General features: G+C 39.7%; 1 protein-coding gene across 1 annotated transcript; it reads right to left on the bottom strand.

Moving 5' to 3' along the window:
- Positions 1-35,835: 35,835 nt before the first annotated feature.
- Positions 35,836-103,634, bottom strand: kirrel3b (kirre like nephrin family adhesion molecule 3b). The gene is made up of 15 exons (XM_042413271.1): positions 103,496-103,634; positions 98,144-98,293; positions 86,656-86,813; positions 79,307-79,457; positions 69,383-69,488; positions 61,353-61,501; positions 61,055-61,182; positions 60,400-60,526; positions 51,357-51,457; positions 47,896-48,094; positions 46,270-46,377; positions 45,659-45,742; positions 45,257-45,366; positions 44,429-44,515; positions 35,836-40,762 (listed from the first exon to the last, which is right to left on the bottom strand). The coding sequence occupies exons 1-15, from the start codon at positions 103,632-103,634 to the stop codon at positions 40,301-40,303; spliced, it is 2,259 nt and encodes a 752-aa protein (XP_042269205.1). The 3' UTR covers positions 35,836-40,300.
- Positions 103,635-144,179: the final 40,545 nt, after the last annotated feature.

Genomic DNA, 144,179 nt, shown 5'->3' with positions numbered 1-144,179 from the left:
ACATAGCCCAGTACTTCGGGAGCCCACTAACCACACAACAGTTGTTTTTGCTCTAATGTAGTCCATTTATCTGTTGTGCTGCCAATTCACATTGTCTTGCCCACAATTGTTACACCAACTAAGCTCAATAGATTATATTGCAAACTGGGTGGTATTAAGTGTGACGACATTTACCATTTCCAGTTCCCTATGTTGGCAAATAGTTATTTATATATTGTTTTAAAATTGATACATTTAAGCTTTAGATGTAATTTATTACTCTCAAGAAACAATTGCCAATCACTATAATTATATAGTAATATATTCCTCAACAATATTTTTTGCTGCATTAATTTGACTACTATGCGTCCTGCAAGCACAATTATAGACAATATATTCAGCATCCCATTTGCTCCCCATCTTAGTGCATCTCACCGATGGGTCTTAACTGTTGATTCAAACATTCAGCACCCAGGGTGGGAACTGTTCCAACCACAGAAAGCAAGAGTTCCAAACCAGCCTTGTGGAAACAACCTTTGACCCTAAAGCATTAACCCCTGACCTGCAACAGGTGGAGACAGTGTCTTTCCATCTAGTTGGACCAAGTGTCTAGCATCTACTCCCAGCTCTTTGGACAAATATTATCATTTTGCTGAGGACCACTCAGACAAACATGGTGTAGACTACATGTGAGGTCTAATAGCACATGTTATTGCGGGTGTAAATGCTGTGTCTGGGACTAGTAGGGGTCTAGGCTAGGTGACTGAATGTGGAAAACAAACCAAACACCTGTTTTGCACTTAGAACTCTCCAGGACACTGGGAATCCAATGAGAAGTGGGGGTGCAGAGATAATGGAGAATTTATTATAACCTCTCAGGGACAGTTGTCTAAGAATAGTGTGTCATCTAAAACATTTAAATATGGGGCAATGTGAATCATTTTAAACTATGGAAACACATATAACACATGTGGACATGGCCATACGGTAATAATATTGTATGGATGACTAAAATTCATATCTAAATCATTGAAGGACACTTGTTGGTCTTTCTACATATGCAGAACATTGTTTAGCCATTTTACACTAATGCAATCTTTAAAAACTCCAATCTGTTTAGAAATGTGTGGAAATGTTTCAATCTTTAATGCAAAATCCAATAATTCTTGATCCATTTTTAACAATTAAAAATCTTTTTGGCTCTGCATCTATCAGACACTGTTCTCTTTTAGAGCTTATAGTTATTAGTAATGGGGCAAGGGACACAGAGTGGTCTGTTGGCTGAGGACCAAATGGACAATCTTTGATCTGCAACTGTGTAGTTCTTTGGGCTAGGCGGCTTCATGAGACTACTGAGAGGACGAGACCGGAGAATCTTCCCCAAGAGGTGTCGGCAATCTCCCTCTGGTCTGTCCTCATCATGGGGAGAATGCACGCAAGTGGTCCTTGGAGACTCTCCCTGACGTGGCTCTCAATGGCAAACGAGTTTTAATGGAGAGGTCAGAGAGAGTTCCTGACCAACGGAGCCAAGGGCCAGGTGGCACATCACAGCGTCCCTATGTGCAGCTATCCCTAGAATGCGACACAGTGGCGTCGGCAAGTTTTCCTCTGATCAACGAGGGGAGGGCTGGGCGTGATAGCATCGCCAAATGCTGAGGGGACTGTGGTACAGGCTCGCTGTGCCAACTCTCGGTCAGGCCATTCTGTTTTCTAGTCTGGTATGTGCGAAACTGGAGCACAACTTTCTTCAAGATGCCATAAAGAAAAGGATTGAATGAAGCAGACAAGGGGTGTGATCCTATGGCTGTTCTTCCATGTAGCTTTAGGTAAAAGAAAAAAAGCATTAGCCAAAAAAACAAAACAAAAAACAAAAACCAATGGAACTGTACTTGTTGGAAGTATGGAAAGTTACTTACATTTTTGAATACTATAGGCCACTTCTTAGTATGTTATTGTGACGTGTAAGGTTTGTTTTAAAGTGGATACCCTTATCAACTGAAAACCACAACAAGTTCAACCTAGTTACATATCCTGAGGTCACTTACAGTACTTCTTCTTTTAAAGGCAAGCCCTGTTGTGCAGCAAGATAGTGCTTCAAGGGTGTAGAGATTACTTTAATGAAGTGGTTGTTGTATGAAATTTTAGTGTATAGCAACTTCAAAAAATGTTTTATCCACTTCCTAAGTATTAAAAGTAAAGGATGCGGATGTATTGTTTTCAGATGCCAGTCTTGGTCTGACTGCATTGAAATAGTCAGTGATCAGTGAGAACAAAGTATCCTCTTAGTGAAGCACAATGACCAGTAGTACATAGCGTTGTATCAGCACCTTTTATGATAATAATAAAATGTAGTAAGGTATGTTAATGGCTAGTTTTATTTTGTACAGCCTCATTTCACTCACCAGCTCAGGCAGACTTATTTTTAATTTGTGTCTAAGTTGTATTTTGCATTTACTGTAAGTTTACATTTGTGTTTGAAGAATTTGTGATTTACATTCTATTTCTCTTAAACACAATTTTAGTTTGATTTTTCACAGCCAGCCCAAGTTACAAAAGCAAGCCTGAGGCATCCTCAACAGAGATGTCAGTGTGACATGAAACAAACATTTGTTCAAGATTCTGTGGCTTATGACAGTTAGGAGTGATTCAGTAATGCCATCTACTGGCTGTTTCACTCCTTTTGAATAACTAACCATACAGACCAATGATGAACTTATGAACTGAAATCTGACTTTGTATTTTGTCTGTGCCTAATTAAGATTCACCTGTCCACAGAGCAGGAATCATCACATTATAGACATTAAGTATCCCTCCTCCAATCATTTATCTTCACTTTGATGGAGCCCAGTCCCTTCTGGAGAGGAGGACAAGGACTAATTAAGCTGCGTATGGCCCACAAAGTGGCTCTGTCATCTAGTGGCCATTGAAAAGAACAAACAGTCCCTTGCCACTCTCAGCTGTTCAAAGATTTTAGAAAAAAAAACATTTTGAAACACCAGCTGTCTTGTGGTTTTCAGTGCACAATCCTCTAAAACCACAAGCCTTGCAGTATAGCAGCACGTCTGTCTGTCTCAAGTCAGAAGATAATGTAACCAGAGCCTGTTGTTGTGTACTGGCTAATAAAATGCTCTAAGGAGGGCAGTGCCTACTTTTATATGCAACCAAATAGCCTGTTAATGACCTGTTGATAAAACCAATTTATTCTAATTCGAAGTACAAAGACCTCTTATCAACACATTTTAACCCAACAAAGCAGCGCATACTCACTGAAACCTTAAAGTGGTGTTATGTCTGCAGCCACAACTAAACCATGGTTAACACTTGCTGGGAAGCTTAATTTACAGCCAACATGTAAATGTATTCACTGGCTCAATTTACACATAAAATAAAGAAATGGTGGCTGACTGTGTTGCACAAATTCATATTTTGAATTGCTCTCTAAAATGACCTTTAATTTGTGATCAAACAGCCTTGTCAAGAAGGGGATTCGTGCCACACATTTTCTATTTTGTAGAAAATTGGCCAGAGTGACTGCGCTTATAAAGAATCTATAGAAGCCTTTCAACATAATATGCCTCAGAATTAAAAAACAAGTTGAGTGCACTTCATTTGTACCTACTCTTTGTTAATACCTCCAATTAAAACATATGCCAAACACTCATTTCTCTTTAATACTCTGCCATCAAATCTTCAAAAACTGGCTGTATGTTTCCCTTCCTGAAAGACAAAATGAGAGCCTTTTTAAAGACATACACTGAAGAAAATGTAAATCTGTGTTTACTCATCTGTGTATACATTATCTCTGTGAATTACTGGATGTAGTGTTGATGGCAATAAATTCAGCTGTTCACCCAGTGCTGGGTACACAACATTATCTGGTTTCTATTGAGTGAACATTTGTAATTAATGTAAACAGATGTGCAGCCTTGTTTTTACACCTGCACCATTTAATTAGAGATGCACACTTCCTCCCTACAGGGTAATTCTGTTATTTATCTATTTTGAGGTGGGATGTTCATTTGCACATACTGTGCATGTAAAATAAATTAAAGTGAGTTTGTAATTCCCTGAAATTGGGCTGCAATCCTCTGGACTACAGTAGTGAAGTAATACAACTCTAAAAGGTAATACATTTCTGACTAACCACAGTGTCTGTTGAATTAATATGAAATGATAAGCAGTGCATGTTTCAATTTCCTACATGTGTTTTGTGTGAGAATTGTACTTTTTGTAAGAGCTAACTTTCCAAAAGCAGCCCTCCTCCAAGGAATTATACAATCACTCTGGCAACAGATGTAGTAGATCTGCTGTGAGTTGTTTTCTGCTTAACAGAGGCAGTACCACGGGGTGAAGCTAAGCCATGTAGAGTAACATCAAGAAACGCATCACTGAATTGAGTTAAGTTGTCTAAAAATAGTCATTTCAGTTTTTTAAGGCAGTGACTGTGGTGGAATCTATTGGGAATCCTGTTACTCACCTCGACAGACAGGTGTAATTAAAACCATCACAGCTACACAATGTTTTGCAAATATTAAACACTGTAAATAAATGTTACTGTAAATTTGTAAATTATTTATAAAGCTTTGAACAATCAAATTACATTTTCTGGTTAATTAACCTCAATATTTCTCCCTCATTTACCTATTCAGTGTAATTGCTCACAAAAATACACCATGCAAAGACACTGGTGATTATCTGTTTTAATGAATAAGAGGGAAATTATAGTAAATATGCAGTAGCCTGCATATTACAAAATTTCCACCCCCACTAGCCCAAAAAGAACAATTATAATAGCTTTACATTTGCAATGAGAGGTTTGAATGACAGAAATCAGTGTGAGGACAATAAACGGCCTACACACTGTAAATAGTTTGACTTCTGATCCCCAAAGAAGGACACATTAGTCAGCTCGTTACGATAATTTGCCTTTCACACTGAGAGGAGCTCCAGCACATACTGGAGGGTTAAAGGAACCTCAAGATGAAATCATCAGCCATGGAAAACACACGGGAACACTTGCCCTACCTATTACACCTGCGCAGTCAATAGGGTTCCTCTGCAACTGTAACGTAATAATAAAAAGCCTGACCTTGATCATCTCCTCAGAAGTACTTTAAGCTCAGATAAAGAGATCAAATGCAAGCAGCAAGGATTTACTCTCCTTACCTCCTTCCACCGAAGCTGACAGGCACTGAATTATGATATAGTAAAACACTTAGGAAATATGCGGTGAGATCCATTTAAAGCCTTTCATGCACCACCATAGGACCAATGCTGGTTATAAATTAAGGTTACTGCCATATTCAAGTGAGAACTTATATGTTTTGTTGTACATGATAAAAATATATGAATACATAGACAGTGATATCAATATGTACATTACCAACTAAAATAAGTAAGTGAATTTGTTACAGGGGGATACTTGAACCATGTGCCTGCATTTTTAGTTACTGGCTGCCTATAAGTTTAAGTGAGCAACTAAATCTTACAGGAACTAAATGGCTGGATCTAGGAGCAGTGGGGACTGTGCACATCACTGAACATTAGAGGAATAATGGCAAGACATCAAGGTACCAGCAGCTATAGATCCTGTGCCCCTGCAGTGTTCTCTGGCAGCTCCTTACTCGAGACCATATTAGACCACACTTCCTTTCCTCTACTATTCATCACCATAAACTCTGGTCTGAGGTGATGTGGTTTTCCTCTGCTGCTCCAACAGATGGAGCTAGTGCTGCGCTGTAGTGCGCTGCTGTGTTTCTGTTTTTTTGCTATCAGGCAGCTTCTACCCAGATGGTCGAAGTGAGCATTTGAAGAGCTGCTGTCTCTAACACTGGAAGTGAGGTTTGTACAACGTGAGAGAGTGAGAATGTGCTTTGGTCGCTTTGTTTATACCTGTATAAATGAGTATAAGGAGTCATACACAATCCTGCCCCACACCACCAAAGAGATTCAGAGAACATCTGCTTTGTTTTACATAATGTTTTTTTTTTTGTAACAGCGCCTTATATGTCATCCTCACACATAAGCTTGTGTGTCTTTTTACCATGTAATACCTCACATTCCCTTTAATCTACATTACCATCCTGCTAACTGTGTGCATCAAAGCAAAGCACTGCCATACCGCCAGTTTTTAAGCTCATTAGTGTGAAAAGAGATATATTGCACAAATGTGTAAATATTTTGTTTGCAACTGAAGCACAAATTACTTGTATGTTTTAAGTGGTGCGAAATACAACATTTATGGCCGAACATGATGACAGCAAACTGTAGTATTTTTTGTGCTAATGCGAATGTTATGATAGCAAATTAGCTGTGTTTAGCTGCACATTATGTGGCAATATGTCTGTGGTTTTGAATTTTTTTTTTTCACGGTGTCATTTTGACATGTTGCATTGACTCATATCCTCTGTCAAGTACACACAGACAGCACATGCACACACATGCTCACATAAACAAAATCATCCACCACACATAAACACGCACTTCTTGAAAGAAAGTGCACACCTCACCTTCTGGTAAAAAGACCCTTAATAACCCTTAATAACTTAATAACTTAATAACTCTGTCGCTGTTCTTTCTAAACCTGTATTTCAATTTTGGGTGCTGTTTTGTCACCCTGCTGACTTGCTATATATACAGTCAAAGTCAAATTCCTGTACATGATGTGCTAATATGCACTTGGGTAAATCTGATTTTAATTCTGATTGCATTTCATATTCTGACAGTACTTAGAGTTGGGTATTGATCTGCCCAGAATGACACACAACATAATTTAGATGTTGAAAGGATACCCATTCCCCAGGATATTACTGATGCTCTGGGTACACACAAAATAATACTATTCACCACAGACATCTTACATTAAGAAACTACTTGTCATTTTATTTCTTTTGTTCAATTTTTTTTTAAAGACTCTTTTCAAAATTGTCACCAACTGAATGTTTCACACATAGATGACATTAAGAATATCAATGAAACGCTGGGGAAATCACAGCTACACATAAAATGTAAGTGTGTATGTCTCTGTTTGTGTACTGCAACTGTTATGGTGACACTGAGAATTTGACACATCTGAGAAGCCATCATTATGGCTGTGAAAATAATGAGTGCAGTTTAGTCTTTATTTTGTGATAATAAATGACACCCTCCACAAAAAGAATTGAGTGTAGTTGAAAAGAGAATCTATGAAGGCTAGATTTGATTTGCTCATGCGATGCATATTTTTTTCTATAAGGAAACAGACAAGGGGAAGAATCCTTGTGACAATCCCACAAAGACTGGCTTTGGTGATTTTCCCTACACATTAGTGCTATTATCTGATGCAAAATGTGACGTGCTTTGTTTTGCAATTGGCACATTTGCCTGCACAGCGAGAGGACAAAGCCTTCAGAATCTGATTGAAAAGATGTGTTTTCTGCACTTTTCAATTACCTCTTGCTTGATGCAGAAGCCCATCTCCCACACAGTATGCCAATCCAAGGATGGAGAGAAAAAGAGCGGCAGTGGAGATGGGAAAAAAAAAAAAAAAAAAAAAAAATCCTGTTGACACAAAATAAGAGATGGCATGCTTTGTACTTCATAACATTCCTGAGACAATCAAATTGAATGCTGAGGGCTTTGAATGGAATGCAGTTCAAATATGTTTTCAATGGACAAAACATGGTGACTGACTCTCTAAAGTGGCTGCTGTCCTTATGTTTGCATAAGCAAGCAATGGGACCAATGATAAAAAGTTTAACCCAGTTTCTTAAATGAGTTCAAAAGCAAAACTCCCTGTTGTACTTCCCCCACTTGCAAGTGCCATGCACACAGTAATTAATGCAAAAGTATTGGAGGCAAAAACACTCTGGGTTGGTTGGTCTATTTTGCATGTATGGCCTCAATGATACTAAGATACTAAATGTGTCCTTTGAGTGAAGGAAGAAGCTACTGATGTTAGCCATTGATATGCACAGCAGTGTTTTTTTTTCTTTTTTTTTTGTCTTCCCACACCAGAGACCTCGACTTCTGCTTTTAAAATGAACCGCCCACTTCAATCAATGAGTTAATTAACATATTCTAGACTTGCTCCGAGGAGTGTTGACGAAACTTAACACCAGTCTTCGGCTGCAGTCAGTTACCCTGTGGAATGAAGATGGTTCCCAAGGTCGAACTAATCAGACAGCTGATTCAAATTATGTTCTGCCTAAAGGGCTTCAAAGAAGCAACGGTGGAGACAGTCTACCATCAATGAGCGTTTAAAGACGGAAAAGATGCTGCTTTTACACAGTGATGCTCCTGTCATGTTTGTCAGACTAAGCTGTGCTCTGGTGCTTGATTCTCTTAAAATGTCATTGTGGAAATCATGCACAGTTTTGTTTAGTTTGCAACAAAATGTGTGTCCTCTCAGAGTAGCTCCTGTGAGTATTCAGTGCAAGCTAATTCTCTTTTTCAGTGGGGCTTGCAGAAATTGTTACATTATACTTTATTTGTAGGAGAAAAGTCAAGGGAATCAGTTACCCTTCATGCTTTGAAGTGCTTCTCAGCCTGTGCTTCTTTCTCGCCAGCACCCGCTCCATGCTGCCCTCTGTCAGACTGAATTGCTCTTTTCTCTTAATAACCTCATTGACGAGTTCTTTCTCTTCCCCTCGCTCTCTTTTCTCTCTGTTGTTCTCTATTCCTCTGTCACTAATGCTTACCCTTTAGGAGGGTTTTCTTTGCATCATCTGACAACCCTCTCAGCGTTCAAGAGTAAGAGAAGAGACGTAGGGAAGAATCATAGCTTACATTTGCCCTGACAAGCATTCAGATGAAATATTTAACTGATGTAATGTCCTAATTTCTGAGGGTTTTTCTCAGCATAAGGGGGAAATAGATGTTAGGGTCAGGGTTTGGGTTAGATGTTGAATACTTTACTTGCTTCTTTAATTTTTAAATTTTGTTATATATATATATATATATTTTAAAAACCCCTTTTTGTGTTCAGTGAATCCAGCTAGCTGAGAAACATGTCTTCTTATTATGTGGGATGGATGTGCAAGTCACTATAAAAGTGTTGGTGAATATTCATCAAGTTTAATGACGAAAGCCTATTTGCCTATTGTTCATGCAAATAAAGTCTGTCTTTTTGGCTGCTGTGACAACTGACAACTGATTCCTGTGTAAGAAACGGCTCATGAGGATTGTTTGGTGTCATCTAGTTTGCTCTGATTCTCCAGAACCACTCAACAGAACTGTTCCTTAATACGCCCTCCTCGTTGTCTGTTGACATTTCAGCATGAATGGTAGCACTGATGTTTGTAGACAAGACACACAAAGGGCTGCACTGAGCACAACTGGGCACATACAGCAGTTGTGCAATTAAAAAGATGGCTGTGTTGACAAAAAGCAGAGACTGTACCAAAGATCAATACTACTGTGTGCAAAGTATATATTAGCCTGGTAACTTTAGATGGCTACTCAGCCAGCTAACACTCAAATTACCTTTATAATAGCACATCTTATCTCCTAAAGCCTAAATTTCAAAATCACACTGATCGATTAGTTTAATTGTCTCTCTATGTCATGATGTGCAATATATTGTTATGAGTGACTAGATTAGAAAGTGACAGTACTACAGTAATCATGTATTTTGAATATTTATCAGAATATGTTGGCATAAAATGTAATGAGCTCTAAACTTGTGTATTGTGCAGGCAGCGAACAATCATAAAAACATGCAAAAAGGCAGCAGTACTTTGAACATGATTTTATTCTGACGTTTCAGAGCTTGATGCATCGGTCATGTATTATGTTACATTGTCTGTGTCATCTACAGTATCAAGTAATAATCATTAGTTGGGATTAAAGCATAATTTCATTGTACACTCAATGCAGTGATATAACACTGACATACATACTCACTAACAAAATACATGACAAACATGCATAGGAATGTTTATGTGTCTTTAAAAAAATGAATATAATGTGTATTACTATGTTATCCTAAATAAATTGAGGGGTGGCATGAAGTGCCTCCATCTGTGCCTCGCCTGCAAAATGAAAGAATCCTCAAAAAGTCATGGGAGGATATCTTTTTAAAACCAATTTTGCTGTCACTAATTCAACATTGTTATTAAATATTAATGATGGATGGATTATGAAAGCTTTATTACAAGAACTTTGAAATTAGTGTGGCAGAATTTTGGGGGAGTTTTATGAGCAGTTACAGATTGGAAAAAAGTGTGCTGGGTGATGTTTAATTTTCATGTTATCAAGGAGGTGTGTGTGGAGAGAAGTAAAAGCTCTGGGCCATGTCATAAAAATGCCAAGGCTGGAACACTCTTGGTGAGAAGAAAAATAAAAGCCTGTGTAAAATGTAATGCGACCCAAAGCTACAGACCTGCAACATTTTTCACTTTCATGAAACTTTCTTTAATTCTCTCTGTTTTTGTTGAGATCTCGTCAGAGAGGTGTTCAGGCTTATTTTGAGACTATAGTTGAAAATTATGCTGAAATGGGTAGTGTTTTGTCATGTCAATATAATTCAGTCTACTGAAACACCACAAACAAAAATTAATCGAATAAACTCATGTCTATGATTCATTGCTTTGAATTTCATTACAGTTGACATGGCTTTAATGACACTCATTACATTAAGACCAAAATATTTTAAATAATAAACTGCAAATGGGCAAAATGACTTATTACTCTGTCAGTACCTAAAAAATAATCAACACTGGCTCGCTTTGTACCATTACTTCACATCTCCAGTCCTCTTCCATGGACTCACATACGGACTCAGCTCAGCTTCAGTGTCAAACTGATTCAACTTGTGACCTCTGTGATCCTCCGCCTCATAATTGTAAGGGATTGTGGTGAATATAGGTCTCCCAACTCCAATGACCCTTCTGTGGGAGAAATGCCCTATCCATACTGTTTCTCTCCTCTTTCTCTCCTCCCCCACAAACAACTTTTCTCATCATCACAGGTTACATTTCCACTCCCCACAACACCCTCTCTCCTGGTTCAATTTTTTTAAACATGCTGGCAGGGAGTAATTTAGTATTCAAGTGTAAGAGGAATAAATGTTCAGGAGAGGAGGAGGTACAAGAGCAGCTTGCATTTACTTGTGGGTGGACGTGTGTCATTGGTCATGTGTAAGGTCAATTTCACACGAAGTGATGGAGTAAACAGTGGTAACTGAATGAATAGTTCAAGATGTTTCAAATAACATCTTATAGTGGTCACAGAACACATCTGCTTCTTATGATGGTTACTGAGTCATACTATTAACGTCTAAAAGATATTTAAATGCTTTTTGATTATCTATTCTACGTGGACATAGGGAAGGACTAAAAGGTTGTACAATAAAATAGTCCAGTAGAGGTGCAGAGACAGCTATGGACTTAATTATCTTTAAATAAATTGCAGTCTACAGTAAATTATGTAAGCCGAATAGAATTACCAACTGGTTGATATCAGTCATTTACATTCAGAGGGCCCTTGACCTACATTAGGAATTTCATATATTGCCAAAGGAAATGCTGCTGGTATGATGACCCCTGATGGTAGTTATAATTGTGCTAGAGTCATTTTACACTTTGTTAGCAGGATTCAACTAAGCAAAAAAATAAGGAAATAAGGAGGATAAGACAGGACTACATGATGTACTCATGTACTTGGCTTGCAAGGGAGCAGTACTAGGCTTGCAGTGGAGTTGCCTGACCTTTGAGCCAGTGAAAAGCTTTGGGGAATGACTGAAAAAAGTTAACCAATGGCTTTTGTCAGTCACAACCTTAATGTTTGCTTCAGCTTAAATTGGCTAAAGCGGGGTATCAATCCTGTTTGTGGTGTGTTTTGACTCTACATGTACAACATAGCAGTTTCACAATGGCAGATGTGTGATGGCTCTAATTCAGTCAATCATTGTAAACTATATCTATCACAGGACAGCGTCCATGATGTCTATCACAGAAAGTATTTATGGGTTAGTATAAAGACTTTCTAAAGGATAAGGCTGGCAATTTTCAATATTTGCCTTACTGTCAACAAATCTCATGTGCAGAGCCAAACCAGCAAGTATTGTGTGAGTAACCATTCTGTTTATAGAGCTTTGCTAGCTTGTTGTGCTACATGTCACAACCTACCGTCTTTGCACTGAAGTTCTTTGAGAAATGTACAATGAAGCACAAAGTCAAGAGGTTGTGATAAGTAGCACAACAAGCTAGCAAAGCTCTGTAAACAGAACTGTGTCTGCTGTGCAAAGACCTTCTCTCCAGAGAGTGACAATGTTAGTGCTGTTATTAGTCTTTGGAGCCATTTCTAAAGTGGTGTTTTTAATAGTTTCTGGACAGCAATGAAGGTCTACAGCACAGAGGAATAAGATATATATCAGGCTTTGGATACACACACAATACTTGTAAGTAGGATGATTTCATTCATAGGTTTATAGATTTGTTGACAATAACAAAAATATTGAAAATGGCCAGCCATATGCTTTACCATCTGAACTAGTCTCCTGTATAGTCTTCTGTTTTTCCCATGGATCATGGCAGAAAGGTATGTTACATCATATTGTGTGAACTCAGGTCAACAGCTGCATCATCCAGCTACTCAGCCACTGCTCAAGGAATATGTGTGTTATCTAGGCAGGAGGTGATAATATGGCATTTGTGTATGACACCATATAAGTTTAATGCTGTGCCTTGGCAGTAAATATCCATGAGATTTAGTATAGTCTACAGCTTAATGGCCAGCATGGGTCACCAAGGTAAGCTTTTAGCACTGGAACTGACAGGCAGGATGAGCTTAATGGACTGGAGTTCCTTCTTAAGCAAAGTGCGCAGATGGAGGAACTAGGCTGGGCCCTAACTGATTGGCCATGACCCGAGGAATAACACAGTGTCAAGGAGGCTGCTACGTCTCGCTCATGACTCAACTGAGACCAAGAGCTAAAATGGTTTCCACTCGTGATTCCCATGCTTACATCCCACCTCCAACACTGGCACCCTCTCAATACATTGAGTAGCTTGCACTTAATGAGGCATGAAAATTAATTAGCAAGAACAGAAGTCTCTTCCAACATGTACTGTCTTCATCTTCTTACTCATATTGCCTTCTCATCCCCTACCTATCTCCCCTATTATCTTTTTATATGCTTTCATCCCTTCTCTCTTTTCTTACATTCTCTCCTTCATTCCAAACAGATATAGCCTATTTTGTGAAGAGGGCAACACATACTTTCTGAGCAGGCACTGGTGCAGTAAACAAAACTGATACAGCAGACAGACAGACAGAGAGTCAGTCCATAAAACAGGCACATGAATGATGGACAGGACCTGCACTAACTACAGATGATTAACTGCAGAAGACAGCCATTTTTTCCAAGTCCCATAAGAGACTCAGTCAAGGTGAATGCCAAGACATGATGAAACTTGAAGCAATCTGACCCCCAGCAGGTGAAAATGCGATAGCTGTCTTCTGTCTGATCGATGTTAACACACACATTTTATCATTTAGAGCAAAACAAACCCGTTGTTCACTGGTATGAGATGGTGGAAGAAAGACTTGCTCAGACTTTAAAACTACAGATTTAACAAAAGAACGCAACAACTTTTCACCTTGAGGCAGGAAGCATGTTAGTCCTGCATGACTCCTCAGCAGTTGTTCGCATCCCAACACTTGCCACCCATCCTGATGAGCTGTCTAAGTTGAAATGGCATGTTGCCTGAGGCTGAGGTAACTGGTAAACATAAAGCCACTGCAGGTGAAGAAGTAAGAGATTACAGGTACAAAAGATCTGCAATAAAAAAAAAGAAGCAATGCCGTGTTTAACTGTTCATCGATTTTGTCTGTAACACATTTAGATACATAGTTCTTTCATTTCTTGCTGCTCTCCACTAAAGCTGAACCTTCAGAAATATTTGTTTTTTTAAAAAAGTAAAAAAAGGCAGCCCTTCAGAATGAAGACAGCCTCCCACAATATTACATTTATGGGTTTTTTTTTCTGACAGCAACAATTTATTTTGTGTTCCATAGTTCACCACACCACCATGTACCTCCTGTTTTCATTTTGAAAGGTGGGTTTATATTAAAGATGTCTCAAGGCAGCGGGAATTGACAGAGGCGAATGTGGATAAAAACGTCCTCTGCACATGGATGCCTTCCTCTCCTGTGCTCAGATACTGTAACAAGAGACGTGGTCTAAACCATAGAGCTGTTTAGTCACGCGGATGGATGGGCAGAGGTTGGAGAAAGCAGGGGCTGCACTGTAAGGTGTGAGGGTGGTGAAAGGTGCCGGAAGTCAAAACTGGCTTAAAGCAGTGATCCAAAGTAAGCCGGTGGACTGGCCTTGTCCAGTGCTCATTCTTGCTTACATCTAACAATCCAGCTATTGATTCTGTGTATCTTAATGAGTTCTTTTGGGCCATGTGGGATTTCTGTCTGGCGATCTTCCATTCGCTGTCTTTTCTTGATGAGAGATGTGGTGCTGTTTTCCTCTTTTTATTCATGAGTTTTCTTTTAAATCTTCCACATATAAACTTCCCAAGTGAAGTTATTTGCTCATTAGCTATTATATAATAATTTAACTGTCAGGCAGGATTTAGTTTTGGAGAAAATAGTCTTACATTCTACCCCGTTCAAATAAACATGCCTATTATTTGCTACACTCCCACTCCTAGATGGTGTTTAACAGCTAAATTGCTTCTAAATAGTTTCTGTAATTATACATTCTTTTCTCAAAACAAGACACAACAGAAAGAAAACAGACCAGATACAATAGTGATTCTAGTAAAAAAAAAAAAAAAATCAACTCACAAATTACAAAGTTAATCTGGAATTCTAAACCATATTGTATTCAGATAATTGAATTTTGCATTGTTATAACATGCTATCAGGATCTATTTCATGAGTATATCTATAGACATTCTTGTTGCTTGCATTCATGTACTTGTGAGTGAACCTTCATTTGCATCTAGGCTACAAGCCATTATGCAAAACATGATATCTGGAAGGCTGAATTAATATCTAAAGTTGTTAATGGGTCAGCAAGAGAAACTTGATCTTCCTAAGAATCCTGTCATTTATTACTGTCATTTATTAAGGCTGGTTCTAGTCTATATTTTTCTTATTGTCAACAACTTCCATACAAAAACTAACAACAACAATGAACTGATCCTGCTGTACTAACAAGTATTACCTGTGTAGCCAAAGCCTGACATTTGTCTGTGACATAGACATCCATTGTTGTCCAAAAAGTAATACAAAACTCATTGATGAGCCTCACTGTTACACTGGGTGAGATGTTTCTTTATTACTGTGAACTAACACTGACACTTCAGTTTATTTTTAGATGACGTGAAAAATGTTGACTGTATGCTGGGCTGCTGCTGTAAATACTCACTTAAACACTAAATGTGTGTTAATCAGCAGCTGAAAATAGTCCTCAAATGCACTTTTTATTACTCTTTAAGTAACATTCGCTAAAAACTACAGCGCCCAGCCTTTTCTTCACAATAAAAATATATCTTTATGACCCATTTATGTCTTCAGTATGAATAGATGGGCTTGGGGCTGAGCACCACATACAAGAGTAGGGAAGTTTGAAAGCACTGAGAGAGGGACTAATGCATTGTTGGTTTTAATCTTTTGATTGGAATTAGTTGACAATAATAAAAAGAAAAACACAGAATAACATTAGCCTTGTCCATTAATTTCTGTACGTACAATATTTGATGCCGCAATAGAGGGGTGATGGTAGCATGTGTACCATACACAATACAGTACATGTTGTAGTATTTTTGGCACATTGTCAATCAATAAACAACCTGTCCTCCAGCTCTGATATAACATTCCCATGATGCTGGCCTCATTTAGTGCTGACTGTTCATTTGAGGGTACGTCAGTCCTCAAAGGATTTGGTAAATGTTATAGACAGAAACCCACCACGAGGTCAGTACATTTCCTGGGAGAGAGATATAAAACTGGATTCTGCACCTTTCATCTATCCAGTGGTGCTTCTGGTTTGATTGCTTGGCTTGTCTGGCTACTCCTGGCAACAAGGTGAATCTCTTGGATCACCTACATCTTTTTTTTTTCTCTGACTGTCTCGCTTCAGGGTAGTTGCCAAGGGTTACGGCAGTGGCCAGGGATCCATTTTTCATGTTTTGCACTGAGAGTAGGTTAGGTAATCCCCTTTGTGCAGCCACATTTTTGCAGAGTGGTGGGTTATCAATTCAGCCTTCTAACCATACATACATGCATACACGTGTACATGCGTACCTATGTGTTTATTTTTATCCATCTGTCCTCCTCCCTTCACCTCCTAAACTGCTATTTTTTATGTAGCATTTCAATGCAGTACAGATGAATTTGGCTCCCTTAACTCAGCATCTCTGAAACACAGCGCCATGCAACATCTTGTGACATCTTCTGTGCCTCTAGTTCATGTCAGCATGGCAGAAGACACGAGTCAATGAACAAGCCCTGACCACTGAACTGTAAAGTCTAAGGGAACTCCTGTGGGGACAGTGCTGGAGGGGCATGAGCAAGAGCACAAGGATGAGCCATCAACCAGATCAGCTGGCTATACCTGATATTTTGACAGTTTAAGGTGATTAGCATCACCTTTATGTAACTGAGACACAGATGGAAGAGGTGGTTGACATAAGGAAAGACTATTAATATTATTTATTGTATTATTTTGGTATGTAGTTTTGCTGCTTTGCTCTGGGTTTTTTTTTTTCCATTTTATTATTATTAATTTATTTTCTGTCTTTATACTGCAATTTCATTTCAGTCTGTAAATAATATATCAGTTCAAGTCATTAAAAGCTCTTTCATCTTTGAAAAAAACAGTAAGAAGAACAACACATTTTTTTTCTCCTGCAGCTGTTGTTTGTGAAAGAGAAAGGTAAAAACCCTGAGTTCTCGTCAAGGCAAAAACAATTTAGTCCTGTTTGAAACCAGCTGTCTTTTTCTCAAGGGGAGGTATCTTAGTGATCTGAGAACTGGACCCTGCAGACAGTGTCTGGATGTTTTCCTTGCTTTCTGCTGATAGAGCTAAGTGAAGACAACAAGCTACACTCCCCTGTCAGCTACCACCCACCAGTATCTGGCTTGGTGCTAATGATGCATGTGTGTGACTACTGTATAGGAACCATGGCCTTGCTACAGTCATTCATGTGTGTCTATGCTTTATTGTGTAGGTGAGAGGTAGGGATGGGAATCAGTATGTGGTGCTTTACATTAGGCTTAATCATGTTAAGTGTCTGAAAATGTGTATTTTCTTACAGGGTGTACAATGCTCACATTTTAATAGATGGAGCAAGAGCTGCCCGATGCTTAAAATAGGCGGCAGTCATTAAAATCAAGTATTTCAACACATTTAATGTATATAAATGTGAAAATACATGGATTTCATTTCATTACTGTAATGCTGTTATCTTTAGATGTGCATGTATTTCTCTTAGCATATCCATTCTAAATCCTGAAATTAATATTGCTATTCATTTTGTAACTCTGAACATTCGAGGAAACTGCTTATTGTGTTCTGGTGTGGTCTATTTGCACTGTAATGATGAATGGGTGTCAACTTGACTCTATTACCCTTGCAGTTTGTAATGAACCTTGTTTCTGCTCCTTTGATCTTTGCAACTGTGGAAAATGAAAACCCGCTCTGTGGCTATTTATGAAAAGATGCATGACATACTCCCACACAAACAAGGACACACACACACACACACTAACACACACACACACACACACACATGCTCAAATGTCAGAGGGGCAATGAGCTACTTATTAGAGAATATGCTCCAAAGAGAGGCTCTGCTTTAATTAATTTTGTGCCTGCCAGTGACAAGAAGAAGAGAGGGAAGATGGTCAAATTGGTCTCCATGGAGACGTCTTCAATCCAGTTGTAGGTGGTCATCCTGAGTTTACTTCTGTAAAACCAGTGTATTTTTTAATGATTTTAAGCGTAAGAAATAAAAAAAAACAGAAAAAAAAAAATCAGTGAGTACTATTTGTTGAATGCTTACAGCCAAATGATACAGTAATAATGCTACAATTTCAGGAATCCCAGTATGACATTAACTCTGACAATGAATTCATTCTGGAAACATGAGTCAGATTATACTGTACTGTACCTCTAACTGGGAAGCTTTGGCATGCACTGTGAACATTAGACCCTCAACTGAACCATCACTAGGGCCTCATGTCTGACTAACAAGTCTCTGTAGCCCTTATTAGGCTTGTATTAGCTGGACACATTGTCCTACCCGCTGCCCTCTGTCTGTCCACCATCCTCAGTGTCTGTTGTGTATGATAACAAGACACTAGTAGCATGATGCACAAACACACACTGACCGTTCCCCAAGCATTCCTTATGCTTCTCTAAACAGATGGATGTTTACTGTCTGTGGAGTGGGAGTAAATATGGGAGATGAGACGGATGACCAAAGAGACTTTTTTGTATAGTTCCTCAATGTATTGTGGACTGCCCAGTGTCCGAGGCTTTGTGTGAGTTGCCACAAACATGCACTATGTAACAACCAGGTGGGAAAAAGACCAGCAGGGTTAAGTAGAATATAAACTGCAGCAAAGGTGCATATTCGTGAAGAGTTGGGGGAGGTTAAATACTTTATATGATGAAATCTACATGAAAACATATCAAGTTAGAAATAAATCTGGCAGGATATAAATCATTTTTGAGTCCAAGAATGAAAATAAGTTTACAGGTAGAACTTCTAAATGTATTCTAATAAAGTCTACAAAGACAGAACAGGCTTATTCATCGTCAATTCATTATACTGTATATCCTCAAGGCAGCAATAAATAGTCTGGCTCATTAATCAAAGTCAATACATCCTTGGAAGTAAACTTGAGGTCAGTGTAAAGGAGCAAGGCAAGACAAATTAGGCTTGAAATCTGTAATGAGACGTAAACTTATCAATGACAACCAAATTTTATGGAATATTGTGTAAAAGTGTAAGTTCAATATAAACTTTAGATCTTTTCCTGTCAGGCGATATTATTTTGGCACACATATAATCTGCCCAAGGCAATACATTATGGATCATAAATTGGGGGAAAATATTAAAAAGATCTAATATTTTTAATCTTAACTGCATACACTGTTATACATGTATGTGTCTGTGTTTTATAAATGTGCCATACTGTAAAAAGTGGGGATTGCATGCAGCTACATCCCCACCCCAAAGCCAAACTGTCCTGCCATTAGTTCTGCTTAGATATGTGCAATGACTTAAAATAATTTCTCCTCTCAGTAAGGTTTAGTTCAAGGGGCCATTGATTCAATTTATTCTGGATTAATCGCTCCATCACAAACTTGTCAGAATGTCAAGGAACAAAGTGAACCACTTTTAAGGGATGGAAACATTTTATTGGTCATGACTGATGTCAGCCCCTCCCATATATACTGATAATGTTTTCATACTAATCCAACCTCCAGTGGCAGAAAGTTATGGCTGGGACCTGCGCAACATTTTTTATGGACTCTCCCCACGGGGAGTCGACCAGGAAAGAAAACTGAATAATTCAGGGCCCTGGGATATGCAAAGGTTATCGATATTTACTGCTACAGTGGTCCTGAGTGAGATGCTGTCAGAAGGCCCAGGATTTCTGGCCGGGCTTCTGACCCTTTGTGAACCTGGGATGCACGTACACAAGAATGCATACACACACACACACACACACACACACACACACACACACACACACACACACACACACACACACACACACACGCACACACACACACACAAAGTAGACTATTACAGACAATGTCTTTGGTTTTACAAGCCAGCCTCAGATCAACACAGTCACAGTCAGAAAATTAAAGTGACAAATCATGTAAGTATAGTTACAGCAGCATGTTTACATAATTCAAGGCCTACATGTTACTGATGCATCAGTGGAACACCACAATAACGCATCAGACAAAAAGCTGCTGCACGAATGATGCATGGTTTGAAAACAGTACTGTGTAGGCTTAGACTAGCACTACCAGTTGATGCAGCTGCTGTACCCACATCTTATCAAAATCATGTTTGGCAGTGACACAACTCACAGGTAGGAATGGCAGCACCTGAACAGAAACCCCAAATCTCCTTGAAAAGCTATTGTGTTTACATGACATCTGATGAGCCTTGAGTTGTGCAAAATCCTCAATAATGCATTTGTTCAGGGCTGTGATAATTTAATAGTTTGGAACTAAAATTATTTCTTAATTACACATACTATTGCTTTACTCTAAAGTACAAAAGTCATAATATGACACTTAAATTGTGTGAACTTTACCTACTCAAATAAATTGGCAATATCACCCAAGACTGGAATTTTACTCTTGTGAAGCATTTGCATCTTTATCACCTTGATTTTCCCATTTCTTATCTTATTTTTTTTTTTTACAAAAATCTATGTTCTATGTCCCTGCAAACAACAGAGTAAACAATGGATTCTTTCAAATATGGTTAAAAACTGTATGAATACTCTCATTGCATTCTCCCTAACTGGCTGACTGTCACCGTCTACATACCCAGGCCAGTCACTCTTCTGTACTGAAAGGTTCACTCTAGTACTGCAGCCATGACAGGTCCTAATATAAGAACACTGCACACATCAGTGAAAGTAGATATGATGTACAGTAAGTGATGATCCACAATAGGCATCTTTACAAATAGATTTTTGATTCTGTAGTGCCACATAAAATGGGACTTGAGACTTACTCATACAAGTGCTCCAAGTCAGATTCACCAAATTCTCTTAGCTGCATAAACATGTTGTAAATCACTTGTTTCAGCCTGATGAATGCCACCTGTTCATACGGAGGTGTGTGTTAGTGAGATTTCATCATCAGCATAAATAATACCCCTGCATTTCTATAGAAGGCTACCTGTTCTGCTTCATTGTGGGAAAGTGTAATTCATAGAAAATACCAAAGAGTAAAAAGAAGTGCTTCACTCCATGGAGCTTCAAGTCAGAAATCAGCAGACAAAAACATAAAATATTTAGCAATGTGTGTAGTATTATTAGTTGTATTAGGGAATCAAAACAAATAGAAAATATGAATACAGCTGATGTATCATCAGTGAGTGCTCTACTGTGACAGAAATAAAGAGTAAATGGTTAGATGACAAAAAATGTCTTTCTAAAGCAAAGTGGTCCGGGACTTAAAATGGGAGGCGGTCAAAGGGAGGTGAGTTGTCATGGATGAGAAGTGAGAGCTGTGGAGTGAGGGAGGTTGATTCATATACAGTATCAGTCAAAAGTTTGGACACACCTTGTCCAAACTTTTGACTGGTACTGTACATATATATATATATATATATATATATATGTGTGTGTGTGTGTGTGTGTGTGTGTGTGCAAATACAATTCTATGTATAAGTACAGCACTAGTCAATAGTTTCCCAAATAATAGTCTCAAAGGGTATTAAAGGCAACAGCAACAGTTTTTTACCCAGCTCAAGGTCTTTACAAGACAAAAAAAGTTTTCTCTTATTGTATAGAGAAAGAAAAGTGGGAACCTTCTGGAGAGGCAATTCAAAAACAGATATTTTTCAGCCAGGTTTGCAATAGAAGTTATGTGTAGGAAACAAAACAAAAATATGTGTATCATTTGGTAGAAATCTGAGATACACTAATCCAGAAATAGGATTCAGTCCAAAACTAAGGTAATAAAGCCAATGTGAAACTCCTAAAGTTGTTTCAAAATGAAATGCAAGTGATCTCAAACTGTACAGAAGTGCACTGCACAGTCTAAGCAATGGAAACACAGGCCTTCTCAGAAGTGTAGCTGCACTGTCTGCATTGTCAACATTTCTCTTTGGAACGTTGTCGTAGTAGCACTGTTTGCCTTTGGCCACGGAATTACCAAGAATCTGTACAATGTGTCTATATTACTATGCTTTATACAACACATCCTCACACCAAATGACAAAAAAGACTTTTCATCAGTGCCTTCCAAAATAACCCACATAACTATTCAAAGAAACAACTCATATGAGTGCCTCAAGATCTGTCACCTTGTGGTCAAGATATGTTTACATTCACACAACCGAACCTGTGAAAGCTACAGAAAGATACCCATGGTTATGGTCTGAGAATAGTTAGATACAACTCTGAGTAAGACATCCCCAGCTAAATTGGTATCCATGTTTTGCTGAGTGGGAACTGGCAGAATAGTAGAGCAGGAGGTAATGGGAGCTGAAAAAGGCAGTGTTGACTTAATAAATAATTTTTGCAGTGCTTGTGATGATCTACTGAGCAACGTTGACCCCCTGATGTGATGGCATATGTTAATAAAAAGCACTGCAGGACGTCCTCAGCAGCCTAATGTGCTGGTGTCAAAATGAATGTTGTGTGTGTGTATGTGTGTGTGTATCTGATATTCCACATCTCTGTGCTGCAGCATGTTCCTTGACAAGTGTATCAGTGCTTAGTAGTGTGTGTGTGTGTGTGTGTGTGTGTGTGTACATGCATGCCATTCCTGTTTATGCATGTGGCAAATGTGTGCATGCATAGAGCAGTTTGACATGCACAACACCTAATCTACATATCAATTTTCCTCATTTGAATACACCACTTATTGGGTGATGGTGGTGATAATTACCTGTTGTGCAGTGAGTAGGGCACGGGCTCCCACTGGGCCTCTCTTTGTCAGCCTGGGTCACTGAACCTGTACACAGTACAGTGGAGATGCACACTGGGGACTGGCGAGACATGACAGCACAGCACGAATACCAGCTTTCCTTTACTGGCACCAGACAATCCCTGGTATCCGCCTTTGTGAGGGCCATCATATGGGCAATGACATAAGGAAAATGTGTCTTAACATCTGGGATATTTTCTGAAGCAAACTGACAATTTGTGTGCAGTTGTCTTCCACGGCTCAATCTGTTGTGTTGAGACAGGTTAAAGGATTGCAGAAAAGGTCACCAAATAGTGTCACCAAAAGACAGCTTTTAAAGGTTGTGTAAGTGCGCTGTTTATATTTGACAAAACACACTGAATGAGGGCTGTTAGACGACACCGTGGGGATTATAGCAGCACGACAGTTTCTGATGTCAGGTGTCAGTATGATCATCAAAAGCAAGAGGAGAAAGAATGGAAGAGAATCACAAAGCAAAGGAAGCTTGATTCATAATATTAACATGAGAGACTGCACTCACAATATCCTGATGCTCTTAAGACAATAGAAAATGAACATCCTTGTTGACAATATTTGAGTTTACATAAAATTAATTTGTGAAATTGTATGTTCGTGATAAAGTCAAGTTCATGTGACAATTTTCTGGTTCCCATAATTCACAGAGAAGGAATTCAAACTGTGTCTTTGTGAGCACAGGTGAGTCATGCGGTCCAACCAGCAAATGTACATTCGACTGCCTGCAGCACCTCTGCCATCATTTCACATGGCTGAATCCTGAAGATGCCACTGAACATTAAAAACGATCCCACTCATACTCCACAGCTGTATGTTCTCTGGCACTGCCGAACCTCTGTACTGTGGTCCACACACTGTGAAGGGCCAGCAAACGGGAATGAACAGGTGTCACTTTAATTATGTGCCTTGTCATTGGAGCCTGGCTTGGAGACAGTGACTCTTTTAATTAACCTTGGAGCTCTGCTGTTGAAACACAGTGACAGTGTCACGCTGGGCACCTGCGAGTATAGGTGGACAATACCTGCCAGTCTACATGACTCCCTGGATTTTAATTACAAGCGTCAAGGGAGTGTGGTCGCCTCTCTTCACGCTCACATACGTTTTATTTTCCTCCCCTCTAAGTCTGTCTGCTTGTGATTACATCGGTTTCACATGTTTCAGTCCACTCGGCTAACACCACCATCAGGCCACGACTCAGAGTGGCAGATTGCTCCTCTTATGTCATTTTTACTTGAAATGAGGTCAGTTCACCCTCAGAAAGTATTTTCTGTTATCTTTACATAGATGTCTGACAGCCTAGAATGAGCTTTCAATTTCAGCAGCCCTCTTCTGGTTCAGAGAAGGAGGCAAATAGATCAGTTTGCTCCATACTGGAATGATGCCAAGACCAAAGCAATAACGCATACAGTACCAGTCAAAAGTTTGGACACACCTTCCCTTTCACTGGGATGAGATAGTGTGTCCAAACTTTTGACTGGTGCTGTATTTCAGTATGTTCATTGGGAATATATGAATAATGTTTTAGATCTTTTCCTCACTTTGAGTTTTGTACAGCATGGTCGACTCTTCACACTACAGATTTGATTGACATTTTTTATCCAATTATACTAATAATTATCTCTCAAACTACAGATGCTGCATCTCACATGCTTGCGGCTTCTTTTGACCAGATAGAAAAGACTGCGGAAATCAAAGCTTACACCAGTCTGTGATCTAACCTAATTTCATGTCATTTCCACACTGATGTGATGCTGTTATTTAGATATACTGAAGCAAACCTCTCATACTTTATTAGTTATCCTGTGAATTGTTTCAGATGACAACGCACCATGCACAAAAAAGCCTTTTTAATAATAAGTCAGTAAGTAAGTAAGGAATTATATGGGATCTTCATATCGTAGGTTCTTCTATTCTTACAATTACTCAGATTTTTTCATTCAGTTTTAACCTGATTTAACTAACTTTTGTGTTGCATAATTACTTACATGTAAGCAAAAGCTACACAAGCACAAGATCAGAGCACTATGACAGTTACTAAAGACAAGATTTTCAATCTCATCTGCAGGTTTTGTGTTTGAGTTACTTACCTTTTGGGAGTGCAAATGTAGCTTTAAATGTCATTGAAATGTTCAGCTATAGAGAAGAATTTCCTTTGTTCATCTTTACCCTTGAAATCACAATACAAACACTCCATAGAAATATTTGGTTCACCCCTGAAGACGAATTCAATTCAAAATCTAAATGGTCCAGTTCTGTGTTTTGAGTGACTAAAGTTTGAGTTTAATGAGTTTTTAGCATAGACTGTAGTTTTGAGTTGTATTTACAGCTTTTTTCTCGCTCTATTTCTGGCTGTCTAGACAGACAAGATAGCTTTTCATCAGTGACAGCAGCTAGCTAATTGAACAAGCTTGCACACTGCAAACAGTCTTATGACCAATATAGCCTCATACACGAACAATACCACTGCCAGCGATGTCAAAGGGATTTTATTTTTTCCAAGACATAATGAATTATACTAACAATCCAAGAGAGTTGCAGTAGAGCAACTTCCACAGTTTTTCTCAGCTTAATTGTGAGCTGAGATCAAATCTCAAATCTCATGAATTGTGATGGTGAGTACACTGGTCAGTTATAAGGACGTCTTTTGAACTGGAACTTTAAATGATTGATTAATCTGATTGTTAATCACAGATTTACTTCTCATTGAATGTTTTTTGGTTTATAATGGAGGATATGTTTTAATCCAATTCAGTCAGTCTTCACTCGAAATGTGCAGTGTCACTTCTGCTTTTTCCCACACTGTACTTTCTTGCACAAATGTCATATGCTACTATTTGTAACCATTCAGTGCTTAATAACCATATAATTTCTCATTTGATTTGTAAGTTGTGGCCATTTAAATTACAAGAATACACACATTGAAGGGTCTTACATATAGAAAATAGGTAACTATAGCCCTGTTTTACTGCTTTAAATACATAGTTTATTTAAACATCTTTCTTATTTTACAATATCAGAAAAGAGAGGCTCAAAGGTACAAGTTCAACATTTTTATTGTATCATATATGTAACAGCTGTACCGAAGAGAATGGCAACATAATATCCGTAAAAGTGCATTAAAAATCAAACAACAATATGAACAAGATCGATAAGTTTTCAATCTACCATTTTGTTAAGTCTTAATCACATATTGTGCGTTTGTAAAGCCTTCTGTCCTAAAAACCAAGTATTGTATAACAGACCACCTCCCACATCTCCTCCACGAGCTTCCCAGGAGACTCATCTGATAAGCTTCCATCATCGACCTGCAGGCTCTAACTCCTATTCCCATGGGCTTTCATTTCATGAGAATGTTACAAATTCCCTAAAAAAAATGTAATTAATTACTGTGGAAACTGCTTATAGTGATCACGTCTGACCGGGTCCAATTGATCATTTTAAGCAGATGATTATTATAACTGAAATTTTCCTTTCTTTTTCTTTCTTTCTCATGCAGATTACCATCTAATTGACATTTGTATATTTATTACCTTAATATAAAGTAATTTTATTGACTGTTTCAAAACACAGTAGCCTACAGCTGTTTCAAACACTTGTTTCGCTGCTGCACCTCGCTTTTGGCAGTTTGTCATAAGCTTCAAATATACACACACCTAAATGCCAAGGTTATATTATTTGTCCAGTATGTTGCATCAATCTTTCTTCGTGAGAATATTTACTTTTCACATACTTGGGGATATTTTAATCAGAGAGGTTGTCAGATTGAGAAACATATTTATTTAATCCCTCTTAGTCCCTCTTTGTCTCCACTGAGTTCTTTCTTCAGTGAAATTCTATTTACACTGAAATACTGTACAGCAGGCTTTTTGGTCAGATACAGCCAGGTTCCATTTTCTCCCTTCTTTTCTATCTTAATTCTTATTTTATAGGCTCGTGAGGACTCCTTTGGCAGTATTGAGTTTCAGGCCTCGGGCTTGACAGGTATCACTCTCAGACGGCTTGGCTTTGACTTGTGCACCCACTGCTCTCTGGTTTGAATTAGTCGATGCTCTTCAGGTCTGACACTGTACCCCTCTTACCATAGATATATGATTCCCTCCCTCGTATTCCACATCGTTCATCTGAAATATAACAGTGAATTGCCTTGGGGCAGCATTGGTGTGTACGCGTGTTTGTTTGCGTAATGGAATGCTCGCCATGATATTGTTCACCATGTCAATGTGCAAATAAAGTCAGGATCTTGGCCCACACAGAAATCCAATCAATAATGCTGTATTTTATCATGATCCAATTTGCCTGCTGCAGTTACTGTGCCGAACAGTACAATACAACAGCTTTTGAGTTTACTGGCTCTTGCTTCACTTTTTGTTGTTTTTTTTTTTTGTGTGGGTTAAATAAGGAATGCAGTCCTTGATTCTTGTGACATAACTCCATTCTCCTCGCAGGCCTATAGAGCTGTTTGTCAGCATGGCTACAAAACAAACTAATCTCTGAAAGGTCAGAAAGGTAAGAAATGTTCAGAAAGGTTGCAAGGCAAAGGCATCCATGACTTAATACTCCATCAAAGCACCTCAGAAAACTTTACTTACTTCAAAGTTTTATGAAAAAAAGTGTTCATATTTTCTTACTGACCTGTATGAGCTGAATGAGGAAAAATAAACATCTATGTGGCATCATATATTTGGTATTGTGGAGGTTTTTCTCTTCTTAATGGATGTTTGCAAACTGCAATTGTTTTTCTTCATATTTTTCTTTTTCTTCACATATTGCATATGGCAGGATATTTTGACCTGTTGTGTTCCCACACAGTGTCTTAATGCTGTCATCCACAGCCTGCTTTCTCACACTTTTTATTTCTACTTGCTAGTTCTGGTATTGATGTTGTGTGTTTTCATAACGCAGATCTTTCTTTTGCCATCCAGATCTGCTGCATCTGGACGGTTCACCTGACCTTTGTCATCTACTTCATTCCATCTGTTCGTACTGATGCAACAATGTACAACACATCTGCAAGCCACACAGTGAGTTTGTGCAGCTCTTTGCTATGTACTGTAAACTTTATTGGGATCTGATCATTTAAAGTTCTTCAAAGAGTAAAAAAAAAAAAAAAAAAGATCACCGTACAGTATGTTTTTCACTGTCTGCCAGTATATCTGTGAATACTCTCTCCAGCCTTACTGAGCCAGCAGCTGCAGACTAGAGCAGAGCAACTCTGATAAATTATATATCTGTTAAGTCTACACGTAGTAACTTTAATGTTGAACTGAATTTTTTTATTTTGTGTAAGGAAAAAAAAAACATACTGCAACTATTGAGTGCATTTTCCATTATTCAAAAAGGGATAAAACCATTTTTGTACTTACTAGTGGAAACAGTGTCAAAGCTTAAAATTGCTGGGTGGGCTTTTCCAATGGCCGCTGTTGACTGATGTTTGAGAGCTAGTGTTGCTCTGTCAACATTTGTGTTGTGCTACTCACCGGAGCATGTTGTAGCCCTGTATAGCCTACAAGCATTGATGCAAGACATATTTTCCCCCTTTTTCAGCAAGCTTAGATAGTATTTTTAAGACCACTGTCCATTATTATAATACTCAACATCCATTGTGGTAATAATGTATTAGAACACCCAAATCATAGATGTTAGTTAACTACTAACGTTAGCTACCAAGGGCTAACAATGCCAGCCCTTCAACTTGGTAACTGCTTGTGAGGCTGTTGAAATTCTGTGTAATATCACAAACTATTTTAGTGCCCACACACACATATATTGCACCAATCAAATTACCATTACCGACGGTGTCAGTCAGATCCAAAAATGTATACTTCCTGTGGATCACTAATGTAGGGGGCGCTATCATGGCAGAAAAATAAACAAAACACACATTGCTTCTTTTTTTCTTGACGAAATAAGTGCAAAAGCTAAAACAAACAGGATATATATATATACTGATCTCTCAGCAAAAATGAATTTTAATTTCAGCTTGACTTTAATCATTAGTACAGTATGTCATTTGTGTAGCAATATGTTTCAGTTTGAAGCCTGACATTTGTCTTTCCTTTTACTGAACACAGAAGATTTAAAACCAAATTTAAATAGCTAAACCCCTGCTCTGTGTTGTTTACCTCAGATATCCTTATCATCCATCGATGACATTTAAATTAATTCTCATTTGAATATGCGCATTTCCCATCTCTTTTCAGTCCAGATTTCTCTCTCCCGCCTCCTTTTGCCCTCTTCCACCTCACTATCAAAAGAGTTTATCACTTCATTGCACCCCAACTGTTCTCCTCGTGGGATATTGAGATAATTAGGATTTTTAACATTTAGGGTAAATCAATATTAATCTTAGAAAGCCCTTTATGAAGCATCACACAAATAAGAAACTTTTGGGGCACAATGACACACCATCCTGGCACAGACATTTCTTTGACTGGATGAATTGGATTGATGTGTTGGATAAATGATACACTTACAGCATCAAAGGTTAATTAAATGAGAGATAATTAAACAAGTGGTTGCTCCGGTGAAAATTACTCCTTGTGGATTAAGTAGTTTAAGGCACCTGAAAGGTATTTGATTGACTTCCACATCAGTTTTCTTCCAATCCGTAGACTTCTAATTATTATCACAGATGGAGGTGTTCTTCAATCATCTAATTCTGCGCCCTGATTACGCTTGACATTTTAATCCTGAGTGTCAAAATTTTTCTCCATATGTGTAAATCAGTTCCAAATTTCCTCATTATGCAAATAAGGTTGCTAATGTTTCAGAGCCTCTAGGACAAACATTTGCAGCCTATGACTCATTCTTTGCAACGGCACATTTATAATCATTTCCGATTAAAAAGGAGTGTTATAACAGGACAGTTTTGTGTAGAAACATGTATTGTGTATGTGACAAATAACATTTATGTACATTATAAGTGAGCTTTATAGAGCTACAGTTACATGCTGCTCAAACCACTGTCAAGAAAATAAACCTGACTGTCGACAGAAAAAAAAATGTTGTCATATCTTGTGAACACAGGGGGGCAGTATGGAATCATAATCCCTGAGTGACAACCACACATAAATGAGCAGAGTTTGGGCTTCTAAAACAGAATATCTGCAAGTGCTGTATGTTTGATATCTGATCTTAAACGTTTTATCTTTATTGCAATAGTTTCTAGTCTGCCATTTTCACTTGATACCTGATGTCTTTTTGAGCTGTTTGAACAGTCTGCATTTTGCTACAAGCATTAAGGTCATCTCCAAAGAAAGGCAGACAGATGGGAAGACAGACCAGCAAGAAAGAAAAAAAATAATAATTAAATGAAAAACTCTGTATTAATACTCATCAGTATCTTTCATTACAAATCCTCATAGGATTGGCTTTTGCTTTTGTGTGCCTAATTAGTAACTTTCTGCTCACATAATGTTGTCAAAGAGCTTGTTTTGTAATGTGAATGGTTTACATCTCACCGACCAAGAGACACTTAGAGGGAATGTTTAGCTCATTAGAGAAATGACTCATTGTTTTTTGTCCTTTCTCCATTCCTTCCTTGACTACAGGCTTGGTCACAACCCCTGGGCCTAACCCCCTCCTTCCACGCTTGTGTGAATAACTCAATAACTCCCATCCATGGCTCAATTAAGGCATTATTACACCCTCCGCTGGACCTTGCGCTCCGGGGTGAATTGTGGGGGCAGAAGGGGCCTGGCACGACCCCGATTTCCATGCCGACCCACTGTGAAGCCTTGGCTACTCTTATCCCTGACCCATTTTACACTCCCCCTGTGCCCCGCTTCTACATAAACACACACACACACAAAAAACGGTCTCTCTGACACTCTTACAGCATGCACACACACACACACTAACGCCCCCTCCGTCGTCTCCATCCAGCAGGCAGAAACATGGCATCGTGAGTCACGTCGGTGCCAGCAGCTGTGCAACGGGCGCTATGTGGGGCACTCATTTGGCCAAGCAGTGGGTGGGGGCGGGGTGAGCATCGTTAGGAGTTGAAGGGTGATGTGTGGGCACCTCTCCTCTGTCTCTTTCTTTTACCCTTCTCCTCTTGTGGCTTTGCATGAAGGAAGCCATCTGCCTACTGCCAGTCATCTCAGGCTACGAGAGAGTCTGTGACACTTTGCACTTTGAGCTTGTCTGTCACCCACCCACCTCTTTCCCTATACACAGAATAAAACCATGCTGAGCTCTGCGGCGGTCCGTCTTTGACTTTTTCTCTTTTCCGTCATTGTGAAGTTACAATTTTCTGCATTGTTATATAGTTTTGCAATTACTTTCCTTATTCTCTTCATTGGACTTCATCTTCCAGGGCTTCTTGAATGTGTTGTGTTCGTTATGAAGTGTTTATCAATTTGTTAGCTCAAAAAACTCCAAAATGGTTTATCTATGTAATAAACCGTGAGAGTAGAGTCAATATTTGCGCAAACAGTTCTCTCACAAGCTGATCAACGGGTGGACAAAAATTCATCCCTTTATTCTTTATCATTGAAGCAACTCCAGCCCTTCTCTCTTGATAACATCAGAGACCAAGGTCTTGTTTTTTTCTCTATTCCAGCTTTGGGAAAGAAAGATCTTTTATTTCAGTGGATTAACTGAAATAAAGGTCATCACTGTCTTTTATCAACCTGCAATAAACAATGTTTCATCATGATTTACAGGAATTAACTAGATAAGCTTGGATTTCAAACACCCAAGTCTCAAGCTGCCAGAACAACTGCTCATGTTATTCTCTCACAAACTCTCTCTGTGTCCACTGTCCATGTCCGTACGCGCTAACATTTTCCTGAATGCTTCCAACTCAAAGAGACGAGTCTAACAAATGGATTTGCAATAGAAGAGAGGCTTGCACTCCAAATGTCACGTCTGCGGGCCGTTCCATTTGTTTTGAATGCACTGCAAATGAAAAGCAATTTAAGAGCTTCAACCATTAAAAATAGCCCTCACCACTGAAGTGCAAACCAAACCTTAACTAGGAAAATGATGATTGCTATGTGCATGCTGTCATTCTGCTTTACAATTGGCCAAGTCTTGTTTCTTATTCTACCCTCCGACAATTTATATACTTCAGCCTGTCTACATTTACAAAATGTCAACATGCCAGGGATTAAATTAAAGCAGGCCTCTGTAAAGAAGACACATCTATCACATCATTACTGGCAGAAGATTAACTGGTTGACATTTCTTCCCACTAAACTGGCACAATAGGACCCGACCCAGACGGTTCTCTGTCAACAAGCCCTGTCAAACACACAGTACATGATGGAGAATATAATTAAGTCCACTATCTGTCATGCATCTTATTTTTTTTCCACCGAAAGAGCTCTAAAACATTGTATGTTGACTTTGTTTGACTTTTGTTTGTGCTCAAATGTCAAGGACACTGTGCAATTATGTTGCAGAAAATGTCCTTTCAATCAATTTGACCATAAATCAAAAAGTAAGAACTCCCTCACACACACACACACACACACGCACACATATGTTCGTACGTGCTGAGGCATGTTTAATAGTACATGCCCCCAGTCCCATGCTTCACCTGTGATAATACTCTGCAAATACAGCCAGAATAATTAACAGTCTAATATGGAAAGCTAATGTTTGATCAATCCAAATTGCTCATAGTGTGAGTCCAGTCAACAGAGCTGAAACAAACAAGAGCAAACCTTAACACAAGGAAAGGTCATGGGATCAATAATTCATTTAAGATGCTCCCTGGGATTGACTCTGCAGTCGCTTTGTAATCGGGAGGGGAGATTTATTTATCTTAACCAACTTTAAATCCACATTCCTACGGTAGAAAAAAAAAACATTGCGCCACCTCAGTCGATTTTCAGTGCCCTCGCAAGGCCACAAGATTTTCTGTTTTATTTACCCCCCAGGAGCTGGTAAGGAGCAGCATTTTAATGGTGCTTCAACTGTGGACTAAGCATCTATTAAGGAAACTGTGTAGAGGTAAAAAGAAAGAAAAGAAAATGCAAGGATAAGGACAAATCCAAGGATAGAAGCGTATTGACGGTGGGGAATCACTACAGTGAATGTTTGCAGTGTACATTTGCTTGTGAAAACATGTTAAAGGATTTTACCCTGATATATTTTGTTGTGTGAAACATACGCAGCAAGATATATATATATATAAAAAAAAGGTTGCTTCATCGTTGGATTTTTCTGAGCTGCATATGATAAGATATTTCTGTGCAGACTTGGTTAAAGGAGCTGATTTATTAAATAACACTGAATATTTTTTTTTCCACTCTTGTCATGATTTATGTACTTATTATAATTAAATGTCTCCGGAAAAGAACATCCTTTGCAATGTTTTCAAATATCTATCATTTAGTTAGCAGGGCATTACAACGCGTTCAGCACTCACAGGACTGGGGGTCTGATTCACAGTCAGAACCATCTCATCTGATTTAAATAATGCAGCCCTGCCGAGTGGAGGCATCCAGAGGCTATGTCAGCTCAAACGCAACAAACCTTCCTGGTCTGAAAGATTTAACAATTCACCAATCAAAGCCGTGTCCAGGTGTGATGCTGTTACTAGATTATTCAAAATGCAATACCTTGAAATAAAAATGCTCACACCAAATTCTGAGTGCTTTCATTATACACTTTCACCTCAACTTACAGTAATGTGCAGTTAAAAGATATGATTTTATACTTCTTCTTTAGGGATCACGATTCCATGTTTTAAGAGACAGATACTGCTTGAGTGAGTTTTCCGCTGCAACAGCTGTCCTTAATAAACAAATGGCTATAAAGGAGGCATTTCATAGGCAATTGCATCAACAAAGCAGCAGTGTAGAGTTTTGCTTCAACATGTCATTCAACACTTTTCAGCTTGCTATTAGACCATATGGTTTACGGTTTGGAGACTATAGACAAATTTAACTGACAATCCAATCAGATTGTCAAAGTAGAGAGAGAACAGGACCATTTTAGTCTGAATGTAAAAATTGGCTATCACACACCATGACTACTTACAGTATAAAGGCATCAAACATTTGAGGATTTTAGACTCTCACACATGTGTTGTTCATCCTGTTCATTTTTCCTCTCATACCATGTAAATACCTGCCTGTAGATCATTTAGTAATGGAGTGCGTCGGTGCTCCAAACGCTTAGCCTGCCATTCGCTCTAAATTTGTGCCTTTGTTAAATTGGATTCCAAACGCAAATTATCTGCCAAGGTAATTCATGACAGAGTAGCCTGCCATAACTGCTCATTTGAAAGGATGCAGAGTCATTTATGAGTCATTTTAGAACAATACTGTATCTCTTGGAAGAGGTGAGGCCCATGAGGGACTCGGCAAGCTTTCTACTTTGTCAAGAGGGGAAGGAGTGAATGATTAGTGCCTTCCAATAAGAGGTTCCAAGGAGAGCGTTTAAAGCAATACTGTAAGCAAATGTCTGGCCTAGATCTGTTTAGTAATGAGTTGGATCTCCGCGATTAGTCAAATCCGTCACAAATGGCGCTATTTGTATAATGTTTGCAAAACACAAGCATTTTTTATTCAGCAAGGAAAGCCTTTCCAGGGAAAACATGTTGTTGGCAGATGGATTCTCAGTATCAAGACCAGACTGATTATGCTTTGAGGTAACCTTATGTAGGCACACTGAGTCCTTTGTCTGTCTGGGTACTTGTTTGATGTGCAGCAGTGAAAGACTTACTTTTTCTCCTTTAAGCCACACAGCGTTCACAAATCAAGGAATTGTTTCTGATGCGCGACTTCAAGAATAGTACGTTTCCATGCAGGCTGCAGGACTAATCCAGCTAAAGAGTAATTGCCCCTGCATTGTATTGACTCTATGCATGAGGGAATTCAAATCACTTTTAAATTTTGGTTCTTTAAGATCGGAGCCAGTACTTGAGACAACCTAAGGTGTTTATGTGAGTTCATTTCATTTGGAGTAAGACTGCAATGGTCCTATTAATAGATTAAAGGGCTGCATGTAAATGTAATGGTGTGAATCTGCTGACTGCCTAGGAAAATATCAGAGGGGGTAGTGAATAAACAGCAGTCTGCCCACTCTTAACAAATACTGTTAAAGTACACTTGAGCCAGGCGCGGACTGCTCTTCAACTGCTCAGAGTAGCTGATCAGTGGCCGACTGTACAAGACTGAGGTAGTGTTGGGTGAATCAGGCATGTGACTGAGTGATTGTCACTATTTCTGTGGAAATGCATCTGGGGGTTGTTGTTGTAAATAGGATTGTGACATCGATTCTACATCCCCTTATTTAGCATCCCTCTTCCTCATTCTCACGCATGTGTTATAATCAGCCCAAATCACAAAACACTATATGGAAATTCATTTAGTTTCAACTCAAATCTAGACCGTATCCACATGCCACCAACATAACGTCAACGCAATTTTCCCTCAATTTAAATTGTCAGGTGTTGTCAGCCAAAAGAGATAGTTGTTGTTGTTGTTGTTATTTTAATGGCCAATACTTACTTTGAGGAGACACAACAAAAGCAAACAGCATCAGAAAGGTAAAAGCAAAGGAAACAAAAAAATCAGAGAGAGATATAGGAAATGTACAGATACAGCAAGTACTGAATTCAGAAAACAGACCATAGCAGGTTCATTATTGTTATCTAGTTCTAGGTCTATTAGTTTTTGCCTTGCTGCGATTGTCATGTTTATAGATATGATGAATGCACTGTTTGAAATCACTTATTTTCTGCCCTCATTTCCACCCCTTGAGGGGTTGTAGAATGTTTCACTTGGGCTATTAATGATTTATATTTTTTTTTCCCTGAACATTGTATATTTTGTTGTAATATTAATGAGAATTTCCTTTTAAGTTTTAATTGTTTAGCAGTGTGCACAGCCATCTTTACATAGAGTGAATAAAAGCAGGGCCGTTGTTAAAGAGGAGAGCTATTTGCATAACCAACACAAAATTTCCAGTATACAAAACTATATAGTGTCTCCGCAAGACCCCTATTCAGAACTGATTGTGAAGGCTTATAGTTTTTTAATGTTGTCTTTAATCCTCCGCAAAAAAAGCATCCAACTGAGCAAATGATATGTTCATGCGGTAGTAAAAGCATCCCATGTGAATCTCACCCTCGAATCTCATTCATCCTCACTGACAGACAGTAGTGCAAGATAAACACAAACTCAAACAGTATTTTTATTCTCCAAATATACAGAGCAAAAGCATCATAGATTCACAGACCAGTACAGTTAAAATACAACCTTTTTTCTTTTTTTTTTCTTAGATACAGAGGGCCACTGCATGAAAATAGTGGTTTACCCAGAAGAATTTACATGTTGTCTTTTCATTATGCTTATGGTTTACTATTTATACAAACTCTTGAAATGACCATCTAAGTTAAGTACTTTTTCAGACCTGGGTCATGTAGTATTTGCAAATATATTTGCATTATTCGGAGTACAGAGTAATTCAACCAATCACAGACAAGTGTACTCATTTGACTTTCAAATGTTTTTCTGTGATTCTTTCAATTTTCTGTGACTTATCTCACATCGTATGCTGCAAACCAAACCGCACTGATTCCTGGTGAGTCCAGCAGGCTGAAGCAACTTCTGAGCATTATTTGCAAATACTGTACTATTTAGTCCAGGCCCTTTACCTTACAGTTGTATGTTATCAAAGTACTATCAAGGTATGCATTGGTAGAAAAGAAAAGAGAGTGAGAGAGAAACAGAGAAACTGAGTGATAGAAAGCATTTACACAGTAAAGAAAGGGTTGTTTTGAATGGCACCTTCTCTAATGTGTTCCATTATGGATAGTAACACCTATCATACAATGAGGGAGACTTCAAATAGCCTCATGTAAACCACCTTTTGCAGGCGTAGGCGAGTTATTGTCAGTGCTAATGTTTGGCATTTCTTTATCAGTTTTTTCCCAGTTTATTCAGACTAAGCAGTAAGTTTTGTGCAGTGCAGTAAACAAATATAATATAGCCAGTGGGCAGAGAAGCCATTACAATCACCTACCAACCAGTCTTCTCTTCACACTGCTTATAACCTTGTTGCCTCTCACTAGAAATGCCCTTATCCTGTGTACTACAGGCTAGTCTCTAGCATCTCTGAATAATAGACTACCCTGCATCCTCAGCTCTGAAAGGCTTGCTCTGTTGTATCAGCAAAGGGCAGCAACCCCTTGTAATTGTTCCGGGTCTTTGTGTTTATTCATCTGTTATGCCCTGGCATCTGTGCAGTGCCTGTAGCCAGGCAAACAGGCGCCACCAGCACCAGCCGGAGAGGCGTCCACAGGTGAACAGGGCAGACTCTGGACCCCTCATGGGCTTTGATTCCCAGAGACTGACATGGCACTCGCATCCTGTGGTACACTCATGCCCACTGTAGCTGCTGCCATGGGGGATGGGACAGAAGGCTGGCCTATCAAATATTTATCTGTTTGCTGTGCAGTGAGCAGATTCTCTGGACTGGGAAAATGCATTATGTTTGGATCAGTGTGGGAGCTGCATCAGATAAGGAAAACTGGACCCTTTTGACGGGAAAACCAAATTATTTTTGTTTTTAGGGAGAGACATGCTGAATGTCTGCATTATGATACGTTTTGAAAGGTGAAACTATTTGAATTATGATGCTGCTGAAGTAAAAGGAGGCATAATGTAAGCAAATAATTCTAAAAATGAAAACTGTCTTGTCTCATAAAAATAAAATCATTCTGACTACTACCGTTATCTAGGCAAGACATTTATTTTATACTGCACTTATAAATGCTAGGAAAAATAAATAAAAAATGGCACAGACATATTTGACAGTCATCATGGTGCCAGATGTTATATATTGCTGCACATGTTGGCATCTCTCAGAAGGGCTGAAGATATAATAACCTCTTACTGCATCTCACTTCAAAGCTGTCCCAGCTAAGCTCAACTTCTCATCCTATAGCCTCCTGTGTGCTTGGTGTACAGAGTGTGAGTTTTCCCTGTGAGTTCTGTGGGGAAGGGAAAGTGCTTGCATAAGCCTTTCATGTAATTTGTGAGAAACAAGCAAGGTTGATGAAATTTTTGGAAGGGAAACAAAGAGAAAATGATTGTCTGTCTGTACAGTTTTGATGCCACATGGATTTGTTGAGCTCTAATATAGTGAAATCTGACTGAGAGAGAAAGAAAAGCCAGGAAAAAATTATATACAGAGAAAGACAGCATTAGAGATTTATATACAGTCTGCTAAGTGCCAAGCTGGATTATCAGCGTTGAAACAGAGCTTTTTGTCTTAAGCTGTACAATGGGCGCCAATCCATTTGTAAAATTAGAGTCCAAACCACTGGCACTCAAGTGGAAAACCCCATTCAAATGCCTTGAATATAATCATATGTAAAGTGCTTACAACAACAACTTGCTTTTGTTGGAAATGCCGTGCTTGGTTTTTCATGGGGTAGCAGGCAGATTTCAGTTTCAAGCTCACTTCATCCCAACTGACTGCTGCACTACGGAAGATACTGAGAAACTACGTAATTAGATAAGATATATCATATTCTTTTATACTTTATGTTATGTTTTTTTGCTTGATTTGACAATACAGAAGTGACATTAATGTTGTTAGCCATCATTTCCAGTATTGTTTTACAGCAATTTGCTGTTAAGTTCCAGGAACCACCCTTTACCCTTCTGATAACTGATCAAATAACAAACAAGCTGATTTTATAAAGTATGGCTGGTGCAGACCTTGACTGCCCACAGACATATGAAGCTTTTAATGGCTAAAATCAAATGTGATGAAACGTATGATGCAACTGCAGGCTGGATTGCAGCCGTTACAGAATGTTAAAAGGGATTCTCTTATCAATCAAAGCCTGCTCTAACACAGTTTCAGGAAATAATGATGAGCGCTGATCACAAACTTCGTACGGTTAACATCTTATTTAGTGTGGTGGGTGGTATCATCCAGGCTGAAATATGATGTTTTTCCCCACTTACTACAGTATCTTCACTAATCTGCAAAAGGACTCTCAGTGTTCTGTGCTTCAAAAAAAGCAAAACTCCCCAGTCATTACTTTGTGTTCTGCCACAAAACATGCACAGTGCATGACTACAACACTCTTGACAACAGGCTCACTTTGAAACTTTTAGAAAAATGGTGTAAGTGCGAGTTAAATCACTACTCTCTGTCTCTACTCTCAACTAAAACAAATACAGTGTCAGTGGATAAATAATAAACCCCATTTCAAATGTCACATACAGTGCAAAACGGAACAAAATAAAAAAAAAAAGATGCACTTGTAAAGAGTCAGCGTGCCACCATTAGCTCCACAGTAGCCAAAAAAATGAAGAGCAGACAGCAAAATAAAACACATTTCCTAAATTTGCTTCTCATGTCCCTTGATGATCAGCACGATTACAGGAAGGTATACAGTCAGGTTTCACTGAGCTCCAGTGTCAACAGTGATATTGACAAAAGCAATGGGATAACCACACAAGAAGCTCCGCTGAAGTATAATGTTTACATTTCATTCAACAGGTACCCTCAAGTATATGGCTGATGATCTGTGGCATTAGCAGGAGAAACTCACAAGTGCAGCACAGTTTGCAGTTTGTGGGCTTTACTGCTGCATTGCTTGGAGCTGGATTTGTTGCAGTTATACCACGGAGGATGCAGCTCCCCATCAACAAAAGAGCTGATAGTGTACGTCTATCTCGCTTTGTCTAAGTTTGTATTGACACAGTTCAAACAGACACTGAAGGTGAAGTAGATAGGGTTTGCAGGACAAGAAGAGGTGCTCATGTCTCATTAAGAGTCCTCCATGAGTGAAATCAGAGTCAGAAATTAGATGCTAGAAAAGAAATTACAGTCACATATGTACACTGATATTCTTTTATCGCAGTGTCAAAGAAAAATAATGACTCAGGGATTTAAAATGAGATCTCAGCCCCTCTTTATCTGCTCTTTTCTGTGGCCCAGATATCGCTGTGGAGAAAAAAAACCCAAAAAAAACCAAAACAGCTGTTCTTTGTAACGCTCGAGACGTCTGTGGGCACATGGAGAAAGTTTTATTCCACCTACACATGAGACGAGTTTCAACAAGCCAAGCTTAACATACAGAGTGCAGAGGGAGGTGGGGGTAGGTAAGAGTTATCACTTTAAGAACTAAAACCATGTGCACATTCAATTTTTGTGCTTCGAATTACAAGAGAGCAGCAGGACATTGGCTCACACTCATTATCGTGCTGTTCGTGCTGAGTCCTTCAACACTCATAACAACAATCTCACTTTTTCTGAATGACAAAGGCAAAAATGGTCTTTGCCAGGGGAGCTGATTGTCATACAAAGCCTTGAGGTATTCCTGCGCTCTAATCCGCGAACAATTCCACTGCAGCAACCAAGAATTGAACGTTCATATTCCAAACTTGGGTTGTCTCTGTGTTGGCAAATAACCTCTCTGTGGCACAGTTCTGATTATGGGTTAAAAAAGGAGGTGATGAGTTAAGCATGAGGGAAATATAAGGCTTCTTGATCCACTTTTTGGGACATTGAGAAGTCTGAAGAAGTCACATGGTGTATTAAAGCCTACCAGCTCTTGCATCTCCAGGTGTCCAGAGGACACATACAGTAACATTGTTACTTTAGGGGCTCCTGGGAGCTGATTCTTTCACAGTTTAACAATCCTGGCCGGTTTTTACACCCTGTTCACACAGCCTCCTTCCCTGGTGGTCAGACGTGGGTCTGCATGCGCTTCTGGAGGGGCCGGGTGAGGTCTGAGTTCTGCGAGGAGGACTGGGAATAGTGGGAGGAAGAGGAGGCTGATGCCTTGCTGTCTTTGTCGAACTGCACATAGCCTTCCGGCTTACTGTAGCTGCTGACGCTGCTGTCACACTGCGTGTCGATAAAAGAGCTGGAGTCGCTTAGCGAGCCACGCTGGAACTCCCGCTCACACAGCTCGATGGAGCTGCTGCCCATGCCCAGCACAAAGCGTTGGCTATAGTCATACAGACGGTTGGGACCTGCTCCCAGAGTGGAGTAGATGTTGGTGAAGGACATGCCTGTCGGTACCCGCTGCTTGCCCAGGGTGCCTGTGTTGGTGGGGTTCCTTACTTCAGTGGACTGATTCCCTGCCATGGTAGGTGTTTGGTGCTCCTTGAAGGTATTGACACTGTAGTAGCCATTTGTGGGGTCCTATTGAAAACACAGGAAATGGAAATACTATTATTTATTTTCTCTGGGGTATCTTTAATAGCACATTAAAAGGGGGGATGAGGAAACACAGGGCAAAAGGAAAAGAAAACCACCCCCTTGTTTATACTTTATACATTTACATGCATTCTTCTCAAAGCTCAACCTGGAGCCAAGGTCAAACTGGCAGTAATTACCATTCAAATTGGTGAATAAATAAGGGAAGAGGATGCTGTGTACATCACGGAAAAACGAAAAACATTGGCAAAGCTTAGTGCTAGGATTTAGTCAACCCCCACACTAACCTTAAAATCATGTTTCACGCTAATTAAGCGGGCCTTGATGATTCATAGTTTGGCATCCAATGTGTCACTGCAAAGTTCCCTCACAAACCAGCTTTAATTGGACCTAAACAGACTGTAGTGTCTGTAATTTCATGTATTCACTGAAATGGTTTCTGAAGCTACAGCTGTGCCACTTGTTTGTCTGCTAGTCTGCAGGCACCGTGCTGTTGCTAAGGGTCCAGTTAGGGCATGTGTGTGTGTGTGTGTTTTGTGGTTCTCATGTGAATGAGTGTGAATGTCAAGCATAGTGAGCATAGTGGCAAATCCAAAGAAGAATGCTCATAATGGGGAAATGAGAGCGACAACCTGAGAGGATCCTTGTTATGCTTGTCATTATCAGACAGTAGACAGGGAGATTGTTTGTGTCTGGCCTTTATCTCTTGTTCAGTCCCCCTCTGCTCTCGCCTCATGCATGCTGTCATTAACTAGGATAAAAAAATAAAAATAAAAAAAACTCTGGCCCCAGAGGAAGCAGGTAAGCAGGCAAACACAACAGAAGCACACTCCAGGGAGCCAACACCAACATTTGTTTGGACAAGAGGACAAATGATCAGCACAGAATTTGTTTCTGTGGCACTGATAAGCTCTGGCATGCTGCAGAGTGTAAACGGGCACCACCTACGTATGTCACCTTGCTCATACAGGGTCAGAAGGGTGATATAATCTCTGGATAATGTAAATTGCAGTGTGACAATTCATCTTCAGTCTTGCCAACAAGAAAGCAGGTCGGAGGTGGAATAAACACCTTGTGAGATAAACCGCTTTGCTTGATTTACTGATACATTTATATGAAAAGCACCAAGGGGATTCTTTTTAAAGAATAGTAAGAACTTTCATCCAACTTGAACAACAACTTATTTGTTCATTTTGTGAATTTCTGTTCCATGGGAAGAGGATATAAAAAAAAAATATATTGCAAGTGGGTTTTCTTTTACACAATTGACAAAGCACAGTCTATTCTATTTGAATACATTAAACTTTTGGTTAATGCACAGCATAATATTTTTTTTTTTTTTTTTTTTATCTATGTGACCCTTGCTTCAGTGTATGAGTTAATTTTATTTCTTCTTGTGCAGGCGCATAAGGCTGCACATGCATGGGCATGTAGGAGATACAACACATATTCCTGCCAATCGCTTCACACTATTATACTAATCTACAGGTGGGAATAAAGCACCAAATAACGCAGCAATATGCCAGCAAAGGCAGGAAAGAAGAAGACTGCTAGCTAGTAAATATAGATGTAAACAATGCTGGTTTTAAAGTTTACAGAAAAATACAGTATATATATTGTTTTATAAGGCAGGAAATGCATTCAACATGCTTGTTATGAGCTCAACGATACACATAATGTGTTTTGGTGAACACTGAATGTAAACAGAAACTTTGTTTAAAAGAAAACTCCATAAGGCACCTTTAACTATTGAGGTGAATTAAAAGGTGTTACGATTTTGCTACAGTGATTTGAATTTAAACGGGTTTCTACGTTTGATATCAGTGGGCAGGTGCCTTAAAGGTTTAGAATATAAGTGATGAAACAGCAATCTTTTATACATAATCTATACCCTTTATGAGAAAATACACAAAATAGAGTGTAGAACAGCTGACAAGAGAACAAAATATTCTGAAAGATGAAATTCAGCAATGTTAACACAACTAAAAACAATGGATAGTTGATTCATTTGAACTTGTAAAACTGTAATTTTAAAGGTAGCTTTGCTGGACTGACTACAGTAGATTAATTCACAGATGAAAGAGAAGATAGCCATCCTTTTCTAGAAGTTTGCCAGGGAGTGAAAAGAGGCTCGATACAAAAATCTGCACAGTCTGCCAAATCGCATGTGGATCATTTATTGCAAGAGTTACAAGTGGTGCAGTAAAGTACTTTCATGTGTGATGAGAGAACTGAAAGCAAAGTCTGTACAGACTGATCCATTCATGCCTGCTCAATGGCATGTAAATGGGTGAACAGCTATAAATAGCACTCAAGTCAGTTATTATTGCATTCATTAAATCTTGGCTACACTGAATAAGACACATTTGGTTGGACCACACTGACATTTTAGCCTTTTTTGAAATGTAAAGAACCAGCCTGGACATATATGCTCCAAGAGGATTAGAGAGCAGCACTATTGATATCAAAGGATGTACTCAGATAATATAGAGTGGATGTCATTGATCCAAACAGTGGATGGAGATCATGGGGTCGGATTCATAAATAAAGTTTCTACAGTATATATAACATTATTGTCCCTTGTTACCTGCCACCAGGAGGGTCAAAACTAAGCTGTGACTTATGCTTTGTTTACTCATTCTCTCTTACACGCTGATGGTGACATTGCCTGTTTAGCAGTGATTTGATTAAGTGGGAGTATTTTAGCTGCACACTTTAGATGGTTGTAAAGATTACTTTATTAACGTTAACACCATTACCCCAAGGTTTAATGTTGATACATTGTTCAAATAATACGATGGGTGTCTGGATAGTAAATGGTATGTTGCCAATCAGAAAGTAACTACAACTGTGATAATATCCCAGTGTTTTGTATGATTTGTTTTGTGAAAAGTGTTTATTATTTTTGATTGAATGTTTAATTTAATTTTTAATGAGTGTATAATGGTAAAGGACGTGAACAAGGAGCTGAGAAATGAGTTTAAAGATTTGGAATATTGAAGTGATTACACAAAGGCTGAAGACACAGCTTCAAATATAGCAATCCTGTAGTGAAATTACAACATGAGGACTAATACGAGTCACATGCATTCTTCTGAAAGTTGAAACAAATTGCAGAATATCCTGAACAAGGACTGAGCTAAATAGACTGGATAACAGATGTTGTTGGTTTATCCGCAGGTCCCAGTGGTTTTGATATGTCAGATAACACATTAATAGTAACAGAATATTCCTTTAAAGAAACTATATCATTTAAAGATGTTAGAAATGCTGCTTAGAGAGTAAAATCAGGTTAATAAATATCCATCACTTCTCCCAGTTGTACAGTATATGCTCTGTAAAATAGTCCAATCCCATCTATATCGTATAAATAACAGTTTAAGTAATTCAGCTTAAGGGCCAAAAAGCCTCTGATTTCTTGAACCACCTTCGATGAGAGACTAATTAATGAAATCAGACCTGTAGGAGTCATTCTGCCTCTGGACCTCTTGGAAAATCATGTGTATAGCAGGAGAGGGATTAATGTTTTTCAGCTATTTTGGTTCCCAAGATGAAGACCACCCTCTGCCCCAAAGGCATTTCTCTCTCCACAATTTTAGTCTTTCTCTCCTGATTTCACGCCTTCATGCTGTCATCGTTCATGAGTCGTACCTTAATGTGCTGATACTCCTTCTCCTCCTCTTGTAAAACCTCCAGCTGCTTCAGAACAGATTCCTGCTGGAACTCTCCTCGTTCAACCTGCATAGAAATCAAGCAAAGTATATCAAGAGTCTGTGTAGTTTCTGAAACTCTTCCCTTCATAGTAAAAGAGAACATTTTAGATGGAAGCATTTCATTTTTATTGCTTGTTCTTTTTTTTTAATATCAGTCAGACATGTTTCACCTTCACTCAGTGCTGGCAGGGAGCATTAATAATGCATCCATGAATATCTTTTATTTATCTTGACAAAATGCAGATTCGTAAGGTAGCTACGCTTATTTCCTTGCACTAACATCATGTACCGACTGTATTAAGTATTTTGAAAGAAACTGTAATCCAAAACCTTTTACTGCAAATAACCCAGCCCTGGAGCGAACTGCATGAAACCAAAACACTGGTACAGCTCCAAAAAGGAAACTGTTCTTTGTGTGTCTTGAAGGCATGTAGATAGAGAAGTACACCCACTGTAGGATTAACCAGTATGCATCAGCATCTCCATAGTTACACTGTATTGGGGTCTGTTCTGCTCATAGGAATGGTGGTATCATATTGATAAATATAGCCCCTATGCCTCGACTACAGCCCATATACAATCTACATTTCTTTACTACCATTACTAACAAAATAATTAATACCACATGAAATAGCTATGCCAATAATAATATGCATTCATTACGTTACTGTCACGTTAAGAAGGACATGCAAAAATATAAAACCTATTTTTTTCTGAAAACAGGAACAAGAAGTGGAAAGTAGTATGGTGCGACACTCACACTCACCATCAGTTGTTTCATGGAGGTGTGCTCTTCGTTTTCCCGTGCTGCATTATGGTCTTTGTGTACAATCTCCACACGGATGTCATTTTTCGCCGACACGACTCCTTTTAGATCTGGCAAAAACAGATGACACGTATATCTCAATAAGCTGGATAAACACCGTTTTGTATTTGTTGACATTATAATTTCCCCCAGTGCAGTTTGCGGTATTACAGAATTTACAGATTTTGGTTTGTGAGAACTCCCCTATTTCCCGAAAACAATACAAAGCATTAATAATCATTTGTTCCCTGCCAACACAAGATTATCTTTTTCTGCACACATATGCAATCTCACACAGCCTTCCACGGTGGCTCATTCTGTTTGGGAGAATGCTGATGATACTGTCATATAACAAAGTCTTACTTTCTGTTTTAATTTTGCTTGCAAGTTCTCTCTGGTGAGCACAGATGGAGACGGGCAGTGAGGGCATAACCAGGTGCGCTTCCTCTGTAGTATACAGACAATAGACATGCTGAAGGGACCAGTAGTACAGTTTGTTTCTTGGAAAGAGACAGTTGCTGACTGTCTCTTACTTGAGTCACTTGGTACATGGGTGGGAGGCAGTGAATATAGCGCATGATGTAAATAGCCTCAAAAGTGAATGCAGCCAGACTGACATTGCATGAAATGAGTCCTTATCACAATCTGGCTATCACTGCACCACAAAAAGATGTCCATCTTAACACGTGATCTCATCTTAAGTGTGACACCATGTTCCAGCGATTTATCAGATATCTTTGCAGCAGCTGGCAATGTCTTAAAATAGCTCCATCTTTTGTCTCATATTTAAGTAAAATTTTGCAGACGAGCAAAAGTATCCCACCATACAGGGAGATTTTCTTTTTTTTTTTCATTTGTTTGAATGAAAATAAGATCCACATTTGAAGAGATAGACATTCTTTTGCGTGACTGGGGACCATACAGTACATTGGCATGCATGCTTCAGTGGATGTAACAGGGAAGAGGAGACATACTTCTCTGAGAGCGGGTGCAACAGAATGCTCCAATGGTGCCCATGAGGACGATGAGAGCCACAAAAGCTCCCACAGCAATGCCGATGATCACCGCAACTGGGAGAGATTCTGCAGAGAGCAACAAAGAGACATATCCTTCTAAAATAACATACCACAAACATCTCAAATATACATTAAAGTCAATATAGGGTACATAACAGAAGAGTACACAACAGCACATTGTCATAATGTAGAGACCACCTTTCTCTTTCAGGCATGCACACACAAATGCACCAACTCTCCTCATGTCTCCCTCTTTTCTGCCTCTGCAACAAACAGGAACTAAGGGAAAATATGCTATATTTTATCCCTCTAAATGACTTTGACATTGTCCCTCAGGCAAAAGGCCATGAAATAAAAATATAGAGGGCACGATGGAATTGAAAAATACACCAAGTATATCCAAATCACAGCAAATTCAAACGAAAACTAATCACCAAACCTTTTATCAGCGCAGGCAAACATTTTCCTACTGTCTAATATTGTTGTCTTATAACTTTTAATTTACACTCATTTAGACTGATAGAAGCATTTCACTGAGGGTGTAAGAGTGTGTGCATTAGTTAAAGCATAATCACGTTTGTGTTTCTGCTCAGATGTTACAGTGCACGTGCGACTCGGAAGAGACTAAACCTGCAGGCATACATATATATGCTGCTCCAACATTAAAGGTCCTCATTAAAGCCTGCTTTAATGAGGACCTGAGTTGCCCACATTTGTGACCTTCTCGCATTTTAAACTAATGCAAAACAACCAAGTGCTCTTCCTACACCATTAAAGCCTATTTAATGTCTTCATTGATCAATGTCACTTTCACATAAGCAGCTTATAATTTATCATTTGCGATAAGTGGATAGAAAACACAGCTTCCCCAATAGTAGAGGGGAAAGGGTCAACAGATAAAAAGTATTCATTTTTGAAGTGATGCAAACTGAAGAGAATGTTTTAAATTTCTCTTTTACAAGGAGAAAGGGGGAGGCAAAGTGTATTTTATGTTGAGGAATGCAGTGCACGTTAAGGGTCACCAGTTTAAATAACCAGGGAGTTGCACTTTATGTTAATCCAGGAAACTAATTTGTAAGGGATTTATCGGTGTCATCATCACATTTACTGTACATCAAACATTTCAGGATTAAGGCCATGCAGTGTAACTTTGTATTGCCATCTTGCAGTTCCAAATTGTTGAAAGGTCATTTTTCAACAACTTATTTCAAATAGAAATTGAAAAAAAAAAACCCAAATGGTGTTTATGTGCACATAATAGCTGTATCATAGTAAAAATTTATTGTATTTTATACTAAAATCTATGTGCCCATCGGTTGCACACATCCAGGGTTACCATATATGAAAGATTTGATGTTTTAACTTGTCATTGTGTTTGATGACCAATTTGCTATCAAATCTCATCTCATGCATACTTAAAGTATATACAGACACAAAGGCACAGTCACTTGCTCACAGACGGACTGGCACAAACAGACTGATGCACAAAAAGCACCACAGCTCTGTCACTATCTACTAGCTGAAAACCACAGCCACGTGATTTGAAGAAGAGGAAGGTGGAACCTGTCGAACCTTGGCTCCCACCTTGTTCCTTAAGGCGTATGATCTCAGTGTCAGAGCCAAAGCTGTTCCACGCAGTGCAGTTGTAAATGGTCTGGAAGTCAGCTGGGACAATGTTACTCATGGTCAGTGTGGAGATCACTCCTTCTTCTGTGGTGACGGTCTCCACAGTGTAGCGGCCGGATGTTCCAGACTCCAACACAGTTTCTTTCCATGACCAGGCCTGAGAAGACACAAGGGATAAATAAGTCATATGTAAAAAATGAAAGTGCTGTAGAGCGATGCTTCATGATTGGGTCTCTGTATTGTCATTATTATCTCATGTTCTACCAGTAAGGACACACAAGGACACATGTCTGTCTGTCAGTAGGTCCATCACTTTGGTCTAGACTGAAATATCTCAAGAACTTTAGGATGGATTTTAAGGAAATTTTGTAAAAACATTCTTAGTCCCTGGAGAAAACAGTTTATGATCCTGTGACCTTTCCTCTTGTCCCACTAAGAGGTTGACATTTCTGTTTTTGAGAGTCTCATCAACTATTGAATACATTGCCATGAAATTTGCAGGCGATCATGTCCCCCTCCAGATGAATTATAATACTTTTGGTAATCCCTTAACTTTTCATTTAGTGTCACCAACATGTTAACATGCTAAATTGTAAGTGTAGATTCTTAGTCTTGTTATGAGGTAAGAGATACATTTAATGTGTATGGACATTAAGGAGAAACAAAATGAGTTTTGGTGAGCAATCCTGAATATTAAATACACTTTGCATGTTTACAATGAAGCATCCTTCTGCACAGTTCTTATGTGGTTTTGAAAAGCTACAGCCAGCAAGCTGGCTCATATCTCAAATGCTAGCAAGCTATCTAAATATACTCAGTGACCAAAATAATAGAAACCTGTTCACAACTACACTGAGCCAGCTTTGGCCCTGTTAGCAGCTGCCATGTTATGTCAGTGACTGAACAAGGCACTGTGGCACTCAAATGCAGCTGACGAAGCCACCACACATTTGTGCTTCATGCGACTACCCAACTTTGATCAGTGAATGCTCCTTTCATTAGATGCTTGCGTTCATTGGAAAGTGTGTAATGGCAAGGCGATGGCCTGGTCATTAACGCCATTTCACACGAATGCTCTTGGATGATTCTTGCACTATGACAGGCAGCTTTATGTTCCTCAAAGTACATATCCATGGAGATACATGATGGCCATGAACAGATGACCCTAGTGCCCTGCAGTAATAAAAGGGTAGTTATATTTATTCCTTTTATAAGGTGGTATGAGTTACTGGTAGTGATATCATTGCACAGACATTCGTTCATTTTGTTTGGTGAACAGCTCCATGATTCAGAGGGAAATGAATCAGTGAGAATACACTTAAGATACTGTATTCTGTTGTGGATGGTTAAAACACTTTTGAACGCTGTGTTATATTTTAAAATGTTGTGGTTAACTGGCCCCACCATTTACTGCTGTTTATCTCTGTTTGACAAGCTGCCAGCTCACCGAGATATCCACACTACTGAGCCAATGTCTAATGGGTAATTGCAAATTGCATGTACTCTAGGCAGATCTCATCTCACTGCAGTGTTTGAATTACTGTGTTTTTTGGATTTGGCTGTTGGGAGGCTGCAGGCTCAAAATAGGGTCATAAGTACATGCTACTGTTTGTAGAGTAATGTTTCCTCTGAACTAGAAGAATATAAAGATTTAAGGCACAAGATACTGTGCATTATTTTGAATACTGTAAATAATTAAGATGGCAAAAAGAACAAGATTAAAATGTCCTTAAATTAAAAAAAAAGATTCCACCTTTATAGCAATAACATATTTTTAAAATGTACTTACTCAATTCAGTATTTCTTAAGAAGCCGAATTATTTGAAGAAAACGTTTTCTCAAACTGATTGACACATTGTGATGACAGTAACACATGCATTACAAAAATATTAAAACCCCTTAACCTTTTGCACATTTTGTATGTATTAAATAATGTGCAGTTTGTCTTTTATGGTTTGTCTGATGATGTGATGTTGATAATTTTCTGTGATAACTGGTAACTCCTTGTGAAAAGTCCATCTGTTATCTAATGCACGCAATCACATTTATTTCGAAATAATTAAGATTTGGTGTCATGTTGATTGACAGGGAATCAAACAAAATATATAGAATGAATGTACTCTGAAATAATAGCAAAACAAAATGTCCAAAAACTGAAGGGGCTTGAAAATATTGAGAGGCACAGACGGTATGAAGAAGGGATTTCTGACATGTGATGGACTTATGCGGAATTGCATTGACAAGAGAAATGTACTGAAAGAATTAATATTTGCAAAATCTGGATTTATTCATGCAATGCTATGATAATTTAGTGGCTCCTTTTGTTCAAGGCATCCTAAAGCACAGAATGCATTTGTTTTGGGTGACCATTTGGGTGAGCATTACATAATTAATTTTTGCAGTATTAAAGATTTTCATCTGACAAATGGGGAAGTTCATTTCAGTGGATAAAGAACATGAAAGACAAATTGGTACTCAGAGGCTAAACGACACATTTAACTTCAACCAATAATGACCAGGTGGCTAAACAGAGTTGTAAAAATGCAGTGTCACAGTGTTACACGTTTCATCTTGGTTCAAGTGTTTTTACGTAATTATTTAATGAAATAATCCCGTTTTTGTTAACATGTAGGTTCTAAAATGACTTAAGTGAAGAGCTTTCTTTGTCTTTACTCTTACAATATTTTGTGGAGTTTTTCCTTACCAGAGGTCTAAAAATAGAGACTGTTATACAGCCACTTGTGACTCTGGGCTATATACATGAAATTGACTTGACTTGACATAACTGCATCTTATGTGATGTATGCATTTCTGTAGATAAAAGGTGAAAGAAAGGCAAGCTAGACTTTTGGTAGGACACTTAAATAAATAGTTAATAATAGAAACCAGGATGAACATTTAGGACCCAGCAGCCCTGCCTCCACAAGCACACCCCTCAAATAAACCTGATATTAATTATGTTGCTAGTTAATGCTGGACATCAATATAATAAAAACACACATTAGATGACAAAGTATGCCAATTAACCACGGGCATATGCAAACACACACACACACACACACACACACACGCACACACACACACATACACACACATACACACACACACTCAAATTAATAATAAGCGCAATGTGAGCTCAGAGAGTAGGCTGTTTATATAAGGTCCATAAATCTTAATGGGATCAGTGCTAACAAAGCATAAGTGAGCATTAAATGAGAAACTGTGGCTTCTAACTGTAGTTTCAAGCCTAAGTTTTCATATGTAAAGAATGATCAAACTAATCTGTAAAATACCAGTGTGTGCTGCCCATGTTTAGGTAGGCATTATACTTCATACACAGATATGAAGATCCATAAAAGACTAGAAACAAACAAACAAACAAAAAACAGTAAGATAATAGATATTGCAGATGTACTTACAATGCGGTCTGGAGGAGGTGTACTTCGAATAAAACATTTGATTTGTCCTTTTTCTCCATGTAAAGCTTGCTGAGTTTGTGTGCTGGAGATGGTGGGTGGCCCTGAAAAAGAACAATCATAAAAAAGTTTGAAGATGAGTCGCAGAAATTGAAACATGAATAATTAAATTCATTTTCAGTTTGAGGTCATATGACAATTCCGCTCAATCGCGTTCTTTAGGTACATTATATTTTATCGCTCTCCTGTTCCAAGTAGTAACACCTGAAGTGTTCAGTAATCTGTGACTCCTGGGGAAGATTATATTGCAGTGCGATATGAACATGCCTCATCCCTCGGTACAATCTATCCAAGGACACACCAGGACTGAATGAAGGGCATAAGTGGGGGCCCAGACCTCATTCCATTCTGGATCAAGAAATTGTTGATTTATTGCTGGCTTGATTACTCCCACTGAGATAAACGTTGGTGGAGAGTGCTACGACAGTTCTTTAGAGCGTAATCAGAACTACGCAGATGGAAAGAGAAAAATGCCATTGTGGGGCAATAACACACTTGTCGCAGTGTTTCACCTCAATCAGTTTGTTTGCAGCAGATTTGACCCCTGAGCCAATAGGTCCGCAAATAACTAAACATTATTTTCCAGCACTCAATATGCAAACAACCCCAAAATAACTTGCACAAATTCACAAAGTAGAACAATTAGAAAGATGTTGTATGGCATATTGTATTTCCATGCAATTTTGTCTCATTCAGTGTCAGTGTTTTATAACCTTTAAAAGGCGTAATGTAAAGGTCAAAATAAGTTTATTTAAATCAGGGTCTTTATTGAAATTAAAAACAGAATTGAAAAGAGTGTTACTTCAATCAACAGGAGCTTCAGGTATGGACTTCAAGCCAACATGTGTTAAACCTTGATCAGGCTACAAGATCTTGCCTGACAAGGGCAGCTCAGCCTAAACGACTGGTCTGCTTGCCATCTGGTCTGGAGGCTGTTCACACCAGGTGACAGCACTAATATGAGGACAAGATGTCACACATGACCCAATTTTGTCTTTCAAGTGTATTTTCCCTTTGGTCCTGAAGAGTTCACTGTAAATAAAATGACAGAAAAACAAACCACAAGGCTATGGTTTACATTAAACTCATACTATGTAGGATTTTCCTTAAAAAAAGAAAACTGTATAGACTCATACAAAATAATCTCTCTCAATCATCATTTATGACTCACTAGAAGTGTGTGGTGGTGTATGTATCTACAGAGACTCTACCCGCTTTTTTCTGTGTTCGGGATGTTTCTAGGCGTCAACCATTGTGTAGTAGGTGTGCAGCGCAAGTGAAGTTGGGACTCTAGAAAAACATAGCAACGAGGTTACATCAAATGTTTGCTTCTCTGTTTTTCTCCTCTGCTCTCTGTCTATGTCTGTCTGACCGAGGGCGCGACTGAGCTACACACACGCAGAGCAGGATGAACATGAGCAGTTTCGACTGCATTCACACCAAATCCGGCAATGCAGCACCTTCCTGCAGAATTGTGCGGAGATGTGTTTATTTGTGCTTTAGAACGTAACCGCTGTGAAACAATGAGAAAAATTTAAAATTTGACCTCTTCACATGACAGAAGATTGATTCAACTGTTCTTTTGGTGAATTTCCTTAGTGAGCCTCATAGAAGTATTGTGGACCTAACACAATTCATACACACTTAAGTGATATACACAGTTTCTTTATACTGAAAAGTTGGGCTTCTACAAACATTCTCCCAAAAAAAACCAAACAAACAAAAAACACGTAAGCACATGCTTATCTTTTTTTAGCATGGTGAATAGGCCTTTAAAAAGCTGTTAAAATCAAACATTTCTTGTGCTGGTTAAGGTTAAGAATGTGGGTTGGAGGGGGTGGCAAGGAAGGCAGCTTCTTGATTAGTGAGACAACTCGCATCCCCGCCAACTTCCCTCAAACTCCCGCTCTCTGCCATCTCTCTGGCGATACATAATTGCAGTTTATTACCTGTCTCTTATTAAAATGAATTAGCATTTTAATGAGACTTTGCCAGATGGCGTCTTGGTATGCTACTGGAGGATGCTGGAAGGCTGCTACTGCTGCAGAATGAATGTTGCAAACAATTTTAAAAAAAATGTATTGAAAGCTGCTCTCCTTATTTCACTAGTTTGCCAACATAAAGTAACAGTATTAGTGCAGCATATATGTGCTATATAAGGATATCTGTGTGTGTGATGTGCATGTACTAACTTGAGATTAAGAGATAAAACACATGTATGTGGTTTGGATGAGCTTTGACTGTAAACACACAGCAAGATCAATTGCTTGCAGGCTGCAAAAGGCCGGTGGTAGTGGCTGGGGAGGATCTATTCTATGGATCAGAGCTGCAAATGAGGAATATAATTAGATAGCTTTATCTCACTGGCTCAGCCTGGTTTTGAAAGTATGTGTGCGTGTGTGTGCCCATGTGTGTGAGTACATGCTTGCTACTCGCACTATCAGAGCACAAACACATTGGTAGAGGGCTGGTGGGTGGCACTTCAACATCAATGTTAGCAGCGAGGGAGGTAATCAAAATGTTGGGTACAATGTTTTGTTCATTCATTTGAGGAGGTGTTTAACTATGGAGTGGACATTGCAATCTGATTACACAATATCGGCGTGTGTCAAAAGGCCAGAGCTTATATTTCCTGCCTAAACTGAGGCATCCGCTTTGAACAAAATCTTGACATTCACTCAGTACCTCGACACAGCTCTTTTTGATTTGTGATAAAAGAGAGCACAAAACTGCTACAGGGCAACTGAAACAGAAGAAAAATGTCAGGTATGGTCACCAGTGGCCATATTCTCCTAAGGGAGAAATCCTCTATAAGAAGATCTTGTCAACACACTGTATACACCCTGTATATGTTGAACCTGACAAGCAGGGTCTGTTGTTTATATTTACGGTCTTATTGAATTTCAGTATTTGAAGTACATTAAAATTATATTTTTTACATCTTAATATTAAATCCCTCACTTTTAGTCTTCACAATAGGAGAAAACAGTAATTGAATACTACAGTATTGGGTTAGACAAAGCAGTTTTCTAACCATTTCTTGTTTTTTACATTGCAATAGTAGCCCACTGTATGTGACTAAGAGACTGAGAGAGATTCATCATTGCTTATATTATTGTTTCAGATATACTGTAGATTCACAGTAGCAAGTCAGTGTGAATGCAGCCACAATCACAAACAGTTTCATCTTCGTCTCTAATTGGCCAGCTGAGGTAGACATCATGTTCAACTTCGGTAGAAATACACTTTACTACCCTGAATGCTCTGACAGCTTCACCGTGTTTGTCTGCTTTGGCTCAATACATTTTTACAACAGGGACCAGACTGTAATTTCTACCCTTCTCTTTTCCTGCATGCAGCGTGATCCATACTGCCTTGGCTTCACACTGTGAAATACATTTACAGTAATAACTCTGTACAGATGGCACAGTCCAGAAACACTAATCTTTTTTTTTTCTTGCCTCAATAAATGCATTATTCAAATTTGCAACTTTTGAAGGGAGCTGAAAACATGTATTTATGCAGTTCAATCAGTATTTATAGATAGAAATGTGCACTATGTACACATTAACAAAAAACATCAACATAAGAAAGATCTGGATCTGCCTCAAAATCAATGTACAATCATGACTCAACACTGAAGAGCCTCTTGTTTGCATTATGCATACAACTATCCATTTTAAACAGAAACGATAGTCTTGAAGTGATTAGCCAATGCCAACATCAACACTTCTGTTCTTGTGGAGAACATGCTTCCCAGTGAGTCTTAGAGGAGGAAAAAGATGTCAGGAATAAAGATGAGATTGCCTAACAATACATTATGAGCTACAGTATCTTAGTATGTGTTCTCAATGGCCAATTCATGATGCAAATCACAAGAACATGCATAGACACGCCAATGTCATAAAAGACACGAGAGCACTGAAGAAAGTATATTCAGAAAAACTCCCTGGCCATGTTAATAGGTTGAAAAGACAAACACCGCTGCTTTTAATATTAATTTGTTCTAGTTTTATGTAGTTTTAAGGTTCACACTACTGAACCTTAAACAACAATAAACACTTTACAACTATTGACTTCAGAGCAATTGTGCTCCAACAACCATACAAGCCTGTATCAAAAAGCCTGAAGTTTTGTATCAACCACCCTGGTAGAAAACGTAACCCCACATTTAGCTTTTTAAACATGGTGAGTGAATAAGTTCCAGATATTTTTCACACATAAAAAAAGGTGTCTGAGCTGAGTACACACAGTACATGTAACAAGTACATACAATGGGAAAAAGTAAGCTCAAAGTAAGCTCTTCCAGAAAGTCTTGCATATCATATCTTGCTATTCTTAAATTCAGCTGGTCAGATAAAATGTGTCGCATCTTAAATGCAGTTTTCTCCTTCATTAATTTGCTCTTTTTTCTCTTATATGGTGTCATTGCCAGTTTAAAGAAGGCTGGGATGCTAATTAACTAGGCACATAAAGGCTGTCTAGAAAGAGAAATGGCAGAAAAAAAAAGATCTATAACAACTCAGGTCTCTGTGGGATATTGGGTGATTCTCAGGCCCTCCCTCTCCCTTACTGTGGTAATGGGCTTCCTCTCCCTAGGCTGCCCAAGTACTGTACAGTATGTGTGTCATTATATGTACTGCTTTACCCAAAGACACACACGTACTCACAAACACAAATGTCTGCACAGATCTATATTCATTAATATGTATTGCACGAAATATGCTCCTTAAGTATACACAAGCTAAATCCTTTCAAGCATGTCAGATAACTTCTCTCAATTCCAACTTTGGCAGGATGGTGGAAAAAGCCATGCATATATATTGTATGCTATATAAATAATCACACGCATGGACGTGCACAACCCTCTTTCATACATGTTGCTACTTGAAGAACTCATACAAAATGCTGAGGAGCTTTCCATTCTGAAAATGTAAGACTAGAGTAAACAATATGTATCCATTAGTGACTTAAACACAAACTGCCTCCCCTGCTAGCTGTTTGATTATAATTAAATTACATTCTTCCCCAGGGAAAGCAGGAATTCTCATGTCTATGTGGTGTGCCACAGTGGGAGCCGGTGACACACAACGGCAGAGAAGAGAGAGACAGAAGGAATGACAAATTATAAACACATGTAATTTAAATGATGGCATTAAGGAATCGGGGGGATAACTGCAGGGAAAACAAACAGAAAAGAAACATTCTAATGTGCAGCAGACACCGTCACATCATGAATGCTCTAAATATGCACAGCATTGCTTGGGATGTTAGTGTATCATGGTTTGTCCTCCAGAAAAGCTCGGTCATCCGTTATGAGGTCTGGCAGCTGCTGAAAGCCCATGACGCAGTGTTCAAGTCTGGAAACTGCGAGGCCTACAGCATAGCCAGAACTAACCTCAAAAAGGGCATCAGATCGGCCAAACAAAATTACACCCTATGAAGAGAGGACCACTTCCACAACAGCATCTGACGGCATTCAGTCTATCATGGATTACAAAAGCTCCAACACCTGTTCAGCTGTCACAATGCCTCCCGAGCTAAATCTTACCTACACCCGCTTCAACAAAGACGATACTAACCCAGCCACCAAATCCCCACCCCTTCAGGAGACCAGGTGCTCACTCTGACCAGGTCAGAGGATCACTACACAGAGTGAGCACACAGAGGGCTGCTGGCCCAGACGGCATACTTGGTCCTCTGGAAATACTCCGGCCAGCTAGCTGAGGTCTTCACTAAAATATTTAACCTCTCAGTGTCCCAGTCCGTGGTCCCTATTTGATTCAAGACCACCTCCATCATACCAGTCCCCAAGAAATCATCAACCATATGTCTGAATGACTGCCGACCCATAGCACTCACTCCTTATCGCCTGCTCTGAGAGACTGGTCCTAACCCACATCAAAGATACTATCCCCTCCTTACCCCACACTCAACCCACATCAGTTTGCCTACCATCCCAAAAGGTCTATGGAGGACACCATTGCCACTGCTCCACACTTTGCCCTGAGCCATCTGGAACATAAAAACACATACATCCAGATACTGTTCATAGATTACAGCTCTGCTTTCAACTCCATCGTCCCCTCCAAGCTAACCACCAAACTCCTCTTCCTTGGCCTTAACTCTTCTCTCTGTGACTGGACCCTGGACTTCCTGGTTAGGTAACCATACCTCCTCCACCCTGACCCTCAGCACAGGAGCCCCTCAAGGCTGTGTTCTCAGTCCCCTCCTTTACTCCCTCCCTCCCAAACTGACTGCCAATTCACAACTCAAACTCGATAATAAAGTTCACGCAGAACACCACAGTTGAACAGACAGCCTACAGAGACAAGATCCTGCACCTCGCATTATGGTGCGCCTCCAACAATCTCGTCCTCAATCTCAGTTCCTGAGGGGGCTGCCCGCCTATCACCCCAAATACTTTCCAACTTCTATCGCTGCGCCATTGAGAGCATCCTGACCAACAGCATCTCAATGTGTTATGGTAACAGCAGATAGACCAGAAAGCCCTTCAGCAGGTTGTCAGGGCAGCCCGGCATACCGCTGGTACTCAGCTCCCAGCCATAAAGGACATTTATCATAAACACTGTCTGCGTATAAGTCTCAGCATCAGCAAAGCCCAACCACTGCCTATTCTCTCCCCTGTCCTCTGGGAGGAGCTACAGAAGCTCCGAGCCCGTACTACCAGACTCAGAAACAGCTTCTTCCCCCAGGCTGTTACCCAACTGAACCTGGCCACCCGCTGAACTCTGTTCACTCACTCACACCCCCCCCGAGCTGAGCACCCCTGCACCGTACACACACACACAAACACATACGCATACACATACACACTCCCCTCCATGTTCTTTCACCTTCCAACATTCACACCCTGATCTCTCCCCTCTGCCCCCTCCTCCCCATATTTCTGCACTTTAATGATTTTCTTTTTCACTACTGCCATATGTTTACAATGCCATTTGTTCAGCTCTACCACATATACTTCACCCTCATACATAATGCATTTATTTTTTAGTGTTTTTAGTATTCTTTTACAATATTATATTACCATAAATTTACTATATTGTGTCTTACAATGTGTATATACTGTTTATTTTATGCCATGGATGTCCCTATGTCACCCCCTCCCCATTTTTGGTGAAGCCGCAGCGCTCCTTTCGTTGCATATGTGCCTACACATTCTGTTATGACAAACAAATTGAATTGAATTGAATTGGATCTTAGTTATTCAAACTGAATATTAGTTATTCATTGTCTGAATTTTCAGGCTGATGAGAGGCACAAGGAGTGCTTACATTCATCTGCAGTTGAGACAGTGGCATAGCAAAGTCAATGAACCTCAGGAGAGAGCCCCCTACATGCCACTATTTCAACTGCAGTGTTTGCACTTTCAAAAGTTTGACAATCTGATTCGCTTCAAGGACTAGGTAAGAAATGACTCAGGATTCCTCATGTGGTTTGGAAAATAGAGATGAATTTCAATTATTCAGAAGGGTAAAAAGGAAGGAGGCCTTTGAATGTCAAATACCAATTCAGGCAATGACGTGCAAGATGCAAAAGAAGAGACGAACATAGACAAATAAAAAGACTAGAAGACACACAGAACTTTCTTGAGTGAAGTCTGCAGAGACTACATAAACATGCCATTTCAGCTTTGTTGTATGTGTCCCAGTGTGCTTGGAGTTGTGTTGTGTTATAATCTTTATTAAAACAATCCATCTTCTTTCTCTCATGGCATCATGTTCAAAAGCAACACAATCTCCTTAGCTACATGAGATTCATCAAAAGAAACTGGTACATTGGATATTATGTATTCTGTTTACATATTAAGGATGCCAGCATAGGTTGCTATCAACAGAATGGGAGACAATAGAATTAGTCATGATTTTGCCTTACGCCTCCTCTGCCTTGATTCCAGCTGAATTCCTGGTTGAGAAGGAGGGGGCTCATTGCAGTTCATAGAAAGTCATGGTTTTGATCTTGTGCTGGAGGGAATTCTGGTATCCCATTCTCTCTGATATGCAAAGCTAACGTCTGGGTTTTGAAAAAGAAAATCTTTACACATACTGTTTTCTACTTGATGTATCTTCATCCCCAAATCAGCACAGAGTTGCTTACAGGCAAACTCTTTTGTTAGCTTTCAAAATGTACAACGATACACTGTCAGCAGTAAGTCAACATCATCTTGCCAGCATCTTAAAAACCCTCTCCTTTTTTTCTTTTTTCTTTTTTTTTTGTTTTTGTTTTGCTTTTTTCAGCTCAGGTTGCTCTAGATGGACACGGGGAAAATAAGAGACATGTAAATCCCACAACTAAGAACCTCTGCCACACTGAAGCATGCTCCCTGAATATCAAGCACTGATAATGAAGTCATTTGTTTGAGAGTTGCCAGGTCTCCCACCAAGGCTGGTATTCATTAGTCAGTCAGTGCCTCAGAAAACGCAGCTTCCCTGTGACTCATGCAGAATATAATTAGCATTTAAGTACATTTCACCTGTTTATGAAATGTAAGACCATATCTTGAAAAGAGTAAGTCTATATGTATTGCTTTTTATATTTAAGGGCTTCACAATGATGACAGTTGATGAAACAGCTCTGTTTTAATCATATTAGCTTTGTCTGGAAAATTAATTTGCATGGGCTTGCTATATGTCACGTTCTTGTACTGTGTATGTGTCATGGCTTGTGTTTTTTTCTTATAGCTGCTAGGTAAAATAAACCATGTCTCCAAGAAACTGGTATATTAAAAAGAAAAACTGGAGGAGAAAAATAAAGAAGCATATTTTGTTGGATTTTTATAGATGGAAGGCTTTTGTAAACAACAGAGGAAGCAGAATACTGACTCCTGTGACAAATTGCTTTCTTCATGCCACAGATGACCCCAGACCACAAGGTTCACGCTTGTATGTGCATGCATTGACAGCTTCGAGGGAGCGCATCTGGGCCCTTTTTGTGTAAAAGACATATCAATAATACAGCTTACCATTGACAGTGAGTGAAACTTCCTTCTCCCCTGCTCCTACTCGTGGGACCACAGCACGGCAAACGTATTTCCCGGCGTCCTCCTGTCTCACGGATTTCAGTGTCAGGAGGTTCTCATTGCTAAGAACCTGTGGCAAAAGTCAAAGATCATCAAATTCAGTGACAGCAATGGCACCTTCACATTTGAGATAGCAACAAGCGGAAAAAAAGCAAGGCAGCACATGGTCCATTTAATACTTTAAAGGGCACCTCTCCTCAATTATTAAAATCCAATTTAAGGACTGAGCTCAGTGAAGTAAAGGAGCTGGCTTTGGCCTTTGATGTTGACAAAAGGAAAGGTGGAATGAATCTGAATTTGTGGATCAAATCAACAGATCCCACGTGAGAGCAGGTCACCAAGAGGCAGGGACTGTAATGGCCCTGAAACCTTAGGTTTAATAGACATTTCAAAACACATTCTATGACATAAAATAACTACATGAAGCACTTGATTTAAGCCAAAGAGATGCTGGAATCAAAGTCTCAAATACAAGCTTTATGAGAGAAAAGATGCTTTGAATCTACTGTACATTACAGTATGTGACTACTGTACTATAGATAGGTATACCTATGCTACATATACATAGGTTAGTGGCAGTGCAAATTGGTATACTCACCACTCCAGAGCCCCTCTTCATCCACACTATGGTAAGAGAGGGATTTCCTGTCCAGGCACAGTTGAACACAGCGTCAGATCCAAGGTCCACCTGTAAGGACTGAGGCTCCGCAGCCATGCGAGGACCAACTGTTGAAATAAGCATCATTAATTGTCCATGGTACATCCATCCATAATTAAGCATCAGCTGTGGTGGCAGCAGCACTTGGAGCTCAATGACAGCAAAAATCCATAACCACACATTATCATGTTGCTGGCACTATTGAAAGGCATGCAGTATTTCTTAAGGAGCCACTCACAGTAGACATCAACGTTGCGGCTTATGTTGGTGCTGCCAAGAGGGTTGGTGACCTCACAGGAGACGGGCTCTGTAAAGAAGGAGTGGTCCACAATAACCTCATACGTGTCTCCAGAGACCTCCTTGATTATACTTCCTCCTTTGGCCCACCTGGTTAGAGGATTAGCAGGTAGAGAAAGGAGAGATGGGAAGAAATGGAAAAAATGAAGGAAAAAGGGGAAGGCATTAAGACAGTTTTTCACACCTCCTTATGTCAATTGTTGTACAAAATACTCTTACAAGAATTCAAAAATATGAGCACATTTCCCCTGTTCTCACCTCATTGCACTGGTTACCCGTGGTGTTCAGAATTGACTTTTAAATTTATTGCTTGTTTTTAAATCACTGAGCGGCCTTGCCCCATCTTACATTATCGACCTTCTCACCCCTTACACCCCTGCTTGTACTCTCAGATCTGCAGACCAGCTGTTGCTCTCCACCCCCAAGGCAAGTCTTGAGACAGAGGGTGGTAGAACATTTGCCGTAAGGGCTCCACAACTGTGGAATAACCTTCCATTGAGAATCAAATAGGCTACCTCAGTGTTTAAAAATTCATTTTTATAAAATGGCTTTTAATTATAGAGTTTTTCTCTTTGTTTTATGCTTTTATTTATTAATTTATTCTTAAGAATTTCATCCATTGTCTTTTATCTTTATCTTCTATTTCTTGATTGCATTGAAATTATTCTAATTTGTTATTGCACTGTGTATTTTCTGTTTTTATGTCTGTGAGGCACTTTGTAAACTTGTTTTTGAAAAGTGTGATATAAATAAAGTTTATCATTATTATTATTATCATCATTATTATTATTATTAATAGCTTTCTTTTGTTTGAATAAATCATTATTCTGGGACAGGTTTTCTGTGCTGGCTTCAGCATATTTTTGTGGCAGCCCTCCATGCTGTGACAAGCTCCCTGGCGACATGGAGCAGACAGCACGTTCCTCATTACGGCAGGCAGAGAGTGCAGCACAGAGTGCCAGCTAAGAAAAACAAATCACAGAATGACAAATGGGTATAGCTCCCCCACCTTTGAAGATGTTGGTTGACACGTACTGTATTACACACAACAGCTGACGTTAATAAATTGACACGGGATCACATAAAGAACATCTGTTTGTGTTTGTGAGTGATAGCTTCTGTGAAGGGGATACAGACACTCCCCACGTGTTTAGGTGAGACTTTTATGATGTCACGGGCAGCGGCTTGCTCTGCATAGTGCGGATGGCTGCAACAGACAAGGCCCATTTATAACAGTGAAGCAAAGGCATCTGCGGATGTCTCGGGTCTCTTTGGAAAATTTAGACGGTGCAGCGGGACATACAATGCATCATGCATCTAAACGCTGCCATCCTCTACAATAGAGATGTGGCTGCATGCTGATGTGGCAAATGAAAACAATGACAATGGAACCGGTGCCTGTCTCCATTTTATATTCCTGCCAGTACTGAGAGCAGTTTTCACAGGATAGGGAACTCATTTGTTTTCCATGACTAAGCTGGCCCCATGCTTGACTGAAATGCTATCATTTAAATGAGAACAGATTACCTCATTCAATCAGTAAGTGAAGTGAAGCAGAATTCTAATTGCGCTTCATGGGATTTTTTTTTTTTTTTTTAAAGACAGCAGATTCTTTTCAGAGTTGTGTTCTTGTGTGACAAGTATACAAGGATAAACTAGGGCAGATGGGTGTTTTTGCCCTGTCTGGCCTTTTACATAACTGATCCAGTAGTAGTAGTACTTTTTTGTGTCTTCGTCTGTCAGCTAGTCTAAACAGATAGTACTTGAGAAAGCCTTGGGACAGAACAGAGTAAACTCACTTTATATCTACAAAGTCTTTGAGTAGCAGAATATTCCCCAAATATTATCATTTTTTATGTTATAAATTGAAAGATTAACAGAATGTGAGAACCATTTTGTTAATGATGATGATGACTAGTGTTGATGTTCATAGCAGTGTAACTCTGAATATGAGTATCATCAAGAATGTTTCCGCTGATGTTTATATGACGATGGTGATAAAGATGATGACGATGATATTAATTACACTGGAGACGGTTGCGGTAATCATGATGCAGACAATAATGATGATGATTAGGGCGATGACAACAATGATAATAACGATGAGGATGATGACATTGATGACGACAGTGAAGATGATGATGATGATGATGATGATGAAGATGATCATGAATTACACTGGTGTACCGTTTCAAAGTTCATTCTTTCTATTGGAAACCAAAATTGACAAAACAATCTCTCCTCAAGGTCCATTTAGTATTTGTTCAGGAGCTTTCAATCATATCGCATGAAGTAACTGAAATTTTCCATTTTCATGACAAATGGGCACAGTGGTGATGGTTGTGATAATCAAGACCATTATAACGACGACAACAATTACAGTAAAATAGATAATGGCAACTGCATACAGTATATATCAGTATGTCAGTGTTTCCACCTACATTTTTCTAGCTCATACTGTAAGAGTGCAACGGGGTAAGCACAGATGTTCGGGTAGCCAGCTGCTCCCGAGAGGAGGTTGAGGCTGCCAGGTTTGGGAGCCCTTGACAGTATTAGTGGGAGCAGAGACAGAATGCCGTCATCCACAGGGAGCATGGGAGCTCTGTTGGTGTGCTGGCCGCTGTCCAAGACTTATGTCTAAACATAGCTGGCCCAGGGTAACACAAACACCTGCATTCCCTTTGGGAGGTTAGAGGGGCCAATGCATGCTTACTCAATAGTTGACTCACTTTACACTGCTGTATCGTATTCAGGGATTTGATTCAGACAAAGGGTGTGAATCCTGTATGCTCTAGTGTCTGTGTGTGAGTATGCATGTGTCTGTGTGCAAGCTCATGTGTGTACAAGGTGTGTGTTTTTTTTTTTTTTTGCGTGTCCGGGGGTGTGTAAGCTAACAGTGTTATACAGATATACAGGTCTGCCATTAATGGAAGCAGAGGATGAAGGAGACATGGAAGAGGGGGAGAGTTTTGTATGTGCTGAATGTGATTTTAATCCAATAAAACAGTAACAATTAAATTAGGCAGGTATCTGTGCCATCAGCATCAGGATCCACAGTAAATCAGGCCCCACAGTTATTATCAGCATGATTAAGCACAGCACAATGCAGTTTCATTCTCTCTGCACACTGAACGTGATGAATATTGAATTATTGGTGCAATATAAAATAAATATAGTTTAGTAGCATGCAGCATCATTTTGACATGGAGATAAATTACACAGCTATTCTATGATCTGCTAAGGAATTGAGGTTCTACAAATATATACTTTTATCTACAGTATACACTATCTATTTGAAAACAAAGAAGTGTCATGGAGTATGCTATTAACTCTGAAAAGTTAGGGATAACCTTGAAAGCACAGAAATAAGCAACTTTCTGCGGGTATTCAAGGGACTTTTTTTTTCTTACTCCTTAGATATCCCTGGCTTTGTTTTACTTAACTTTTCAGGGTTATGGCAAACTTTTGTGGGTCACTGCAGACTCTTGATTAGGCCCAACTTCTCAAGATAATTTCCAACCTGTCAGGGTTGCATTGATTTGTATGTGTGCAGGAACAGTGCACATTAACCTATATTCTTGCAATTATGCTGTGAATTACTGAACCAGTTACATTTCAGGTGTTGCACCTTGGCTTTACTTTTTTTTTTTTTTTTTTTTTAATATAATGTAACACCACTTTCTCTAAAAAATTTTAAGCACCAATGGCTGCAGCTAATGTAGGCATAAAAAAGGTGGCTAGGGAACTGGAGTCAAGTCAAAAAACAGACAGTGGCATAGGGTGAAATATATCAATTGGCTACCTCCAAGTTTATGGCAACTGAAGTGTCAGTCTAACGCAAACAAACAATCCAGCAGTACCAACAACAACATCACTGAAAATATACATAAGTGCGGGGAGGATTGGGATGTTATTTGCTGCAGTGCCATGCAAAGGAGGGGGTTTTGTTGTCACTTGGTGCATAGTTGTACATGCAGACAAGGGACCTGATTTGCTTTGTTTGTTATTCTTTCTCTTCTCTCTGGTGGATTGTTGTTTGGATCTGAGAAAACCCTCTGTGTCTTCATCAGAGGGTGGTTGAGTGATTGTGATGCATTCTGGTTAGCCCTCCTACCATTATAAACAGTAATGAAGATGTTCCGACCCACTCGTCTTTCCCTCTAAGTTGATTCCCTGAGTGCTGACTGAAACACATGCCCATTACTCTTACTTCATTCACACATTCAGCACCACTTTCATCTTCTCTTCCAACTCCTGCCTCCATACCAAGTCCTCTCAGATCCCTTGACTTCCTCCCTCTTTACTCTCCCCTTGAGCTGTGATCTGGCAAAGGTTCAGGTATATGTAGAAATATATCTTATTTCAATTTTTACGTTAAAAGTTAGATTTATTGAACCGATGTGGCAATCCCATGGGGTTGTAGGCAGCAGACAGCGCCATACTTTTGACTAGTGCCCCCACTATCTTGGGTCTGTGTCTCATGTGTCCATTGAATTGGGGATGGCAAAGCGGCGCAGTGCACATTGGGAATGAATGGCTCTCCCGGGGATGGAAAAGAGGCTATTCATCTCAGAACTACTCTGTCCTTGTGCTGTATCTGATCTGGGGTAGACAGAGTATATTAGTACTGAATAATGGCCCCACACTGCTTGACCAGCTTCCTGCCCTCCTCTGTGATATTGCTCCCTAGAGGGGGAATTTGTGGGGGGCTCTCACTAGTCGAAGCCTCTCAGGCAAGGCATAATGGGTCCAAAAATCCCATGTCTGCCATGCATTGAACTCCAACGGTGCATGGGAGTCCTGAAGCACTTGTATAAATTGCAGATAAATCTAAATGGGAGATTATGAAACTGGAGAACTGGTGGAGAGTATAAACTTGAAGTATCAAAAGTTATTAGTCTGTCTGGATACTATTTAATCCTACAGTGGATTGTATCAGTGACAAAAAGCCAGACAGTAAAGCGACAGCAAGAGAAAAGAGAGAGAAGGAAGAAATAACTCAGAGAGTGGGAAAGCAGCAGTTTTAGCCTCTTTTAGCTTCAACCTCCAACCTTTTTTCATTCTGTAGTTTGTCAAACTAAAAGAAAAAGTCATCTCAACTGCCACTGCATCTTAGCTCTTGATACCCTGGGGAGAAGTCTGAATCTAGCATTGATCCAGTCTCATAACAATACATCCCTTTGCAGGTGCAATAGACATCCTGTCTCTGCTGTGCACCTACACAATCAAATACAAACCTTGTTTTCCACAATATCACTCCCCTCCCTCCTCCTTCTTTCTTCCTTCTCCTTCTTTTTTTCAAAAGGGCAGAATCCATCAAAAAGGCAACATCTCTGTTTTGCCACCTGTGAGTGTGTTGTACATCCATTTCATTTCCCAGTACCATTACAAGATTCAGAGGCGGCCAATTCCCTTTGCTATCGATTTCATTCCATTTATTTTTCGCTGTGTTTTTAAAACCTCCCACACAGAAAACCATCTCTTGACAAATCACTTCAGTATTACACTTCCAGAGGGCCATATAAGAATTTATGAGAATAATTAATGTCATTTTGTTGTTTCATCACAACTACAGATGTAGTAAGAAAAAAAAATACAAAATAGATTCTAACAAGCACAAGTGAAAATGGACCTCTCAATAAGGTTTGAAAAAACAGAAGAAATTGACTGCTAAGCAAAACTGCTGCACAATGAGCTGTTAAAAAGCATTTTAGTAAACAGTTTTTTTTTTGTTACTTGTTGTACTACTATTTTTTTATATATAACATGCCAGACTACATTTCATCAACAACTGTATTTTCAGCAGTGTTGTGATGTGTCTGTCAAAGATGGCTATCAACATACTGTATGGTTTGGGTTATAATTGAAACAGGAAAAAGGATTATTTTGTGTATTTTACCTAAACAATATAAAACATTTATTATATTAATTTTACATACCAAGAAAGAACCTAATCCAGGGCTTTGCAGATTTGTCCAATATCAACATTCTGTCTGACAATATAGAGTTGTTGAATACCTTTACATACATACCTATACAAAACAACAACAACAGAAAAATGCACTGCTGTAAAAGGTGCAAAGGTGTTCTGTTTGTACAATGGTTTCAGAAAGCATTGAAATCCCTCCACATTTTCTGTTTTTTTTTGTTTGTTTGTTTTTTTCTTTATGCATATGCAATTTGGACTTTGAAAATGAAATAGATTTACTTTTTTTTCAATAATCTTCACATAACTGCCAAAGTGAAAGCATGTTCTCAAAACTTTTAGCAAAGTAAATAAAGACTGGATGGGCATCACCTATGTTGTGAAGAGTTATCATTAAGTCATTACGCTGAATTGCAGTGGCAATCAAATCTCTGCTCTTGCTGTATTTGGGCCACTGAAAAATATTTTCTCATTCTAAAACTAATGTGTCTGTGACTTCCTTCATATGAAGCAAGCAGAGCACTGAAGTTGCTTATATTGGCTGATTTCAGCTGTTAGCTCGTAATGTCCAATCATATTCATGTAGATGTACAGAGCAGACGTAACATTAGCAGAATCCTCATTCAACCACTAATGTACAACACACACGTAAAAACTCTAGCACATCCTCAGGGATAAACCAGCCTTCAAACAGTAAACTCTGGAACACAACCCAATCTAAAAAAGAAAAAAAACTGTAATCTTGACAGCTTCATCAGATGACATGAACACTTTATTTCTAGCTTTCCTCCAACACACTGATGGGCATTTAATGTTCAAGGGAGATAATGTGACCACAAAGAAAAACAGCTATGCAACAAATCACTCTATTGCTTTGGTGCAACCCAGTGAAACATGACAAGGTTTCCCAAATGATTTTTGTGAGATGTATTTTCATTAAATTTCTTTGTTTCATTTTTTGCAAAGTGTGAGCAGATATAATGATGTCATTGCAGCATAAGAAGGCGTCTGACGATAATTAACACAATCAACGATGAAGTGTTGATGGTAGAGTCAGCGATTCTAATCCAATACAATCGGAGCGAACCACACACCACTACTGTGGCCAATCAGCAACAGGAGGCGTCTCTCATCTCCAGCACCTGTTTAATGTTGGGGTTGTCGAACTGGAGAGAGAGAGGTCATGGCCAATTCACATAGAAAGTGTTTTTTCGTTGAACAGATGTGCTTCTATTTTATTGAATGTATCAATCCACACTGAATCTGAGACAGTCTCTGAGTCTGTTTTTGTTGCGTTAAGTGAAGGGTAATCTGAGCAGGCAGTTTTGTAAATCACACAAATATCCTACTGTATATGTGTTTTCAACTTATTTACCACATCAATGAATTATTAAATACAAACATTATCGATTTCTTCCTGTTGAGCCGACATGCAAACTATTTTGGTTCAGTAAATTTCTGCTGTCAGTCAGCCTGGTGAAGGCAGTTTGGCTGGCTGCTGTCCTCTCAGCTCCCCAGGAGCTGCAGCTGACAGACGTCTGCTTCTGTGGACAGAGATGCTGAACACAGGTCGAGTGAGAAGTGGAGAGGCCACAGAGAGGCAGAGAGTGTGGATGGACTGTTGTGCTCACATGAGACTAATTTTTTTTTCCCCGCTTGTGATAAAGTGTGAGAGGAACAGAAGTGATTCTACAGCTGACACATCGCTCTAGATTCTGCCATATTTCTCTTTTGGTGGTTGCCTTGGCAATGCTCATCCATGAATTTGGGGTTGGAGCGTTTGAAGGAGCACGAAGGGAGGGGTGTATTTGTTTGCGTGTTTAGTTCAAATATTAATAATCTTTCTCCAGAGCTACTGACTCTACATTTAAATTTCATGTGAAAATGCATTACCACCGCCAGTAACATCGATCAGACAATATCCCATTTAAGGTTAACTGTACCGCTTTTTCTTTCTCTTTAATATTACGGGTTGTTTATGAATTATTCATTGATTGCTTGTGCATGTGCTCTAGAAACAGGTCCAGTTCTGTTCATGGTCTCACCTGTACAGTGTGACAGGAGGGTTGGCCTTTGCAGAGCAGTGGAATTTCACAAGGTTGCCCTCCAGAACAGGCTGAGGCTCCACTGAGAGATTGACAAGTGGGAGATCTAAAGAAAAAAACATAGACAAAAAAACAACCAATTACATTTTGGGCAACCTCCTGAAAACGTTCTGTAGTTAACTGTAAAGCTGAGACAAACACTATGTTGTTGACTTTTTCTTTGGCTGAACACAACTCATGAGAAAGAGGAGAAAGCAAGAGAGAAAACATGTTACAAATTTTGCAGAGACTAAATAGACACCTCATAAATAGCTTAAAAAACATGCAACCTCAAGAGAAAACAGCAAAACACATTGACAACCAAAATAAATTCTCTGTTTTATCCAGGTGACCGATGCACATTTGCCAAATGTCTTTTCTTGTGACCTAAAACTGGTTTGGCAGCCTTTTATGTAGCTGTACTGTACCACACATACTGTACTGTAGGTAAATAGCTCCACTTAAAACCAGTGGGTGAAAATCTTTTGATTCGGATTATCTTACAAATACACTGTGGCAGCACTTGGAGCAATTGTGACAACTTATCACAGTTTGTGGCAGCTTTTTCTCCCAAATAATAGGCAATTACTCCTGAATAATTTGAGGCCCTCTTTTAATGTTCTCACTACCCACTTAGGGGTCTGGACCCAGTTGTTGAATAACACTGTAGTGTATTTCACAGGTGTGGGAGAGAACATGTTATTTTTATCCTCATATATTCATCAGCAACATTATAAGGAGCAAATCAAAGGAAAACTTGACTTAATAATGAGTTTCAGTAAAGGGCAATTTGCAAACAGTGAATAATCCATAGTGCAACCCACTGCAATTAAAACAATGAACAACCTCAGTGATACAGTGCAATTAAAACAGTTCTTAGAATAACAAGCATTCAGACTATGCTAATTCAATAAACAACTTAATTTATCCTAATTGACAAAGGTGGGGTTCTTTTTGAAGATACGTGTTCATTTCCATATCAATCCTGTCCCGTGTGAAACAAACAGCTCTTTACCCTGCAGACTCAGAGAATGAATTTCAAGTAGGTGAAGCTATTTGTCAGGGTTTCTGAGTAGACGCGGGGTATATTTTGTCGAGGGCTTTGATGCAGTAAGGAAAAACAAAAAATCACCTATAGCTGACCAGAAGTTGTTGATTAAGTGTATTTCTAATGTTTAAGGAGCATCAAATGGAGTTTTTTCTGATCTGGACAACATACAATGATTTGGTGTCAAAGAAACCAAATACTGGCTGAACATTTGGGGAAACATTGTGCTTCTTGGGAGCACATTTTTACTTTATACATTGTTGCATGCAATTTGACATGTATGAGTTGGTATTGTCCTATTAAACGCAGCATGGGGAAATTGTTTGTACTCATCTGTAAGGCATATGGACAGGATATTTGCATTCAATACTGCTGCCTACAGAAATGGTATGAAATAATACTAAAAAACAACATTTAAATCATACATAAATGTTTTAAAATCTTAATATTTCACTTGTCCTCAAGCCTCAAATTCCACAACGTCATTACCATTTGCCATTGGTGGCACCATTGGCATCCTGGTAAAGCACCAAATAGAGTAGATTAGTCATTTGGGGGGAAAAGCTAGTTCTGGATTTGATGCTGGTGCAGCCATCTGCTTCAAAGGTGTACTATGTCTATCCTCTCTGTGTTAATTAATACTAATGTAATAACCAGGGACTGTATTTGGATGCGGATGAGTAGCAGGAAGAGCAGTGGTGGATCCACAAAGAATTAAAGAAGCACACAAACACTGTGGTTATGCAGCCAAACACTGTATAGTTATGGAGAGTGATTCTCTGATTCTGTGTGTGTGTGTGCGTGTGGAAATGAAGTGTAGGAAAACTGTTTTTTACCCTGTGGCTGTGCAGATGCTTTAGGTTGGCTCAGCTGCCACAAAGCCCCAGAGATGGGGGTGGTCCAGGTGCCATATTCCTCCCTACTCGCACACACACCATATTCCCCATCAGCAGCCCCACCTGTGCCAGTTCTCCCAGGCCAGTAAAGAAAATAACAACATTGTGAATCCTGGAAGACTGAAGGCCACAATGAACCAGCAAGTCTCTCCAGGTAGTGAGCAGTCAACTGTGTGCATGTGTGTGTGTGTGTGTGTGTGTGTGTGTGTTGGCATGTGTAGGAGTATATGTGTATATGAAAGGGCAAGTGGGTGTGTGTCGTAATAAAGCAGGAAAGCTATCCATGCCTTGAGCTGCAGTGTTAACTTCCCAGTAGGTGTTTTTAGCATTGCAAGCGGTTAATTGCGTGGACAAAAATGTGGGCAGAGGGAACCTCAGGGGCAAAATGACAGATGTGGCAGTGGTGGAGGTGGTAATAAAATCCAGCAAGACGCTGGAGAGGAAAGAGAGAGGCAGACATAAAAAGAGAGCGAGGGAGATCTGGAGGTGTTAATAGATGTCTGTGCTAATAGATACTGTAACGTAGAAGCTAATTCACATGTCTTCTTGACTAAAAAGTGTTCCTATACTGTACTTTTCTATCATGCCAACCTTTTCCTCTGGTCTTGTTGCCAAGAGACTTCTAAGGACACAAATGCTCATTGCTGTCAGTCTGGCTACTAATTAATCTTCTTTTCAAATGATTGAGGCATACTAACAGACCTTCTCACAAAAAGACCTCAGTCCCTCTCAGCAAGAGGTAGTGTCATGATGACTTTACATTTATTTCTAAGTCAGGAGAGCAATTTGTAAGATAGTTCCAACTCCCTGATGATCCAAAAGCAGAGACAGCTATGGGAGCAACAGCTGTCAAAAGTATGCCAGCAAGAGCCCTGGGTGTGAATCAGGCACTCTAACCTTTGACCCCTCAGATATGACAGACATCTACTTAATAAAGAAGTCAATTTGTCACTTTAATGTATAAATGCATGAGTTGCAGAGTGAGTGCACTAGAGGCATCATGTGATGGCTCATCAATATGCAAGACTGTTAATTCCTCAGATTCATCAAGAGAGTAGTAGCAAGGGGGAGAGAGTGGGAGGGAGGGATGGATTGGTGGATAGAGGGAAAGGGGGATAGTAGGACTCTTCAGAGCTCCAGTGAAAACAACAGGATGAATAGGGGGGTAGTGTTGTAGTTGGCCGACAGCTTTTGATCGGTTAGTTCAAAGTGGAAACCAGATGGTGTTTTTGGAACAATCTTCCAACTTCACTCTGTTTCCTGGAGATAGTGCCAACATAAATTGTTTTTTCCCTTTCTTAAAGCTCAATTTCCAATCTCCCCAGGTCACTGTAGACAGCTGTTCTCCAGTAGGACCAGCCTCAAACTCCAGGAGTGGCGGCTGCCTCTGAAGGATGGGGGAGCTGCTTATGTGGCATCAGCTTGTGGCTTATAGCCTTAGCAATATGGGCATGCTGTCATATGGCTGGCTGAGTGGATTACTTCATGGAAGAACAGACTAACTGACAACCTGAGGTCCAACATATTGATCATGAGATATTCAACTGTGGAACAGCAAAGAATTTACTCACTTAAATGAAGGCAGATGTTTTACTATGCATACAGCAGACTGAATAAGGAGCGCTGTATTCCTTGTAACACATCTGTTAGAGTCTGTACAGTATGTGTTCATGAGCTTCAAAGTTTTGTTAATGATGCAACCGGAGGATAGTAGTCAAAGCTTAGTTTAACACATCTGATAGAGATTCAGGGCACTGGAAGTGTCATATTTAGAAGTCATGTCTTTACATAGCCTAACATACAAATTGACATAAGATAATTCTGTATTACAGCATCATTAGACCTTAATCTAATGTACAAAAAATTCTTATCCTTTATACTCTTTCGCTCTCACTTTCAAATTCCCTCTCAGATGAATTTGCCATTATCTGCTTGATTAAGCAGGGAGAGCATGTAGCTGAGCCAGCTACCAAAACAAATCCTCCCCAATTGCACATCTGCATGTTCTTTATTAATTAGTCTCAACAAATGGCATTCATTTTCCCCCCACATGGCTCAGCTTGTTTGCAATGCAAACACACAGAGAACCTTGGCTTTGCTCGTCCCTAGTGCATTCATTTCCCACTATGTGTTTGAAAGCATGTTTCTATGTGGGGCAACACTCTGCAGATATGCAGCTGGACTAGAAAATATTTGAGAGATATTTTAAGTTATGTGATGAGTGGGATTTAGTGGGACATGAGATTGTAGCATCAGAATCATATTTCACTGCAGTTTTATGCCGCGGGGTAGGAGAGTTTACACTGATTAAAAATCCAAAGGGCGTAATGCAAGTAAAGTCATGCAGCTGGAGAAAACAGCATCAGGGGGTAGACACCCCTCTGCTATCAAATAATTACAGTCAGCTAATGGACTGGTATGGACAACTGAAGTCAGCAGTCTAACCGGGGCTCTGAATCACCTCTGTTGGCTTTAAATCCCTCTCATTTTGACAACATCACCAGTACATACTGTATTTAGATGCTAATTTGTCTAACCTTAGGTCAGGTAACTCTGTATGAACTTCCGCGGGAATAAAAATGCTGAGGTGATGTAAATCATGAGCATTAAAATGATGATAAAATAAAATACTGTTGTGAAATTCATTGGATTTTGGGCTGGTTTAAGCTGTGGGCAACGTGCCAGGTTGTGTTTAGATTACTCTCATTTGGATTGCTATAAGGATGACGTTGAGAGAAAAAGAGCACCTATGCGTGTAGGTGAATGGAATGTGAAATGTCGAGAAGGACGGACAGACTGAGAAGATTTTAATCACTGGTTGCCATTAAAATTGTCTTACTAATATGGTCAACTAGGTAACTCTGGGTAGGAAAATAATACTAGGACAGCCACACAAAGTAACATGAAAAAAGGCATTTATGCAGATGTCTTGTGGACGTTATTCCACATCTTCAGGGAATACACATACATTTCAGGAAATTTGCTTATTTGCTGTCTCACTGAAAGTTAGGTGAGACCATCTATATCAATTTCATCTCTGTGCTTTCGATACAGAGCTAGCACACAGAGTGTCAGAGACCAATAGCTTTCAACTAAGAATTTCCTATTTCTGATTTGGAAAGGAAAATAAAATGGCACTTGAATTAAGAACTCTCAAAACTGTCCACACAGCAAATGTTACTTTCACAAGACTGTAGGCTTACAGTTTAAATTTCAGCATGGAGAATTTTTCAATATCAATCAGTATACCAATAAGTACAGTTTGTTGCGTAATGCATTGTGAATGCCTTATAACAGGCAATCGTGTTTTTCACCCCTTCATAACTCAAATAACTTAGGTGATGCACTTTCCACTTTTGAGGTCATACCTTTGACCAAAAATGGGGATAAAGGTTCTACGCAGAGATCAAAGGGACTTTCAGGCTGGCAAATTATAATGCAACTCAATCAGGTCCCGGAAGGACAGAAGTGGCTGTAGAATGCAGTAGCTTCTATCACTTACTTTATCCAGCCCTCACCAGGGTCCCACTTACACTAATAGCAACCATTCATCAGAGACCATCTTTGTTACAGGGCTGAGACACATTACAGCACCACTTCTAAAACACATGAGAACACAACATGCAAAGGAACATGAATTTTTTGCGTTAAATGTGGGATGGTGTAGAGACCTTATCCATGGCTGGCAACAATCCATTTATAGAATAATACATTTTTTTGAGATTATGAATTGAAAAAACACTGACTGAAACTTCAGAAATAAGACAAAGTTTGGAATTTTTCAGTTTTATGATTTCTAATGACTTCATTGTAGCACCAGTGATGAATTCACATGACTATGGAGTGCTTATCATGAGTAAGGAATGTATGTCATATACAGGACTTGACAGGATTTTGTTGTGCATGGCCTTGGGCAGTGATACAGTAGTTCTTATGTGCACAGCAACAAACCATTTCTCATCATGTCATTAATATGCAACACTGGATCATTCCAGTTGCTTTAACAAAAGGGCTTTTCTTTCTGGCATGAATGATGACCAAACTATAGTATCATTCATAGCTGAAAGCTTTAAAAGTGACCTATTACAGTATATGGGAACATTAACATTTTGAATGATGAATATGTGAATATAAATGGCATGAAGCCCAAGTTTAACAGGAAGTAGCATGCAGTGTGATAGAAGAAACAAGAACATTTTGATATTCAACTTTCCAGTGTATGGTGAGCATATTTTATAGCACTACTGGCTACTGGCTGTGTATATTTTTATAGAAGCATATAACACTGCCGACAATTATGTACCAGTGATGTTAGATCCTGAAGAGTAGCTAGTTCTTGCTGTAGAATAGAGATAACTCTCAAGCACTTGTAAAGAAGAGATGGTCAAGTGTTACATTTATTTCACAGGCTGACAAGAAGTGCATGAAGGAAATGTTGCTTTAATAGGTGTAGGGTGATAGCTTTCACCTTCTTTGAGAAAGGTTCACTAAGAGAGTGCATCAGCAGAAGAAAGAGAGGTTCAGTTTCTGTTTCTTGTGTAACAAAGGGGCAATACATTCTCCTCTGTCTTGCATTTTTCTATTGCCTGACCGTGGTCTCTAAATAAAAATGTTAAGAATCACCTTTGATAATTATTGTGTTATTATTATTATTATTATTATTATTATTATTATTATTATTATTATTAATTCACTTACAAGCAAAACAGCCCTTTTTGAGAAGTGAGCATTAATAATGTCAACAGAGATTTTTTCAATCAGTTTTTGGGGAATGTCTTTTTGATATCTGACATATTTGATTAAAACCTGGGGGAACGGAAATATGAAAATCATGAGTCTGAAAACAGTAAGTCTTATATGGAGCAAGTGGGTAGCGCTGGGTCTGAAAAGTGTAGCCAATGCGGAAGTGACTTAAACCTGCATTCTTTCTAATGGCCAGCAGGGGGCGACTCCACTGGCTCCAAGAAGAAGTCTGACTGTATGGAAGTCTATGAGAAAATGACCCAACTTTTCTCTTGATTTATTACTGTAAACAGTTTCCTAATGGGTTTATGGTCTCAATCACTAGTTTCAAGTCTTCTGCAATACATCATGATGTTCATTTTGTAAATGATTGTCCCATGTAGAGTAAAGTAAACAATAAAGCAGGGTATGATTTAGGGCGTGGCTACGTTGTGACTGACAAGTCGCTACCGCGGAGACTATGTTGGTTAGGTAACATAACCATGAATCACAGAGTAGGCGTAGCCATGGTTGTTATGTGTTTTCAGTTCATGAAAGTTAATTGTAATATTTAGTTGCCTAAAAAAGTCTTGTTCAGCAGTTGGTTGTAATAAAAGACCTTGAAGAGTTGAATGCTCGTTTTTTTTTTTTTGTGTGTCAGTTTTTTTGGTTTTGGTTTTTGTTTTATAAAGCACACAAGCAGTCATTGTCACGTGGCATGGTAGATCTCTGGTTCAGCTGCTTACATGTTCCTGCTAAATACATAACTTAACTGGCTGGGGCTCTTCTGTATAGTTTGCTCTATAGTTCTCCCTGTTCCTGCTTGGGTTCTCTCTAGGTACTCCAGCTTCCTCCCATAGACCAAAAACATGCAGGTTAGGTTAATTGGTGACTCTAAATTGCCCATATGTATGAATGTGAGTGTGAATAGTTGTCTGTCTCTACACTATATATCAACCGGGTGATTGACTGGCGACCTGTCCAGGGTGTACCCCGCCTCTCGCCCAATGTCAGCTGAGATTGGCTCCAGCTCCCTTGCGACCCTCTAGAAGATAAACGGTAAAGAAAATGGATAGATGGATGCTAGCAGTGTGCTATGTGTCAAGTAACTTTCTCAGTTTACCACAGTTATTTATACTTTGTTGGCCAGTTGAGGCCAATTTCCTGGTAATAAAATGGCATTTTTTGAATTGCATGGCATCTTCTAAAAAACCCACTTTTGCTGGCTGCATCCTTTGAAGATAGGATACAGCGTTTGTGTGCTGCATCCTCTGAATGACAACAGACACTTCCCATCAAAATCTACTCAGTTGTCCCACCACACTGCCCTCTGTGGAAGAGCAATCGCAGAGGCCAGACCTATCCAGACTGATGTGGTGTCTGGTCCTTCAAGAGATGGATGTAAAGTTTTATCTGCTTCCATCCTCTTTGCCATTTTCCGTTACTCATTTGTCCACCACCTGATTTTATTGCAACAGAAAGACTGGGTGCCACACTCTAGCCACTTTTTTTGCAATGCACAGTGCATTCACATTTAAGTGTTGTACAGATTTCCAGCCTCCAGCAACATTATCGGAGTGTATAGGAATTTTAGCCTTTTTTCAAAAGATGCTTATACATAATTAAAGAAAACTCAGGTATTCACAGCTTTGTAAAAAGTAACTGAAATTTAGATACACCTTCACAATCACATATATAAACACACATCCCTACACTAGGCAGGTATTTAGGGTTGCCCTTATGTGTCTGCGGAACAGTCTACAATTAAGTGTTTTGCTCAAAGCTAGATGTGGTGTACATCTGCACCACAGAATATATTTTTTGTATTTTTTGTTTAAAAAAAACACACAGTGTTTCAGATGCTGTTGTTGAGCCAAGAACCTTGTAATCAAATTTGGCAGCATTGAAATTAAGCAAATTGATACCCAACACGAATGAATCAAAGTTCAATTACAGCGTGTTTCATTTCAGGAGCAGCTTAATTTGGAAGTGGATCTTAGCAAAAACTCTGGAGGCTCTGCTGAACTGTGCTGAACACTTTACCTGTCAAGTCAGAGGAGGGGAGTGGGGGGTGAGGACGAGAGGCTAAGCCTTGTGGGAGACAATTTGAATCTCGACAATTAGTCTGTGCTGTCGCTCAGTTTGATCTCACACTGTGAAAAATGTTTTCAGGAGCTTTAATTGTGTAAAGAGCACATTTTGGAATGCTAATTGCAAATCTGCTGCACTCATTTTTCAGGGTTAAATCATACATTCAGAAGAAAGGATGATGCTATGATGGCAAGCATTTATAACAGACACATCATTATACATGGTGACAAATCAGTTTACATGTGGGCAGACTTCCCTCTCTGACTGCATGACAAAAAAATGATGAGGACAAACTGCAAGGGTTGCAAACACTAACAACGGTTAATCATTTTTATTCCCGCGCCTGAGTTGGCCTGATCGTGCCGTGCCCGCTCTTGCCATGCTTGCCTCTTGTGGTGTACATAATGAAAAGAATGGGGCCGTCAGTCATAATGGCTCTCTAAATAGCATTTTCTGCTTTATTAGTCATACTTAATGGTGTTGAAGGGGCTGTGAGTGATGCAAAATCCCTTTGTTCAAAGCCCTTCTCTTACTGTGAACGGTTCTTGATCGAAAAAAGATTCCCTGACAATTGAGGCTGAATGTGTTTTACACGCTGGGCTTACTTTGCCTATTTTAGAGGGGTATTGTGCATGCTCTCATCAAAAAGATTGATGGCGTGAGCAAGGAAATAAAAGAGGTGGAGACAGTGTGCATACTGCTACAGCAGACAGGTAGTTGGACCAAAAAGACAATCCTATACATTTTAGATGGACAGTTCCCTTGATATTTCATCATGGCAAACAAAAAAAAGTGACGCATCACCAATCCAATCCATCCACCCACCTACATGGTGTATGAAAGCAAAATGGAAACCAATTATAAATATCCATCAGAGCTTAAAATGAATTCTAGATGTTTACAGAGAATTAGTCATGTATGCTTGTCTGACAGTTTCATGCCTTTTACATGTAAAATATACCTCAAATATTGAGTGATGCACGTCATACCACCTGTACTGATCACTGACCAAGGAACTTCATGAAACAATAAGATAAAACTAAAGAGTAAGAGGGAGGGGGAGAAACACTGCAAGACATAGAAGTAAAGAGAGAAAGAGAGGCAGAGAGGAAGATGTGGTATGCTTACGCTGGATGTCAATTGTGACACTGGTCTCCTTGCCATTGGGGTCTGCCTTGTTTGATGCCTTACAGATGATCTTCTGACCTGTCTCGATGTTGGAAGGCGATAGGTAGAGTGTGCTCACGGTGCTTTCTCTCCTGCCATCTCGGAGCAAGGTCTGCAAAGAGTGAAGAATGACAGAATAAAGTTGAAAGTAGGATAAATGTTTGAAGTCTCTACATCTATACCAAGCATGGTCGGTTGGTCAGATGGATTGCCATGCTGAAACCTTGCCTCTGCATAATCAATATACTCCAAATACTGTACACCCAAAACTTAGAGCCAAACACATATTGGATTGCAACTTCAAAAGTTCAAATTCAAGTTAGGATTCAAAACTGTTTAAATTATGTACAAACAAGGAGAGGTTGAACTTAACAGTTCACCAGATAAGCTGTGATGGATAAGGTGTCAAAAAACAGCAGTAAATTCATGAATACACACATCTTGTCTCTTGGAGAACCCAAGCCAAACCTTCAGAACACTCTACCCTATAGTTTTACTCCAAGGCTGATTGATATGAAAAAAAAGTAGAAATATGTTTTTTGAGCCTCTTTTGTGTGTCTGGAGAGCTGCGCTCTAGTGCATGGCTTGTCATACTCCACAAAGAAAATCAATCTTCTTTTCAGCACTCATCCTCTGAGCCCTCCATTGTGGAAGCCATCTGGAATCGGTTGGTAGAGCTCAGTAGCTCTCACTCTCCCTGAAACGCTCAGGGGAGGGCTCTGGGAGTCTATGTTAACCAGTGCGGGACAGAACAAAGTCACTGACTAGAACAAATTGCGTGGGCAACGGGGCACAGTGTGGTCAACCACAAAGCCAAGATGCATTTCCCTGCCATCTCTTTAAAGGAGACTTGCGGTTGCCCTGTGTTTTTGAAGAAAAGAAAACCCTGCAATAGTATAGTACATGAAACACTTTCCTAATATAGGAACAGAACTGTAAGGATCTACTGCAGCATGCTGACCAGAAGGAGCTCACAGTGGACTTGCTTTACTGCACTGCTACCTTTGGATTAGCCTCACAAATGTATAGATTTCTCCATGGATATCTCATTTACTTAGACTCCTATAGCACACCACACAAGAAAAATATCCATGTTGCATCTTAAAGTCTACACAGCATTTGAGTATGCACTTCTTTCTTTCTCTAAATGTTATGGCACTTATAGTACAATGGGTTCAAGCTCTACACAGACACAGAGGGTAAATTGAGATGTCATGACTGAAACTTAGCCAGGTACATTGTATTAAAGTTCAAGAAAGCTAAGGAGCATTTACATTTCAACCACCGTAATCACTACCCATTAATCATTAGCTGAGTCAGTGGCTCATTGTTAATGTACAAACCAGTAGTAATTATCTCCTCCATTTCCCTACTTTCATGCAAGGGTTTTATTTTTAATAAAACTGTAATCTGTGTGCCTTCCTTCTCACTTAAGCATACCATATTCTCAATAATATAATTAAAATGTCATTGAACTTGTAAAACCAGACTGCAAGACTTTGAAAAAGAGATATTTTTATCTGAGCACTTTATAGTTCAAGTACCTCAAGGTATCTCACATGAGAACATCTGTAAAATTGGATTTAAGATAAACATGTTTTTTTCGGTGTATTAATGAGCATTTTACAGTATAGCGATATTATAGATGCCATCCATGTGCCTGTGAAGTCCATTTGTATGTGAGGAACCATGTGATGAAATTCATAGTTGTGCGTGAGTCACTTCTAAAGCAGAACACATTAGCTGTCAGACCTGGGATATGTCAATGTAATATCCTTTCTGACACAATCAGGATTGTTTCCCTCGTCGCTCTGGACCTGTCTGAAGTCATTAATCTTAGAAAGGGGGTTAGCTGGCTGCTGCATTGAATTCAACACCATGCCACATTACAAACTGATAAATTTTCATATCACTGCCTAGAGCCTATGAGAAGAATCTTTTTAACCATGCTAGGAGAGGAATGGCTGAGGCAACAAGATTGAGATGAAAAGGGTTGCTTTCTTTCTAGTATATTTTAAAGCTGCATTAGGTGATTTCTGACAACTTGAGGAGACAAAGAATCACAAATAGCAGAAACTTCACAACATGGACATCCTGTTGGAGCTCTCTTTTTTGGAACCTGTTGAATTCAGGTTTAATACTGGCATTTTAGTCCTGAGCTTGTTCACATCATCTCTCTTCCAACTACAATTTTTATTATCTATCTATCTATCTATCTATCTATCTATCTATCTATCTATCTATCTATCTATCTATATCTATATCTATCTATCTATCTATATATATATATATATATATATTCTAATGTGTGTGTGTGCTGCAGCAGCCCATAGCCAGCTAACATAACAATAGCTAACTTAGCTTGACTTAAAGCTTCAACTTCCATGCCAAGCTTTCACTTGCCAAGAAGGTGACCTGTCAGTAAAAGACCAGCCGGTAGCTTGAAAAAACCTTTACAACAGGATTACCTACTGATTAAAAAAACAGCTACACCAAAAGGATTATCTGCTCAATAAAACTTGATGTGCTGCCAGCCAAGCTAATTCATTGTTAGCCCTAAACCAGTACTGTATTTACTTTGAACCTCTACTCATATTTATCAGAATGTTAATGGTGCTGCTGTTCCATATATGAAAGTTTAAATTGTAAGTGGCCCACATTATATTGTCAAATTCATCAAAACACTGAACAGTTTAATTTCAAAGTCCTCTAATTTGCAATGAGACAAGGAAGACTTTTTGCAAGATTTTTGAGGATATTATGTGATCAGAAAAACAATTGTGCTTACTATAAACTCCTCTTTCTTATTACAGTATACTTTTACTACAACAAAGTGTTTCAGAGAGTATATACCTGCCAAATTCACTAAAACATCCCACTATTTGGAAACCAAACAAAAAAAGGTTTGGATCTTGAGTAATGAGCGTCGTTTAAAGCATGCAAGTAGCAAGCAAGCATAATGTGACCATAAAAAAATTAATATATATAAATTATCATACGAGATACTCCACCGCTGATGTATAATAAATTAAATAATAAGGAGAGATAATCTATGCGCTAGCAGGCTAGCTAGCAACTGCCTTTTCTCAACATGTAGTGTTAAATGTTCATGCACCATTTCCTGTGAGGTCTTATGCATGTATTACAAATACACAAATGTTGCATGACAGCTGTGGTATACAATCACCACAATGAATGTTTTTAAATTTTTTGCAACAAAAAAATCAAACTACAGAAAAAAATCAACATTGAGATGCATGTTTGCTTCTTTTATATTTATTCTTTTATTTATAACTAATAAAAATGTGCTCAGTCCAATGAATCACAATGAATCAAATCAAGTGGATGTCTTGAAGACTGTTTGAGACAATATTTGAACACGATAGGGCTGAACTTTAAATGAACATGAACATGAATTATGATTTAGGACTGACTTAATTTTGAAGCCATATTGTCTCATAAACCTAAAACATTAACTCAGAATTGAAAATGACCCACTGAGACCTGGCAGGCATGCAGGGAAAGCCTTGATTGGGTCAGTGATAGGGAATGTAGAGGAAATAAGCCTCACAGGGATGATATTGAATTTACCAAATAAGCAAAAGCTAATGATATATGCAACATTAATATTCTACTAACCCATCCAACACGCCTTTGATTTGCCCAGATATCAAATGAATCTTTGGGTTATATTAAATCAGCCATTTATAATTCTGGACCACACAAGAGCTCTTTTACTAAAACTGTTAATTGCTTTAACATTGTACAATATATTTATGCAGAAGTTAAAAGATATCTTTTTTTTTTTTACCACGGTCACTGAGGTTAAATAAGTTTCTTTTGTTTAACTTAACTCAATACTCACCTCAAAAAGATCATTTACAAAGTTGTTGAAAGCAATTAAAGCAATTAAAAAATTGATCTGTGTTTCAGATCACAGTTTTAAATTAAATGCTGAATAAACGAGGTTAATTAACTTGCCAGAACCTTTTGAGGTCTTTAAAAACTGGCGCAGTAAATTACTGTATACTAGTGTTGAAAGTAAAGAGCCCTTTGACTCAATATCCTCCTCAACTGTTGGGGAACACTACACTTGTCTCTCAACAAAAAAAGTTGACATATTTAATGCCCACTCATTTTTTAATTAGTTACTTTAATTGTAAGTATTACCCCACCCCATTACTCAGTTAGTGTGACGATTAAAATGCAATAAAGCACTCTAATTACACAGAAAACTAACATGGATATTGGGAAAAAAATATTGACACTAAGAGGCATAAAAAGCAACAGTTTTAACACTTGCTGGAAAGCTAGGGAAAATATAGACAAAAATAGGACTGGAAAGATGATAGTTATTTCTCTGCTGAAAATGATAACTATCAACAAAATGGATCACAGCTTCATGTAAACTTTAGCAATTTTAACTGGCATTAAAAAGTGACATGATTTTACTGCAAAGCTGAAAGGGTATACAATAAAAAAGTACTATCTTGCCAGCAAGAACAGCTCAAAAAATGTCATTATTACTTTCTATTTTTTTTAAACCACCTTACACTTAGATAACTCCCCAGTCCCCTGCTCACCTCTCAGCTTGGCACCAGAGCATTCAGAAAAAAAAATATGTAGCACATTGGGGAGAATGACTTTCTAGGAGGGGAATGCATCATGTTTTTCAAATGATTTGTTGTACCATTCCAGTGCAAAAGTATCATAGAGAAAGTGTGCACACCCCCAAACCACAGCTCAGACCTGGAGGCAGCATATAACAAACAGTCCTTTACTGTTTGCTACTGAGCAGCTCCACTGGAGCAGATGGCAGTGTTTGAAGGAAGAGAGGACATTATTTATTAATTTCCCCTGCCCACATTTTCACAGCTTGTCTTGATATTTGAACCATTCACCTTAGTCTGGCGAGTTTCTGCCTCTTAATTATTTGGGATGCCCCTTCCATAATATACTTTGTTATGTTCTTTTGAAAGCTACCCTCACTAATGATAAGCACTGCATCAATTCAGTGATTCTCTTATTTGGTAAAACCAACACACATGCTAAGTGATAGCTTTAACTGTACTGTACACTTTTTCTTTAACCACTGGGCCAGTAAATAGTTTTCTAAGAGGTCATATAGATGAGGTTTTGGAGGCCTTAGTGGGAAATTATCTGTGGGTCAGAACTATCATTAGATATGACACCATCAGGAAACCCATTTCTGTGAATCCTCCACCACATCTGCTCACATTAGTCCTCTTCATCTGCGGGATATGAGAAGACCATCAGAGCAGATGATTATACTTACAAAATGTCCCCCTACTGCTCTTCGGACCCCAAAAAGTGCCATCTTCTTTTAATCGAACCCATTGCTTTTTAATGGTAGGCAATAGAGATAAGAGGGGAGAGGGACATACTTGGGCTCAGTGCAGGCATGTGAGCATCCATCAGCCACCAGCACAGAATGTTGTCATATCTTCCTTCCCTTTCACAGGAAGTGAAGGCAGGAAACGCACTCTCCACCCACCATTAGCAAGCTGCACCTCCAGCAATCACTTTATTCAAATCGGCCTGGTGCCATACCCAAGTCCAATCAATGGCATTTATCTGCTCTTTGAAAAAAAGCCAATAATGGGATGAGGCAGCGCAGGGAGTGAGGGAAGGCGGGGGAGGTGTTAGTGCTCTAAAGTGCCTAGTCTCTTTATGTCCTTTGTTTAAATGGAAATAGAACATGACAGTGTTGATTGCATGATTAGCTTGAGGGATAATGTCAGTCAAGAATCTGTGGGGTCAGGTGATCGTAACACCAGGCTGGTGTGAACAGCAGCTATCGTGTGTTATGGTATCAAAAGTGGGAACATGATCTGTCATTGGGAATCAAATTTCAATTTCGCCAAGAAAAGGTTCAGACACAGAAAATGACAGTAGATTTTATAACAGGTTGGGAAGATGAAGAAAGACAGATGCCACTGAAGGAGGTGATCAAAAAACCAGAGAGAAATGCAAAGTCACTGATAGTTCCATGATCTCACCATCTGCTTGTCTGAGTTGATTTGTATACTGGGAAAAAAGGCCAGCCATCTTTTTGTAATCAAAACACAACCTGGATTTTCAAGAGATTTAATTTCAAAAAGTAGTCTGGATGCTGAGGCAAACGCCCACCAATGAGTAAGGCAGTCACTCTGAAACATCTCATGGATGTTTAGCTCTTTTGGAGTAGTTATTTACAGAAAAAAAGACATGAAAAATGTAAAGTAACAGGTGTTTTCATTCCTGTTCATTTCATTTCATTTCCAACATAAAACTAGTCAAGAGAATGAATTCACAGTCACCATGCAACTCTCGCCCATCATGCCACACTCACCCTGTCCCCAGCCCATCTACAAAAACTTTGAGAAACATGTTAAAAAATATTTTTAAAAAATGGTTAAAACCATTAAGTACAACTTAGCAAATTTTAGACATATTAGAAACTGTCTGTCTTTGGATGCTATTTATGCATGCTATGATTCTTTCCCATATATATTATTGCATCATATGTTGGGAGCAGGCCAGAGAAACAGCCATAAGACCTCTTGAGTCCTTAATTCTAAAAACTCTGGACAAAAAGCCAATGCATTTCCATCACTGTAGGGTACTGGAGAAATAGAATTTACTGATAATTTGATCATTTTAGATTGTTTTCAAATTTGTGCCTGGTTTATAAAATTTTAAATGGTTTCCTCCACTATGTGACTTTGTGTATACTCACTCAGTAAGTTCTATTAGATCCTCCAGAATATCCTCTATACAAGATTGTACCATTTCGTCGCACTGCATTTGGGCAGTCAGCTTTCTCTGTGAAAGCTATAACTCAGTGGAATGCCCTACCTGATGATATGAAGAGCTGCAGTTCCATCAGTACATTTAAAACCAAATTAAGAAGTCTGCTAAAAGCTACTCAGCTCTGTCACCACTAACTCTACATTTTATCTTATGGTCTTCTCCCTCCCATAAACACAAATAATCTTGCTTTTAATTTGAAAAGCATACATTAGTCATTTCTAGTTGACATTGTGGGTGTATGTGAGGTGCTATTGTGTGTAGCTTTGTATTTTGTGTTATGTGTCATGTGTGTTTTTTGCTTTGTACTGTTTGTTATTGTGCTGTTATATGTTTAGATTGTGACCTGCCAAAAGGACTGCAGGTGAAAATTAGCTATAAGCTAACTCTGGTACAGTACATCAAATGGTAACTTTTATGTTTAACACTGTACATGGTACCAATGAATAAATATGATATATAATATATAAACCTGGTATGACACACACCTCAATGCTTACCTTGGAGTACATGGCCCCATTAATGATCTCTCCATTGCGGACCCAGATGATTGAGGCTGCCGGCTTGGCATTGTCAGCATGGCAGGTCAGATTGAGTGGGTCACCAGCCCTTAGGCTCACCACCGGTCCTCCACTGATGACTGGGTCCTCAGGGGGAACTGTTAATACAAACACAAAGACAGAGGGGGCATTAGCCACATGACAACCATATGATAATGGATGGGTTGCATATTATTAGGAAATCAATATGGATTTTGTAATTACCTGTAAATCTGTATTATTATTAAAATATGTAGACATATCATTGAGTTATCAGTCAATATGTAATATGTGTTGTTTTTGTTGAATGCAAATGTTTTTACGTGCATTAGTCAGTCTGATGTATTAGGTTTCTACAACACTGTGATACAGATAATCTATAATTAATGTCAAAACAAACTATAAATGGCACCTGCAAGGATTTAACTGCATGAAACCTAATATCATCACAGTTAATTCCCATATAATGAGAGTGCTTAATATGCCAACAAGAGATGGAACTACAGTTTGGTGTATACAAATAATGTTTCTTTAGAAAACAAAAACCACATCTATGCTTATTCATTCAGGGAGGGAAATGACTTCACAGTGTGAAATAGATTTACCCTGTACTTAATGGAAATCTATCAGTACAGTTTGAGGCACAAAAAGCTTTGCAAAAATCACAGCATGATTCTCTAAATAACAATCAACTTTGTCATCACTCAAAGCAGATGTAAATCCAGCAATATACATACAGTAGATGCATAAATGTCAACATTAACTGTAGTTCTGTCTATGTATAACCCCCCTCAGACACGCAGATGTACATTGGTTCCCACCATTTCTCCCCCAGCTTTGACAGATACAACAAAGAGAGTAGAGCATCACAACATTGCTGTATGTGCCTCTAAATGCCACTGATCAAAGTCCTGTTCCTGTTTTACCCATGTGCTGTTTTTTTGTTTTAATAACTGAAACTGCAGTGAATTATTGATTGACCTGAGTGCTCATTACAATGCAGATCTGGGGCAAGATGAAATCAAAGGCTGCAGGCAGCTGCCATATTCCCCTGCAAAAGCATCATGATTGGAAGGAAGGTTGTTATGGGTTAGATTTATGCTGTCAAACATCACTGAGATGAATGAAAATAAGGAAAATGTAATTTGGGGTACTGTTCGTACATTTTAATAAGCATAAAAGGGCTCTTTTATGGCAGACATAAATGAGAGTGTGGTGTTTGAAAGGTGTGCATATAATATTCTATGTTGCTCACTATTCAGTGAAATTACTGACAGAAAATTTTGTTATCATATTACTTAATTCAGTATTAGCATTAAGATAATATGAATGTGTTTTTAGCCAGCAGTGGCATGGCTCTGGGGATGACAGTATAGATTTTTAGTCTGTCTGTTGGTTGGTCCACCACCTTTGTCAAGACTGAAATATCTCTTTTAAACATCTCTTTTCACAAAAACTTCTAGTTTTATTTCAGACGTAGATGACTGCACTACTTATCAATATTGTCTATTGCACAAATGGTCGCGTATCATGTGTAGAGAAGAGCAGTACATTGACATACAGTAACATCACACTCCTTGTCACAGACAGGCTCATTGATAGTCTTTAAGTGCTGTGGTTGATTAGTGCATGGAGTGGCATTTTGGTCATTTGCTCTTATGACTAATGCCTTAACATTACGTGAAATTTTGTTTAGTTGTCAAAATGATCAGAGACATACCCACCACTACCACATATTAACAATGAATAAGTACAGTATGAATCAGAGCAAGTCTGGGCTCTGACTAGACCAGACTAATAACTCTGACCAACTGGACCAGTAACTCTGCTTTTTCAAAGACAATTCCCCGCTTCTTATTGTGTGTTTGAAATGCAGTGTTAATTCTGGTTGGCTCCCTTTCATCTGGTCCTCATTAATATGTGGAGGGTTGGGATAGAGGTAGAGGAAACTCAGGTCAGCACTAGCAGATCAAACAACAGAGTTTGCTGATCTAGGCAAGTAAGAAAGAATCTTTGTGAGAATGTGGTCACCTTCTGCTCCTTTATCAGCAATTGGAAACAAGGTCAAGACGATCACATTAGTTTATTCTTCTGCTAAGAATAGCACTACTGCATGGTATGCAAATGAGACAGGGAGCATGTGAAAAGCATTATGAGCTGGGAACCTTGAGACAGCTCTCCCATTTGTCATTAAAGAAAATGAACAAAATGTGAGGCACAGTGATAGCACTGTGACAGTTGATTGTAAAGATCCAGTGTTATTGGCTGGCTGTCAGGGCTCTCCTGCACACATGACTGAAACATTAATTAAATGTCAGGCATAGAAGGCAGCCATAAAAGTATTTTTATGGAGAGAGGGAGATTATAAAGGAACGTCTGACAGTATGTGACTGAGAGGACTCAGGTCTGAATACTCATCACATATCCAAGTGCTCAAGAGCTCAAAAACTCTCAGAGAAAAAGAGATCTGATGCTTTTTGCTCTCTCTCTCAAAGGACATATTCCTCCTATACACATATATTAACACATATCAGTGTCTATAAATAGGTGCGACAGGGTCAGAAGTTGACACAACTAATGAGGCTATACCCTTGCTGGCAGTTTCAGTAAGCCTTCCCTCTGACCTTTAATAGTCTCCCTCTGACTTTTAATAGTCTCAGTTGTCTACTTTTATTCAGCCTTATGTTTTCCATTGAGGGATGTCGGAGGAGGTTATGATTTTGTGTATAGTGGAGCTACATGGGAGATGAGGTCACGGGCAGACCAAACAGGGCACTGCTACACTTTCAGGTCGTGTCCCCCTGGAGGGCTGCCTGCCAGCAAGGCACCGAGGGTGAATGGTGAACAGACAAGAAGAAGAACATGCCTGGCTGCTTCCATCCTGCATGCATACCTTGTTATCTTTCTGTCCTCTATTGTGTTTGAGGTCTTATGTTGAGAGTGCGGATGTAGAGACAGTTTGTGACAGTCTGGGCTGAAAATTGTTTTCTATGTAACTGGTGGATGTGCAAGGCTCCCCACCTGTGCTCCTATGGGATCTATTTGAGATGACGGTCACTGAAAGAATATGAAAAAAGCCTCTCATCAAGGCAAAAAAAAGGCAGTTAGACATGATAATATGGTAGTCTGGTAAAAAGGAAACCTTTGTGCTCTTTTCCTTGCAGGTGAAAGCTTTTTTGTCTGCTGAGGAAACAGGAAGATTTGACCAATAACCCAACATCCATTGAATATAAATGAATGACTAGGAAAAACTAATTTAAATAGATATTTAGCTCTTTCTCTTTATCTGAGATCTTCCACTGATGCTGCCTTATGACTGCCAGGTCTGACAGTTATACAGAGGCCAAGCCTTGAACTTGAATCAGCCATCATCATTACTGGGCTGTTTGCAAACTCGGCAGTCCCTAATGGTTCTAAATTAGCTCTTTACTGCAGCCATTCGATGGACTTGGCATAAGTAGTGTGGTCAGTGGTACAGATTGATCGCTCCTCTTTAATTACAGGGCTGACTCACTGCAAACCCTGCTAGACTCACTACTTTTTTTTCTTGGGGATAATAATGTAGTCCCTTTCAACACTTTCACAAATTTGCATTCTCCTGTGCATGCATCGACATGGGCACTGCCTGCATGCATACACAAAGACACCAGCACTAACACCTATTTCAATGACTGCAGTTGTTATACAACAAAGTCAAAGATGACTGTTAGCAGATCAGTCACGAAGGAGTTTGTGTTTCTTTGCATGTCTGTATTAATCAAAGATGTAAGATTTGTGGTTTCAACTTTCATCATTTGAAAGAGTGTGCTGCAATTTCTTTTGACCAAAGCTTCGTTAGATCATTGATGTCATGGTTATAAGCTCCAAGCAGTCTTCTTCATTTTTTGTTTCTCCAAATCTACCAATTGAAAACTATATATATGATTATAAACTCCACCTTGGACACCTTAATCAAAAAAAGACAGTGATGTCAGAAAGTCTGGACTTCAGTGACATCATTTACTTTTACTGCATAATCAAAGATATTCGTAAATGAAACCAAGACATATTGATGTATAATTAAATCAACAGTACAAGGCAGTAAGTCCAGTCCCAAAGAGGAGCCTGAATAAACCCTGGGGGTCATAAAGCTGCCTTTTGTCCCATGATACCAATGAATTCCCCAAACACCTAACATAAAATTCTCCAAGCACAAAACATAAAATCTGAATTCATGTGAGGAGAAGCTGACATGTACTAGAGTTGCCTGAGAAGTCCTCTTCAGTCTGGTAACAACTGGTGTTGCTGACGGTGAACCTGCTGGGTTTTCCAGGCCAAACCAATATTGGGGGAACTTCTCCAAAGCAGCCAATGAAATCCTGCGAGCACCCTGGCTTTCCAGGAGCATGAGCAAGGGAGAAAAAAGCAATTTGGAGGGGAATGAATGAGAGAGAGAGCTCCTCACAAGGAGGCTGGATGGTGTAGGGGAGGGGAGGCAGGCAATGTGTAGCTGCTGTAGTGCTGTGCTTCGGCAGACGTGTCCTGAACGACAATGAGCTTCCTGACTTGCCTATCTTTTTCAGGAGAATGCTTGCACGGGCCGCCTGTCACCCCACTGCGACAGCTTGCAGAGTTTGTGATAGATAGATCAGAAAAAAAAGAAGACAAAAAGGAGAGGAGAGGAATACCCAGTGCAGGTGGATACAAGAGACATGCGTGGCTCACTGGCCCAAATCACCGGCCCTCTTCAAGTGCTGTCATTGTACACCTGTTTGAAAGCCAGAGGATCTCTAGCCATGTGTGTGCACATGCACATTCAAACACACATACATACACACACACACACACAACGAGAGAAACAACACCGAGTGAATGAATGAAAAGAAAGTGAGAAAAATACACAAAATCATTCCACTCTCGCAAACAGTATGGCAGATGGCATGGAGTGTACAAATTGCCTACACAAAATAAAAATGCAGCAGAGGACTGATTTACAGGAAAGTGTGACTACCACATGGTTAAGCATGGAATAAACCAGGAGGGCAAATAAAGGATATAAAAAGGAAGTATGAGGAGGCAGGTGGAGGAAGAAAGCTTATGGAAATAAATGAAATAGGGGACAAAGAAGTTAAGATTCAAAGGCTAGGCTATACACAGACAACAAGTTTTTGGTAACATTTTTATAAGCACAGGCAGGAAACACTTTTGTTAGTGTTAGTGTCATGATCTACCAATTGAACAGAGCCAAATAAAATGGAAGGAAGGCAGGATGAAGATGAGATGAGGAGCGAGGCGATGCCAGAGCTGTCACAGGCGTGAAGAGTCTGCTTCATCACAGTGTAGCCATGTGGAGCCCTAGAAGCTGCTCCCCACAGATTGGGAGGGTGCTGACATTGCTGCTCACCACCCGGCTGCATTGTGCTATATAACTATGTGTACGTGTGTGTGTTAGTTTGAGGGTGGGAGGCTCAGAGGATTCAGATTCCATACGCAGAGTTAAAAATAAAAAAAGCTTTCATTACAAAATTCTGCCATTTATTAGGCCCCGTGGTTTCAGATTTTTCTCAACGCCAGTCGTTAGTTTGCTAACAACAACTGCAGTTAACAGAAGCAAACCTATTTAGTATGTAGCGTGAATTCAAATCAGCTCAGCACCTGCACACAGTTGGTACTGTTGTTTTGCAGAGCACAGATGTACTCATGTCATTTCTCCTCCTTCTGTTGAAATGCTGAGAGAAAAAAAAAAAAAAAAACCTACATACAGTCTGTCTACCATAATCACACACCTGTTCACAGCTTCTCTGATATCATAGAGTTATCATTCCATCTCGTGTTTCAGACAAAATGGCAGAAAAGGCAGTGTAATATAAACATTACAGGCGTATTTCCTCCTAGAATGACTGACGTTTAGGACATCTTATCTCTCCTTACTTCGACTGAGATGCTTGACTAGACCTAAATTAACTTTGTAAGAGACAAATTGGTTACTTACACAGGAGGCACAAAAGCCATTTCTTAAAGAAAAATCTTTGTGAACTAGTAAATGGTTTTGCTCACACACACACACACACACACACACACACACACACACACACACACACACACACAAACAATTTCAACAGTATCATTCCGACAAAAGGGAGAGATGCCCATGGATATGATTGATTTCTACTACTTCCAATGACAAAATAAAGAAAACAAACACACATGTGCATCCACAAACACTTTTTTCGGTGCTGTTTTTAGAGACTTGGGCACAGAGGCAACTAAAACAACTCATTAACAGACTAACTAACCTCAGTTCTTGCTGAACAACAGTACAGAGGCTACCCCAAGACTTTACATACACAAAATACTGCATGCCCCAATAATAATAGCACAGGTGAACAGACAAATAGAGAACTGAGGAAAGTGACTTCTTTGCATAAGCTTTTTTTCAGTAACAACAGCCAGATAGGACTCATAGTTGCCAACAACAGTTGGAAACAAAGTCTCTGGGATTATTACAGACCCATCACTGGTCATCAGTCCTCATGTTCTGTAAGATAAGTATCACCAGCTGAATTAGCGAATCAGGGGGCAAATCCCTGAGACAGCTCCCACACTCTCAGTGGAGAACATCTCTAGCACCATGGACAGCAGTTTTGACACAAACACACATTCAAGGAGTGTGTGGAACAGTTTACATTTCTTGTTTTCAGCATGAAAACTTCAAATTCCTTGGTAGCTTTTTTTTTTTAAAAATCCTGCCCTCACTGTTCACCTCCATTACTACAAGGATGGTAGTGTGATCCTTGAGAAATAATGAATTCAGACTTATCCATAGAAATGGCTGAATCAGCTTTGGCAATTGGAGACAACAATAACAAAAGATACCCTTGGGATTTTGTGTACACAAGTACTGTTGCTGGAACGCAGGTCCAAACCATTAGCAATGCAGAAAAAGGAAAACAAATATCTCGCACACAATGGCTCATTCAAATCGCATGCTATCAATCAGAATCTTGTGGAAGGTCTTTGAAGTTTCACCCCCTGCAACAACTGTACGTACATATCTGTTTAATGAGGGAACCAACGAGATTCGCGTCCACTTGTAAAGCTATTGAAATATCATGCTGGAAAGACCGTCATCTCACAGCAGCAGTAACATATCAGCATATCAAAGGGGAAAAAAAGAGAATCTATGATTACACAGGCACACATCACTACATTCATTAATAACTATAACTAACTATTCTCAGTATTTGTTTGAATAAATATTAAATTATGGAACACTTTCTGCATTGAAGCATTGTAATAATTAACTCTTAGCATAGTGTAATTAAACATCACCATATCTGACATCTAAAAACACTTATAGTAAGTCAAGTATTTTACTCATAACATTGTTTATATTATGTGATGGCTTTTATAATATGTATTGCATAATGTATCACCTGTTACGTATTTTTCTGTGTTTTCAATAAGGTGAAATGTTTTCCTCTAATGAAGAGTCAAGCTTTGTAAACTCTCTTCATTTGCTTCAAGTGAGGTTAAACCAAGCTGTTCAACTTTTGTTGGTCTTAGTACACTCTGAAAGGCAACACTTTGTCACATTCTTTATTTTGTAATTACAAGTGACAAAGGTTATAAAAACCACACCGACAGCAGTTGGACTCTGATTAATGACTAGAGAATGACTGTAGAGAGGACTCTTCTTTGTTATCATTGAATTGTATCTTTGGTAAAGTAAATATGAAGGCAATTTTAAAACAGTTAGATTACATAGCTGTCCAAAGCCTCTCTGCTCTTTGCAAATGAATTGTATATCCCTTCAGCACCGTATTTTAAATGAGAGGAATTCAGTAATCAGAGAAATCTGTGGCTCAGCATTAACCAGGAATGATTAAGAGCGTCGTAGAGAGAAAACAAGGAAAAAAGTTAGAGAAAGGAAGATAGGGACAGAGAAGAGACTCATCTGTTTAAATGTCAGCTATGAGTCAATAAATGGCACCAAATTTTATTATGACATGATGACACATTTTTCCTCTGTGGAAAAGATTAACACGCTCTAGTTTACAAAAAAAAAAAAACAGTTTTTCTGCTGACATCTTTTATCAAACAATGGAGATCTCCCTTTCTTTTGTTCTAGTGGTCCCCGACCTAAGGTAGAAAGACTGTGCCAACTTGCTGCAAGGGATATAATTAGCCTCAGGGGTCTTTTTTGGAGCTGAAACCCTCCATTCTCTTCCCTTCATGACTAATTCACAAGACCTTGATTCTCCTTTGGCATCTGGGGGTAAGTCTGCAAGCCATGCAAACACTCCTGTGGGTTAAGTTCGCCACCCATTTATTCTCAGAGCTTTTTTGATGAAGAAATGTGATTATTGTTGATATGTTCATTGTTTTCCTCTTTAATTCCATCATTCTTACACTTGATGTGTTGGCTGAACTGACTTTATAATCATCAGTAAAGTGGAACAAAGGCTTTTGCTACTTATTAAACATTTTCTTTTAAATGGGCAGGTCAAGAGAAGTGTATGCCTTTCAAGGACAAACTCAGCATATTATTAGGAAAAAGTGGGGAAAAAATGGAAAACATATGGTGTCTATTCTTTGGCAGTGATAAAAGTCTTTCTCTATGTGTTAGTAAATATTTGTGTTGTGTTACTTCCGAGCTTATCAAAGTCAAGAGGAGAGAAGTTCCCCTGATATGGCGCATGGAGGAGTTTGGGCTGATATTGAGTTATGAAAGATGGAGGAGAGAGTTTTAGATTTATTCTGTTGTCAGCTTGGGGAAGGGAGGCTGCGTGTGTGCCTGCACTGGTGGTTGTGGGTGTCTGTGTGTGCAAAAGAATATAATGTATGTGCCTATGTGTTTGTGTGTGTGTGTGCATAGGTGTGTGGGGCTATAGCTGTCTTCCAAGTCGATAGACACACTCTGTCACCACTGGCAAGTAATTGACAGCTTGGAGTTTGCTGTGACACAGGCCTTGCATATATTTCCTCCATTACCTTGTGTGTATGTCAGCCTAGAGTTCTCCCTGGCAGTGCATTCAGAAGTCAGCTAGCTCGGCAGGGGATTAAACAAACACCTTCTATTTGGGCTTATGGGAAAGAATGATAAACTCTCTCACCCTCAATCAGCCAAATAGGTAATAAAGGCGTCCTCTTTTTCATTCCTGATTAGTTAATTAAATACAGTAGGGCCAGCTACTGCACTTCCTGCTGCTGTATGTCGCTTACAGTCCAAAGTCTAGCATTTGCAAATAATTTGTTTCTTTGTTTTAATTACTTTGAGTAGTCGGTGTAGGGTTTGCCAAATCAGGAAAGCATGGTGTCAAGGGGATTAAAACAAAAAAAAACAAGAATTATTTGCCTCCATTGTGTATGGCACTCCTACATGGAAACATCGTCAAATGAAATGGCAGTTTTCAGACATCTGAAAACTCCCAAGGATACAAAGAAAAAAATTGGCATTAAACATTACTTTAGTGATAATAGCATTGATACATTAAATACCCTAAAGTAAAAGTATTTTAACGGTTGAATTGATCAAATCCATGACCTCTCTACAGTGTAAGAATATTGGTTGAACTGTCAGTGACTCTTCTTTCCATCCTATTGTGAGGGAAATTACATATACTTCACATATAATGAAGTTTGAATATCTTTATTTCATGTCTAAATACAGTAACTGCACATGTAATTATCTTTCATTTCCACTATGTTTGATCATTCTGAATCTTTTCATGTAACCTTTAACTGAAAAAACTTTGAGCAAAAAAAACCTGAGCACACACTAAGGTACTATCAATGTAACAGAAAGGTTAATTGAATGTGTATTTTGGTTTTGGGGAGTGTATGCAGAGAATTTGCTAACTGTTAACTATTCAGAAAGGGCAAGGCTAAAATGGTATGTCAGAGGGTAGCAAGATTGCCACAGTACCATAGATGGGAACAAAACCAGGTATGGATGTTTGGAAGAAACAGCCTTGACGAGAGGGAAGAATTCCAAAGTATAAAAGGTGTGAACAATTCTTCATCTGTTTGCATGCCACAAACTAACTTTGTGCTGTGTACCATGCTCTGAGCAATAATAAAGTGTGACAATACTGTAAAAGATTTTTGTCCCGTCCCTCCTTGTCAGAGTGGAATTGCAAAATTACCACAACACTGTCCTTGATGTTTTGATCAAATGACAAAGTTTCTGTGTAAAGCACTATTTCAGAGCAGCTAAACTTTAAAGAGTTGAACAACTAGAGACAAAAGGGCAGTAGTAAAAGGTAGGGAAGTGCAGTCGCAACAGACATTTTTAGCTCTCTGTAGAAGTATCCATAATTATTCACTCATATCCATTTGCAGGGGGCTTGGCAGCCAGAGAAACGTTATGCCGCAATTTGTCTTCCCCTCTCTCTTTTTCTCCTGCTGCCTTCTCCCCTACAAATCGTTAGTTTCACTTTTCATTAGGCTGGATCAATAAGGCGGATCAGTCGCTCGTGGCGAGGATACTGCGTGGCAGACACCCCTCTCTCGACTATTTTTTCTTCTCATCCTTTCTCTCTTGTTCTCTTTGGCTCTGTCATTGACTCCAGCTATCTTTTCAGTGACTGCCCTTTCTCCGGTGTGGGAGCTTGTGAGTGGCAGCAGGGAGCTTGAAGGGCCTAAGAAAGAGACGTGAGCCAGTGATTGTACTGGCACTACGCAATAAGGCAGAAATGGCAACACTGAATAATAACCCAATAAAGATTAATTGAGAACCGGTAACCTCTCTCAAGGTAACAGTAATAATGAAAATGGAAGCTGTATGCTGAGGAAGGAAATTAAAGCGGAGGTTTGTAAAAGTTTAGTCATATTGACACTGTCTGCCAAATGGGAAGTGTTGGCATTGAATTAATTCCTTTCTCATGGTTTTCATGCAAAATATATCCTCTGTTCTCAAGATTTCACTGTCTATATTTGAATTTTGTATATTCTGGGCAAGACTGCGAGTGAAAATTGGATTTCATGTGTGTGCACCTTTATTTATATTTGCTGTGTAATTAGAAAATGAACAAAGACATTATATGGTATTATATGGTATACTACTTTTGATATGAAGAGCCTCTCTTGCTTGGGCCCCATGTGTTCTAGTAGTGTTTATATCCAGTGTTAAGGCTCAAGAGCAGACATATGTATATTTGGGATGATGCTTATCAGCTAATGTAGATGTTAATCTGAATGTTGTATAACATAAAAGTAAAATAATGTTCATACATTTGTTCTATTACATTAACATATTGAACGTTTGTTAAATGTGTTTGCAGCTTTCATCTGAGCTAAAAGTTGCTCAGCACACACATCAGAAAAACAACATGCAATAAGAGAGCATGAAGCCAGAAACATCAGTTAAGCCATTTCCATGATTTGCTTTGCACCCCAGTGATTGGAAGTGGTTGGCACTAGTGCAGTGGTATTGTTTGGAGACTGTGTGTGTTTAATTCAGACTCACCCAGCACAGTGAGACGGGCAGGACGGGACCTCATGGCAGCCTGGACGGCCTGGCACTCAAACACGGCATCATCCATCAGCTCGACACGCTGGATTCGCAAATGATGCTCTCCTGAACCGTGGTCGCCAATCACTGTGTAACGAGGATAGCCTGCAGCGCAAACACATTTGTTCATTTTAATCACCTTCAAAATCAAAATACAGCTCATTTGCCAAATGCAAGAGGGTACATTTGTCATTTCCAAGCTTTGCATACACATAGCAACAACCAAACCCAACAAAAAGAATGTACAGACGCTACATGATAACATGTGCCTTCTTAAGCAATACAGTTTATTATCAAGACATTTTAATTAGCAAACAAATGTGCCCATGTTAAGATGTACGATATTGTATTAAGCATGTTAACTTTAATTGCTCTGCATAATAAGATAGCAGGCAGGTGAGTAATAGATTACTATATAAGTGAAAATCGATTTTGACTGCTCATTTGTTAATTTACTCACAATGCATTTTCATACATGTTTTTATAGCACTCCTGGTGATGTTAATGAGTTGTTGTGGAGGTTGCTGCATCCTGGAGAAAGATGTTTTACTGCAACCGTAAACAGGAACAGCTAGAGTTTGAGTTGTTTGCACATTGCTCTGTGAAATGATTTATAGTTTAATAATAAAAGAAAGCATAGCAATATCCAAGAGACCTGGGAATTTCACACAAGTCAAGTGAAATGGTTTTAAAGATATCCCCTTAACTATTATCGAAATATGCATTGAGAGTGTGTTGTGGAGTGCATCCCTCCACAGGGGCAAATAAGCAGAAAGACAAATGTGTTTGACTGGGAAGCTTTATGGGGTATTTCTCATCCTTTTGGAATTGCTCGTCTCAGAAGATCCCATTTCTCTTTCTCTTAGTCAATCTTTCTAATTATTGGGGATACAGTATGTGGAATGAAATAAGAATGTCTGTTCATAAAAATTGCATTCCAAAACATGTTGAAAATTTACAGCTAAGAATTGCTTTTTCCTGCATTGGTCCTTAAGTAATTGATCAGTGATGAAACTAGTGGATAGGATTAGAGTATTTTACAGCAGCACAAGGCCAGATTTCAACAAAGCCTCTTTCCAACTTTGTGCTTGTTAAAGGAAACTTCACACTTTAAACTCCCACACTTGTCACTTTCTTTCCAAAAAGTCTATCAGTATCCATCCAACTGTTGGGTGTTTGCCAGCGAATGTTGGGGAGTAAAATATTGATTTCTCAGTAACAGCTAGCCGATGACTCATGTTCACTTGAGAGATCCCCAAACACTTCAGACTTTCACTGTAAAGGTTTTACAAGCTGGTCATATGTTTTAGCACCGAAAGGAACATAACAGACTGGGCAGCCTTGTAACAGCTTTTAAGTCCTTGAATGTGTCTACTGCAAAACCCATCGTATGGTCAAAGTCCAATTACTGACTGTTGCTTCATTGAATCCAGTTGCCTTTAATAGACCATCAAGTGGGCCTCATTTTATGCAAGTGATGTGAGTTATAGCCGATTAAGCGACTCTCTGCATTTCATCCTCCTACGTGTAGCCTTTAATCTTAGGGGTCTATACAGTGGGAGTACGGAGGACAAAAGAACACCTAAACATCAACATTAAAGCTGGGGAAAATATAAACAGAGGGAAGCTAAATAACTTGCAAGCTAAAAAAATAAAATTAAAAAAAAAAAATCGCAAATAAGCTTCACCAGTGGATGTTTTCCAGGAAAACTAAAAAAAAATTCTATGAATTTAACACTACAATGTGTCCTGTTCTGAATGATGGCCGTAAAGCAGGTGCTGCAGTAAAGCAGGTTGTAAATGTAAAGGGGTTAACAGAGACCTGATCACAACTAAAAGCTTCCATTAATAATATTAATAATCATTGACTGAAAAGGGTCTTTCTGCATTTTCACGCTCAGAATAATGCCTAAAGTAGAGGACACACGATTATGTGCACAAGGTCACCCAGATAACCATTTTGCTTCAATTTTATGTTCATTGATGAGATTCAAAGCTATGATGCCATTGCAGATCACAAGGGTAATGATCATTGCACATTCTGAATGATGTGACCTTTAGTTGACTCCAGTCCACCTAGACAGTGCTTACTGTACCTACCATAGAGACAGAATCTACTTCAAATACACTTTTGTTTTGCTGGTCTTAATCATAGCAAGGTATAAACCATGTAAATTTCTGTTACACAAACAGACAATCTGGCCAATTACCTCATCTGTGCCTCTGGCAAACTAAGAATAATTTTGCTGTGTGAGGATATGGCTCTGTTCCAGTTTCATCTCTGTGCATTAGCTGGATCCAAAAGGAAAAGTGATTTGTGTTTGTGGTGGATAGTAAATGATGGAATTCTATAATCACATTTTCAAAGTACATAAACATACTTTAATATGTTTTTGCCACCTCATAAGCACCTTGCTCATGCATTTTGTCAATATGACTAAAATTCGACTGGCACACATGAAGACTGATCACCTCTGTACATGCGATGTGTACCCGTTAAAGGGCCATTGATCTTAGATCTCAGCGAATTTCAAAGACACAATGTGTTACCCAAAGCAAACAATGTAAAATAGGCCCATTAAGGAGTAATGAATCCATCAAGGGGGAATGGATTTGTCTTGGGACTGGATCAATTGTGTATGTGCATGTGTGTGTGTGTGTGTGTGTGTGTGTGTGCCCATGTACAAGCATAAAGACACTTGAGGCGTGGCCTAATGATTTATAGCATTCACCTAGAACATGTTTCACACAGTGTAACCACCAGGGGAAAGAACGAGGTTAGCTGCAGCTGTGAACAGGTGACCGGTGTTCAATATGCTCTGAGGCAAGAGTGACACAAGCTTGCAGCTGAAGGTCTGCTTCTCTTCTCAAGAGCGCATTTTACACATCTCCTCTTTTGTGCATGGCATGATGTATACAAACACCTCCTTCTCCGTCTCGTACTCTGTAAGCACCAGGAGAATTCACTTAAAGTTGCTTTGTCGGCTGTCACCATCATCATGCGTAGCAGATACATTCTCCATCATGCATATTCATGGCATTGATTGGTATGTTCTGAGCTGCTGTGGGGCTACTTTACTTTTCTTTAATTAGAGTGGAAAAGCGTGACACAAAAGGGAATGAATAGGAAATTCAGGGACAGATAGGAATCATTGGCTTTTGTGCTGTGATTTCTTTTGCTGAATGGTGAGAGTTCTTTCAGTTTAATCACTGCTCCTGTGAATGGAAACATGTCCCAGGCGGAGCACGCCGTTGCCGACGCAGCTCCTTTCTATGAATAGCCGAGCAGACCTATATTATTGAAATGCTCCATACAACATTTGATTCGGCGCACTTTTTATGTATACAGCTGCCACTTTCCTTTCAATGTGTAAGTCTTGCAGTGGATGTACCATCACTCTTTTACTGCCGCATGCATTGCTTGTTTATGTAGGCAGGAGTGATAAAAAGGACAGCTGTGGAGCGCTTTAGTTTGAAAAAGTGTCATCCGTCTCAATAGAAGGCACTCAGCCACTGTCCGTATTAAACTGTTGATTTTAGCGACCTATCTTCTCCAGGAAGGCAGACATTCCTCCTCATACAAAACCTTGTGCATTTTTTCTTTTTTTTAAAGATTTGTTTTTGGGCATTTTTTGCCTTTAATGGAAAGCTTATAGTGAAGCAGACAGAAAACAGGGGGGGGAGAGAGAGAGAGAGGTATAGGATGCAAGGACAGTCTAAAGCCACAATCAAACCAGGGATATTGTGGTTATGTGGTATGTGCTGTAACCATTCAGCTAGCAGGGTGCTTCCCTAGAGCATTTTTTTAAAGGGTTTACAAGAAGAAGATCACTCCAGCTCTTCAGAGAATGGTTGTGAAGAAGGGCAAGGTCAGGATTACTACATCCTGTCCACGACTGTTAAACTGTTCACAGATGTGTTGTTGAAGGTTCTTCTACTGTAGTGTTGAGAGTGTTGTGGCCGAACCATCTTCGTTCCCTCTCTTCTATCCCTTCCTCTGACTTTGGCCATTGTTGAAATGAGATTTCCTCTTGATTGTCTTGTCTTGTCAAATCAATAAACATTGAAGAAGATAAAACAAACTCTACATTTCTGGTGCACACTGACCCTAAATAAAATTATGCTTGCTCTCTCTCTGTCTCTCTCTCTCACTCATTCTATCTCCAGCAATCATAAGTACTCTCCCTGTCTGCCTCCTCTTCCTCCAAAGGAGACTCGAAGACTGCAGGGCCATTGTTTACTGCAACCTCGCAGCCTCCCCTGGGCCTGATAAGGACCTGAGGAGAGAATAGGATGGCTTTACTGGGGCTCTGTCAGCCGCTGAGGTTTAATTACAGACCACGGCAGCAACAGGGAAAGCCTCTAAGAGCATTTGCTAAAGGTCAGAGGGTAGAAGACCCCTGATCTCTGGTGGAATACATAGAGACTTTTGTGTTTTAAAAATAGCTGCAGTTGGATGTCGTATCATTGTGCCTGGAATTGCAATTATTCTAGTTTTCTCTGTGGTTGCACATAGGTGGTGTGTGAGGCAAATTAGAGCGCTATAAAATAAAGACTGTGCCCTTATAGCGTGATGCATCTTGCTGTGTAGGGAGTGCTGAGATTCAAATAAATCTCTGTTTTGGAATAATTTAATGGTCATTTCAATAGATAGTTTGGGTGCACTACGCTTTTATGGATTTTCTAATTCAATATCTCACTGCTTCCTAAAGGTTGTAAATGTTTATTTTAGAGGAGTGATGTGTTTCCTTGAAATTCATTAAGGTCATCAATATACATAAACCTCGATTGGTGGAACAACAGGCTACTAAATGACAGTGCAGTAGTCGCTTTTATTCTAAATTAAACAATTAAGGCAATTACACATGAGGTGCAGTGTAATTAGAGGATGCCAGCTACTCTTCAAAAAGCTATTTAGCAGCCTGAAGCACCAGAGAAAGTCCAGTGCCACTATTGATTTCACATTTAGTTGGGATTTTTATGCTTCTCTGCCAAACACAAAGTATACGAGATTTAGGTTAGCCTCAAACACAGAGACAGAAATGAATTTATGAATCTGTTTGGTCATGTTGAGTGATATAATTATTGAGGTTCCATGTAACACTTATTCTGTAACACACCTCTTCTATCTGTCTGTGGAATGATATGTTTGGCAGAGGGTAAGACGTTGACACGTTGGGGCTTTAGATGACAAAAGGCAGCCGTTTGAATATGATAGCTGTATTAGAGGGTGTAATTAATAGAAGGTAATGGATGTGATGGATAAATGCTGACACGCTCAAGGGGATAAAATTTGCTGTTCTTTACCTGAGAGGTCCCTGCCAACCCCCAGTGCCAGGCCATCTTTGATCCACAGGACAACGCCATGATAACCAGGGATAGTGCATGGTAATGTCACAGGCAGGCCTGCCACCACCACCAGGTCTTGTGGCTGCTGGGAAAACATGGCCTCGGCCCCTAAAGAACAACAGAAGAAGGGAAAAGTTAGGTCTGACCCATTAAACCATTATATTATTTTAATACAATAAGGACAAGATGGCACAGAGAAAATTCAAGATCAAAGAGGGGAATCACTGAGGTTTTACAAACACCTGCTTTCAATGTTTCAAGTGCTGAATGAAGGGAAACATGAAGGGAAGTGCACCATATGCCCATTTCCACCAATTTAACTCAAACCTCTTGTCAAACGCACGTTGAAAGAACTCTTAAGGGTGATATACAAATGTGGCATGTTCTTCTACTATTCAAGATACGAAGACAAGATACTGTACACGGATCAGAGGTGTCAGTGCAGTGCCAGGACTGAAGCACAGGCTAAGAGACAGCCGTCACAGCTCAGCTTGGTTCATTTATGAAGGATGTCACCATACAGATGGGCTGGGCCCGTACACACCACAGCAGATAACACGATCTTGCCTGCCAACACCGCTCTAGTGGCATACATTAACTCGAGCTCACACCCATGTATTCCAACTGTGCAACTGCTATTAGCTGCACTCCTCTACCGCGTGTGCAGGCGGAAAGTGGTGTGCAGTGAACTCCATAGAGGCAGAGGGTGTGTTAATGGGAAGGGGTACAGTGGTGGCAGAAGGGGGTAGGGAGGTGGGGGGAGGAGGTGGGGTTGTGTTGTGTTGTGGATCAGAGTGGAGGGTACAAAGTGGTACTGATGTGTGGTTAGAAACACTGGCAGGCTGCCTATCAACTAGAGCCTACACACACACACACACACACACACGCTGACATGCATTCATACAGACACTCTCAGGCTGATTTGGGAGCAGCAGAGGTTTAAAAGTGTCACTTCCTGTCCCACCACTTTACTGAGACATTTTTGTTCACAGCTATTTCTTATTTTCAAACTTCTAAGTCCAATTGCTTGAATCATAATGTCTGCCTTTTTCTTGAACAAATAAATATCTTTCTCCTTCCTTTTGTGTAGCACAATCACAGGCACACATGCAAACAGGAGCATGCGCGCCTATTATGCTGACACGGGCTCACACACTTATTTAACTTAATTGTATGCAACAAAAAAAGCTGATAGAAGAAAGAACAATAACATGTTGTGAATTACAATCAAAAGCAGAGCAAAAACAGAACAGAATGTGTGTCATCTTACAACATATTTGTCTCACATTGCAGTCAGCTACTGTAACTCTTTGTATGCTTAGTTTTCCATTCAAAGGAAATTACTCATCCTATTGCAGAAAAGGAAATTGATTAGCTTTGTTGTATGATTTCAAACCACATCAAAGGAAAGATTGTTGTCATACAAGAAATTGATTTTAATTTAGTTGGAAAAATGGCATTATTTCTCAGCCTTGAACTGAATTCCATGTGATGGAAAGCTTGTTAACGATGTAAGCAGAAGTTTTCATAGTGATTCATGCACTCTTTTCCCTGGGTTTCACACATGCCCACGCACCATGCACACACGCACACACGCACACACATGTAAGCAGAAATCCACAATACAAAGAAATTGCTGGGATTACAAAGGCAGCCTCCTCATTCTCCATCAATAAATTGATGGGCTTATCGTCTATTAGACATTTTAAACATGAAACATTCATCAGCAAAATTAAAAGGGGCTAGTACAGTTACCACTGGGGCCTGGAAAAGTTATATAGGCATGGTGCAAGACTGCTCTCTGTAGATTAATTATTATTATAATAATTATTTATGTATTCATTTAATTATGTTTTCTCTTTTTATTAATATTTATATATCCGTACATATTTTATATGTATAGTATATACTGTGTATGTTAGATATTTCTCTTTCCTAATTTGGGGTGGGGAGAGGGTGGCGAGCAGCAGGGGAAAAATACGTTTTTTTCTGTGTATGCTTGTATATACTGTATGTAAATATATACGCATGCACGTTTATCTATGTGAAACTAGGTACATATGTTCATGTATGCATTTTCTTAAATTTCCCTTATTAAAATTGAAAAAAAAAGAATTGCTGCAGTTTTATGATGTGAATGTAGGCTGTGAAAACTCAATAAATACAGTTTAATGTGAAAAAAAAAGAAAAAAGAAATCCAGTACACTTTAATATACATCTATTACTAAATCAAGGGCAGGATAGTGTGCGGTACCTCAAAACATATAATGAGCTTTTCATCATATTAAGACTCAACAGCTTCTCCTTGGCTAACCAGGCCCTTTGTAAATGTGTATGTATATTGTGTGTGATGTGGGCTAGGTGAGATGTTATCTCACCATATGTATTGCCCTTCAAACCTAGACAGCTTTGTTCAGCCCCAACTGTGTTCCCACGTGAGGAGCTTATCTCAGCTGTGCTCGGCTGCAGTCAGCACGCTAACATATAGACAGCTACTCAACAGATCTCTTGGCATGTTCCGGAAAAACATTGTAAACGCCAGGGAAACTTGTATCTGCTCAGTCATGACCGATATTATCAAATAGTTCAGCCTGTGCTGTAATTGATTTGGTGTTGGGGGGATCTGTCGGCATACTTCCTACAATCCACCTATATCCTCACTCCTGTCTTCCTTTTCTGGACTCCACGCTTCATGTGTTATCAAAAAAAAAAAAAAGATTAGAAATTATTTTTTTCAGAGATAGGCTACCTGTCACGCTGCTGCACATTCTCAAAAGGCAGAGAGACGCAGTATCAGCTAGATTACAGTCTTCAATTAAGTGAAAAAATGTTTTTAGCGGTTTTATATGTTTGATGATGCATCTACACAGTGACACATTTTAGCAGACAATTTTGCAGTAGGAATATGTTGCCCTGAAACGTTTGTAAACGGATATTTGACTTTTCAAACATCCCCTTCAGGAATATTAATTTACTGTACTCAACTGAATCACCTCACACAAATACACACGTGAGGCGTTACTTGTGGCTTCACTTGCACTTGAGCCGCACTGACTTAAGGCGGCACTCCACCGATTTTACACATCAAGATGAGTTTACTCATCATGGGGAGTACTACTCAACTGGACATCCTGGATTGTGTTTCATTATCTCACCAGAACTTTAACAACATGCCCCCACCAGCACATCCCCTTTTGCTCTTTTCGATATGAACACCGCCTAAAGCGGAAGAATCACGGCTGCCACGAGTAGCATGACTTCTACATAGCACAGGGGCGGAACATGCATGACACAGTGATCACGCAGAGCCTTCAATAATAACCACTAGCATTACTGCAGACCTGCGTGTCTCGAATTGACACTTGGGACTTTAAACTTACTTTTTAATTATATTGAGCAAGCATTTAAGCATATTTTTTAAAGAAAGTAAAATAAATAAGTGTTCCTAGATTGATGCCCTAGAAGCGCTATTAAAATACATCGGTGAAAAAGGGAATCAAAGACTTAACTGACACCAACTTGTACTTGTCACTTGAGCAGTTAAAAAGTGACCCCCTTTATTCAATTTGAAGCCTGGCTGATTCTTGCAACAAATGTGCCTTCATAGGGACACAGCAGTGGAGGAACGGGTTGATGTGTTTGAGAAGGCTAGGGCTTACATCAAGGTGGTTACATTCATTCATCCATCCCCTTCTGCAGCGAATAAATCTCTGTTACATCTGCCAGATTTATCCTTCACTGGGCATCACAGCGTTGGCAAAAATGGGCCCCTCCCTAATCTACCTCTTCTTTTTTCTCTACCAGGCATGACACGCAACAGAGTGAAGACAACTCCCCATCCCTTCACTTATTTATGAAAAATATTTTCATAACTAAAATGCCCAATTAAGAATTAAGCATCACACTTTAGACTTTATAACTGACACTAATAGGAGGGGAGGAGGGTGATTGTGCGCAGGTGCCCACAGAGCTGGAGATCCAAGTTAATAACACTTTATTAAGCATCCTAATAGGGTTTACTTGAGAGCTTGGTTAAAGAAATAAATAAATAATTCAATGGAAAAAAAAAACAGTCTAGACATGCCAATTTGCAAACGGGCCTTGACTTTGAGGGTTAGATTCTGTAAATGTGTGGGCATACAGAACAGAAACAGACACCTTTTGTATGTCACTGGAGACACCGCACGGCCCCGTGGATTTTCTCTCACAGCAACAGCCAAACTATGAATAGAACTTTGTTTTCATCTACTGTCTGAGAGGATTAGCAACAGAGATATATTTTACTTCAGCACTTTGGATTTGCTAAATCATGCATTGTGCTGTTGCTCAAATCTTTCGTTAGAGCTTATCCACTAGTTATCTAACAGCCACCTTTCCTTAAAGACACACTGCAGATTTTGACAATGCCACCTGTGAGGGAAACTGCACATACTACACGTATAATTAAGTTTGAATATCTTTATTGCTCATTTGAATACAGTTACTGCACATGCAATCATGTTTCATTTCCACTATGTTTGATCATTCTAAGTCTTACCATGTAACCTTTAATTGTGCGAACTTTATACTAAGGTACTATCAGTGTAACAGAAGGGTTCATGGAATATGTATTTTGGTCTTTGGGAGTGTGAGCAGAGAATTTAACTTATAACTGTTCAGAAAGGCCAAGGCTAAAATGGTGTGTCAGAGGGTAGCACGACTGCCACAGTATCTTAGATGGGAACAAAACGAGATAAAGATGTTAACTGGAAGAAGCAGCTTTGACAAGAGGGAAGAGTTCCAAGGTATAAAAGGTGTGAGCAGTTTTTCTTCTGTGAGTATATTACAAGCTAACTTTGTGCTGTGTATCATGCTCTGAGCATTAATAAAGTGTGACAGTAAGAGATTTGTGTCTTGTTCCTCTTTGTCAGAGTGGAACTGCAAAATCGCAACGACACACCACACATTGTGAAGTAGTGAAGGTCAGAGTGTTAGATGGCAAAAAAGAAAGGACAGATTATTTTTCAATGCTAGCATAATGTCAGCCTAATATGTGCAGAACAACAGCATTTCAACAATGGTCTTAGTACATCTTCAAGGATTATAAGAGATTCTTTAAACATATCATAGTGACTACATTGGGCACAACCTTATACTGAATATACCCTTAACAGGCTGTATAGACTTTACATGGCAATCATTATGGATCAAATCCATCAACAATAACTGTAAATAATACTACAGTGTCAACAAAAATGAAAGCTTGGGTTATTACAGAGAAAAGAAAGGATTTTCACAAACCTTCCCGGAAATTATCTTCATTCAAACACATAAAAAAAACAACAACCATATAAAATGATTCATGCTCGGTTTGATTCAATGCCCTGCTTTTAGTAAGGTGAGTCTAGACATCTTTGTCTACACCTACAGTCAATGCACAGGAGGTTTAGGTACAACACACTTTTAGAAACTCAAGTCATTCTGACAGAAATTGCCTACAGTATGTTCTGAAAATGGAAATGACATGTGACCGCAAACAAATGTCTACTTTCAGAGAAAGAAGGAACAGCAGGAATGACAAGGCCTCAAATATTTGCTGTAGTAATTATTGTACGTCTGCTATGTGTGGTACATGGTATTTAACAAAGGGATTTTTTTCATCAGATGCTGAAATTTAAAATTCCCCAACCTGCTTTCACCAAAGTTTTAACACAAAGAAGTAGAAGAGATTCTTTATACATATCACAAGGACTACATTTGCCAGCACAAGGTTATACTGAACACCCTTAACAGGCTGCATATACTGTAGATGGTACTCATCAAGTATCACATCTATCAAGAACTAAATAATACCATGATGTCAATGAAAATGAAAGCTTAGGTTATTACAGAGAAAATAAATATTTTCTCAAACCTTCCCAGAAATGATCCATCCTTTTTCCATATCCACATATCTGTATTTATCTTTTATCGTACCTATATTCAGATAAGTCATTTGCAGTAGTGGATCCTCTTGCAAACGTCTGTGTATTACCCCTTACTGGATGTGTTTGTGCACATCAAGTGATAGACTATAATTCATACTGGGTTTGATTAAATGCCCTGCATTTAGTAAGGTGAAGCCAGAGATAAGGATTGGCCAGTTGTTTCAAATTGGGGAAAAAGCAGGTAGTTAAAGACAGTGCACAGAACCATATTTGTAATGTGGACTGGCACTTTGCATCGCCTAATGTTGTCATTTCACTTCAGATAATTTGTTTACCATTGGACGGCTGCTGCATTTCCACACACTCTAGTACTATTTTCCCCTCAGTGCTAACTGCCCCCAATTTCATCGCTCTCTGCCAATCAGGCCTGGAAATTACCGTTACAGAAACACATCCAGCCCACTTCAGAGAAATAACCAGCATGCTGCCTGTGTGGCATGTGGCCACACGGCACCAAAGCTTAGCCCTGGGTCATTATCAAAAACTATTACCCCTCTGGCCTGGACATTTTATACCAGCAATTTAGAGGCACAGGAGGGCTTCAGAGTGTGAAGGAGTGGGTGAGTTCGTCAGTTGTGTTGTAGTTTGGGAGCCAATGACCATGGTTTCTTTTTTTTACAACATTGCTACTGGTAGTTTCAGCTGGTAGTATAAGCAAGTGGACGAACTGGAGAGAGAAACAGGTGGGGGATGGGGGGGCTGAGGGGGAGAGGTTTATTTTTATCTTCTAATGGTAGTATTGCCATAAGTGACAAGTGCTAGCAGGTATGAATTTAGAGAATAATTCATGTTATTCTTATAGATACCATTGTAATAACCACCACAACCTCAGTCAAATGAAAAATATTATCCACTCGCACTGCAGGGGCTCCTACCAGTCCATTTGTTTAAAACACAAAGAGAAGCACAATTTCTAAGCATGATGACCAGACAATGCAGCCCTGCACTTAAATATAAACACAAATCTCCTGCAACCTGGATTACTCTATATACAATCTCAGAACCTATCAGCTATCTGTCTAACAACGATTTAGCTTCTGGGGGCAATGGCCAATATTTTGTGGGTTCCAGTGTAACCAGCGGATACAGTCTGATTAGCAACTTAAGACGGTTCAGAGGAAATTTGGGCTAATCTCTATTCTCTTCCTACTGAAACTTGTCTATTAGTCTCCCCATCTCTTCACCAGACCTCCTAGTCCTCTGAGGCAGTGATGCATGTTCTTGTCCTTCATTGCTAGGCGCTGATTAGCTGGAGCCCACAACTCTAGTTTGCCTTCTCTCATCCTCACCGTAGGTCTAATGGCCATGATTCGTGCACTTTAATTATCTGCAGCGTAATCATTAATTTGACATTGTCAGTGGAGCGCACTGATGTGAGATTCATCAATCCATTTAGAGGATACAAATCACAAAAGAATGAATTCTACAGTATCTTGCCCGTGGTGATATGACTCCCATCCATGTTTCTGAAAGTCAGTTTCATATTAGTGATAAATGCATTCTGTGAAATGTCAAATCTGGAAAAAAGGAAGCAAGCCCAATTTCAGAGGTGTTAAAGCAACATTAACGCAAATGTGTGACAGAAACTTGGCAGGAAAACAGCAAAGTAATTACCAGTGTCAGTCATAACCACTGAAAGTCACGCTTCGATCAACTATGTTTTATAATCTAATTTATTCACAACATAAATTCAGAAGTAATGGGTCACCACATAAGTCACCCAATAATTGTGATTATTTGTGATTGATTTGGTGCTTGTAAGAGTTTAATAAGGCAATTAGAGGGTCATTTTCTTGATATTTGGCATTTCTAGTAATGCATGTCTATGTACACCATAAACAGGCACCTCGAGTTGGTGCATCACACACACACATACACATACACACGGAACTAGACAGACTATGTCACAGCACGCTAATCTGAACGTTAAGTCTGAGTGCATGTAGGCACTAACTCTGCAGATGAAAGTGACTGTAAATGAATAGCTTAGCTCACCTCACTGCATTAAATCTGTGAAATTCCGTGAACCATACAGCATGTAGTCACAAAGAAAGAAGGTCTACACCTACAGCCGACGCACAGACGATGGTTTAAGTACAACACACTTTTATAAACTCAAGTCATTCTAACAGAAATTGCCTTCAGTGTGTTCTGAAAAGTGGTTATTACAAGAGACTGCGAACAAATGTCTACCTTCAGAGAGAGAAGGAACAGCTGGAATGTCAAGGCCTCAAATATTTGCTATAGTATTCATTGTAAGTCTGCTGTGTGTGGTATATGGTATTTAATTGTGTGTCTTTTTTTTCATCAGATGCTGGAATTTAAAATTTCCCAACCTGCTTTTACCAAAGTTTTAACACAAATTGTAATATAGAATGATTCCATATTTCTCAGTACAACTAGGCTTTTGTTATGCTGGCTACTTTATTAATATAAAAATGTAAGCCCTCAGATACAGCTGGCAAAGTCACAACAATAGTTACCAATAATGAATATTTCATGAAGCTCTATCAAGCCCATTGGAGGAGGCATGTATCAATTTATCTTCCTCATCACAATGTTCAAATCCTTTTTTCCTGCCTGTCCACTTGTAAAACAAACACTGTATGTAGACTGATAATACGCCAAGCCTATCTATGCTGTGAAGCCTGCCATTATGAGTAAAATTTGTCTGTGGGAATGCAAATTCATGAGGCAGGGAAGATAAACATCAGTGCTGCCGGAAGACATTGTATTTATGCCCTCTCTCGCACTGTGCATTAGTGGAGCATGACAGTTGCCAAGGCACAATCAAGACGAATTGCCTCCGATGATGACTTCTAAAAATTACAAATGGCAACAGCGGGAAGGCCTTGCAGGCACTTGCTTTATCATCAGCTACACGGCCAGAAGAAGTGAGATTTCATGGACATCAGAGAATGGAGTATCAGGGGCCACAAACGGTTTATTTAATCTCTCTAGGCTGCATCTTTTCTGGCAGCTCGCATACAATTGGGTCCAAAGGTCATCAAGGCATCATGAGCCATAGAATAAATTCTTACCCTCTCTGAAAATCCTGAGCCAAAAACAAACAAATCTGTTTTAGCATCTCCTGTGATGAAAGAGAGAGAGAGTGTGCTTTAATGAAGTGTAAAGGTCTTCAAGGTTGTCAGCCTCTAAGCGGTCCAAGCAGAGTGAAATAGAGCAATACACACAAAGTAGTCTACTCACTGGATGTATGTGAGCTGTGTTCTGTAAACACAAGACCTAGTCTGACCACTGATTGTAATTACTGTTATGAAGCAGCAACTCCTGTGGGCTGGTTTCCAAGGTAACTACAGTTCAAAGAGAACGATTCAAATATTCTACTGAGCATAAATGTGACTGAACACCGCATAACCCTCCTCCCTTGGCTGGTATTGATTAAAAAAGTGTGAGGAAATGGAGCGACGCACTTTGCAAACCGGACTACTTTTTTAGCGTACACTTTTGCATAATGGGAAGCAGGGACATAAAAGAGATGCAAATGAGGGAGGGAGATGGAGAAGAGAAGGAGTTTGGGAGTTCAGATGGGGCCTGATTGAATAGGAAGGGTCCCTTCTGTTTCCCTACTCCATCGTTACATCCTCCCTTTGTCAACTTTCACCACTTTATCGCCTTCTGCCTCTTTAGTGCTCTCTGTCACTGGAGTATTTGTTTGAATGCTTGTTTTCAGACCTCAAGGCCAGCCTTGCTATTGTCTCTTCGGCTGACACGTAAACACTAGAGTGTTTACTGAGTGTCAAGACACTTGATGATTTGCAAAGGGAATATGTTTGTGCAGGGGAGGGACCTTGAAGGGTGTTCAAAGTGAGCATACATTGGGATTGATCATGTTCATTAAGGAATGATGAGCATTTGATACAGACTCAGGTGGCTGATTTGATGGATGCGGTGCAGAGAGGGCCGAAGTCCAATAGGGCATATCATATATTTTGAGGGAGAGTCCCATTTTTCTATTACATGATATGTCACTGGCACAGAAAGCCACATTAAGCTGCCTTTTGTCCAGCCATAACTCATATTTTGTAGGGCTGACAAGATAAAAGTGTACCTTGACTTTCAAGACTTGGAGCATTTTAGTGAGATTAAATCAAGAGATAGATCAAAGCCCTTGGAAAATAAGGTAAAAAGGCATGTATCTGTGTGTCAAGAAGGTTTAGAAAAGGTGTGCAATTCATATGAAGGTTTTAATAGTCGTACAAAGTTGCTTTAAAAAAACATGTAGTGGTGCTTATTCAGTTCAAATTTGTTGCCATTTGGGATAAAACTCCAATTTCAGTACTACATGTTTCACTTCACAAGAATGGCTCTAAATTATTCATAATAAATTAGCACATTCCCTTTTTTCTGTGCCCTGATTTCCACAACTTTATTATAAAGGAATATGAAGTATCCATACAATTTGTTAAGACCACATTTTTACAAAAATATCACAGTAGTTAAGACATGAGAAGCTGAACTGGTGGGTAAAGGGGTTCCATAAATAATCAATACTCTCAAAAATATTTTATCCAAGACGACGTCCTCACAGTACAGTACAGTGATGGCACTTTGGGTTGTTTACTGTTCGCAGCATCCCACTGAAATGCATGTCATATCTTTCAAGGTTTCTCTTGCAAAGCTACATGTATGTTGTATATTTGCCCTCAATCTATTTACAGCAAGCTGTGGAACAGAGGCATCAACATTTTGTTCTTTAGTATTTGGCTGCATAAGAACGTAAAGTCTGCATTGTCACATTAACAACATAAGCGTACATACAGACAGACAGAGAAACAGACAGACATTGTGAAAATACTTTTTCCAAGACTTCAAATTCCCCTCTGAGATGGCTTAATGCAACACATTTCCATTTCCTGTTGACTTCAATGGATTTGAGTAGAAAGAATGGCTGAATGATAGAAAAAGAGGGATGAGAGCCCTGTGACTAACATTTCCCATGGGATACAGCAATTAATGCTCACATTTCTTCAGCTGGGATATAATTATGCACTTCCAGTGATTAATGGTCTTATAATTATCTGCCATGAAATACATCAACAAAGACTCACTTGGTTTCACTCACAATCAAAATCCATAATAATAATAAAAACACTACCATCCTATGAGAGTGAGTGGGTAAGCAACGTGTTGGTGACGGACAAAAGCACAAACCAACAACAACACCAACAAACCAACCCTGCAATGTTGACATAGCTGTAACTTTCTGCCACTTTTAAAATAACTCAATAAAATGACACAACTAATGTTAATGTTACTTTTAGGACAAATTTTATTTATTACATGCTGAATTTTAACAATCACCGAGCAGAAATTGAAACGGTCTTCCAGGAAAAAGAATGTGATCTCATTACAAGAGATGCTCTCACTGAGCTTTCTCTGACTCATAAAATCCCCATTCGACATCCTCCAGACAGTGGAAACATCCATTTTCCTCTCATCGTCTTCAACTATTTGCTTCCCTTGGAGACAGCCTCATCTCATTCTTCTTTGCTGGCTGCTGTGACATTGAAAGAGACCCCTAATCAAAACATTTGTCTTTCTTTCAGCCTGCGCTCAGACTGGTGAATGAGAGCTGACACCAGAGGGAGACGTATTTGTCCCAATCAGGGCCTCATCTCCGTGTCACCGCCGGGCGAGTGTTTCATCTCGACAGGGCACTGATGAATCCGCCACTTAGCCTTGATTTGGAGGAGCGGCTCGCCACTGCCAAAGTGCCAGGTTAAATCACAGCGTCAGTGGCTCAGCCACGGCCATTACAGGCAATGCAGGCATTCTGCCTTTACCATAAATGCTCATAAATGTTGCAGTGATGATCTCTTTCTTGTCTATTATCAAGACAGCTGTAATTACAATTTTGTGCTGTATTAGGGATTGTACTGTTTTTTGACTGTAATTTCCTATGTGTGTTTTTGTGTGAGTGTCATGTAAGTGTCCCTTATAGTCTCAGGTTGTCTGATCTCTTAACTTATTTTATCTTGTAAATGCAGAATTAAAATGGAATCCTAGGACGCCTGTTTTTAACCGCAGACAGTGAAATGAGATGGCTTAACATAATTTTTTTAGGTGGTGTTAACTGTGGTACCACACTTATTCAGACTTTTAACAAATCTCACAGCTTAAAGCCATCATGTGTTTGTCACGTGTTGCCTAATTGAAAAAGAAAAGAGGCTGCACATCTGAGAGATAACAGCTCAGGAGAGGGCTACTGATCTTTTGTGTCATTTTCAAAGGGAGGTGTTTCAAAGGGAGGGTTCAGCTGTTGGACCTCAACATCCATGTTTTTTCTAGCATGTGTCACCTTGTTCAAATTCCAAAACAGTTCTACAGACTTTAATCTATCACAGGTTTGAATTTCTGACGGATCGCCTGATGGATTGTGGCATTCTAACAGTAACAAGGATTTAATATTAACCAGTAGAGAGTATTTAACTTAACCTCTTTCTGGTTAGCAATTTGCAAGGTAGCTCTCCACATAAACACAGGTGATGAGGATGATTGGACATTTCTGATTTTTTGGTCTTAACCAAATGCATGTCCATTTCTGCAGACCCTATCTACTGCATTAGTGAAAGATTTTTTGGAAAAGAGGAGAATGCCTTGTGTGCGTGTGTGTGTGTGTGTGTGTAGATGAGAGGCAGGCTCCCGCTAGCTACAGTACCTGTCAGACAGAGTGGAATGTTGTTACAAGACAAGGGAGGAAAGGAGGCTTTATCAAGGTGTGCAGGATACCACTGACACGAGATAAGAGGCCTTAGTCTGTACTACATTATGCCACACCTTCACTAAGAGGACTCTGTCACGACAGGAGTAAAGAGATCCATTTCAGCGTGGGAGCCACCATAATACTTGACTGCTGAAAGCCATTACCTTTCAAGTATACACTCTGCCTTTAAGTGCATATAAGGCAATAAGCAGACACTCTATCCTGTAATTTCATTTGGATTTCCAAAGCCTTTCTTTGAAATCTGCCCTTAAATGGACAAAAACATTATTCCCAGAAAGCTGTAGGCGACGCCTTTTAAGTTGTGAAAAGGGGTGAAAAGCTATAGTGTGTTTGGAATGGGAATTCAGCTTTTTTAAAGCGAAAATTCACCACTGTGAATATGATGATTTCTTAAAACTGGGTCACCTATGTCGTAGAAATGTGCAATTATTTTTGAAATTGGTGCCCTATGACTAGAGAAAATTGAGAAAAAGGCTTCCCCATACCGCTCTTCTAATCCTACAAAAACCAGAATGCATTGCACGCATCTCGTCCAATCAGACTGACTAAACCTACTGACAGTGTGCTCACGGCCAGCAGAGCACCAAAGACAAAGTTAGCAGAGACAAAGTTAGTGTGTATCTCTTTACTAAGACTTATTTTCATTTACAAAACATTTTTCCTCACCAAGTATTGATATATCGTACCGATGTACAAGGATCATGGGCATACTGGAGTCAATGACATTATGTGGATCGATGCAAACTTACCGAGTGCTGCATGTTGCCACTCGATGCAGCTGCAAGTTACAGGTAACACAGTCACTGATGTGCCGTTCTGTATTCAGAGTTGGCAAAGTCCAATATAATATTCTGTCAGAAAACAAACTGAGGTTTACCAAAGCACTGGATGACATGTTTTGTGTAACCCAGCAGACTTTTGCCAGCAATGAGTGGGAAGCTCTGGGTGCAGGTAACATGGAGAGAAGTTGCCATTGCTTATTTGCATATACTACTCACATTGTAATGATACAATGCTGATTGGAAATCGGCAAAGTTTCCCTTTAAGAGGTGAGGTTTACAGTGAGAACACCAGGTGAAACGACTATCTGCAAAGACTGTACGTCATGGATGGTACTAGAGTTAAGAGCTTAACAGCGTGTCCTACAGCGTCCTCTACCAGTCTATGGTTTTCCAGCAATACATCACCAAGCCCCAAATGGGACCACAAAACATGTCCCCTTGGACTTACTTTCACACTGCCACCTCGCAGACAACACCCTTTTCATGAAAATCTCTCAATCAAAGCTTCATTTGCATTTCAAAGTAGCACTTTACAGCCATGGTGAGGACATAAAATCACATCTGCCTTCAAATAAATAAATGGGAATTCAAAATCGTGTAAAAAATGATATAAAAGCAAGAGCTGGCAGAAAACTAAGCTTGTCATATTTTATGTCATTTACAGTACATTAGCAAATGCCATAAAAGTGCACAGCTGTGCGAGATGCAGTAGTCATAGGATTTAGGGGACTTAAGGCAGTAATATAAATGGGGGGGTAATGATAGAAAAAAGGTTTGCCAGAAACTCTGTGGGCAAAAAGCCTAAAAACTAATTGAAAACGCTCTCTTTTTACTTCCAGAATGTTTTCTTTGGAAACACATGCTATTCTAAGCAGATCAGTACATTTAAAGAGCTGTTTATCAAAGTACTTTGCGGAAATAGAAATAAATACACCTTACTCAACACTGTTACATGAGTTTTCCAAGTGGAAGGCTTTTCACCTTAGTCAAACATATTTTTATGAAATGGCCTGATTCCAACAGATGCTATAAATCTCCCTCTTTGCAACTAAAAACAGAATAATTTTAATCCATAAACCCTAAAAATAATATATTTTTAAAGACAGCCAAGACTTTTTCATAAAAAATAACACTTATATTACAGATGTTCTACTGGGAAACACTACTTGTAACAAAAATTTTACTCTGCTTCACTGGTCATTCCCAGCAAGACTAGCCTGACCAGACTGTCAGGATCCCTCCCATTGTCCATGGCTGGGGAACCAGTAAGTGAACAGATAAAGCCTTCAGTGGATCACAGGAGTGGTTTGATACTGAGGCTCAGGTACCTCTCATCTCAGGTTACTGTCTCTCAGTGCTCCTGGCCTCCCCTGGGGCACTTCACCACATCCAACTCAGCATCCTGGTTACTAGACTGTAAAGCCTCAAGAAAGCCTTTTTCAAGACACCCCCCACCCCCACCCACCCACCCCTCTTTTTTCCACACCTCTTGAACTTTCTTTTGCCGACAGCATTGCCTGGGGCCATAATTCAGCTCCCAACAGTGGAACAGCTTTGAACCCCCACATTCCTCCCATCACTACCTCCAAACCCCCACGCAACATTGTCTCTACTTTTTTACTCTTTCCCATTTTTTTTCTAATTTTAATCTAATTTTATTTAGCTTTGCTCTTACCAATGTTCATTTTCTGTGCAGGTAAAACACTTTGATATATGCAAAAGAATCTTTTTTTTTTCTTTTTTTTTTTAAAGATGAAATGAAATCAACAGGATACCCTTACTCATCCCAACTTTTCCGCCTGCACACTTTAAACTCAGTTGGGTGTCGATTTGACTAATGACTCTGACAAGATTTTACAACAGGGTGCTCCCACCATGGAGTGTTTACAGAGGAAGCTGAGCTGTTTCGGGATGGAGGTCAGACATTATTAGGTCACTTTTTTAAAAAAAACAAAAAACCTGTAGAGTTCAATAACTGACTCCCACTGGCTCAACAAGCGATGATGAAGTGAGTGACTGAATGGTTCCCTTTGCACTTTGTATCTTATTAACACTGGAGGAAAAAGTCAGGTTGTTGTCAATGCCTCTTACTCACAATTTAGCTCTACAAGGGAAAGAACAAAAGAGTTATACACACACACACATATATATATATATATATATATATATATATATATATATATACCTCTATAAATAGAGAGATATACATATTAATAGAGAGAGAGAGAGAGAGAGAGAGAGAGAGAGACAGAGAGAGAGAGAGAGAGAGAGAGAGAGAGAGAGAGAGAGAGAGAGAGAGAGAGAGAAGGCTGAATGACCACTATGAGTTTTAGAGTGGGGAAACATCTTTTGCCTTAATGAGAGCTCATTGGGAATATAGACCGTTAAAGCCAGAATGCCAAGCATGAAAAGCAGTCATAAAAGACTGTGCCATCTACAGTAGAGTTCTCTCTAGAGAATAGCTCATTATATCAAACGATCTTCCATTTAAACCTGTTCACGATCCAGGGTAGGTCCTCACCACCTCTTCACTTAGTGTACGTGGATATTGGGTTGTGGAGGCATGTCTTAAACCACTCTAAGTGGTGATGACATGGGTTCTAAACCAATTAGTGTCCCTCTCAACAAGAAGCAGACATGGTCCTCTGCAGTTTTCACTGGGCACTTAGAGGCTCTCCTACACTTGCTTTTTGCCTGGTCACTGAACTGCACTCGTGAAGTTACCCTTGGCTATTACCCTTGGCTGCCATTGCCTAGGTTGTCAGAGCTTTTGTCCCACTGCTGGGCAGGATGCCAGTTGCAAGCTGGAAAATTCTGCAAGGCTCACAGACTGACGCACACAAGCATATGAACACTATCAGGCATACACACAAACATATACACATATAAATATGGACATCCACACATACAGAAATGGAGTGCAGCTTTTGTAGATGCTAATAAAGATAATGTTGCACTATTGAAGGTCAGGTCAGGGGAGATTAGAGTGGCTGCCCTGCACTGACAGTCTGACCTTTACTAAGCAAGTCCTCACAGTGTGACTCCTCTCCTGTTGCCTTGCAGCATCTCTGTGCCAATGCTTCACTTTCACAGCCTTGCACTGTGTACAGTGCAAGGCTGTCTCAAGGCTTTAGACACTCTGCAACATTCATTACTACAAACTTCACACTGGTATTTCTTGGAAGATCAGAACATATCACCATGGGAGCAGGGACTTTTTGAGAGCAAAAACTATAACTGAATCTACCTTTAAACCAGATACCTTTAAAAGTACACAAGTACCTGCTGTGTAAAAAGGGCTATAAATGGACAGTGGCATGGAAAGGTGAGGCTGCAAGTGCAACTACATCTCAGTTAGTGGGTTTGTTACAAGAGTGAGTTGGACTGGAGATGTGATGTGATGCCCTTTGGGATGATAAACATCAGGTTCTGCTGCGCTACTGCAGGCAGTGCTCACACATGTGTTTGTTTGTGTCAGTGCTACCCTTCAGGTGTGAATGAAGAAGAGTGGAGCTATGACTTCCAGGCAGTTTTAGACCCTACACCATGATAACTCTCTCCTGCACCTGACTGCAGAGGAGCAATTAACATGTCACAACCTCAGCCTTCTGTCCCGAGCTTCCTCTGACTCTGTGTCTCTATTTCTTTCTCTCTGTTTCTCTATCTGAAGCCCTACCTTTTCATAGCTTTTTCCCACTGCTTCCTGCCATATGCACCCCACAGATGACAGAATAGCTGCAGCTAATTCTGTGGAGGATGACAGCAGGTGTTATAACTGCTACAATTAAAACAACAGACCTGTGGTCAACCACAGACTGTAAAACTAAACGTATGTAGTGTAACATCTCACATTCAGTAGTGTATAGAATATTAAATGACATATCCCTAGCTAAAGATCAGGGGTTGTTCACATGCATGTGATAAAGTTGTCCAAAACCATTTATTTCTTATTGTAAACACTGAACAATTTACTACTGAGTTGCAAATTGCTACCGCCAAAGCCTCCATAAATAACAAGAGGCAAGGCAAGGAAAGTTTATTTACATAGCACAATTGGCAATTCAAAGTGCTTCACAAATGAGCAGATAAAAGAACATAGAAAAATAAGAGATTTAAAAAAAAAAGTAAAATGCATTAAAACAGTTGAAAGAACACATGAAAATAGAAGATTAAAAAGGAAGAGTGCATCCAATCCAGCCTGTCCTCCCATGAAAAACAACAGTATAGGTTGTAAATTCAGTCACCAAAAACAACCTATGTTTGTAGTAACTGTAGTAATTATGACCTTTAGAAGTGGAGCAGTTCAGATGATGTCTATATAAGGTAACAAATGTCCATATTCGGAGGTAGTGGGTTGAGTGGATGGCTAGATAGATAGATGGCAAAAAAGTGGACTTAGCTGCAGGAGACCACTGTTTCCAATTGTGAGTGTAATGTTTCCAACCACGAGTCGGGACAGCTTTTTAAAAACCATAACTACAATTGTCATGGTATTTATTGCTGCCATGATGATGAAGGTTGCCTTACTTTAAGGAGGTAGTAACTTTAACCTACACCACATTTCAAGTGATCATTTTAACCCAAACCATGATCTTTCCCTAACCCTAACCAAGTGGTTTTTGTTGCTAAACCTAATCAGACCTTAAGCACAGCGTTGTCACACCATAAAACATAATTGTTTTACACTGATTTGTAATGGTTTTGGAAAGTACAGACAGATGATGTTATCCTGCTGATTACACCCCTATGGGCAGTTCTGTAGTGCGTGTACAATCGCATGTACAGTCTGAGCACAGTTGGGTTTGAAGTCTAGATTTGAAACTGGCTACATTTGGAGCACCATTGATACCATCAGGAAGTTGGTTCCAGAGCTGAGCAGCATAGCAGCAAAAAGTTGCTTCACCATGTTAAGTTCCGACAGTAGGTATTACCAACAGATATTTCTCTCCAGTGATCTGAGAGGTGTAGCGGGTATGTACTGCTGAAACATATCTGAGAGGTATTTGGTCCTGACCCATTTAGTGATTCATAAACAAGCAACAGTGCTTTAAAGTCAATTCTGTGACTAAACAGAAGCCAATGTTAGGACATAAGCATCGGAGTAATGTGGTTGGTTCTTTTGGTTTTCATAAGAACTCTAGAAGCTGCATTTTGCACAAGCTGAAGCTGTTTCATGGTCTTTTTAGGAAGGCCTGTGAAAAGACCATTGCAGTAGTTAACCCTACTGGAAATAAAAGCACAAGTGAGTTTTTCTAAATCAGATGTTGACATAAGGCCTCTAAGTTTGGCTATGTTTTTGAGATGGCAAAAAGCTGATTTAGTCATTGCTTTCACATATTTTTTTTTAAAAAACTGAGATTGCTGTCAATTAATACACCAAGGTTTTTAACAGTGTCCTTCGCTTTAAGTCCTTTTGTGTCAAGATGAATGGCAATCCTAAGTCTCTAAGCAAAAAAAACACTGAAGGCTGACTGAGTGTTTGCCTGAAAATTCTTGAGTGCCGTACATAGTGGAGATTCTGACTGAAATGAGTTGTGTGCATTAACATATTCCTTGTCGTGACACCATTATTGCCACTTTGTTCTTTTTACCACATTTAACCTTGGCTGAAATAGTGCTGAATATGAATAATAGGTTGCAGGTCCTAACCTGTGTGCTGGTGTTACCCTGTGTTAAAAATACCTTCAAATACATTACAGGGAGCAGTATGCATAATGCCTCTCCATTAATTTGCAGGTGCAGATTTTTATGAATAATTATTGCTGGTATCCCAGCATCTCCGAGGTAATGAAATCGTCATGCAGAGAACGGGCAGGGAGAGAGATGAGTAGGATGAGATGTGCCAGTATAATGGGGGTTGAGACCATTGGAAAAATGCTCTTTGGAGAGGGTGATAACTTGAGAAAAGACATTTCCCATTGTATTGTTCTTAAAAAGATCATTATTTGTAGTAGTCAGCCTCAGCTAACCTCCACTTTTATTTACCATAAATAACTATTAGAATTTCTGAGTCAAAAGACATTTGTGCCCATGAAAATCCATCCCTATGATTACCCAAACATGCAATGGCAACATAATACAAGAAGCGCAGAAAAAAGGGAAGACAACAATCTATTGTATATGAAAACCTGCCACAGGACAGTTTCTTCTACAGATGTTGGAATGATGTGCCTAATGATTTACCAAATGTCACCATGTTTCAAGTATGAAGCCTGTTGTAGACTGTATTTATTGAGTATTAACCCTGTAAACTAACACTTAGACACACACTGTATGCATGATTATGTGTGTGCAGATTGCAGGTTGTTTGTTGAGCACCATGACAGACAAACTGTGAGAAGTGGAAATAAACTGAATGCCCATGGGAGTCAGATTAGTATGGGGAGTCTAGACACAGAGAACCACAGCACAGACATTATTACTTGAAGCAAGTGTTTTTGACGGTAACTGTGTTAACTTATGATTATATCTACAAAGGGGCACAGGGCATGCATATGAACAGGAAGGGCAGATGTGAGTTTTACAAATGTTCTCCAGCACAAGGACAGATACTGAATGTCTGCTATGCTAATGGCTGCTTGTATTAATTCTAACAGTTGGCTCTGAGAGATAGAAATGATTTATTTGCATTTTTCATCTATATGAGACACTATCAAACATTGATGTTGATATCCCTGCGGAAATGTTGATCGAATAGCCTTCTTACCCACAGTATATCTGCCAGCTGCCTCATCTGTGGGCAGCATGCATCAAAACTTGGCCTGACATGATGCAACTTTTCATCTGCAGCCATTGGAGTCACATAGGTGTAATTATGTCCTCTCCCGCTTTCTCTCCTCTGTCTGTCTGCGTTCACCCTCTGTCTCCAAGCCCAAAGTATATAATTTGTCATCTGGAGAAATTGTTCCCCATCTCTCTTGCCATCATGGTGGAGCATTTCGTGATCTCCAGGATCAAGGGGTTTTCAATAAAAAGACTCCATATCATCCAGTGACCCTGGCTTTACGCTGCAAGGCTTCTAATGAGCCCTCAGCAAACGGAATGATTTTTTTTTTTCTTGTCTGTGCCAATTGAGCTGTGACCCAACTCAGGCCTTGCAAATCAAAGACATCTTGAGTCTACTCATTATTTACTTGTGACAGCTAGCAGAGAAACATGATTAAAGCGAGCCAAACGAAATAGAGGGGAGAAGAGAAGAAACAGTGGCGTTGAGATATGTGTACCGATTTTATCAAATGTTTGCTCTGCACTTCAACGCAGCTGAAGGTCACAGCTGCCAATTAAAAGGAAGAAAAAAAAAGCAAAGAGAGGCTGTTTATCACACTATCTTATATTTACTGAAGTTTTGCCAAGACACGAGCAGAACATTCATCGAGGTATTCTTGCAATTAATTATGCCATCATACTGTAGGTGCAATGTGTGTATGTGAAAGAGAGAAAATTAATGTTTTCCTGTATGTATGTGAGAGAGATGAAGAGGTGACTTAGCTGTGTCTGTGGGACCATCAATCACTGCAAGGTGTGCGCATGTCCAAAACCTTTAATATCTCAAAGAGTCACTTTGTCTGGATGTCACCACACTGTGTCACATTGCTAAAGAACATTCAGAAGGTCAGATCACTCAACGTGCTTTTCATATCTATGGTGTTGTGTTTAGAAAAAGTCATTTCCTTCTCAAAAGATTGAACATATGAGTCACAGACAGACACGTTGCAAATTATAACAGCACAAACAAGATTCTCAGCCTGCTGTTTAATGAAGGAGTTATTTCTGAGCATCTCCAGCAAGGACAAAGATAAAAAAAAAGAAAAGAAACAAGCATAATATGAAGCCAATCATTGTCCCTGATGAGCCAAAAAAAATCTGAAACATGTACTGGCTCAGTACTAATGTACTGCTAGAAGAAAGAAGCTGACAGTAGATTCTGTGTTATTAAAGCTCTGTTGTTCGAGCATATGTCTGCACAGACAAACATACATGCCAGTCACAATTTAGCCATTAGAAGGAAGCTTTTAGATGTCAAGGCAACACATCCTAGAGGAAGAGATGGTATAGGCCTTTAGGGAACTTGGAGAGAGGGAGCAAGAGAGACTGAATCTAGCTTGTCCCCACCAATGTGGAGAGGGCTTAATTAGGGCCCGGGCATTTCATTAACACAGCCATTAAAGTCAGCTTCGTTTAGTGCAACACTGGCATACCACAGTGGGACACTTGAGCCATCACACACACACACACACACACACACACACACACACACACACATGCATGCAGCCATGGCGGTGCTCCTCCAGTGGACCTGAACAATATGCAGTGGGGCAAATTCCTCTCACTATAATTAATAAGAACTCTCCCATCCCCCGACCCCTGCGGGTGGAGAATATTGTGCCCTCCACCCATTTTCCTTACGCTCACAGGGGCCATCCGTCATTTTGCTATAATGTGTTTAGTTGCACCACGCAAGGACAAGGGGTTTTGAATGAAATCATAAAGGACACTTAGATTGCTGTTACATGGAAGAGGAGATCCCATATATCACATGCCATTGTGTGTTCATTTCCACGAAATGACTTGGGCCTTATGTTGTAATAAATGGTTGATCGCCCCCTCCATTTCTTTGTCTCGACCTCATAACCACATAAAATAAGATGGTAGCAGGCGGTAGTGGTGTAACTTTATCATGTTAATGATTAGGATGCATTTCATACAGAAAATATTAATTTGTATCCCTAATCATAAACAAAACATATTGTGTCCTATTTCAGAAATTCATAATCTTCACTAAATGCAAGGGAAAAATGCTGTACAATGTGACTCTGCTTGTGTCAGTTTAAGCCAAGTCATTGACTCGTTTTCCGCCAGCCTGCTTTTCATTCTTTACAGTTAACTGATCTCCAAACTGTTTGTTAGCCTCTGCATACAGGGACTGCACGAGTCATCCCATGAAGGGATTGAAAGGATGGGAAGACAGCAAAAAAAAGGGGGGGGGAAAGTGAGTGAGAGAAAGATAAACTCATCTCTGATCTTAAGTGACAATTTGACTTGGGATTTTGCCAGGAGAACGCCATACTGATGAAAGAGTGCATAAATAAAGGATGCAGAGAAGATGTCAGCCAGCTACAGAAGAGTGGAAGAGACAGAACGGGAGAGAGAAGGGAGGAGAGACAGAGAGGGAGAGTGAACTGTTTGGACACCTCTGGCTAGATTCCCTTGCCCATTACAGAGTCTGGATCTGACTTCACATGTCATTAGTGGCAGTGTAAATCAGCAATTAGGTGCACAAATGAAGAAATGTCAGCTATTACCTGGAGCACAACAGGCTGACAGACCCTACCACAGAGCATTCCAGCACAGCCAGGATCCCTCATCTTACAGTCAGCCAGCCAGCCACCCACACACATACACACACTCACAGCATGTTCAACATGCACATACGCACCCACATGGGTCTCCACTCACAGTTCAATTGAGCAGTTCCTGACTGGTTTTGGCAAGAGGATGGCACTGAGTGCCGTAGCTCAATTAGACAAGTTGTTGTAGTTTATAGTCAGTATGACAACTGTTCCCTGTGGAACTGCCACAATCTCTTCTCTCTTCAGAAAGCCCAAACAGATGAAATAAAAAGCAAGAAAAATAGGGGATCTGGGGAGGAAAAAGGGAAACTACACATATCGGTATTGAAAAGGCAAAAAAGGATTGGAGAGATAATTTTGCTTTGTGCCCAGGTCCCTATCTATGTCGATGAAAGCAAAGAACTGACTTGGACACAGATAGTGAAATGAAAATGTCGGGCTCCCTGAAGGGTGGGGGTATTTTTTTTGTTATTTTTAAAGAAAATAAATACACAAGAATCAAAAGAGAAAAAAAGAAGGAAAAAAAAGGAAAATAGCCCCCTGTCTTCATTCAACCCAATCTCTCTCCTATCTACAGAGGTAATGCTTTTAACCTTGTGTCCGTGAATCCATCCAAACACCTATTTTCTACCTGCTTATTTCCACTGAAGGTCACAGGAAGCTGAGGCCTATCCCAGCATACACCGGATGAAAGACAAAGAAAAGCGATTGTCAGTCTGTCACAGGGCTAGAACATAATCAAAGAGATGCACACACAATAGACAATTTAAAGTTTCCATCTGACCTGACCTTATGTGGGAGGGAAAACTACACAAATAGAAAGTCAAGACTTACCGTGAACTCAGGACTCCTTAACCACACAACCGCTATGACACCTAAAATAACACTCTGGCTCATTAAGTTCATTTGGTCGAAAATCAACCGTCTCTGAACTTTGCCTTCCTAGCAACTATCACCTCCCTGAGTCCATTTAAGTTGGTTTTGTTTCAAGGCTGGGTTTAATATTGGGAGACCTATAGAGTGGAGGGACAGAACAGAGAAGGGATAAAAATTGCAGTGTTGAAAAAGCAGGCCACTTTGCTGCACTGTCAACAGAGTTGTCCTAATTATGCAGCCACCCAAACAGAGGCCCCTCTAATCCGCAGGCACACTGGCCTGTCAGATTTTCTGCGAAGATCAAGAACACACACACACACACACACAAACATACACACGCTCCATGCAGCAACTACTTCTGCAGACTCACCTCGTGCCATAAGCCAACCAAGGCATAACTTTACAGCGCTGAGGGAAATTTACACAAGCATGATAAGATCGAACATGAGCACACCGTGCCCTAGATTTACTCCATGTCCAAGTGTTGGTTTGGCAGTGTGAAGGATAGGGTGCTGTGACCTAGGGAGATGGAAGCGTTAAGTCTTCATCTTGGAGCACTACCCTCCAGGGATATGCTTACTCTAATGCAAGTTATTAAAGCAAACAGCTGCATTAGCCACGGGGAGCCTTTTGTGCGAGTGTGCGCTCCACATGTTTGGGTGTGAAGAGTGTGGAAATGTGCAGCAGTGACATAAACATTCAGTGATGATGTAGGCAGAAACTGCAGGCAACTGGATATTCTGGGGTTTTCTGTGACCTCTGTCTTTCGGACACTTTTTGAAGCAGCCTTCAGCCTCCTTGATGATTTGCCTGGAAATGAGATGTATTCCCAGTGTTCTCTGCTAGCGCTAAATGTCATTATACACCTCATATAGCTTCTTCCTCTGAACTGGTTAACACATTATAATGAATGCCTTTTTATTCCCACTGTACCCTCCAACATCTACAACACACACCTTCACATGCATAACATACACACCTCCTCTTGCCACCACAGTGCGTGTACAGTGCAAGCTGACATTTTAAGTTAAGTCTGCTCCTATAATGTTGGCAGGTTGTGGGTTCAGCTGTCTGGCATGGGAGAGAGTCACTTGAAATCCTGCATGACTGTATCATTGAAAGAGTGGTGCTGTATTGGCTTGAGTTGACCAATTGGTATAAGGGCTTATCCAGTAAACAGGAGGGGTGAGAGAAATAAATTGAGTCAGATTTATTCATAATAAATTTAAATTTCCTCTGCACTTTGGAGGGCCTCCAGTCCAAAGTCGAGAGATTGCACTGACATATTTTTTTGGCCCCTCACAATTTTGTGTGTATGCGTGCGTGCTGTCTTGTTTCTGTTAGTGTGAAAGAACTTGTCATGGTTAGGGAGGCAAGGCTGAGGGAAAATGAATAGCTTGTTGACTGGGTGTCTGCAGCTCCTGTCTTCCCCTGACATTGCAGATGTTTGCCTATTTAGGTAATAGAAAGCTGGAAGGGTTTGAAGATGCTGGAGATACTTGGAAGGATGAGGGCAGACAACAACCATGCTGCTGAAGGCAGCAGCTCCCTGCATTGAGATGCGTTTTTCAGGCCAAGCCTGGCAGCAAGTTTACACTGCAGCCCCCAAATGCATGACAGGCGTGGCATACAAAAAAAGCCAGCACCATCTCCCAGATGGAATAGGAGGAGATGCCTTATGAGTCCTGCTATGAAAGGCGTGGAATGATTTCCCAAAAATAAAACCGCCCATCTAAGCAGAGTTTATATTCCTGCTGCATCTCTCTTTCCCTCTCTCTCTCTCTTTCACATACACACAAACTCAGCTGAGTAAGCACAGATGCCTGGATGACTTTTTACCTTTGTCCAACTTCATTTTTCCCTTGCCAGATGCTGTTTGTCTTCAAACCTCTTGCTTATAGTATCTGGGGCCATCGGAGAAACTCTGCAGTAGGATTGTGTGCCGCTGGGTTTACAGCGGTGTGTGGGAAGGATTAATGTGACAGAGCCTCCCAAACGTGCCACAAAACCATCATCTTTAGCCCTGGCAGCAAGAAACGCACACAAAGGGGGTTAGTAAGATGAGCTAACCGGATGGCTGCTATCTACCAAAACCCCCCCACTACTAAAACAGGGCTTTGTATGCTAATGAAACTCTGCCGATAAGCAACGGCAGGCAGGAGAAAAATGTGAAAGGCATTAAATCACGCCACTGCCAGCATTAAAGAATAATAATAATGGAGAACATCGAGGCATCTCTGGTTATTGATGTGTCTTTTATGACATGCCTCTATTGAAGAGAGTGTGACACTAATGTCTGCCCTGTGGCACAGAGAGAAGGAGCATCAGAGACAGCTGCTGCTGTTCATTTATTTACATAAGAAAAATAAGAGCACAGTATCAAAAAACATATACAGTAATAATTTCAAAATCCAATTTAGTCCCTTTATGAGACTTGAAAGTATATATCAACAATAACACCAGCATTTACACCCGATTCAGGGTTATCATTTCACTTTTTTATAGATGTGTGTGCAAATGGCTTTGGAGATTGGGAGAGATGAAGCACTTATCAAGTTGGCTTGAGGGAGGAGAAAGCTTATATTGCAGCAGTTTCTCTTCAATGCACCCGTGGCCTGATTGTAGCAGAGTTTAGTTTGAGGAGACTCATGCCCCAGGTGCCGCCCTGTGACAGTTGGGCTCAGATGGATCTAAACCACCATTTGCACTGTTGGCAGCACTTTGCTTCCATATGCTGTGGAGTGGGCAGGCAATGTGGGATGCTCAGCTGGCCGTGTGGAGTGGGTCATGGGGACAGACCTGTCTAGGGATTTGCCGTTTCATTGTTGTGCATGGCATTAGGAGGATGCTGGCAACCTACTGAAGCCCATATTGACCAAACAGTGGAGGGAAATACTGGAGAGGCGCAAAACATTACCAACTTAGAGGTTAATGAGGAACACAGATGGCAGCAGCAGCGATAAAAGTTGTGTCACCTGACCTTTATGTGAACACTCCCAGTGAAGGTGAAAAGGAAGACCTCATTCACTTTCAATTTTTGTTCATTTAATTTTCATTTGAATATTTTTTTAAGCAGTCATTATGATTCAAGTGGTTGTCCTTGCCATGTAAAATATGTTCGAAGATATGTTACTTTGTAAATGATGAAACATTTTTTGCAGATTAACGGGCAGTAGTTTTATATAAAGACTCGGTTAATCATAGGTTTCACTCTGCTACAGAACCAGCCTCTCCCTGACACTGAAGTGATATTTCCCCTTTTATATTCTAACACCACCATCACCATAACACCCCCATCCTCTTCCTCTTTGTCAGCAGAGCATATATACTACCACAGAGAGGAGCCCTGCAATAGAAGCATATAGTAATGTGTGTGTAAATATATCCTTGATCTATCATTCTTTCTCTGTCCTTCTACTTGTCTCTTTCTAAAGTCTCCAGCAGTCTATTTTGACACTGACACACACTGACACACACAGGCACACAAACACACACACACTCTTTCAACATGGCTGTCGTCACATGGCCATGACAGAATGTTGAACCAACAGGTCAAAAGTCCCTAATAGGTTGTTGGTTCTCAGACGCAATAATGGAGCTTATTCACTTTCTTTATAACACCGCAGCGTTAATGGGGGGCCAAGGGTGACAGTAACACCATATGAAAATAATAGTGTTTGCCATGTACTGGCTTGTTGATTTGCTGCCTGATGGATTTTTAATATTTACTGCTGGGTCGTTCCGGACGGTTGGTCGTGGATATTTAGCAGCTCAATTCCTCTGGACAGGAGCTGTGCTGCCACCACAGAGAGGTGGCAGAGGTTGGGAAAAAGACAGGAAGGGTAGACAATTCAAATTAATGATGGTCTGTGGCGAGTCTGCTCCGGTCTTGGCCGGTCTAAGAGGAGAAGATGTATGTTCAATGACTAAAAGGTTTGTTCTAATTAACAGAAGTGACTGTGTCTGGATGGAGAGGCAATAATCAGGTTTGGGAGGACGGGAAGGAGAATGGGGACACAGTGACCTGTGGGGGGGTGGAGTGATGAGGAAATAGAGAGACAAGGAGAAAGCAATGTAGACTTGGTTAACTGACTGAGACAATCAAAGTGCCCTCCAGGGGCCTTGTAGCAACAACCTTGACTGACTCATTGATGTCCAAATACCATCACTGCAAAACCATATTGCTCTATGTTTTAAAAGACCAGTGTGCGCACTATATCGGTTGCCTGGACAGCTTCTCTTTGTTTACTTGTACATTTCATGTGTATGGCACAGGGAGATCACTGTACTTCTCTCTAATGTTTCAGCATTCAAGGAACTTTCAAATGAATAAATGAAACAATAACAAATAAACAATGTGAGTAACTTGAAGTATACAAAGGAAAGGACAAAAAAAATTGTCTGAGCAGCAGTCTGTCTCTAATGAACAGCCATTATCAACCAGACTGACAGGTAAACAAACCAGAAATCATCATCATTTGACACATGGCAAGTGCACTGTCATCAGTTGAACAAAACTAATAATTAATTCATCAAACGCACACAAAAAACATGTTCAAGTCTGCAAATAAACACATTTTAGAGGTACCGTGTTTCCAAACAAGCCAGAGCTTCGACACACACTTGTTGCCGATTTTGAAAGTGGGTTTATTGGAAAATTCTGCAAATTCGCCATCCATTGAGAAGATTTTCTGTTTTGCATCTGTACAGAGGTCAATACTTTTTGAAGATTGCTCTGAAGAACTCTTGGTGCGATATTTACACTTCTGCCACCAAGCTGCAACCTCTTCTCTCCAAGTGAAATGAACCTCGGTGAACTCAGCCCCATGCTTGTGCACTACCCGTCGTCTTTCACACAGCCTGTAATTGGATTCACCAGGAGTTGACGCTATTCACTGGGCATTTGAAATATTACCTTTTTTCTCACTGACATGTTATATCAGGAAACTGTCTATACATGTTGTTTTCTTGAATACATTTATAGTAATCCTTTCTATCTGATCTGTTTTTCCTACAGATTACAGGGGCTGAATTCCCCTTCATTTGTAGGTAGGCCTAATTTGACACCTGCCTCATCATTTACAATTAGGCATTATGGGATGTAATTGGCCATCTGCCCCTGCCATCTTGTGTTCCTGGAGAGGGGCCATGTTTGTCTCGTGCTGTTTAGAGAGCCTGTACACTTGGAGATGCCAGTGCTCTGAACGTGACCCCTTGATTCTTTTAGTTTAACGAAGAGCATAGCGGTAAGTGCATGAAAGTCATCATTCAATGTTTTTTGCATAGCACATAGGGTATATAAATAGCCCACATTATGCTTAACACTTTGGAAAGAAAGTAGTGAAAATACTTATATTACATTTTTTGTAGGGAAAAGCTTATAGAGAATGAACTATGATTACTATGATTTTAGGCTGGTGATAAGTCAGGCAATTTTGGGCAATTTAGATGGGTGATGCTCATAGTAAAAAGCAACCGAAGACTGAGAGCCACTGTTTTGTAATTGTCGAGCATAATTGAACCCTTTTACTTAAGATGTAGAGCCAGGGTGAACATCAGTGGCTACTGAATATCTGACAAAAAAACATGCAGAGACTGAAAAAGAAAGATTTGAAGGGACAGATACATATTGCCCCCACAATTATCCTCACCTCTAGTGAACTCAAAACTCTCGGCAGGTACTGTAATTGCTCTGTTCTTCCTGTCAGTCACAGTTAACTTTCCTCCATAGCCGTTCCCACTTTTAGCTCCACCTGTGCCCTGTCGTCTGCTCGATGTGATGACAGGCACCACATTTCTGATGACAGGCAAGAAAATCTTGAGTGACAGTGGCTTTCATTCCTTCATCTCATGCTGCCTGGCCACTGGGATCAAGTGTTTCTACTTAGCTTGTTGTCTCGGTGCTGTAAGTGCTTAGCATTGACAGTGAAGAATTATGGCTACCCATGTGCATTTCTCAGAAAGCCCGTGGTTGAAGCTAACATTAAAAAGGGCAGCCCACGAGCTCCTCTGCAATAAGTAAATGACCTCGTGCATGTTGCAATGATCAAAAGAGCCTTTGCCAGCAGGTTTGCTTTGCCTCAAGGCACATTGTTTCCTGCGGATTGAATAGTGCCACTGAAATCATTGCTCTTCCTCTCTAAAATGGGTTATTTTAAGTCTACTATCAAAACACAGGGGCCACAATACCTGTGGGACTTCAGTGTGTTTGCCCACTGGCATACTCCACAAACAATAGTTCAGTCTTTCCAAAATGCAGATTTTTTTTGCTTGGGGCAAAGAGAGTGCTGCAGTCTTGTTTGCTACATATTTCTGATTCATTGTTCTTTTCAAAATAGAGACATTACGTTTATTTACTAGTAATATATAACAGCGCTACGGTAAAACATATTAATGTGTACTGAAATCACAAGGTCAATAACCCAAAATCCAGATAGTAAATGAAAAATCATTTAATAAATGATAAAAAATATAACCATACCCAGATAATGGAAAATAAAATGTTGTTGCACAAAGGATAAAAGCAATATTCCATAAAGGACATGATGTCAGGCTGTCTGGTACCACAGAAACATCTTAATTTGAGACATTACTCGGATTTCCAGTGCGACCCCTGTGCTTTGTACATGTATACTGTCCTTTCAGACATCTTCATTCTTTCACATTCCTGTTCTCCACATTGTGATGGGTTAATTAGCATAGCTGAGGCAGTGAGCACACACGCACATACATGCACACATTCCTAAGAGCACGAGTGGTAATTTGCGTGTTGCTCATGTCAAGAGCCACTAATAACATTTTTTTCGCTTCCAGAGAGATACAATACTAACTGTATGCCATGCAGAGATAATCCTCGGGGGTACTGCCCATCAAAATCCAGTTGAACACCCTGCAGGAAAACCAGACCACAAAGAACTAGTCTAGCATACCAGGATGGTTCCTCTTAAGCTTTACCATGCTAAGTCTTTACGTGCGGTAAAGAGAGAAACAGAGAGAGAGAGAAAATACAGAGTCAAGTTTTGATATTTCAAACTCAGAAGGCCAGAAAAGCCAAGGAGTTATTTTCCACATTAATTACTCTACATACACACATCTATTCTGCATCTCTATGACAGATATTGTTCTAATATGATTCTTATGTAATTAACATAAGAGAAGTATTATCTGAGAAGAACAACATAACCATAAACTTTTTTTCTTGAACACTTGTTTATCGTTTAATGCCAGGAGCCATTTCTGCACTTTGGATGCAAAAGGGTAAATAGAGACCCAGATGAGCAAACCATGCTGCACTATAGCCAGCAGACTTCTAACCATTTTTTTTTTTCATTTTTCTAGGTTACATTGAATCAATTCCTGTTGACATTGATACTGGCTGAGCAGCTTAAGGGAACAGTGTATCAAAGAGAATGCTTTTGCACAGGATCTTTAATGAACACGAGTTTCAGATGGGTAAGAAATCTTGTAAATTACCTGCAAGTTATTTCTAATATTTTATTATATCTAACAGATTCTCAGAAATGCAGAATTACTGTGGTGGTGTTGTCTCATAGAAGGAAATGAGACATAGGGCACAAGCTAGATTTGAACTTATCTTTGTTTATCTTGCATTTATTAGACACAGCAGTACAGTGTGACAGAAAAAGGTTTACATTGAAGAAGCCGCTAGGTGGTATGAATCAGACCACTGGGCCAGAGGGTCATCACAAATTTAACTTTTAAGGCTGTGGGTACATGGTGCGGCTTTTGAAATGTAAATGATGTAATAAAGGGGTGTATTTATGAAATTATTTATTTGATTGCATATGTTTGTGTAGTTTTCTTTACAGTTTTTATACATACTCAATCAATTCTGCCTTTCCCTGACTGTCTCTCAGTCTGCTTTTTGTCAATTCTGCATCTTGTACTGCCTGCACTGTCAAGTATCGCCTTGATTGTGCTCAATAATCCATTACATTACCACTAAAACTCCACCCTTCTCCATCTCGCTCTTTTGTACGCAGATGTATCTGCAGTGTGGTATACTATACCCTGCCACAGAGGTGGGAGACGGCTGGTTGCTGTGTCACTATGACAAAACATGACAGATGTGTTTAGGCAGTGGAGTGCCGGACCTGCCACACAGCATTAGTCTCACACAGTCAGAGAGGAGAGTGCAGGGTATTCCCACACAGGGAGTCCAATCATGGACATAATAATGGTTTGTCCACAGTGAGGATCGGATGTCTGAGCCGGCCTGAGAGACTGCTGCAGAGCAGGAGAGCTGTAACTCAAATCTTCCAGGATATCAGGGATCACTGGTGGGTTTGTTGATGTGGAAGATTTCAAGGAATACTATGGGTTGATGGGCTTGCGGCTTACAATGAATCTCAATAGCTGAATTCAGATGATTTACCACAAATTACTGACATGAGCTAACATAAAATGATCAAAGACAATCTCATTATTCTTCCATCATTCACTGAGGCTTTTTCAAAAATCCTGATTAATCATTAATTCATCATAAGGAGGGCCATGCACACAAGGTTTGGGGAACTGACAGATTTGACAGGTATCCTAACGCAGCTTTTCATGTTCATTTCTCATCCGCTGCTAAGCCTGTCTGGATACCAATCAGTGAACTACAAGGCAGCCTATTGTCGATAAAAATCTTTAAGCTGATGACGGATTCCTCTTGAAAAATTCAGTGTTTGATGAATTATGGAAAGGCATAATGGCATTTGTGGAGGACCTTTCTTCTCATAGAGGCTCATGGTCAAATGAGTCATCCGATATCCCACACACTCCATAAAAGAACTGACTTGGACACATAATGAACATAGCCTTTTGTCCCTATTATTGGCTCACCTGTGGTAAGTTTTACTGTACTGTACAATGGCAATTACCCCTGAATACCTCTGATAGCAACATCAACTCAGCGAAAAAAGTACAAAGACATGACTTTATGTGTAACCTTGGGAAAATGGGCCTTTGATTACCATAAAATTAACTGCCAGATTCATTACATAATAAGCACATGTACATAAAATGAGTAGAGGGAAACCTTTGCTCTGGGCCACAAGGAATACTTATACAATATGATCACCCGAGGCTTAATTACAGTATAGGAAGTATTCCTGGGCAGATACTAAAAGTCCATCCAACACACACATTTGAGAAAAATGACACTCTGGATGTATTTGTTAAAATGTGTTTGCACATTTGGCTCCTCTACAAATTAGCCTAAATGATTCCCAAACAAATTTGAATGAGTGTTAATGTGCTCAGTTGTAATAACACTAAAAAATAATAATTAAAAAATATACAAAAATAGCTTGAGCCATGCTGGCTGGCTTATTATGCAGATCATTTTCACAAGTGAGGCCTAAAGTACTATATCAACACATTGGCCATTTAATTATGTCACTTTGGCAGAAAATGATAAATAAATAAATCAGCACTGCATCTTAAATGAGCACATGCTGTTTCCCTACCCATCAAAAATCCGACACAAATCCAGAACAAACCTTAAGGCAGAGCAAATTCCCCCTCAGTTAACTTCGACATGGATGGTTTTACACACTACACACGGATATTCTGCTTTTTTCTGCTCGCGTCTCATATCTTCCCCGACAGCAAAGGTTAACCAGCTGAGATGAAAAAGTGTCAGTGAAAGGCAGATTCTGCCAGTTGGGGTCTTTGTTAGTGAGTGATATGCCACTCTGTGGTGTTGTCTTAGTGCCTAAGCTGGACTCTATAAGTCTTTCTATAGTCTGGTCTCATCTATGAAGGATAGTGGGCACATCAGGCCTGGGGGAGCATGTGTGAAGTGCAGCTGCTGTCAACACAACTGTGGTCACAGCAGAGGTCAGCAGTACTTGGACCCTCTGGCTAAAGAACGGGTCCCTTCATTTAATACCATGAACAGGGGTCTCTGTTTCACTCTCACTTACATACACACATGTGCATTTCCATCACACTTCCCTAAAACCCTGCACTGAAAACCTTCATACACACACTAGTTTCTCACTCCCTCTATATCTGTGATACATAAATAGGCAAACTCCCAACATACACAATTTAGGGTGCAATAATTTCTCATAAACAATCTCATACACTAGTACCGTGTATGTGATAAAATTCCTAAATTAACAATCTGCTCATTAGTGAAGCACTGACACCCCGAGGCCCCTCGTTTTTTACTGAATGACCACTCTCCGCTTCACTACCACCCTCTCAGACAAAGTATCCATCCATAAAGAAACAACAGCAAGCCATCACAAACAATAGCAATATCAGCATAAGTGCCTGCATAAGCAATATTAAGTGCCTGCAAATATGACACAGTGTGTCACAGGCCCACCCACTTCTCCCATTCTGAGTCACGCGGCTGTCGCCATGGCAATTGAGTTTCCTGATGAGAGCTGTCCGCCAATGAGATGCCTACGTCACTGTAATCGGTCAGACAGCCTGCTCATGCCTACAGTGGAGCATCAAACCACTAATTTGTCAGCCATAGGCTTTAGAATTTGTGTATCCCCCCCCACTACTATACATACAAGAGATCCTAATGAGAGTGCACATGTTCCGCTCTAGACTAAGAGTGGTTTTGACTTTATACCTTAAGCTAGGACTGAATTCAACACTTGATGTTGTGGTGCGGGTATGACATTTCCTAGGCAAGGGCATTTTCACACACCTTTCACAGGCCTCTGCTCTGGGGCAGAGGCTAAAAATAATCGGAGGATGTTGCAGTGAAGCTGTTTCACAATAAAACCTCACTCGAGCCTCAGTCTTTTACTGCTCCCTAATTGGCTACAGGACCTTCTCACCTTCTTTATTGGGTGTTTTGACAGTGTGAGAGCCCAAATACTGCCAGCAGCCTTGCATTTTTTTTTTTTTTTTTTTTTCATTTTATTCTCAGATGGAACAAAACACTTGAGAAATTTAATCATGCAATCAGGAAAAAAAATCTGGCAAAATCTCAATGTTGCACTCCCGGGATTATTCTATATAAGCAACTTTATGACTGTTAGTTTGGGAGTGTTGTCTCACACCTCTTTTCTTCACTGCAAACAAACGATTCATCAGAGACATGCATCTTTCAAAAGCAAGGAAATGCATATCTCCATCCATGCAAAAATATATTATAAGCTCAAATGGCATAGGATTATAAATGGGCTCTTATTGATTGTTGCAGTGAGTGGAGTTTATGGGAGGCAAAAGCCACTTTTAAGTAGATGAGTCACAGGAGACCATGCCTATAAAGAAGAATATATGCTCCTTGCAGGTCTGCAAAAATAAAACATCGACTATCACTCTGCCATCTACACCTCTTGTTTCTCACACTGTTTTTTTTCATCAAATTCACTGTGCAGGTAACATTCAAGTTCAAGGTGATTGCATTTTTTTAATTGATTTCTTTTATAAGCAATCAAATCAAATTCTATTCTCTAGCTGCATTTTTTTTTTTTGAGTGAGAAAGGAGAAATAATAACATATCACAGTGCCGATTCTGCTGTCATTCAACACAGTGCTGGGTATTTTCCATCATATCTGGCTTCAACTGGCACTCAAGGTTTGTATATTATTGACACACTGCGCTCCAGTATGCATGCCAGGGAACATAGGGCTAATGGAGAAACCTGCCTGAAGGTGTGGCTTTCCACCCTCCGGCTGTATTGTGCTCCTGAGCAATATGGCCCCGAGTACCAAGAGAATTAAAAACAAGCCCTGTCAATTTTCATTATTAGGCATCAGGTGCTGTGCCAGGTCCAGCCATCATGCTCGGCTGCTCTCCACCACCCTCCGAGCCTTTTAACCCTAATTGACAGTCTTAAGTCCACTATCCCGGTGCTGCCGAGGAGACAGACACAAAGAGAGAGAGCAGAGAGAGAGAGAGAGAGGAGAGACGGAAGGAGAGAAAAATAGAGATACTGTATAGACGCAGTAGAAATAGTTAAGATGTTCAGTGCAATTCCATGCAATTTTCACACAACAATGGCACAAATCCTAAAATTATTTCTAAGATAAATCACAGTAGAACGAATACCTAAATGTAACACTTAGCTGAATGAGGTTAAATATCTAAAACTTTCTCCTACCCCTCATCACACTGATTATTTGGAACAATGGACCCTATTTCATTGTCTGCGACTCCCGAGTAGGTGAATGCCTTTATCTGCTAAACACTGCTGCGCATTCACCGACGTGTAAGCTGTGTAACCATCCCTGCGGCTCCCCTCTCCTCTCTCCTCCCTGCCGTTAAATGCTAAACCGAGCGAGCCATGCTAATCGGTGGGAAGAGGCGACTAAAGCTACTGCTAATCCATTCTGGAATTACGGGGGAGAACAAATTAAGAAACTTCAACTCATTAGCCGAGCTTTAATTCGCCGCCCCTCCTGGAGTAATCCCTAAACTCAGCCTCTCCAGTTAATTATACTGAGGCCCTGGATGAGAGGCCCTTCATTGTGTTTCTGTTGTTGTTGTGCTATGTTAAGTTTGCGAGGTGTGTGTGTGTGTGTGTGTGAACACGTGTGTGCTGTGGTGGTTTGGACTCTGAAAAGCAGGCTAAGAAACATCAATACCACTGCAGTATCTTACAGTGGGAATCGCCTAATGCTAAATATTATTCAGTTGGTAAGAAGCTTTGACAATTTCAATGATTTATTTATTCAATGGTTCAGGCTACAGGGGAAATGAAGAGGTGCATGCGCATGTGTGGATGCACTTTTTTTTTTTTTTTTGCGGCGTGGGGCATGAAAGTAAAGTACATGAAAATATAAACACCTTCGATCAAAAATATGCACCGATTTCTTTTCTTTGTGTGTGTTTAAGAGAATTTTTGGGGCCCTTATGTGCATGTTGGAAACGGTAGGTACTGCTGTGATGAGAGGAGGCAAAGTCAGAGAAATCAAAAGAGTCCCTTTCAAGAGAAAGTCACCTGCACCGAGCTACGAACTAAATGATTTACTGGCTTTGGCATTTTCTCTCAGCTCTGAGTATTGATATATGCAAACATATAATGCTGGCCCTTTTCAAGCAGGAACCAAAGGAGCATAAAATGAGATTTGGCCTTTCTGTGAAAGTGCCTTCAGTTTCTTTTAAATGTTTAAACATCTGTGTATAGATTAATGCAACTTAAACGTGTGCTACTGACATTGCATTCCTCCATGTTCCAGTCCATTCATAAAAAGTCCCTGAATAGTTGCAAAAATATTTTTGTCACTGACCCCCTAATCACCTCTTTTGCAACTAGTTTCTGTTATTGGGCCATACTGTTTCATGGTCCCATCTATAACTCTTAGTTTTGTGTGCAAAAGCCGAAATCAATACCATCCACATTTGATGAATGGTGGAGACACAGACAAAGGTGCACAACAAGGACACCTTTACAGAATTGTGTTCGCTGAATATGCTGGAACTCAGTGTGCTGCCAATCAAAAGTAAAATCAAATCTGTCCTCTCAAAAATGTTATAAAAGGGATTCAGCTCCTTTGTTCACAAGAATGTTGAACTCGTTTTCAATCTACAGCCAAGCAATTTTAATCCGTTTTTTAGACATCAGACATTTTGTAAATTGACAGTAGTTGCTGTGGCCACTAGCACCTTTCAGAGAGGATTTCAATGGCTTTCTGAGCTGTGCGGATGGATTCACATTTGAACTTTGTCATTACATGGGTGATAAGCCACCCATACAAGAGGCTTTTGTAATTTCAAATATGGATAAGTGGCAGTGGAGGATCAAGCAGGAGTGATGGATGGATAGATGGATGGAGGGATATATGAGCAGGACTGTGCTTTAAAACCACTTCATGTGCCTCACTTATCCTGCCCAGAGACACATGCGGTGATTGTTGTAATCAGACGAAGCCCTCCGGGAGGCCTAATATGGAGGCTGTGTAATACCTGTTTCCAATTTACTTTTGTTTACGCTCCATTTGCACAAGTGGCTCAGCCATTTGCAATCACCACCTTAATAATTAACCCCAAGTATTGTGGAGCAGCAAACAGGACGGAGGCTCTTGATGCCCCTCTCTCCCACTCCCTGCTGTGAGCACATTGATTTGTGGGCCACAGGAGGTTAGCATGGGGGGCGCTTGCCATGGATCTCCCATCAGGCTAATGAGGCAAGGTGTGACAGCTTTGGTGATTGTGTGAACAGGGGACGCTGCTTGTGGCATGTTCTGTCACTGAGTGGTACATACTGGTGCCAATCCCCCCCTCAGCACAGTGCTGTTGATCTCCTCTATAGGGTCTTATTAAAAACACGGCTCAGAATTTCCAACAGTTGCATTTCAATGTTTAATGTTCCAGTAAAAAACACAGAGGTCCTCGTTTCACAGCAGAATATGGTGTTTGCGGACATCAATCATGAGATCAGGCCCTTGAAAACATACACTTTGTATTTGGAGAAAAAACAGAAGAAATGAATTTGTGGGTCCCTGTGTGTGTGGTCACATAAAAGGAAATACACTTTGTCGAATTCAATTGGAAACTGCCTTTTCAAGCATCTATGGGCACAAAGTCACAAAGACAAGAAGTGCAGAGAAATAGAATAGAAAGCCTTGATCCTTTTTAATGTTCTTAATTAGTTTTTCTGCACATGAAAAATAAGCTTTTGTTCTGTTTGGCTTACCATTGTTCTGCAGGTTGATAGTGTTCATTGTTTAGCAGATCTCAAGGTATAATAAATGTTACTGAATCTATATACAAAAACCATGGCATTTCATCATGATAGAATTGTCATAAACACTTCAACCCTTCACACCCTCACCCTCACACACACGCACACACACACACACACGTGGGCATGCTCACTCCTCGTCACTGGATTCTACCTTCCCTGAAGGCTCAATCTTACACCAGATCAGATCTCATCTGACGCAATGCGAGACCGCATCCACACTTCTGCCAGGAGCCAGAGTGAGAAAAAAATAATCTGTCTTTAATACCTGAACCTAATTAACTCTGAAATCTGAGGTTAATTAAACAAAAGGAGGTTAAATTAAGTGACTGGGATTTAAGTGGCGACATACCGGATTAAAAACGCCCACGTCTTTCTCTGAATCACTCATCCTTGCTATCCACAAAAATCCTCTTCTCTCCTTATCCTGGTGTATTTTTTAAGACATTTGCACCCATGAAAAGCGGTCTATACTGCAGTTAACCACCAACGACGCGTTTTAAGGACATTCTGTACAACCACACAGTGGAATAACAACAGATGTGCCTGAGAATAACACAAAGCATGTTGCTCATAAAGGTCAACACAAAGGCTAGTGATTATTGTAGTCATCTCACCACAGCATATCTGTTTGCGCCTCGCTAATAGATGGCATGACAGTGATCATAATTAGAATACCTGTCACATACTTAATCTAATAGGCTAACAGTGAGAGAAAATCACCATCAGGTTTCCCACATATATATAGATAGAGGGCAGCCTCAAAAAGGGATCTAATAGTGCTCTAATGAATGCTTAATTGACATATCAACTAACGGCCATCATAAACCCTACTGAGTGGGCTAACAACTCACTACATGAAAGCTTTTGTCTCATCATAATCAACTTTGATTGGTAATAACGCACCGTCAGCAAGCTCTGAGGTAAAAACACCTTTTTTTTTTTTTCTTTTATCTAACAACATCATTTGGGTGTCAGATATGACGAGGTTGGTGATTTAAACATGCTTTTCTGATTCAACTGTGTCTCACAATCTATTTCGTACACCAGAAATATAAAGTTTACAGGGTGAAATAATAGCTCCTGTTGCACTGAATAAGGGTAACATATTTGTTTATTCATTTGCAGGGCGCCCTGGTCCAATCATCGCATTCATGATTGCAAAAAACAAAACACGAATTCTCCTCACTCCCACTCACACAGTCTCCTCATCCTCCCTCGCTGGACTGTAGAGTTAGATGAAGTGTTTTCAGCACAAGAACACCTGGGATACACACACGTTCCAATTTATGCTATTAAAAAAAAAAAAAAGGCATTTTTTTATAGAAATGAGAAATATCTAGCTAGAGAGTAAACATTTTACCTATGCAGAAGCCCTTGCGCTTTCACCGAGGCTACAAGAAAAAAAAGAATGCCACATTTTGTTTGAGAGCGCTGCCTCTCTGCAAATGACCTTTCGTAGGCAGAGAGAAGAAGCAGATTGGCCATTCAGTCCTTTTTTTAGGGACAGAAGTGACATGATGATAGCCTAGCCATCGCTGGCATTTGAAAGCCCACTACTCTTATTGCTACCACCTGTGTTTGTTGCATCTGTTCCTCTGCACTCAGGCTTTCAGTGCTAGTTACTTTCCCTCTGCAACTTGCTAATGACGTTTGCTAGGCTTGCAGCGAGCAAACCCAGCCATCAGTGAAATACCCTTGGAATTTTAACCTTATCAATAATGCCTCTTACCCACTACAGCATGCCACTGTAAACAAAGACAAAACAAAATGAAAAAAAAAGGAAAAAAAAAAATCCTCCATCTCCGAGGTCAGGTTTCTTCCTCACTAATGGGCCCTCACACTACCTGTTGCCTCGCTGTTTTCTTCCACATCATAGCCTGAGTCAAAAGGGTGAAGGCACAACTTTTTGAGCAGCTGTTTCATGTTTTTACACGGAGGGGAAATGTGCTGCAAGTGGGCTATGTGCTAATGATATTAGGGAGCTGCTGGACCAAGAGAGCAAGCTGCTAAGAAAATCCAACAAAGAAACTACTGTTCGATGTATCCCTATAATCATTGAATACCTGTGTAGGTAGGCACTTTAGCCACCATCATTATCAGGCAGAGCTCAGCTCATCTCAGTGCCTTTATCAAGACTCAGTGGCCACCTCTGCTGGAGTGTCTCCACATGGTGTGTAGGGACAAAAACGTAACCCTGTTGAACCTCTCTGTCTTCTCCCTCTCTGTTCTTTCCCCCCCCTCTTCTACAGGA

Source organism: Thunnus maccoyii, chromosome 6 (assembly GCF_910596095.1).
Source record: "Thunnus maccoyii chromosome 6, fThuMac1.1, whole genome shotgun sequence".
Classification (NCBI taxonomy): domain Eukaryota; kingdom Metazoa; phylum Chordata; class Actinopteri; order Scombriformes; family Scombridae; genus Thunnus; species Thunnus maccoyii.
This window is presented reverse-complemented; position numbering and strand designations above follow the sequence as displayed.

What these genes read in the sequence shown, in the direction of transcription:
- kirrel3b (XM_042413271.1), bottom strand. Translation starts at nt 103,634, where the DNA reads ATGTTTTCCCAGCAGCCACAAGACCTGGTGGTGGTGGCAGGCCTGCCT. An exon ending in AGTTTCACTCACTGTCAATG is followed by an intron (nt 51,458 to 60,399) that starts GTAAGCTGTATT and finishes GTTCTTTTTCAG; the next exon opens with GGCCACCCACCATCTCCAGC. An exon ending in CACCTCCTCCAGACCGCATT is followed by an intron (nt 48,095 to 51,356) that starts GTAAGTACATCT and finishes GTGTCTTCTCAG; the next exon opens with GCCTGGTCATGGAAAGAAAC.